General features: G+C 47.1%; 3 protein-coding genes and 2 long non-coding RNA genes across 9 annotated transcripts; 3 read left to right on the forward strand and 2 right to left on the reverse strand.

Annotated features, from left to right (window-relative positions):
- Window positions 1-1,355: 1,355 nt before the first annotated feature.
- Window positions 1,356-9,586, reverse strand: NOB1 (NIN1 (RPN12) binding protein 1 homolog). Of its 3 annotated transcripts, none has more exons than XM_089477090.1 (9): window positions 9,367-9,586; window positions 6,397-6,529; window positions 5,402-5,535; window positions 5,166-5,237; window positions 4,599-4,748; window positions 4,292-4,489; window positions 3,504-3,601; window positions 2,947-3,091; window positions 1,356-2,367 (listed from the first exon to the last, which is right to left on the reverse strand). In XM_089477090.1, exons 1-9 carry the CDS (start codon window positions 9,427-9,429, stop codon window positions 2,098-2,100), a joined length of 1,263 nt encoding a protein of 420 aa, XP_089333216.1. In that variant the 5' UTR covers window positions 9,430-9,586; the 3' UTR covers window positions 1,356-2,097. The 3 variants fall into 3 exon arrangements, with proteins under 3 accessions (XP_089333216.1, XP_089333217.1, XP_089333218.1); XM_089477091.1 differs by lacking the exon at window positions 9,367-9,586 and adding an exon at window positions 8,803-8,939; XM_089477092.1 differs by lacking the exon at window positions 5,166-5,237.
- A 71-nt stretch (window positions 9,587-9,657) lies between these two features.
- Window positions 9,658-45,254, forward strand: WWP2 (WW domain containing E3 ubiquitin protein ligase 2). Of its 2 annotated transcripts, none has more exons than XM_089477089.1 (24): window positions 9,658-9,679; window positions 12,325-12,388; window positions 15,184-15,334; window positions 15,838-15,959; window positions 21,061-21,198; window positions 22,017-22,116; window positions 26,091-26,215; window positions 26,465-26,654; window positions 29,500-29,589; window positions 30,513-30,687; window positions 32,535-32,589; window positions 34,952-35,033; window positions 35,490-35,618; window positions 36,692-36,770; window positions 36,903-36,974; window positions 37,119-37,207; window positions 37,817-37,976; window positions 40,000-40,133; window positions 40,302-40,442; window positions 41,086-41,206; window positions 42,637-42,741; window positions 43,273-43,369; window positions 43,575-43,647; window positions 43,776-45,254. In XM_089477089.1, the coding sequence occupies exons 2-24, from the start codon at window positions 12,340-12,342 to the stop codon at window positions 43,873-43,875; spliced, it is 2,577 nt and encodes an 858-aa protein (XP_089333215.1). In that variant the 5' UTR covers window positions 9,658-9,679; window positions 12,325-12,339; the 3' UTR covers window positions 43,876-45,254. The 2 variants fall into 2 exon arrangements, with proteins under 2 accessions (XP_089333215.1, XP_089333214.1); XM_089477088.1 differs by lacking the exon at window positions 9,658-9,679 and adding an exon at window positions 9,687-9,898.
- A 3,771-nt stretch (window positions 45,255-49,025) lies between these two features.
- On the reverse strand, window positions 49,026-54,163 carry LOC149305866 (26S proteasome non-ATPase regulatory subunit 7). Its single transcript, XM_089477093.1, has 7 exons — window positions 53,930-54,163; window positions 52,826-52,917; window positions 51,939-52,031; window positions 51,365-51,462; window positions 51,095-51,175; window positions 50,031-50,122; window positions 49,026-49,510 (listed from the first exon to the last, which is right to left on the reverse strand). Exons 1-7 carry the CDS (start codon window positions 54,001-54,003, stop codon window positions 49,069-49,071), a joined length of 972 nt encoding a protein of 323 aa, XP_089333219.1. The 5' UTR covers window positions 54,004-54,163; the 3' UTR covers window positions 49,026-49,068.
- A 194-nt stretch (window positions 54,164-54,357) lies between these two features.
- On the forward strand, window positions 54,358-81,138 carry LOC149305867 (uncharacterized). Of its 2 annotated transcripts, XR_016271704.1 has the most exons (4): window positions 54,358-54,469; window positions 60,859-61,220; window positions 72,090-72,203; window positions 80,440-81,138. It is a non-coding gene; the product is annotated as an uncharacterized LOC149305867 (long non-coding RNA). The 2 variants fall into 2 exon arrangements; XR_016271705.1 differs by lacking the exons at window positions 72,090-72,203; window positions 80,440-81,138 and adding an exon at window positions 62,542-63,417.
- Window positions 81,139-120,193: 39,055 nt separating this feature from the next.
- LOC149305868 (uncharacterized) lies at window positions 120,194-132,747 on the forward strand. The gene is made up of 4 exons (XR_016282481.1): window positions 120,194-120,326; window positions 121,999-122,101; window positions 128,971-129,044; window positions 132,674-132,747. It is a non-coding gene; the product is annotated as an uncharacterized LOC149305868 (long non-coding RNA).
- The last annotated feature ends 8,383 nt before the right edge of the window (window positions 132,748-141,130 follow it).

The raw sequence follows: 141,130 nt of genomic DNA on the forward strand, positions 1-141,130 counted from the left end.
AAAGCTAGTATGCAAGGAGCATTTCATATGCCTTGGCTGGCCTAATAAAAGGGTCGTGACAATAAGCACTTGGCTTTTGTCTCCTGGACAGCTTCTTTCAAATGAACTTGAACATATGGCTCTGCTCAGCTTGTCCCACCTTCTGACTTAGCAATTTGGGAGGCAAAAGCAGAAACATTTTTTAATGTAGGCAGGCTTTTTAACATACTAACCATGACAGGGTGTTATGCTTTATGTTTAGTTATGCTTTAATGTTTTTTGTTTTTCATGTTAATTTTAGGTTGTTTTTAATCAGATGATTTTAAAGGTTTTAAATTTTTACTGTAAGGTTTTAAAATTGTTTTTAATGTAAAGTCAAAGGCTTTCATGGCTGACATCCGTAGTTTTTTGTGGGTCTTTCAGGCTCTGTGGCCATCTTCTAGCAGTTTCTTTCTGACGTTTCGCCAGCATCTGTGGCTGGCATCTTCAGAGAATGCTTTGCCTGGAAAAATTGGGTGTATATATACTGTGTGAAATTGTTTTTATTAATGGGTTGCCTTGGGTCCCCTTTTCTGGGAGAAAGGCAGCATAAAAATGAAATAAATAAATAAGGCCGATAGAAAAGACAGGTGAAGATCCTCCTGCTTTGCTAAAACACAACACAGCCTGGCACTCTCTTGAGAGAAAGATGGGGCAGAAAATGTATTTTGGGAGGGAAATATGTAATCTGCACAAAACCACATTTTCTGCACAGGAAAACTAGGTGCTTCTTTTGCACAGATCCTCCTGAACTTCCAAAGTAGGAACAGATGCACGGCTGCTGTTCTTCTCAGCAGTGGGGTCTCTTGAAAGCCGAGACACCCTTTCCCCCGCATTGGGGGTGAGAATATTAAGAAATGTTCCTCACACCCCTACTTCTGACATCCTTCTGGTGCTTGCAGGGAAAATTCAAAGCAGAAAGTACTTTGCCAGCACCATATCTGCAGGTCAGGCAGCTGCCTGAGAGGTGATCTTTCTGCCGCTGCCACCGCCTTCCACCTTCTCATGCCCAAATTGGCCTTTGTGTTCAGGAGTCCAGAGGCAGGGAGGGGCCCTTTGTTGACATCAGGAAGGGAGCAAAGTGGCAACGAAGGCAGGGCACCTTGTTTGCACTGCAAATACAGCTATTGAACCATTGCTGCCAACTGAGATAAGTCTCTGGCTATAGTGCGCCTTTGCTGATGCTGAAGCGATGCATATCAAGGCAAAGGCAGGAGGGACAAAGTGGCTGCTAACCAAACCAGCTCTTTCCTTTTAGAGGAGGAAGTGTAACATTACAGAGCCAGGAAGCAGGAGAAAGGTAACCCCACAGGCCAAGGCCCCAACTGAACAAGGGGGAAGATTCTGCTCTTTATTTCAAATGTGACTGTTTCACAGAAGGTAAGCAAGGTGGTGTCTTTACGGGACCAATCCATGCTCAGTTGAGATAAGAGCACTGAAGTTGGATCAGACCAAAGAAGATTGATTTGCTCAAACATCCAGCTCTGTGGGGGAAGCCCACCAGCCACTGCAGGGGCTGCCTGAATGGAAAAGCAGAGATGAATTTACATTTAGCGGAAGCCTTTGAATCGTACAGAAGGGATTCTTACTAGGATCAAGGGGGAAACACTGTGTTTTCTATGATACGGGCAGGGTGCCAGAGAGCAATCAACTTTCCAGAAATGCATATTATCAAAGCATGTGAGGTGGAAAACCCCCAATGCCTGCCTCATCAGCCCACATTCTACCTTTTGGTGCATGAAAGAGACAGATCTGTCTCCCCCTTTCACCAAGAAAACAGGAGAGTGCGGGGGGTGGGGGGGGATGCTGGTTTATTCAGAAACGGCTGTGGCTCAATCTGCCCAAGAGGAAGCTGACTTTCAAGATGGCACAAGGGTCAGGTATTCTGTCTTCCCCAGACACTCCACTGCTCTCCCAACCACCATTGTCTGTGGCCTAAGAAGTCTGCAGGATCTGCAGAAATTGCCACCCAATGCAGCCCAGCAGAAGGTCCAAACCTCTGCCACGGCAGGCAGAGAAAAGCCTCCTCTCTCAGTGTCACCAATCCAGAGACAGACATGATGGAGGCCGCACCTTGCTTCACCTCTTCTTCACAAACTTTTTGGTGGCCATGTTGGGGTTCATACGCCTCCGGCCTGCTCCCAGCGCCGCATCCCGGATCTGGAGGTTAGCCGCCCGGCTGTAAATGTCATTTTCCGCAAAGGGAGAGACTCCTGCAATGTAGTCGGGGTCGAAGACGTTGATCTTCTGCCTGGCCTTGCGGGAGAGCCGCTGCTGAGGGAAGTGCTGGTCCTCTGTCAGGTGAGGGTTGCTGGCATGCTTCCCACCTTGAGGGGCAGGCAGGGAATACTGGGGGGCAGAAGAAACACACAGAGATACACAGACAGACTCAGCAGGAGAAGAGGAAAGCCCGAGGCTCTCCTTCCCAAAACCTCTCTGGCTTCCCGTATCAGCCAGAAGAGGAAATTCCTGCTTGGCTTTTGGCCCTCTCAAACTGGAGAGCCACAGGTCAGCAGATGATGGTGAAAGGCCAGAGAGTGGCCTTGAGACTGAAATAAGGTAGAGCCCTCCTGAAGGAAAAGTATCCTCAACCAAGGAACAACTTAAGAAGCTGCAGAGTTATTTATCTCTTAGGAATTGCAAGGAAAAGCAACATTAAGTGTTTAAATGGCATTCTGACTCCGTACCCTCAACTACCTACACACAATGACAATAAGAATCTGAACGTGAATAGTTTCCACTTGTGGCTTGCTTACTGATTTTGCATTATGTCTTATTATTGCTGCTTAATGACTGGCTGTGAGGAAATCCTGCAGTGGCCTGGGGCATGGACAGCCAGCATGGCAGCAGGGAGAAGAGATATGTGTGTCTAAGGTAACTGTATTAAGAGAGAGAAATGGGCTGCCCACCCAGAGGGGGTCCACTCACCCGGAGCCCACGCGGGTTCAGGACCTTCGGATTCCGGGAAAAATGCATGTGGAGACTACCATCATCAGCTGCAGTCACCGCCACCTTCTTTAGAGTCTTGTTTCCACAATGGGGGCAGAAGAGTCGCGTCATTTCTGAGGTGGTCCTAGGGGATGGACAGAAAGAAAAGGAAAGCAGGTCAGCCAGCAGCTGGAGATCTATGGCAGCTTCTGCAGTATGACTGGACTCACTTCATATCAACCTGGTACCCTTTTAAAATATATTTTCAAAAACTGAATGCTGAAACTGGACTTCTAACTAATCCATTGGTTTGTTTTTAGCATAACTGACATTAATGCATTGTAGACAAACAACAACAGATGACAGTTCTAAGGCAGGGAACTGTTTGGTGTTTCTTTTCCTCATAAAGCACTGTGTGTGTACACTGACGGTGCTATATAAATAAATGATGATATTACTTTATGCTGCAAGCTCCTCTGGGTCCCATATTGGGAAAGAAACAGGCCAATATTGATAATGACAGTAAGGTATGCCTGAAGACAAAGGTGGACACGTACTTGAAGCAGCCATGGCAGCGCAGGATGTAGCTCCGGGCATGGTGGATCAGGAGCCCATTCACTGCCAGGACATGCAACCCCATCTGCAGCAGGACGTTCTGCAAGAGAAAATGGGGTCAGGGGTTTCTCTTACAAGAGGAGTCAGAGATGGTAGAGTGCCAGCAGACCCTCATCTTTTGTGCCAGCACTGGGTGTAGTTCATGACCTCCACAAGACTTCACCTGGTGCTGAAAACTGGTGCTTAATAGATGCAGCAGATGGTGCTTAGCAGGGAAGCACACCAGGCCTTTCACACTGTTCACAGCCAACAGTACAACTGGGCACTTAAAGAACCCATTCTGGACAGTCTGTCCCAGCAATCCAATTCTTCATGGATGGCTAAACAGGGAGCATTCTTCCCACCCCACAGCAAGGTAGATTGAAGGTGGACTCCCAAGGGTGATATTGTGCAGAAACAAGGAAAATTAGAGAAAGCAATGAAAACCAAAGTGCACAAGCCTGATCCCATCTCCCCTTGTCATAACAATAAGATCTGTAGAGGCATAAGGGATAAAGAGAAAAATACACTCAGTCTTCATATCTTTCCTAGCCTCAACCAACCAAATGCAAAAAAGGTATCTCGGAGTCCCTAATACAAGCTAATCCTTTCTGCATCGATGGGCAGCTGTAGATAACTGTCCATGATGATAAAAGGACTTCAGTACCCATCTGTCTGGTGGCAGAGGCCCAGTTCACTTGCCCTCCAGCACTGCCAGCCGCTCTCCAATGGCAGCCCCTCAGTCACTTGCCTGCATGGCGAAGTCGGTGGTCATGCAGCCGACCTGCACGCCCTCAGGCTCATCTCCTTGGCCCAGTTCTTGCTGGATCTGTTTGATGTTGCTGGGCGTGATCCAGCCTTCCTCTTCGTCCCCGTCCTCTCCGCTGTCCCCCTCGTCGCTCTCCGGGCCTTTGGGGTCTTCAGGCTCAACGTGGACAGCATCAGCATCCTAGGGAAGGCAGACAGGCCAATTCAGTGAGGAGCCCACAGAACACAGTCCCTGCCCAGCCTGGTGAATAGCTCCCTGCCTTGGGTTGGGAGAGCCCAGGTCTCCTCACCAGCAAGGCCTGCAGGTCTTCTTCTATACTGGGCAGAGGGTTCCTCCAGAACAGGAAGGAGCCAAATTCGGAGGATTCGGAGCCAACTGTGTCTGTACGTTCTTGGCTCTGTGATGTTGAAGGCTGCCTTTCACGCCCTGAGTGCTTGGTCTGGGGTTGAAGGCACAAAACAAACATTTCCAAGTGATTGGAAAGACCCCATCTCCCTCTTTGAGCTTCCACAGATTCCCACACTCCTCAACTAAGACTCCAGGGAGATTTCCACCTGCAAGCCCTGCAGAAGCAGCATGGTACTCCTGTGATCAGAGTAACCTGCTTTTAAAGACTTTTTAAAAGAGATCTTATTTTATGGCACATTGCTTTGGGAGACTCAGTAGCTGAAAAATGCTCAATAAACACTTTTAGCAAAATTAACAAACAATAAGCATGCCCACTGCTGTCGTTGTCACTATCATCTACCAAACAAGAGAGAGGGTACTTCATCCTTCTCCCACTTAGTGCTATGCTCTGCTTTTCTATGAAAAACAGGGCAGAGCTTTGGTGAGTGGGGCTCAGGCAGGAAGTTACCTTGGAAGGGAGATGAAAGCCAGCGACATGGATGGGCGCTTCTGGGTGCTGTTTGGTCAAGGTGAGCTTCACCTGCAAGGATCGAAGGATGGGAAGGGAAACAGTGTGGGATGAATGTCACGTATGGCCCTTGCGATCCAGCTGCACTTTCCCCACAACTGTTTTACACCTTTGCATGCTCCTGGCTTGAGGACAGTGTTTCTCTAGCCACAATGATAAATACAGAAGCCCTGTACCTTCTGCTCTGGCTCCTTCTTCAGGTGAGCAACACCAACGTTCTCGGCTTCCAGCTGGTAAGTCAAGGCCAGAACCTGGATGTCTGTGGCCGAAAGGCTGGGGTAGTCACCGGTCTTCTTGGAAAACTCGGTCACTAAGAGGCAGGGAAAGAAAAAAAATATTATTCCACTATTTAATCTGTATGCAGATGTCCAAGGTTTCCAGAGAAAAGGTCTTTCCCCAATGAACATGACAAGGAAGAAGAGCAGATGGTAACAATCCTTGCTCAGTGACATTCCTTCACGTCTCTCCTCCTGGAATTGCAGTCTGACCCCCAGATAAGCAGATAACCGCAGACAAGCCGAAACAGCAGTTAATGCCATATTTCAGCAGAAGTTGACCAGAATCATAGGCTACCATATATACTTGACTATAAGTCGACCTCATGTATATGTTAAAAGGCAGGTTTTGCGGCCAAAATTATGGCTATCAAGAGTAAAATTTAATAAAATGTAACAAAGGATCTAAAAGGGTAAGGGGATTATGTAATTTTTATTTTTGTATGTATTGTATATGTTCTTGATGTATTTTATTGGTGTAACCCGCCTCAATCCTTTTGGGAGAGGTGGGTTTCCATGCCCATGGGAAATCGAACTCAGACTCACAGCCTGATGCTCAAACCACTGCGCCACACTGGCTCTCCCTCAAAGGAAACCCCTTTGCCTACTGACACTGCAGCTATGTCTCTGAAGAAAAAATATATGGTTTTCATTAGGCAAAGAAGATTCTTTCAATAGGAAAAGAAGACCACCAAATTGCAAGTGGGCTCTCTCAGTCCAGGAAGCTACGGCCAAGTTTGCAATTCCAGAGCAAGGCTGTTGCTGAATCAGGCTCTTGGAAACGGATGGCACAATTGAGAAGTGCAGAGGGGTAGGATCTTGGTGCTGGGGAGGGCAGAAGTACAGGGAGGCCAGTGCGAATTTGGGTGCTGGAGCAGAATGAGCCACGCACTCACCCAGCCGGACGTATTCAGGGAAGGGCTGCTTGAAGTGGAGCTGGTAGGGGAGGACCGCCAGACGCCTCCTGGTCTCCTTGTCCCGGATCTCCGTCACCACCTCCCGGATCGTGTAGATGTTTTTGCCAATCTCCTGCAGAAGGAAGAAAGAGAGACACAGGGGCCTGATTACGAAATGTAAAGACATGACTGTGAACACTAAAGAGAAGATAATCCAAGCCATTGTATTCCCTATCATCATGTACAGATGTGAGAGTAATACACTCATCCCTCCATATTTGCAGCTTTGATATTTGTGGATTTGATCATTCACGGATTTGATTAATATGTTCTCTCTAGGAATATCTAGGCCCTCCTCCAGTGCAAGTCTATGGTCAGCTTTAGCTAAAAGTTGCACTGAAAGACCTAGAGATTATTCCTAAAGAGACTACTCTGATAGGCCTTTGTAACTCCTCCAGCACAACTCTATGGTCAGATGTTGGCCACAGAGTTGCCCTGGAGGACCTAGAGTTTCCTAGAGAGAACACTCTCCTAGGCCTTTGTAGCTCCTCCAGCGCAGTTCTATGGTCAGTGTCTGTCGGACGTTGGCCACAGAGTTGCCCTGGAGGACCCAGAGATTCCTAGAGAGAACACTCTACTAGGCCTTTGTAGCTCCTCCAGCGCAGTTCTATGGTCAGTGTCTGTCGGAGGTTGGCCACAGAGTTGCCCTGGAGGACCTAGAGATTCCTAGAGAGAACACTCTCCTAGGCCTTTGTAGCTTCTCCAGCGCAGTTCTATGGTCAGTGTCTGTCAGACGTTGGCCACAGAGTTGCCCTGGAGGACCTAGAGTTTCCTAGAGAGAACACTCTCCTAGGCCTTTGTAGCTTCTCCAGCGCAGTTCTATGGTCAGTGTCTGTCAGACGTTGGCCACAGAGTTGCCCTGGAGGACCTAGAGTTTCCTAGAGAGAACACTCTCCTAGGCCTTTGTAGCTTCTCCAGCGCAGTTCTATGGTCAGTGTCTGTCGGACGTTGGCCACAGAGTTGCCCTGGAGGACCCAGAGATTCCTAGAGAGAACACTCTCCTAGGCCTTTGTAGCTCCTCCAGCGCAGTTCTATGGTCAGTGTCTGTCGGACGTTGGCCACAGAGCTGCCCTGGAGGACCCAGAGATTCCTAGAGAGAACACTCTCCTAGGCCTTTGTAGCTCCTCCAGCGCAGTTCTATGGTCAGTGTCTGTCGGACGTTGGCCACAGAGTTGCCCTGGAGGACCTACAGATTCCTAGAGAGAACACTCTCCTAGGCCTTTGTAGCTCCTCCAGCGCAGTTCTATGGTCAGTGTCTGTTGGACGTTGGCCACAGAGTTGCCCTGGAGGACCCAGAGATTCCTAGAGAGAACACTCTCCTAGGCCTTTGTAGCTCCTCCAGCGCAGTTATATGACCAGTGTCTGTTGGACGTTGGCCACAGAGTTGCCCTGGAGGACCTAGAGATTCCTAGAGAGAACACTCTCCTAGGCCTTTGTAGCTCCTCCAGCGCAGTTCTATGGTCAGTGTCTGTCGGACGTTGGCCACAGAGCTGCCCTGGAGGACCCAGAGATTCCTAGAGAGAACACTCTCCTAGGCCTTTGTAGCTCCTCCAGCGCAGTTCTATGGTCAGTGTCTGTCGGACGTTGGCCACAGAGTTGCCCTGGAGGACCTACAGATTCCTAGAGAGAACACTCTCCTAGGCCTTTGTAGCTCCTCCAGCGCAGTTCTATGGTCAGTGTCTGTTGGACGTTGGCCACAGAGTTGCCCTGGAGGACCTACAGATTCCTAGAGAGAACACTCTCCTAGGCCTTTGTAGCTCCTCCAGCGCAGTTCTATGGTCAGTGTCTGTCGGACGTTGGCCACAGAGTTGCCCTGGAGGACCTACAGATTCCTAGAGAGAACACTCTCCTAGGCCTTTGTAGCTCCTCCAGCGCAGTTCTATGGTCAGTGTCTGTCGGACGTTGGCCACAGAGTTGCCCTGGAGGACCTACAGATTCCTAGAGAGAACACTCTCCTAGGCCTTTGTAGCTCCTCCAGCGCAGTTCTATGGTCAGTGTCTGTCGGACGTTGGCCACAGAGTTGCCCTGGAGGACCCAGAGATTCCTAGAGAGAACACTCTCCTAGGCCTTTGTAGCTCCTCCAGCGCAGTTCTATGGTCAGTGTCTGTCGGACGTTGGCCACAGAGCTGCCCTGGAGGACCCAGAGATTCCTAGAGAGGTGTCCATCCTGTCAGGTCAAAACGTGGTGTTCTTGTTGTTGGTGGTCTTCCATATTCCTGGGGGTCTTGTACCCCTGACTTTAGGAAATATGGAGGGACAAGTGTATACAAAATAAGAAGATAGAAAACAGTCGTCAATCTTCTTTTCCAAATCTACACATTGGCCATTCGTCCAGTTTGACTAAACCTTTGTCATTTAAGCCTAATGTGCATCATCCCAAAGTCGCTGAATCTGTTTCGATGGCTGACTCTCAGTGCTAGGCATCCGCCTCTGGACCCCTTTTAGGTCTCCTTCTGGGAGGAGCAAAGCCCTTTTCTGCCTCCTGGACCTTCTGTCTTTTATTTCATTCCCAGCAGAATTAAAACACTTAAAAGAAAAGACAAACACATAAACATAAACAGAGAAACATGCCTCAGCAGCACTTCCTTACAGGCTGCGATCCCTCCTTTTCACCTGTTTCCATTTAGACTTCCTTTAACCAGAGGACATTCTTTGCGGCATCTAGACCCATAACTTTAATCACAATTGTTGTTGTTGTTGTTGTTGACTTCTTTTAAAACCGAAACAGATCTCTCCCTAGAAATTCAATCGAGGGAACAAAGGGAGGAGACCCGTCCGGATCAGAGGAATGCTCTCCGAAGGGCCTCCCTCGAGGCCTCCAAGCAGCTCTGTTTCCAAACGGAATCAGCGGAAGGAACGGCAGCGATCCGCGGTTGCGGACGGAGAGAGAGAGAGAGAGAGAGAGGATACCTGCAGAGGAGCTCCCTTTAAGAAGGCGCCAGCGTCGGCCACAACGTGTTCCACCGGCGCCATTTTGTCGTCTCCGTCCCGAGGCACGATGGGAAATGTAGTCTTAGGCCCTCCTTTTAGGTGCGCGGAGCATGCCGGGAAAAAAGGACGGAGCCGGGCAGGGCTTTCCCTGAGAGAGGCTCCCGAGGCCGCTCTAGGCGCCCCGCCGCCGTCTCGACAGCCTCCGTTTCGTCACGTGACTCCTCGCCCGTCGTCACATGACCAAGGCGTCGAGGAGGCGGAAGTGGGAAGCAGCAGCAGCAGCTCGCCGGCGGTGAGTCTTTGCTGCTCTGTCTGGGGCTCTTGTCCTGAACGCTGTGAAGCGCCGCAGGTCAAAGGCCTCGGAAGGAGCAGAGGAGCCAGAAGAGCCATTCGAAACAAGGAAGAAACCCCATTTGTGCCAATGGATGGTGTTCTTCACTGGGCGGCTCTTTTAATCTTGTGACGCCGCTCTGAGAAAGTCAATATCAAGCTCATAAGAACAGCAATTAAGGTCGGACAATCCAGAGTAAAGCGACAACTGTCTGCAATAGTCATTATCAGTACCATGATCCTGATTGTCCTTCTTGTTGTGGCCATTGCTGGGGCTTTCCTGGCTTAGTCTTCCTGCTCCGATGGCAGAAATCCAGGTTGAAGTGGGGAAGCTGGGCTCCGAAGAGGGTTGCCATAATTGTCCTCTATTTCCAGGGACAAAATGGAGGACAACTGCAGGACAAAGCTCAGCCCAAAATGCAGGACCTTTAAGGGCCTCCATTTTCTTAAATGTCCTGCAGTTTGGTCTAGCATTTGTTCCACGTTTCTGTCCAGCTTAGCTCCAGAGGGAAAAGTGGGGCTCCCTCCTGGCATTCCTGGGGTACCTTCTTCAAGGAGGAGCCCAGGTTCTGACTCTTTCAGACCCTCACTTGTAAGGCATTGCTTCCTGTGTATAGTGTGTGTGTGTCTGTCCATATATATGTGTCTATAGATATATATTGTGTATATATATATATATGTGTGTGTGTGTGTGTGTGTGTGTGTACTAAAATACAGCATTCATTCATTCATTTCCTTGGGGTATTTATAGCCTGCCCTTCAGCCCTAAAGGCTCTCAGAGCGTCTTACAATTAGGGTTCTGTCAATCAGAGGGTCCCCTGCCCTCAGGCTTCCAATCTGAAAGACAGGACCCAGAAGGAGAAGGAGAAGGAGAAGGCGCTGGGAAGAAGGGGCCGGGTCTCCTCAGAGGCCTGGACCCAGGCAGAGGACGCAGGGAGGGCACTGCTCCTTAACGGAGGCGGCTGATGGCTTTCATTGGCCTCCTGTGGATGTTTTTAACCTACATTTCCAGACTTGCTCAGGAGTAGATACACTAACTACCTGTTTCAGAAGGAGACAAGGGCAGATAGCAACTGATATTGGCCACTGTCCCTTGTGTTGCTGTGCTTTGGGCTTTTGCGCCCCTTGCTTGCCTCTTGTGTGTTTGGCAGGAAGGAGTGGTCAGCGCTGATGTTGTTTGGATACACAACGCGAGCCACAACCTGGTTTTGGGGTGTCCACCTCCTGCGTTGCTAAACTCTGGCCTTGACTCTGTCCGAGGGATGAAACAAATGCCTGAGAGTCTCACACCGAAATAGCCTCCGGCCGGTTTGTGTTAATAGAATGTGTTAATGATTAGTTGGGTTACTTTTCTTCCTTGGGAGCAGCTGCTCTGCTTACTAGACTTGGGGAAGCGCGCTCTTTGCCAGCAGTTTCTGGGGGGAAACTTTGGTTGCTTGTGGAGATCCTCAGCGAGATCAATCCACCGGCTCCTTCTTTTGTGGGGCAAAGATGAAACTCAGCTAAGGAGGAGGCTCTGGCTTTCTCCTGCTACTCTTGCCGGCCCACTTGTCATCCAGAGACAGAAAACGCACTCGCTCTGCGCTGCTGGATCCTGAATGGGCCTGAACATTGTCAGCCATTCTTGGCCTAAGAAAATAAGTTAAGTAAAGGCAAGGATGGGGATGATGGGTTTGGTAACGGCAGGCGGAGAAGAGGGAAGCTCCAGGCCCTGTCAGGCAAGGCCTTGCTTAAAGGCCGGCACTCACTTTGCATCTGCAGTGTGGAATTAATCCAGTTCGGCGCTGCTTTGGCTGCCATGGCTCCATGCTCTGGAATTCTGGGATTTGTAGTTTTGTGGGATACTTAGCCTTCCCTGTCAGAAGAATCCCATAGCACTGAGTCATGAGAGTTAAGTGTTTCAACACATGTCTGAAAAGATCCTTATAAGCATTAAGTATGGTTTTCTCTTCTGTTTCATCTGAATTTCCCCATCCGTTCCTTTATTGTAAGCCACCTTGAGTCCCTGTACTGGGAGGAAGGTGGGGTACAAATAAATATAATAACAAGAAAACAGTGGTGGCCTCAGGCTGCAGGTGCTTAGAAGCTGCAGAGTAATGCCACCTTGTTTGGTTTGTGCCCATGGAGCCAACCTGCTGCTCTCAGGTGTAGAGGAAGGTGCTGCCCTTTGGTTAGCAGTTGTTCCTTCAATGCTAATCTGGCTGTACCTTGGCTGAATCTTGTCCTTCTGCGCACAGATTTCCTTTTGCCTTGTGGGTAGATGGGGGCTGAATGGTGTAGGGACCCCTCCCCATGTTCCTGGAACTGCTCTGTGCGACTCTTCTCTTGAGCTCTGCTTGTTATCCTTTCTGTGTCCCCTTTACAATGTGGTTGAAAATAAAATACTGCCAAAACTGTGTATACTGCAATTTTTACAAAGGCATTCCTGCTAAAAATAAGACCCAGTGTGGTGTTGTGGTTTCAGCACTGGACTATGGCTCCAGGAGACCAGGGTTCGAATCCAGGAGACCAGGGCTGACTTTGGGCGCTCTTGCCTAAATGATAAGGTTTTTGTCTTTCAGTTAACTTTTAATTAGCATGAGTTATCTTTCTTTCTCATTTGTCTAGGGCCCCGATGATGAAATGGCTTCTGCAGAGCTCTCTGGAGAGAAGTCTCCACTTACCGTGAAAGGTGAGCCATTGGCTTCTTGACCAGTCCGAGGTGGTTTTAAGAGTCCAGAGCAGCTGGACACTGGTGTGTGTGGTGTGTGTGTGTGTGTGTGTGTCCATCAGCCTGTCTCAGATCAGGAAGTCTTTTGGGCTCTCCCAAAAGCAAGTGAACTCAGTAGATATTGACAATGTTGAATGGAGGCTTTAGGCTTACACAGAACCCAAAAGTAATGGCGCCAAGCAGAGATGTGTTTTATTTTGTTCTGTTTCTTTTATATGAAAAAGACCTGGGGGGGATGACATTATGTACCTGAGCTGTTTCAGAGAGCTCTTCAGCAGGAAAAGTTGAGTGGTTTACATCTTTTTGTCTTTGGTTTAAGGAGCTCCCTCTGAAGAAGAATGTTGTTGGACTTGAAAACTTACATTACACACCCTGCTGCATCTGCACTGCAGAAATAATTTAGTTTGACACCACTTTAATTGCCATGGCTCAACACTGTGGAATTCTGGGAATTGTAGTTATGTGAAACATTTAGCCATCTCTGTCAGAGAGCTCTGGTGCCACAACAAGCTACAAATCCCAGAATTCCATAGCATTGAGCCATGACAATTAAAGTGGTGCTGGACTAGCTTATTTCTGCAGTACAGCTGCAGCCTCTGTCTAAAGACCCTTCTGCCACATGAGTTCAAGAGCCAAGGTCCTTCTCCATCTTGGGAAGGGTCTCTCCCTTGCCCTCTCCCAGAGTGCCTCTGATGGTGGTGGGACTGGGAGAAAGCCTCTGACTCACATCAGCCCCAAACAATGGCGTCCCAGTGGCTCAGGATTATAGGAACTAGAGTCCAAAACATCCAAAAGCCCAAACATTGACCCTCCTCTGTATTTGTCTCTAAGTCAGAGGTTGGAATCATGCAGCCCTCCAGATTTTATTGAACTAAATATACCCAGCATTCCCAGCCATTGGCAGTGATGGCTGGGGAGCCTCACCCCTGGTTTATATGGAGTGCGGTGGAGATGAAAAGTAGGAGGACTTTGACCTGATCCTAGGAGCTTTGGATGGAAGCCAGAGAAGAAATGTTTTTTCTTCTTTGTTTCTTATGGTATTTATACCCCGCCCTTCAGCCCTAATGGCTATCACTATAATTATCATTTGCGTGCCAAAATGTTTCCAAAAATGGTTGTGGGCCATCCTCACCCTCCCTCCATGGACTTGAGGAATAGTGTGTTGCTATAGATCTCCACACAAACCTACATGGCTGTTTAAACACTTCAGGTTGCTGAAGAGGTAAAAATAATGCCTCAACCTCCCACCACCACCATTTTCCTTCTGGTCAGTGAAGACTCACTGCTATGAACAACAACAGTCAGAATCCCTCAGCCAGTGTGGACTACAACCCCCCAAATCCCTGAGCCATGACTGAGAGTTGCAGTTCAGATTGGCTGGGGGATTTTGATATTCTTGTCATTGTTAGCTGGCGGACATTGGTTATGGCTGGATGATGGATGTGTGAGATTATGGCTGGGGGCTTCTGAGACTTGTCCAAAAGAATAACTTTTCCAGTCACTGTGCCTGATGGCTGGTGAACCAAGAACATGCATAAGGAGCTGGCACACACCATGTGCTCCTCTGTCCCCAAATAGATATGGCTTCACAGTGGTCAGGTGCCATGCACTATGAATGGTCTGATGACACTCCCAGGCCCTGGAAGCTGGGAAGGAAGGGGAAATTGTAGGGCCAGGAGGGTCACCCTCTTGCAGCTGCAGGCCAGCTGTGTGCAAGGAAGGATGCCCCTCCTGCACCGCCAGGGGGCCCCCACAGTTCACAACTTGGCTGAATGGTTGCAGATGTTTTTGTGGTTCTGCTGGATATGTCAGTCTGGGCTCTCCAGGCACTGGCGATGCGGAGAATATGCAAAAATATGCCAATGGTGTCAGATAAACCTCAATGAGAAGAATCCTGGACTGATCCGAATCGTTGCAGTTCAAGGCTTGTTCCTTGCAAAATTCACAAGTGGTAAGGTTTGTTTGTTTTTTACATGGAAAACATTATTCCGCTGCACCAACTAGAGAAAAATCAGTAGAGACATTTGTAAAAGACTGGAGATGTCTGGTCAGCTTTTTGCAAAAATATCAGCTAGGGAGTTTTTAGGTTTGAAAATGAGAAGGACAGGATGCTCGGAAGAAGTGTATGACATAGTTTGTATAGAGAGAGGTATACTGGCATTATTTGCACGTATAACCACCAAAAAGGAAGTCAGAACTCACTTCAACTTAGTTTCCTTTGAACCAAAGATCCCACTGAAGGGGAAACTTGCCCCCTTTCCTACTTGGCTTCAGGTATTGAGGCATCAGTGAAATGATGACAGAGGTATATTTGATGAGTTTCCCCTACATCTCCACTTCCTTCTCTCCTGAGTTAGAATCACAGAGTAGGAAGGGGCCGCAAGGGCTATCTACTTCAAGTCCATTCTGCCAGCCTGGAAGTACAACTAAAGTGTTTCTGAGAGATGGACATTCAACTTCTGTTCAAAGAGGTCAACAGAAGCAGATCCACCACCCTCTCATTACACTGACCAACTTCTGTTAGAGTCAAGACATTCTTCCTCATGGTTAGGTGGTATCTCTTTTCTTGCAGTTTGAGTCTGTTGGCTCCTCAGTGGTTCTGGAAGGGTTGGAGTGTCTCCGTCCCTGGCATGTAATCTTTTCTGGTTACCCCAGGCTCCGCACCATCACAATTTTGGCCAGTCTCAAGGTGACTACCTCCTCCTTCCCACTGGTCCAAGGAGCCACTGCTTAATTCTTCCACTTCTTCCTCCCAGTTATATCGGCAAAGCCCAAGGGGCATGGTGGCCGCCAGTCTCGGATCACCTCCTTCGTGGAGGTGATGGCCGATGGGCTCTCCAGCGAGACCAAGAAGACGGCAAAGAAAGCAGGGAGCTCTGAGCTGCTCTGGAACGAGAGCCTTGTGCTGTAAGAGAGATGTGTTTTTTTGGAGGGGGATTCTGGGAGGGAGGGAGGGAGGGAGGGAGGGAGGGGATGTATGAGTTGGAACAGATGCAGGGTAGTGGCCCATTGGGTCAGCTGCGTGTCTGGGCCATATAATGTTATTGTAAGTGACATATTGGTGGAGCAGGGGAAGGGGAAATTTTTAGGACTACCAGAATCTCTAGTCAGCATGGTGGCCAGAGATTTTGAGAGCTGCAGTTCCCCAAAGTCACTTTCTGCCATCTTTGTGCAGCTGCGGAAGGTGTACTTTCCATTTTTTGCGCTCTTTTGAGCAGTCAGGCTGGACCGACAGGGCTGTCTTCCCATTTATTGCTTTTGTTGAAATGAGTAGATGACTTCTATTGGGTTTTATTTTGGTTTTTATTTTGTTTTTTAAAAGAAATGCTCTTGTGCAATTTGTTTGTTGCTGCTGGCCCAGATCCTGTAGGCTTATGGTTTTGTCTTCCTTTTGTACCGGCTGACCCCAGGAATGTCACGCCTCAGACCCATCTGGACATCAAATTGTGGAGCTGCCACACTCTGCGGAATGAGCTGCTGGGCATGGCGTCCGTCAGCCTCTCCAACCTGCTGAAGCAGAGCAAGGGGAAAGGTATGCTGCCGTCCACATCTCCTTCCCCATATTGCAGACCTGCTTGAAACCCACTGAGTGATCTTAGGCAAGTCACACTCCCTCAGTCATAGAGAGAGGCAATGGCAAACACCCTCTGAATAAATCTTGCCAAGTAAACCCTGTTATAGGTTCACCTTAGGATCGTGACTTGAAGACACACAATAACAAATAATAAATACAAATATAATCATAGTGAGAAAGAGGAGGAAGATGAAAGAGGGAAAGGAAGAAACAAGGTCTCATTGTGAGTGGGTGAGAGGCCTGTCAGGTGTGTGGTGTGGTTGCGTTGCTGCCAGTGTTTGTGTGCGTACGTGTGTCCCTCAGTGCAGGAGAGCAGACGCCTGCCCAGCGACTGCAGGCCTTTGGCCGCCTGCTGCTGTTGCCATTTGTGATCTCTGGAGTGGTGGCATAAAGGCCTCCATTCAAGGGTTCTGGGCAGGGGAAAGGCTTGCGTTGTCCCCTCTGGGCCAAACCGCTCTCCCCCAGCAGCCCTCCCTCCCAAACCCATCTGTTTGGGAACACAGAGCGTGTATTGAGAGGGGCAAGGCCAGGATTAAAGGGGAGTTCAGAGCAGCACCTCGGCTTCTCTTCTGGAGTTTGGGCAGGCAGTCTTCTCTGGCCTACTCCTGACACCCTCATGCTTCAATCGGATGGGGAAGATTTACTAGTTTTGAACTCCTTGTCCTGTTGGAGCCTTGTCTCTGGGGTGTGTTGACTTGGAGGAGAGGTGGACCCCCTCTCTGGCCATGGATAGGGCAGAGTTTGAGCCCATGGCCTGCAGGGATGGGAGGGCATGTGTGGGTTCCCGATTTTATTCTCCCCTTCCTCCTCTACCTGCCCACCCCCCCCCTCCACAGTTGTGGGGAATGGCTGTTAAATCCAGGCCAAGGGTCCCAGAGAGCCATCCAAAGGCCACCCTCCTCCAGTGGCAGGAGCTCAGCCTGGTGCAGGCAGCCTCACCAGCACTTTTGGGCTGGGACCCCATTGCCAAGGAAATTTGCTACTGGGGTCCCATGTCCTGCTTTGCCTCTTCCTCCCGCTGGTCCTCCACATGTGCCAGCTGGAGAAGGCCAATACTTGGCATTCTAGAGTTTATGTACTTTCAAAGCATTTATTTGAATGGTTTATCTATCACCTCTCAGCTCACCAGGCCCCTTCCTCCTCCCCTGTCATGGACAGTGGAGAGGGGTATTTTAAAAGCCAGGCTAAAATTACTCCTTTCAAATACTTTAATTTCTCTGCCCCTGTCTGTTTCTCTCTCTGTCTTCTCTGTGGTATCCTGACATGCACCTTTCTGGCTCCTCTGTTTTTATGTTGAGTGGAGTTGGGATCCTAGGTCTCAAAGGCTCCTTGTCCTGCCGCTGTTGCTGCTCTGCTCAGGTGTCTCTAGACCTTTGCCTGCACGGTTGTTCCTTGGTTCTTGCTTTTGAGCAAGCATCCTGGGACATAGTTTTTTGTGGGATTTTCGGGCTTTGTGGCTATGTTCTAGAAGAGTTTATTTCTGACATTTCACTGGCATCTGTAGCTGGCATCTTCAGAGGCTCTGGAGATGGCAGCCACAGATGCCAGCAAAATGTCAGGAAAATACCCCTTTAGAACATGGCCACATAGCCTGAAAAACCCACAAAAAACTATGGATGCCAGCCATGAAAGCCTTTGACTTCACATCCTGGGACGCCTGAAAGTCTAAACTGTTTTATTATGGCAGATGCTTTGGTATGCAGTTATTTATTCAATTTATCTTCCTCCTTTCTTCTGATACGAGACACCTATTTGTTGCAAAAGTTTAAAAAATTAAATAAAAAGTTCTTTTAAGAGCACTTAAAACAATTTTAGAACAGTAAAAATAAATATAAAAATGTAAAAGCACAGCGCACCTCATTGAAGGACGACTACACATTGTAAATTAAGTGCCAAAAGCCTGTCTAAATAAATAGGTCTTCTTCACCTGGTGTTGGAAAGAAAGGAAAGGTGCTGCAAGACCACTTTGCAAGGCTGTTAGGACTATCCTCTTATACCCTTCTGTTTAATGTCCTAAACAGAGCCAATGTGGTGTACCAGCTTGAGTGATGAACTCCAGAAGATCAGGGTACAAATCTTCTGTCAGCTATGGAAACCCATTGGTAACCTTGGGCAAGCCTCACTTTTCTTTCAACATCGGAGGAAGGCCATAATGGCAAATGTTTAAAGAAATCTGGCCAAGGGAACCCTAGGAAAGGGTTGGTGTAAGTCAGAGTCAACTTGAAGATATAGCCAGTGTAGTGTGTGGTTTGAGTGTTGGACTAGGGCGTTGGGAGACCAGAGTTCGAATCCTCACTCAGTCAGGGGAACCCGCTGGGTGACCTTGGGCATGTCACAATCTTCTTTCAGCCTCAGAGGAAGGCAAAAGCAAACCCCTGTCTGTACAAATCTTGCCAAGAAAACACTGTGACAGGGTCTTCTTGGAGTCTCCATAAGTCAGCAATGACTTCAAGGCACACAAGAAGAAGAAGAAGCTGTAATTCTCCATCCTTCTTTTGGGATTGTGTTAGAGATTGCTTTGTGACACATCAACCCAATTGGCTGCAGCTGTGAGAAAAGAGCAAATGTTACATTTGAGTTTGGGGAAAAAGGATCAGAATGAGACAGCCAGTACTGTAATGGGGTAATGCCAGGCGTGGCCCTATTCATGTCTTGGTGTATTTTATGTCAATTTATTTAGACCAAGGCAGGCAATTGTGGCAGATTCAGAGACCAATGTTCTCCTTTTAGGACCTTCTGAAGGCCACATAGATTGCCAAAAATACGTACATAAATAAATATCAAAATGGAAAAATAAAAACATTCCAAAACAAAACTGTAAGTCCTTTTCTGTTTTTGAAAAACAGATGTTTTAAAATGGTAAACACTGCAAGTGTGTGTGTCTTGTGTGTTAAAAGTACTACAATGACTTACACAGATCAGCTGCCACTCTTGAGAGGCAATCTCCCCCCCTCTCTTTATTTTCTTGGTTTGGATTTAAGGGCTGAGAGCCACTGTATACACAGAATCAATTATAATAATACACATTGCAGTTGTTCAAGCTGACCCCAGTTTACGGCAACTCTGTCCTAGAGTTTCATTGGCGAGATTGGTTCACAAGAGGTTGTTTTCTGATGGTCTTAGGCGACCCCTGTGAAAGGATTGTTTGGCCCCCAAAGGGATTGCGACCCACAGGTTAAGAACCGCTGAACAGCCCACCCCAGCACTCCTTACCCCCAAACAGCACACTTAGCTTCTGCATTTCCCTAGACTGAACTTTGAGATAATTCCCCATTGCTTGCACAGAATGCGCTTTTACTTGGGGGGAAGGAAAGCACCCATCAAGCCAAGCATGCTCAGGGTAGCTGCCCCGTGTGGGGTGCTGCCTCTTCCCTCTTCAACACCTTCTTAGCCCGAGGGACTGTTTAGCTCTGGGTTGCTTTGTTGCTGCCTTGTTCCCCACTCCTTGCACCCATTCCTGATACAAGGAGGAAGGCACAGCAGTGATGGAAACAGAGAAGTGGGGAAAGGCTGAGCCTTGCTCTTTCCCTTCCCTTTCAAGAACTGACATCAGCCTAATTCTGAGACATGGCTTCTTTCTTTCTCAGTCTAACTGCTCCAGTAGGACTTTGCATCTACCTCCAGGCCTCTTCTCCATAACAGAGCAGGGAGAAAACCTCCCAGTCCTACACAGTTGCTTGCTGCTGAAGCTTCAGGAAAGCACCAGCCCTTCCCTCATGGCCAGCTGGGAATTCCTGGCTAAATGGTAGCCATGGGGCTCTGGGCGATGCAGCCAGCCAGCAAAGACGGGGAACTGAGGACTCATTCATGGGTCTGGGGCAGCCTCCCCCCAAATCATAACAGTCCTGCCCACTAACATGCTACACACACACACACAACCTGGCTTTGTGCACAGGGAGGCAGCCAGGAGAGCAAGGTCCCCTTTGTGCTGGGGGCACAGGGTGGAGCGGGTGTTTATTTTCTTAAAGGGAGCAGAGGCTGCTGGGGGGTGGGGGGGAGGAGACCTGCCCTGCCTGCCTGCCTGGAGACACAGACACCTTGTTTCTGCTGGGAAGGCTGAGGCAGGCTGTGTGTGCATGTGTGTGCGATGGGGGGGGGGGGGGGAGACACACATGCACACACAAAGAGGGTCTGTGCAGCGCCAGCCAGTGTGTGCAGGGTCTGTCATCCATGAGAGAGTGGAAAGGAGCTCTCTGTTTGGGACACCTCTGGGCTGAAGAGAAGGCCTGCTTGTTTTTTTTTTACTCTGCCCCCTCACCCCCCACCTAAGCATTTTCAGCAAACCTGGCTTGTGTGAAGAAGGGCCTCCAAATGGTTTTGCATACCCCCACCCCAGCAGACCTACCCTAGGGATGGGTTCACACACATGCACACCCCCACATAGTCTTTGCCCTGTTTCTATGCTTTGGATGCTGCCAAATGGAGGTGCCAAAGGCCGCCAGGAGGCTGGAGTGCCTTGTCCAGCTGGTGAAAGGAGAGGAGGTCCAGAAAGAGATATACTGCTAGCGCCTGCGGGGAGCAGTCCTCTCTCTGCCTGGGAGCCTGACTCCAGCCGGCTGATGCTTCCCTCAGGAAATGCAGAGGCAGCTTCAAAGGCGGAGGGTAAAATCCCTGAAGGCATTTTGAGTCCAACCAGTGTGTTGCATGTGGGGCCCAAAGTGTGTGGTTCTTCGGAGGGGACTGTTTTGGTGTTGTGGAGCTAGGCTGGCAGGCTGGCCCATGTTTAGGGGGCAAACCTTTGGGACAGTGTGTGTGTTGCATCTAGGTCTCCTGCTTCCAAGGAAGAAGCGGTCTCTGGCCTCAGGCTGGCTCCCAGGCTGCAGGGTGATGGTTGCTGCTGTACATGCTCCTCAGTCCCCATCCCCATCTTGCCATTCTGCTTGCTCCAAGATTCAGCATTGGGCTCCATGGTGTGCTGCTGGAGTATCTGGTGTGGAGGGTGGGCCCAGAGGGCGTTTATACAGGAGGTGGTGGCTGAGGGGCAGGTTTGGCCCAGAGGGAGGGATGCCAGTCTGTCTGTCCGTCCATGCAATGGCTTTCCTCTTGTCACCCTTCTCAGTGGAGAACAAGCAGCTGACCTTGAACCTGCAGATGGAGAACAAAGGCAACCTTGTCTCAGGCGGGGAGCTGACGATTTTCCTGGATGGCCCCAGTGTTGATGTGGGAAGCCTGCCGAATGGCAGCGTTGTGACGGAGGGTGAGTGAGGCAGTGTGTGCCACAGAGGATGGACGGGAAGTGGGCTGACGTCGCCTCCTCCACCCGAGGCCCGCCTGGCCCTCGGACTACTGGGCGGTAGCTGCTCCTTCTGGCCGGGACAGAGTAGTCGAGTCAGGACGCAAGAGAACTGATGCTCAGGAATCTGAACCATGGACCTGAACCCCGAGCTCAGGCTTAGAGGGCAGGGGCTGTCCAGTGGTGGCAACTTGATTCCTGGTGTTACAGTAACTTAAAGCAAGCTTGAGGTGAACCTTTAGAAACTGAGTTTAGGCGTCAAAAAAAAAAATTGCAGCAGGCCAAGCTATGCCAAGGGAAAACAGACACAGCAAAGAGAAAAGGAGCTCTAAATGGGGAGGATTTTCAGTGTCTAACTCTCTGCAATGCTGGCAATTTGGAGACTGAAGAAACATTTCATATTGGGGTGGCAGTATTCTTAGTTGGAAAGGCAATGATTCCTTATTCCCCTGCCCCCAGTAACTACATCCCTTGATGTCATCCAACCCACAGGTCCTTTAGGATTTCACAGACTCTCCATGATTCTAAGAGAAAGCCTCCCCCCACTTTTTGGCCATACAAAGAGTTGCTCATCTGGGCTTGGGAGGAAGGTTAATATGGAGAGACCATACTGCCTCCCTGTGTGACAGAAAGTGAAGGCTGAGTCCTGCCAGCAGCTGTGTTCCAATGGGTAATCGGGCCGCTTCTCAGCCAGACTGCCCCCTTGCCAGGCACTCAGCTTCTTGCATGCCCCCGCCAGTGTCAATTCCTGATCTATTTCTTTTGCCTCATTGCTCCCACAGGGTCCCAAGGGGCTGGGAGAGACCCCAGCGGAGGCTCGGCTCCTTCCCCTGAGAACAGGCACCAGATTCCTAACACCAACTGCTTTGGCGGCCGGTCCAGGTAAAGATCCTGCACCATCTTCCCATTGAGCTCAGCCGTCCAAGGAGTCCTTGGCACAGAGGCCTTGCCAGGGATGGTGACAAGGCGGCATTTCGGAAGGGGTGATGTGGCAGAAGGCGACCAGGAGGAGGCAGGAAGGTGGCTGGCAGGGGCAGAGCCAACAGAGAGAAAGAGGAGAGTCACAGCCAGGAAGGGCTGCGTGGGCAGCAGAATATGGGAGGGATAGGTTTTTAATAGCCAGCCTGCCTCACTCCCTCTGTGCTTTCTCTCTCCTTCTCTCTGTATTTGGGGAGAAGAGATTATGCCAGGAAGAACAGGGGAGGGCGGCTGCTTCCTGTCTGGCAGGAAGTGTGAGGGAGCCCTTTGGCCCTGAAGAGGTTTGGCGAGGTGGCTGCTCGTGAGCGGGTCTCTAGCCCTCTGTTCCTTTGGGTTTTGTGATGCCCAGCCTGTATGCCAAGGTCCCTGATGCTGCTGATGTTCCATTTCCTATCTTGGGGCCTGCCAACCCTGGCATGCTGATTGCAGAGGGGGCTCTGCTAGGGCATCTGCCCTGCATCCTGGCCTCCGCTCTCAGGTTGCAGTGGCTGCTGGCCATGTTGCAATGGAGGAGGGTTGGAGCAGTGTCATCATGTTACTGAATTCAACACCTCAGGATGAGCTCTGCAGGAGAAAGGGGCAGGGAGAGTTTGGGGTTTCACCTGCCAGCATGCCTGCCTCACTCCCTTTGCTTGTTATAGTGGATTCCACCCCCAGAACAGGAGGGCCCTGAATGGAGTTGGAGTGATAGGCCAATTCCTCCTGAGAAGTGGCATTTTTTATCCCTCCTACCCAGACTTCTAGTCTTGATTTGTCTCTTTTTGAAGTCCAAAAGGTAGGGAACCTCAGGCTAGATTCATGGGTGGCCCATTCAAAGCCTAGATTGTCAAACTCTGTGAGATGGTTGGGTCCATGGCTCTGGAGAGATTTGAGAAGAGTCCTATGCCATCCTTGAGCCTGGCACATCTGCAGGGCTTGAGCCTGCCTCTACTAGACCAAAACAGTCACTCCTCAAAAGAAAGCGGAGGCAGAGATACCCAGGTCTAGGCTCACCAAGGGTGCCCCTCTCTTGGCTGGCTTCCCAGGCACCAGTGGTTTCTCCCTTCTGCCCCTTGCCACCTTCAGGGAATGTCTGTTTGAATGGTACTTATCTGTTTGAATTTATAAGCCACCTTTCTCTCCACATGGGATCCAGGGTAGCTCATAGCATACATTAAAACAAGTACAGTGATTGTCATTAACAGGTCTAGAGGGCAGCAGGGTGGCGGGAGAGGAGCAGGGTATCCAGTCCTCGTTCTGCTCCTCTCTTGTCCAAGATGGCCACCCTGTTTGCACACCTGCCTTCTTAGCAGAGGTTCTTGCAGATAACAATGTAGAAAGCATTCATTCTGAGGTGCCATCTTCTTCAGTTTGCTACTCCATGGGTGGACTGGTGCTGATGGTGCATTCTGGCTCCTTCCTGGCTGGACCTGAACAACCTGCTGCCTCAGAGTTGGATTGGCTTCCATATTAGCACATGGGTCTTCTTTGGACTCATTTACACATTCCTAGCAGTGGTGAAGTATACCCCTGGCTTACTCAGAAGGTGACCTTTTCTGATGAGAGAGGTTCCATTGTTTGTGTATGGGGGTGCATGAGTGGCATGGAGGGGGGTTTCTATGATGTGAAGAGAAAGAGAGCCCTGCAGGGAGGGCTGGCAAATACAGTGCCTGTTTCCTGATGAAAACCAGGGCAGTTTGGTTGCTGTTTTCTCATCCCTCCCTGATTTTCTCACAGGTCAGAGGAATTTCCCGGCTCCTTGCCATGAGGGGCCACCTGGGCAGGGCAGTGACACTCAGCTGCTGCCCTGATTTATCGCTGGCATTTCCATTGGGGTGGCATTGCCCACCAGAGGGTCTAGGAGGGGTGGTGGGTTCCCCATTTTATAGATAGTGCATGGCAGAGACAGGAGTGCCACATTTATCAACCCCATCCTCACTGGTGTTAGTGAAAACCATCCCCTCCAGCATTTCACAGATGATGATAATAGTAAATTGTAGTTGTTTTTAAAGGGTTGTAAGCCACCTTGAATGTTGTGACAGGTGAGATATAAGTAAATAAGATGAGATTAAAACTGGGATCAATTATTTCACAGTGTGGTTGAGATGATAATGGATGGGGAAGAACAGAGAAACCAGGATATGCTGCAGGTGTTTGCTTTTGTCTGAGACCCCTGGGAAGGGCAAGACTTTGCCCCCTCCTCACCTCTCCCCTCCCCATGTTAATGGAGTGTAAACTCCTTTTGCATTTTGAGCTCAGTTTGCTGTATTTGAGTTAAGCTGAATGCAAAGGGGGAAAGAGGGAGGAGGAGAGAGAAACTGGGATAATTGAAATCAGCTGAAAAAATAGGACAAGGAGGCGTAATGGGGACTGTCCCTGCCAAATGAGGACAGTAGGAAGATATGTGTGCCCCTGTGTCCCCAACATTGTTTATGCATCCCTCAGATCCAGATCTCTGGGGTTTTCTTGAGGTTCTACTGTTGCAAGGGTGGGCCTGGAGGTTTTCCTCAGTCTTGGATCTGCATGGCCTGTCCCCATCCCCAAATCCTCCCTCTGCCCCATCTGTTCATTCTTCCCATCATCCGCTGCTGCCTTTTCCCTGCTCCTATTTTAAACTGTGGCGTTGTTGGTGTAGTCTGCTCCTCTCTGCTGCCACGTGACTCCGTTTTGGTTTACATCCACGCAGGCTATTAAAAGGCTCTGCCAAGTTAGGAGCCTCGTAGGAAGAGAGGCCGCCAGGGCAGGAGGGCTAATTTGGGCCTGGTGGTCCTGCAGCGCATCGGAAACGGCCCAGCCTGTTTTGGCTTCCTAAAACCACTCTCTGAGGCTCGGAAGTGGATTGTCTTTCCTGGAGGAAGGGAGGGATGAGCACCTCGAGGCTCCCTTTGCCCCCCTCCCTTTTCCCAAATTCTCTGGCAAGAGTCAGTGCCCAGAGTTGCACTCACTTGTGCACATTAATACCAGATGAAGATGAGGATTAGTCTGAAAAAGTAGTTTGAAATGGTGAAGTAAAACGCCTACTTAAGAAACAGTGTGGTGCAGTGGTTTGAGCCTTGGACTACGACTCTGGAGACCAGGGTTCGAATCCCCACTCAACCATGGAAACCTATTGGGTGTCCTTGGGCAAACCATTCTCTCTCAGCCTCAGCAGAAGGCAAAGTCAGCCCCTCTCTGAACAAATCTTGCCAAGAAAACCACATTAGGGTTGTCATAAGTCAGAAATGACTTGAAGGCACACAACCACAATTATAATAATGCTTTTAGTCCTTAATGTTATGTATTTAAATGCTTTTATATGGTTTTAAGTAGCTGCAGTTTTAATATGACAGCATACTCAATTGTTGGAACTTTTTAAAGTGTTAAGGCCATGTTTTAAATTTGTTGTAAGGCACCTTGTGTCCCATGCCAGGAGAAAGGCATAGTCTAAATGAAGTAGGATGGAATAAGGGATCAATTGTTTAGACAGTCCTTATTCCTTTTGGCATCTCAGTGGTTGACAAGACCTGTCCCTACGTGATCTAACTAGTCTTTTAATGTGCAATATACCTTTATTCTCAATGTTCTGTTTCTTAAAATTCTTAAATACTACTTTTGATTAGCAGTGTTTTAATGGGTTAGCTTATTTAATTTTTTAAAAACTTTCCGTTCTCAGGTTGATTAAAGCTGGGCTTTGTTTTAATCAAGGCTATAAGCATCATGTTAAGAAGAAGGTGGGATATAAATCAAATTAATAAATAGGTCAACTTTCTCCCCATTGGCCTGGGAGGAGAATTGGGGAAGAGGGAGGGTGTATAAGATGCCCGAAGGATCCATTGAAAGGGATGATGATGATGATCATGATGATGATGATGATGATGATGATGATGATGATGACAATTTTGTACCCCTGTACTCCACAGAGGACAAAGACATGGGGCTGTCGGAGCAGCCAGGCAGATTCCGGTCAGTGGGGAGCAAAGTCCAAGCCCTTGGGGTTGGCACCAGCCGGCAGGCAAGGTCCAGACAAGCGCCATGAATGGCACAGGTTTGTGTCAGTGGTGTGGGTATGGGTGGGCACTTCCTTGGCTATACAAGAGGTATTTGCTTTGGTTCCCCATTACTGGCATTCTTTTCGCCCTCACAAGCAGACCTTTTTACTTGGGTTGCCAACCTCTAAACGAGGGTGAGTTGGAGCAGGAGGCTGTTGTTGGTGATCTACCTATTAAGAGATTTCTGGCTGATCTGCAGCAGATATGTAAGGCTCATTTCTGACTGTCCTGCTTTGTCTTTTCAGTGAATGGGGAGTCTACCAGCTCTGTCCCTGATGCTGAAGAAGAACCAGGTGTGGCCCCTGTGGCTGTGTTGAGGGTGACTGCCGACTCAGGTGCAACTCAGGACTCTGCTGGGGCAGAGGAATCAGCCCCTGGCCCTGGGAACGAGTCTTCCCAACCAGCTGCGCAAGCTCTGGAGACGCTTCCCCCGGGGTAAGTGGTGGCCTTTCTGGGTGGTCAAAACCACTCTGTTGCACCATGAATTGGGAGCAGGGGGACAAGTATACTGGGAGTTGGGGCTGGCTGGGCTGTGGATTCAAGTTTCAGGGAGCACTCTCCTTGAGAGAATGCCTGTCTCTTGCCTCAGAGAGCCTGACTTGTTGATTTTCTTCACCTTCTTGGTTTCTCTTTGTGTAACTCTGTGGTGGGGTGCCAGGTAAAGATTCATGAGATGATGCCAAGATCATCACTTGGGTGCTGAGGGATTGCTGAGGTGCTGCCTCTGTGAATCCCTTTGTGTGTTTAGGAGAAGAGCTATAGGAATGCACAGTACAGCTGGCAGAATGCAGAGCATTTTCTCCTGTTTGTTGAGAAAATGTTTGGGTGGGAATGGAGGGAGAGAGCTGCAACCTTTTCTGCTCTTTGTTTGCTAAGGGAACCGGTGTGTTTGTGAGTGGCAAGCTCTTTGCCTCCTTTTGAGGTGACAGGTTCCTGACCCACAGGTCTCCCCCTTTCCCCCCCAGCCTGGCAATATGGGGTAACGTCTTGTGAGCCTTTCCGCAAGGTGGTGGCCCCAACCCTCCTCCTTTTGATTCCAGACTTTTTCTCCAGCAACTTGAAACAGCCTCCAGATGAAGAAGGGAGCCGTTGTTTTTACTCCTGGCTTCTTGAGCCTGTCTGGTGTGTGTGTGTGTGAGAGAGAGAGAGAGAGAGAGTGTTGCTCTCAGGTAATTGAGGGCCAGTCACCCAGTCGGCCTTTATGCTGGGCGTTGTGAGCACTACTGTATTCGGGCCTCAGCCGCTTCCTGTTTGCAGACAGCTGGAAAAGTCCAGGATTTTCAAAAAGGCCTTTCTTCCCTCTCTGAGCTCAGCCCCACCTCACCCCTTGGCAGCGCATGCTCTCTCACACCCATGCCTTCTGCAGTGGGCCTGGGGGTCTGGGAGGTAAGGGCTCTCCTTTCCTTGGGACGCAGGATGGCTGATCTATCTTCCAGCCCAAGTCCTTTTCCTTGGACAAATCCACGGCTGACCCTTCACTGCTATATAGCAGGAGGAGTGAGTTGGGGGTGGGATAGAGGTGTAGGCCAAGTTTCCCCTTGCTGCTTCCCCCCCCCCCCCCGACAAATCCCATCCCTCAATGGCTTAGGAGGCTTCTCTGCCCCTCCAGTCAGGCCAGCTCTCCTCCCCAAGGCCTGCCCTTTGGTGTGGACACACCATGCAATGTTGCCAGCTCTTTCCTCACTTGGCAGACCCCAGAGCGTTTTGGCTTGGCACTTCCAAGTGCATGCTACAAGCTACAACCTCCCCCTCCTCTGCTTTTTCATGAGCCCAAATAGGGCTTTGCGTAGAGGAGGAGAAGGAGGATCGGGGGCTCCCTGCACACATCTGCCCTCCACGTGGCGAGTAACAAAGGAATCCTTAGATGCGCCTGGCACAGGGCTCAGGTTTGGAGGCTGAAACGCACCAGACAGAAACCTCCACCCTTGGGAGCCAGACCAGAAATAGAGTGCTACCGGTGCTCCTAGTGTGCACAGCTAGGATCCTGCATTAGGGGGCTGGAGGAAGGTGAAGGTCCTGGTGTTGTCCAGACACACACAAACACACACATGCTTGCCCTCCCTCCCTCCTTCTGGTCTGTCGGCAACGCAGCCGCTACTGTTGTCTCCTCCTCCTGGTCTCCTGCATCTGGTTCCTATCAGTGGTGCTCCTGCTTGGGGACAGCCGCCCTCATTAACACACTGTGTACAGCAGTTCGCGCCTGGTCTCGAACACACAAAGAGCTGCATTATGCTCCCTGGCAGCGGGCACAGGTTCCTTACATAAGGCCCAGGCAGCATCTGTCTCGGATGGCAAGCTTACCTCAGCCGCTGCCTACCAGGCTACCAAGCCCTGCCTGCCTGCCTGCCTGGAGGTAGCTGAGGTGGGCAAATAGAATGGCTGGCCGAAAGGACAGATGTCTCCCTGTGCCAGATCTTGGCATGGGAGCAGATGTGGGAGACTCCAAGTTTGGTTAAGAGGCAGCTCTGTGGTTGTTTTCCGCATCTCTACTGTAAGTTCTGTTGGGATGGAACTTGGTCTCGAGACCCCGCAGACCTACATTTGCTTGGGTTTTTTTAAGCAAAACTTTCCAGTCCTTATAAACCTGAGAGCATGTAGGCAGTTCTTGGGGAATATTGGGGTCCTTTGATCAGTCTTTCTCTGTATTCAGTCTTGCTGAAGCAGAAGGGACAAAGAGGCATGGATGCCTTCTGGAAATGTCCTCACCCCTCATGAAGGTGGCGCTTGGGGTTCTCTCCTCTCAGGGAGCCCCCCAAAAACCTGGCTGAAGTATTGAGCTGGAGTGGGAACCACAGGGTGCCATGGGAGCTGGGTGTTAGGGCTTGGTTCTGGGATTTACAGCACCTGATAGCATGAATCCTTGCTCACCTATGAAGTTCATAGGCAGTTTGAGGCTGTCACTAGCTCTGGCTGCGGCCTGGAAAAGCAACTTTCTGGGTGTTTATTTTGGCTGGTGGTGGAGTAGGAATTCTAGGAATTGTCATCCAAACAAGTAACTTTTCCAAGCTTTGCAAGGCTCTGCCTCAGTGAATTGGTTTGGCTACAAGGGAATGATCAGAAAATACTTTGTGGGCTGATGGAAAGTGTTGGAAATAAGAAACAACAGCAATAAAAATATTCTTCCTTTGCAAGGGGGTTGGAAAAATGGCCGTTGTAGTCCCTTCCAGCTCTGGGGTCCTGTACTATGGCAACAACCTGCAAAATAGGACACCAACACACACACACACACGCCATTCTTCTACATCCAACCATCCTGATCAGTTCTTTTTCTTCCTTGGAGGTGGGAGCAGCGAGAGCTACCCAATGGGAGGGTGTACTACGTGGACCACAACACCAAGACCACCACCTGGGAGCGACCTCTTCCGCCAGGGTAAGTTATGTGCCAAGGCAACACAGCCTTCCTCTGTGCCTCCCCCAGTGTCAAGCCAGAAATGAAAGGTGAACATTGAACAACACAGGCACGTTCAGGGACAGGTGAAATGTAGCCCCGGGGCCACATGTGAGCTTTCAGGCAGTATCCATGGCTTTTGACCCCTCCAGAATCACCCTGTTTCCTGGCCCAAAAGAAGGGTGAACGGCCTCTTCTGGAAAGTGCCGGGAGCAGCTATTTGCCTTTTAAAGAGCTTGCAGGCTTTTTCCTGCTCAGCATGACATTTTAATTTAAAAAAATAACCCCAAAATTACAATTATTCTCCCCTCTCCCCCTCTTTGGTTCTCCCATGACCACATTCTTGGATGGGCCTGAGCCCCCAAGGGCTGGCTAGTGCAGACACAGCCGGACCATGGCATCTGCACGGGCCACCACAGAAAGGGCCCCTTGTTCACTCCAGAAGTCAGAAATTGGAGCATGGAAAAGGGCCTCCAAAAAAAATCTGAGAGCCCAGAATGTTAAATCGTGCCCAGAAACAGTCTGACGCAATGTGCAGTTGCGTTTTAAGACTTGGTGAAACTGACATTCCTATATCTGGCCCCACTTGGCCCTTGGTACTACTGTGGTTTGTATTAATGGATATTTCTGAGTTAGTTTTCAAGAGCATCCCTGTGTAAAATTCATGACAGCAGTATGGACTTTGAAATGTGGTTTCCCTCCCATATGCAAATCCCACAATGGGGATTTGGGAAGTTGTAGTCCAAATAAAGTCAGATCTCACTGGCCCCATAGATAATGGCAGGAAAAGGGGTGGGCTGCTGGTGTGGCATGTGGAGCAGGGGACCCTTTCCTTGACTGGGGGTGGACCTGAGAAGAGAGCACCTGTGGACCCCCTGCCCTGAGATACTTCCTTGTTTTTGCAGCTGGGAGAAGCGTGTGGACCCCCGTGGGCGGTACTACTATGTGGACCACAACACACGCACCACCACATGGCAGCGCCCCACGGCTGAGTACGTGCGCAACTATGAGCAGTGGCAGAGCCAGCGCAACCAGCTCCATGGCGCCATGCAGCAGTTCAGCCAGCGCTTCCTCTATCAGGTGGGAGGACCCTCCTTCCTCTGCTGGGGATACCCAAGAAAGTGGTACCACAACCCCTCCCCCCCAAAGCCCCACAGACTGGTTTCTTCTCTTGAGGAACGCAGCAGGATGCCTCCCCAAATGGAATCCCCTAGGAAACCTCTCCTTCCCAAACCAAGATTCCTGCTTCCATCATCAGTATCTGGGCAGCCTGGGCAGAGACCTCTTTTGGGGTGTCCTTCCCCCTTTTGGCTCTGTTACGACTGTCTCATTTCCTGTTGGAGATAGAAGTCTTGCGCCTCAGTGTTTCTGGAGATTCTTGAGGGGCATTACCGCTGGCACTGTGCAGGACCACTGGCACTTCAAGAACCACTCCAAGAACCCTTTCCCTGCTCTTGTAATTTTGGATGTGTTTTGTTCCCTCTTCGGTGGCCCTCAACCCATTAGCCTAGTGGGCCTTTCATCCCCTCACCCTGGGAGCCAAGAGGACCACGTCTCTCTGATGAGCTGTCACTGTGGAGGCCAGTTGGGCCTCTTGTGTGGCTTAGGGAAGTTCTGTTGGCCCTTATTGGTTGGGAGGATGTCTGTGGCAGGCCCCACATCTGCCATGTACATCTGCCTGCATGGCACCATGAGGAGACGAATGGGCTTCTCCGCGCTGGAGAGCAACCCAACCTTCCAGGTGGGAAAAAGTGTCACAAATTAGCCAGTGGCCTCCCTCTTGCTTCAATGCAGGATCCAGCCCTGATTGAGAACAGCATCCTATGTTTTCCTTCTTTGCTCTCCAGCCGAGAGAGGTGACAAGAACAGTCTTTCTTGGGACAGTGATACCCTTCTAAAAAAAGAACAAAACAAAGTTTAAGGAGCTTTTGGCAGGGGACTTTGGCGTCCTGGGTCCCATGTGGTGGCTTTATCCAAGCTGAGTGGTGGCAAGAACAGGCCTTCTTAGGACAATGGTACCCTTTTTTAAAAAACCAGAAAGTTTAAGGAGCCTTTGGCCTCCTGGGTCCCATCTGGTGGCTCCATCCAGCCTACTTTTTCCAGGAGAGCCAGGGAGGGAAGGGGGACCATCTAAACCCCTCTCTTGTTCCTGCTGTCTCCCCCTCCCCAGCTGGGCCCATCAGGGCTCTAAACCCCTATTCCCCCAACCTTGCCTGGAAGTCGGATAAAGGTGCTTTGTATGGGGCCCGGCCGGTGTGTGCTTGGGGTGTGTGTGTGGGGCTGGGGAGGGGAAACGCCTGTCTGTCTGGCATGAATGTTCCCTCAGTCTCAGCCAGCCAGGGAGAGCCTCTTGCATGGGGCTGGAGGGCTGCTGGGTGGGTGTTTCACGGCCCACTGTGAAAATGTGGGGTGTTGGGGGGGCAGAAGGGCAGAGGAGGCAGAGGCAGCCCGCAGGCTGAGCCAGGAAGCGCTGGGCGTGGACAGGGCTTGTGGGAATGATTTCATTGGAAAGGCCTGCAATGATTTCCCCCCTTCCTTCTGGCCTGTGGTTCTTGGAGGGGGAGGAGGAGGAGAAGTTGGAGGTGGGACCCTGGCTGGGACTCTCAGTTGCCTTGGCGGCTGCAGCACAGTAAGCAGCTGCCTTGCCTTCCCTCGGAGCTGGCCACTGGGCTTGAGCAGACAGGCTTCTCCGGCCACCTCTGCCTCCTCCACTGCCCCTCCTTTGCCTTTGCAGCCATCCCAGACCATCCTTGCGCTGTCATCCCCTTGAGATGTTAGCTGGCATGCTTTTTTTTGCGGGGTGGGGGGTGGGCACAAGGGGCAGGACAGTGGTGCAGCTGGCGCCCACTCTGTGGTACTTACCACCTCCTCATCCCTCTTAGTCTCTCTCACCTAAACCAGCATGGTGTCTGTTTTGCCCCCTCTAGTCCTCGGGCACCCCAGCTGACAATGACCCCCTCGGCCCCCTTCCTCCCGGATGGGGTAAGTACTCACTTCTTTTACTTCTATGGGGAGCTTGGTGTGTTGTGTGTTGTGTGTGTGTGTGTGTGTGTGTGTGTGTGTGTACAGTCAGCCCTCCATATCCATGGATTATTTATCCAGGGATTCAAGCATCCACGGCTTGAAAAAATGTAAAAATATGTAAATTCCAAAAAGCAAGCCTTGATTTTGCCATTTTTATATAAGGGACACCATTTTACTATGACATTGTATTTAATGGGACTTGAGCATCCATGGGTTTTTTGTGGGGGCCACTGGATCCAAATGTCAGCAGATACCAATGGCCCACTCTGTGTGTGTGTATTCTATGCCCATGGGATAATTCACTTCTTTGGGCTTCTCCCATTTACTCCATGAAAGGAAGCACAAGGAAGAGCCTTGTACTTACAAAACTATCTCCCATGGAGTCCTGAGTTCACATCCTGGCTTGTGGGCAACCATGCTTGCATTCCTGTCCCTGCAAGCCCAGATGGGGCGATGGGAATGAGGTTTCTTTCTGGCACTTCTCCTCATCTTTTCTGCTCCTCTGACACACACAAGGGCTAGAGTGACAGTTGGGACGGAGGAAGGAAGTCAAATAGAAGTTGACTGTGTGGTTGGGCTTTGCAGCCTGCCTTTCTTCTGGGGGGACTTAGGCTGCATGCTGGGCTGGAAGAGGGGGGCTTAGCTGGATGGGGGTGGCGTAATTGGTGGCACCAAAAAACCCACAAGAGGGATGTCGTAGGAGTTTGGAGTCAGACATGCAGGCTGGGCGATGGGATGCGCTTGTAGCGGGAGCACAGAAGAAGCTAGCAAAGCATCCCTTGTGGTTGGGCCTCATTGAGGGGTCCACACAGACCTAGCATGGATGTCCCTGTGTGCTTGTGTGTGTGCGTGTTTTCTTGCTCCCTCTTGGATGCTGGTCCTGCTGGAGTGAAATAAGTGGAGTGTGAACAGCCTGTCTGTCTCCCTTTACTGCCCCTCTACCACATTTTGCAAAGGAGTTCAGAAGCTCAGGGCAGTTGGCAGAGATCAGCAGGGATTACTCCTGCTCACCTGTGCATCATTGGTGCTAGGGATGGTGGAGGGCATGGCAGAGAGCACAAAGGGGCTGAGAGAAAGGAGGGCAGGATGCCATGGGGCAATCCTTGGGGAGGATGGAAGGCTGAAAATCTAAAACCTGGGAGGTCTCTTCTTCTTCCCATCAATCCTCATACATGGACACATTTGGGGACCAAAGACCCACTTGCCCCTTGCAAGAGCAACACACATGTACATGGAGTGGGTCAGGCAAATGGAGGGATGAGGGAGGCAAGGGGTCAGGACTGGCCGGACACAGGGTAGGCAGCTCCATCCAAGAGCTCTTTAAAGCCAGCATCCTCCTGGGCTGCAGGGGTCTTTTCTTTGCCTGAGAAAGGGTCTTTCTCCCTCCACTAGACCTTGGCGATGCCCAGCCAGTGGGCAGGGAAGAGACATCTTCCATTCTGAGATCCATCCTCCTCCATCTGCAGAGAACCTAGGACCAGCGGGACCTCAGAGGCTGTCTGTGTCTGGGAGTGAGTGGGAAAGAGCAAGAAGGTGGTGCAGAACCTTCTTAATGATCCACCCATTTTCCCCCTTTTTGGAGGAGAGATGGGGAGGGGGCTCACAGCACTTGGTCACTCTGGGTCCATCAAGGGAGGGCTCCAGCTATTTCTTGTGGGTCTCTGGGTCCCATAGTACTCCCTTGAGTACTGGTAGAGAGGGAAGAATAATGTGAGTATACTTTTAGGAGAAGACAAAAAGTCTTAGGGCATGGTGTGAGGCATTTTAGGTTTTTGCTCCAGCCCAAAAGGACCTGCCAGAGGGTTTTGGGGTATTGCTTAACACCCAGTCCCACAGCCCAGGTGGCTAAGCCGGACTGGCAAGGAAGAGCTCCAGGCCTGACCACCTCTGACAGGGATGTAGGAGGGTTGTGTTTCCAAAGGAGGAAAGCATCCTGGCAGTTCTGGGCAAAGGGTTTTGGGTGGTGTCAGGGCAATCCAGAACACTCAGACCATTTTGCTCATACAGGTAGGAGAAGGCCTGCTGGTGGATTCTGGGAGTTGTGGTACCTCCAAAAAGGAACTTTTCCAAGCTTTGGGCCTCCGTGTGACCTCAGAAACTCACAGAAGCACTGCTCCAATGTCAGGAAGTGAGGTTGTCATTGTCGTTGTTGTTGTAGCTTTGGGTGTGTGCCTGTGTCCCTTGCACCGGAAGTGTGGACCACGATGCTCTTGTGCCCTTGCACAAGAGATCCAGGCTGGAGCAGCTCTCTCAGGGCCTCAGTCCAGTAGTGATGAGGGGCTTTGAGATGGACTGTCCCTTTCCTTCTCTCCCTTTGCAGAAAAGAGACAGGACAACGGTCGCGTCTACTATGTGAACCACAACACTCGCACCACGCAATGGGAGGACCCCCGCACACAGGGGTAAGAGAAGAAACCTTCTTTTGAGATACCACTTTGGCTGAAAACACCAAGCCACTTTGGCAGCCACATGCATTTTGGGCAGGGTCTAGACCCCTCAAGACCCTCAGACAACCTTCCTCAAGACCCCCAGACAACCATGGGTCTCTCAGTGGAGGAGAAGGCCCAGCCATCCTGGGATTAGGGGAGGCTTCCCTTCAAATTCATCCTAGGTTCCTCAGGTCCAGTCCTACAGAACAGGCCTTGCAGGGATGGCACCAGGACCCTGGGCTACCAAAGTGCCCCTGCCCTTTGGTTCTTCCTATCCCTCAGGACCCAAATACAGGAGAAAATGGCATTTTGCAAGCATGAGGGTCTTGTGGCCATCTCTCCCACCTGCTGCCTTCTACCTTGTTGTAGGGCTGGCTGGGTGAGGGAACCCAGTGTGTTAATTGACAGTTCTTCCTTCTCTCTGGGCAGGATGATCCAGGAGCCGGCGCTGCCCCCCGGCTGGGAGATGAAATATACGAACGAACGGGTGCGCTACTTTGTGGACCACAACACCCGCACCACCACTTTCAAAGACCCCCGCCCTGGGTTCGAATCAGGGTAAGTCCCTTCCACAAAGGGATTTCTGATGGTGTGGTATTGTGAGGTGCCTTCAGTGACATCCCTGAGGATTTATTGACAGTGTGTGTTTGAAATGGTGCCTGGTGGGTGTAGAGGAGCTTTTGGGGGCAGGGATATAAGCAGGGCTTTTTGGGGTCCCCATAAAGGAAAGTTTCCAAACTCTGGGTTTCTGCTATGTGGACAGTTCCCGCACATCCCTTGCACTGAGGGCAGTGGGGTCACAGGTGTTAGGACATGATTGGCAGGAGAGGTTTCATGTCACTTGGCTGTTTGTGGGATGTGAATGGCTCCTCTCTTTTGCCCCATCTGGCTCTTTTGAGACTTGGCTGCCTCTGGGCATAGGGTCACTGTCAGGCAACAGTGTTGGGCAACAGGTTGCCTAACAGTGACCCTATGTCCCATGTGTCCCTTGGAGGCCTAAGGCATGGCTTCCCCTGGGTTCCTATGGTTCTGTCAGATCTGGGAAGGGTGACCTTTTTGGACTGTGACTCTCAGTATCCTCTAGGTAGCATGGCCACTGGGCAAGCCGGCTAGGAGATTTTGGGAGCTGTAGTCCAAACAAAGAACAACGTTTCCAAGCTCTGCTAAGGGCCCCAAGCTGAAAGCTGGGTTGGGATGTGGAGGGAAAGAGGACCCCTGTGTGCCATTCTTGTACAGGCCTGATTGGGGCTGATACCGGTATTATTCTGGCACCAAGTCAAAACATGGCTGCTTACTGAAGCCCTTGGGTTTTCAATGACTTTACCCAGCGTGTGTGCATGTGATATGGGGCAGCAGCCTTTGACAGGGTTTCAACCAGTTTTTGCAAGACAAATCATTTAATATAGTTTTAGCCTTTGAAAAGGATTGTTATTGTTGTTCATTGTCCTCAATAGAACTTTTTGTTAGCTGCCTTGAACTTCTTGCCTGTAGGGCAGGGTATAAATATATTAACAAACAAACAAATGGGGACAACGGGTGACCCTCTGCAGTGTGCGACCCCCTGGGGGCAGAAAACAGGCTACCTGCCCCAGGTGTAACCCAGCTGAGGGTGCCTTTCTTCCTTTTTTCAGGAGCAAACAAGGGGGCTCCCCTGGCGCCTATGACCGCAGTTTCCGCTGGAAGTTTCACCAGTTTCGTTTCCTCTGCCATGTGAGTCTCCCTCCATCTTGCCTGCCTTGGGGAAGAGGATCAGAGAAGTGCCCCAAAGAATTGGGGTCGACTGGGGGGGGGGGATTGTGTTGGCAATGGGGCACATCTGAACCTCTCTGCTTCCCTTTGCAGTCGAATGCGCTGCCCAGCCATGTCAAGATCAGTGTCTCACGGCAAACGCTCTTTGAAGATTCCTTCCAGCAGGTGAGTCCCCCTTTGGGGGCTGTTGCAGGTGGTGAAAGAGGCAGGTTGGTAAGTCGTGCCCTTCATTTTTCCCTAGTGCCAAATGCCTCTTTCTCCACTATCCCCTTTCCCTACTATCACCCTCTCCTCTTCCTCTATCCCCAGATCATGAACATGAAGCCCTACGATCTCCGTCGGCGGCTGTACATCATCATGCGTGGGGAAGAGGGGCTCGACTATGGTGGCATTGCCCGGTGAGTCACCTGGGACATGGTTGGAGTGTGTATGTCAAACACAGGACACCATTTCCTCCTCTTTGGGCCCTTGTGTTCTCTGAGGTGCATGAGACTTCGTTCCATCCGAGGGAAAAGGTACTAAAACAGCCGGGAGTGGGGATGAGTATGGATGGACCTCCAAGAAGAGGACTGGGGGTCAGGCCTCGCTCGCTCTGCAGACTTGAGGGGAGGCCTTTGGGGTCTCTGCGGAGGAGTTTCCAGACCAACGCACTCCAACCTGGCTCTTCTTCCATCCCACACGGTGTCTGCTCTCGGCCCTGGCCTTTCGGGCACTTCTTTCTCTGTGTCCTTCCAGTGGTTTTACCCTATGGTAGGTTACGTCATGCTGTTCTACCACAGGGTAGAACCACGGACGGGATGCCGGGCTCTCTGCGCCAGAGCAGCGACAGGTCCAGGAGAGTACAAATGGGGCATTGTGCAAGGGATGTGTACCCACCTTTCTGCAAGATGTGAGCCAACTGCGTGGCCAAGGAGGGAGTCAGTGGCATGGAGTGGGCTGCGGGGGCTGATCATACAGGTCAGGAGGGTCTCGCTAGCCTCCCTTCTCTCTCGTCCTTCCCCCCATAGCGAGTGGTTCTTCCTCCTCTCCCATGAGGTGCTGAATCCCATGTACTGCCTGTTCGAATATGCTGGCAAAAACAACTACTGCCTCCAGATTAACCCGGCTTCGTCCATCAACCCTGACCATCTGACCTACTTCCGCTTCATTGGCCGGTTCATTGCTATGGTGAGCTGGGGGGCAGAAATGGGGGGCACAGCCTCAGTGGTGGAGTGGTTGTGGTTCACTCTCCACCTGTGGCCCCTTGGATGCTGCTTACAGTGTGAAAGTTGTCTTCAAAAACTGAGGGTTCTGGGGAATCCCCACAGATGGTGCCACCTGCCTCTCATGGCTGTCGGTCCCCTGCTTCTAACCCTTGACTGACTTAGCACCAAGTTACTTCGTTCAGTTGTGGGACGGTTTTCCCTTGGAAGACGAGGGACTTTTAACCATGGTTGGGCACAAGCACACAGAAGATACACACCAAGCCTCTAAAAACTGGGGACACCAGTAGGCGAAGGTGCTGGGATGGTGATCATGCCTATTCAGGCATTCTGAAAACTCAGAAAGGAATAATCCAGCCCCCCCCCCCCCCCCCCCCGGCAGAAGAGGAAATAAGAGTTTTTGAGGAAAATGACATTATTTTCCATTTTCTGAAACTTCAGACTCATTTTGCAGCTGAGGCAGTTCTGCTGCAGCCCTTTGGGTTTTGACACAGACCTCCTTTGTCCAGGAGAAGGGAACTGGTCCAGGCCGCATGGGGCAGGAGACATATGGGCCCAGTTGGGCAGCCCTTGGGGGGGGGAAATGTGTGTGTCATGGAACTGTGTTGTCTATGAAATCTCCAGCACTTTGGATATCTGTTCCCTAGCAGAGAAGGTGTGTGATCAGGTCTTCTTTGCAGCCTCCGTGGAGAAAAGGGAATGTCGATAGCATTATTGGCTCCAGCCTTTCCTTCCCTGAGAGAAGCAGTGGGCGCCTCAGGATGCTTTTCCCCGATGGAGCCCACAGATGCCCTGCTCTCTGGCTGCTTCCCATTCCTCTGTGGCTCTGTGCCCCCAAGTCCTGGATGTGTTTTTACCTGCTTTGGCCCTTGGAGTATGAAGACTGGGGAATAGGGGAGATCCTTCCCTTTGCCTCCTTCTCTCCCTCCTACCCAAACCCCAGACTGTTACTCACCCGCCGCCAGCTGGCTTCTTCCAGACGCAGCCCAGAAGCGTCTGGATTATTCTTGGCTCCTGCGAGGCCAGTCTGTGGCAACAGAGCTCTGGAGGAACTGAGCTTGCCCTGGAGCCATTTAGGAGGTGCCTGCAGCTTGCTTTTGCTTCTGTGGGGCTTGTTGGGGGACCTATTGGGGTCTTAAGAGCCCCTAGGGCTCTTGAATGCGAATAGCGCTTCTTGGTTTTATCTTGCTCTCCTGTCATGTGGCCTGGGAAGACCCATCCAGATCTTCTTCTGCAAAGCCCTTCTCACAAGCAACCCTTTTATCTAGTGCCTGCTCCCTCCCACAATTTTACTATTGTTTGAGCACCGGGATAAAAAGATCAGAGACATAGCCGTGTTAGTCTGGACTTTTGTTATGCAAAGGGACCTTGTAGCACCTTTGAGTCCAACTGAGAGGAGAAGGTGGTAGCGTTTGCTTTCATAGACTTTGTCTGCTTCCTCAGATGGAAGTCTCTGAAAGCTTCTGCTACAACTTCTTTCACTCACTTAGTCTCAAAGGTGCTGCAAGTTCCCTTTGGATACAGGATAAAGAGGGTTCCATTTTCCCCAGGCTTTTTAGTGACTTCCGTTACAAAAGCTGGGAATGAAGGTTTTTCTGTCCTGCTCTGATCAGATTATTTGCTCAGATTGTTGTTTTGCTGTTGTTGTCATATTCTTTATATATTTTCTTAAAGAATTTATCTAAAGGGCTCAAGGTGGCTATTGACAGTTTGATGAATTTGGAACAGTTTTTTAAACCTGTAGTATCTATGAGATATGGACTACATATTTACAAACAGTGGTATAGAAAACTGCAGTGTAGACATGGGGCTGGCCCAGCATCCCCTCCCACTAGCCATGGCTCTTCAGCCTCCCCAGCCTGCCTTTGGCCACTTGGATTCCTCCGTGTCTTTCTTTGTGGCCCATTCCCACCAGGGCATTTTTCACCAAAAGCTCTCACTGGGGCAGAAGCTTGATGCAGCCTTACCCCTTCTCTCCTCACCTGCAGGCTTTGTATCATGGCAAGTTCATCGACACCGGCTTCACTTTGCCCTTCTACAAGCGCATGCTCAACAAGCGGCCAACCCTCAAGGACTTGGAGTCTATCGATCCTGAGTTCTACAACTCTATTGTCTGGATCAAGTCAGTACCCCCACCCCAGCCCTGATCCCCCCTCCCTTGAGTTTGGCTACCAGCTGGGCTGGATTCTTCACAGACTAAAGGGCAGGAGGTACATATGAAGCCCAGCTTTCCTTGTGGTGACGCAGGTGTTTATCACCCATGTCTCCTTTCCTCCCGTCTCCTTTGCAGAGAGAACAACCTGGAAGAGTGTGGACTGGAGCTGTATTTCATTCAGGACATGGAGATCCTGGGCAAAGTGACCACCCATGAGCTGAAGGAGGGTGGGGAGAGCATCTGTGTCACCGAGGAGAACAAGGAGGAGTATATCATGTGAGTTGTGTGCGTGTGAACGAGGTTTCAGGTGTACACTCGCTGCATTGGTTGACTGTAGCTCAGATCTGCATTCCCCTCTGAAGCTGGGCTCCACTTGTGCTACAAGCTCAGCTTCCCTCCATCAGAATAAGGGTTTCTATCAAATCCCAGAGTTACAGTGTTCTGATTCCACTGATCCTGGTGAAATCCTGGGATTTGCAGAATGGTGAGGCCCTGGAGGTCTCCAGAAGAGCGGTCTCAATCGATCTCTCACAGAATTGCAACTCAGAGGATTCCATAGGGTGGAGCCTTGGCCATTAAAGTGGGGTCAAAGCAGTCTAAATGTGTCATCTGGAACAGATGGGGGACATCCTGGACCAACCTCACTGAGCTGTGCTAAAGGAGACTAAGGCCTGTTACAGACTGCCAAAATAAAGCTGCTTTGGGTCTCTTTGGAGGTATGCTATTTAAATGATGCATGCATCCTAAGAATCTGGAAGCTGCACCAAAGCTGCACTCCAGTGCTTAGGAATGGAGTGTGGCTTTGGCGCAACCTCTGGACTCTTAGGACCCAAGCCAATGGGAGCGAGGATGAGAGAAACATTTGAGGACTGTCTTTTGAGGATTAATGACTGCTTTGTTGCTCTCTGCCTCCTTGCAGGCTGCTGACAGACTGGCGGTTCACGCGGGGTGTGGAGGAGCAGACCAAGGCCTTCCTGGATGGCTTCAATGAGGTGGCGCCTCTGGAGTGGCTGAGATACTTTGATGAGAAGGAGCTGGAGGTGAGGGAGGCTCTCTGGAAGCTGCCATTTGCTCTGAGTTGTGCTGCAGCAACCAGCTGATGAGGGACTCCATCACTCCTTGGGACCGGTTGAATCAGTTCCCAGTGCCTCTGGATTTTGTCAGCCAGTGAACCAGTTGCAACTTAGTACTGCTGCTCTCCCCCAGTGCGGCAATGCCCTCTTCTGAAAAAGAGAGGTCTGCTTTTCGTAAGAGCTACAGTTAGACCCTTGGTATCCAATGGGATTTGGCTCCAGGAACCCCATGGATACCAAAATCCATGGATGCTCAATAGCATAGTAAAATGACAAAATCAAGGTTTGCTTTTTGGAATTTATCTATTTTAAAAATATTTTCAAGGCATGGATGCTTGAATCCATGGATAAAAAATCCATGGATGTGGACGGCTGACTACTAGTAGTTATGGAGAGAGAAACAGTTTACAGTTTAAACCAGGCTTCAAGCATACAGTCAATTATGTTTTATTAAAAAGTTGACTCCCTACTCCATCCATGCCAGAACTCTTTTCTTCCTTCCTTCCTTCCTTCCTTCCTTCCTTCCTTCCTTCCTTCCATCCATCCATCCATCCATCCATCCATCCATCCATTGCTGCCTTTCAGGAGACTCCTTTCTGAGACATGGCTTGTAAGGCCTAAGATGGGGGCACACACATTTGAAGAAGTAGACTGAAGTTTTTGATTTTGAAAGTTCCTGCTACAAACCTCTTTCTTTCAGTTAGTCTCGAAGATACTACAAGATCTCTCTACACACTGATTCCACAGTAATGCAGCTATATATTTGAATTCTAACAGTCCCCATTTGTCTTCTTCAGGACTACCAGGGTTTGATTTATTTCCAAGCCCTTTTGTGCACGTGTGATCAATGGCATCTGTTCTAACCCATTTCGTCCATGGACAGTGACTTTACACCCTCTTTGGGGATGATGTTGATGATAATAATAACAACAATAACAACAACAACAACAACAACAATAATAATAGGATTTATTTATATGCCTCCCAATCACTGGGGATCCGGGCAGCTTACAACAGAGGGGATAATAGACCGTTCCCTGCCCTCAGGGTTACAGTCTAAAAAGACATGACACAAAAGGAGAAGGGAATGGTGGTGATGGTGGGGGGATCAGGTCCAGCATTCTTCTCTCCCTCTGAGGCCTGGACCAAGGCAGATGGACTGGAGGGAGGGCTCAGCTTCTTAATTGAGGCCAGGCCCAATGGTGTTGGGCCTGTCCTTTCCCTCCCTTCCAGGCCAGAAAATAACAGTTGGAAGGAGGGAGGGGAGGGCTCCTCACATGTAATTTGTCAGCCAAGGTGCCACAGTGGGCTGGCCAGCCGCGGTGGTGAGCTCCCCTCTGGCCGTCCAGGCAATTGAAGCTCCTGTCTTCTTTGTACTCCCCCCCCCCCTTTTGCAGCTCATGCTGTGTGGCATGCAGGAGATTGACATGAGTGACTGGCAGAAGAACACCATTTACCGGCACTACACCAAGAACAGCAAGCAGATCCAGTGGTTCTGGCAGGTCAGACGGAAAAGGATCAGGGAGGGCAGTGTTGGGCTGGCTTGGCAGAGGTGCCTTGCGTGGGGTGGAACAAAATGGGTGAAGGACAGTGGGAATCATTTGGCTACTGGGGTTTGGGTGTCCAGCAAGGATGGAGGCGTTCCTGTTGGAAAAGGGGTTCCATACTTGGGGCTTTACCTCTGGAGTGGTAGCCAAGCAAATGCTTCTGAGCATATGCAGACAGCATTTGCCTCTTGCCCAAATAACCGCAGCACTTAACCTGCCCCCCAGGAGGAGAGGGGTGCTAGTTAGAAGCTGAAGGGCTTCTGTCCCGTAAGAGTCAGCATGCCTTACAAGCAGCTGCTAGTCCCCAAACTGGGATTTTCACTCTCATTGGACTCCGTCCGATCCCCAGGAGCTTTATGAGGTTGTACAGGGCAGGGCTGTACTCTGCAGGAGCTGTCTGTCCAAAAATCCTTTGGAGAAAGAAAGATGGTGGTGGTGGTGGAAGGTGGCCCATCCTTACGCACTTATCAACCATGTGGTTTGCAGGTGGTCAAGGAGATGGACAATGAGAAGAGGATCCGTCTCCTGCAGTTTGTGACGGGGACCTGCCGCCTGCCTGTGGGAGGATTTGCCGAGCTGATCGGTAATTGTGCCACCCTTTGCTGGTGGGGGGCGCAGACTGGGAGGGTGGCTTCCAGCTGTGGGTTGCCCTCCAGCTGTGGGTTGCCCAGGGGTGGCTGACCAGCATTCTTAATGGCACATGTCAGCCTACTGCCATCCGTGTGGTCTTGCGTCCTGTTGGGTGGATGAGTGCATGCTGAAGGCCCCATGCTCTCTTTCCCTGGCAGGCAGCAACGGACCCCAGAAGTTCTGTATCGACAAGGTGGGCAAGGAGACCTGGCTGCCTCGGAGCCATACCTGGTGAGTTGGGTCCCAAGCCTGGGCTTGTGGAGGGAAGGCAAGATTTTTGTCCTTCTCCAAAATGTGGGGAACAAAAATGTGTGCTATGGGGTGCTGTGTGCTGACCGTCTGCCTTTGCTCCCTGGCAGCTTCAACCGCCTGGACCTGCCTCCTTACAAGAGCTATGAGCAGTTGAAGGAGAAGCTCCTCTACGCCGTTGAGGAGACGGAGGGCTTTGGGCAGGAGTGAAGGGCACCCAGAAGCCCTCTGGGGAAAAACATACCACCTTGGGCTCCTGGGAGGGGAGCAAAAATAGTCCTCCCACCAGGATGATGGCTGGGGGCTGACTTGTGGAGATCCAAAGCTCAGGCGCTGAGAGATCCTGCAGTTGGGACGGCTGGAGGCGGCAGAAGGTTCTCTCTCCCCTCCGCTAAGTCTAGGGCAGCACCTAGCTCTCCCTGCCATCTCAGTCTGTCAAACCGCTCAACACCAAAGAGGCAGCTGCAACATGTGCCCACCTGGCAGGGCAGATGTGAGCCCCACCTCCAAGTGTTCCCATACCACCTTTTCCCCTTGCCAGGCCCCCAAATCCTCTGCTGTGTCTGGATGTAGCGGGCCGTGGTTGCAAGCTGCCTTCCCAGACACCCGCTTCCTTACCCCCAGGTCATTATTTCAACCACAAAGCATAAACGAATGAGCACTTTGGGGAATCTCTTCCCCCAACCTCTCCTCCTTCCCCAGCATAAGGCAGAACGGAGCTGGGGATGATGGCCAGAGACTGCCAGAATCCAAGGCAAAGTCCTTTCTGATTTCCTCCCTCTCTGCTCCTCTTCCTTTCATCCTGGGCCAAGTGAGGAAGGTCTTTGCTTCTTCCAGACCCACCTGATTTTGGGAAAAAACAACCCCAAAGTAAAATTAAAAATCAAAAATGTGACCCTGGGTGGGGCTTGCAAGCAGTCTGCAACCCTTTTGTGTGCCCAGGAAAGCTATCCTCACTTGGCCCTGCTCTGAGGGAACTGTTCAAACTAGCAAAGAGTACCCACTTGCCCCCAGCGCAGCTGACCCTGGCTTCAGGGGTAGAGGAAGAGCCTGCCACCCCACTGCACCCCCCAGCCCTCTGCCTTGGTGCCCACTGAGTCTTGCAGGAACAGGGCAGCTTTGGTAGAAGTGTCCGTACCCAAAGAGTTGCAGAGCTGGAGGGAGGTCTCTGCTGCAGGGAAACCACAACTCTGGCCTCGTGTCCTGAAAGGACGAGAAGAATCCCACTCCCAAGATTTGTGTGTGAGTGTGATCCTAGGGTTGTGTGGTGCCTGCGTGTGGGGTATCTGGGAGCGAGTACAGAGTCACATCCCAGAATGAAAGTGAATGTTCAGGCTCCCAAAAGGTTGTGTGCGTCTCCCTGCCCTGCGTGTGGGGTGAGTGTCTGTGTCTCAGCCTCTGCAAAGAGAGAGAGAGTGTGTGTGTATGTATATATATATATAAATATAAATATATAAATCTGTATATAAATGTCTGTGGATACAAAGAATTGCAATAGCTTTTGATGGGAATCCTGGATAGTTTTGTACTGTACCATCCTGCCTCAGTGATACCAATTCCTTGTGCAATAAAACATCCGCAGCTGCTTGTGGGCTTTGTGTCTGCCCTCTGTGCTTCAGGCGCCCAGCGGGGAAGCAGTGGGATGGACTGGTGGCGGACCTGACACCTGTCATGCAGAATTAAGAGCCCAATTCTTGTCGCGTGTGCCTGGCTTCTGGTAGAGATTTCTGCCTTTTGGGGCTCTGGTGAAAAGGAAGCTAAGAGAATGTGCCCTTGGCAAAAGCGGATAACATTGCCCTGCTTTTAAAAACCACATCAGCCAGCCAAGTACAAAGCACAAATACTGGTCCAAGTGTGGAGCTGGCTGGCCACCTTTGTCTCCCTCACCTGATCTTCTCACACTGTTTTGAATAGAGATATTTCCAAACACAAAGGTAGACAGGGGCAGCACTCAATGCAATGCAATGCAATCTTTTCTCCTTGTTTGAAATGTGCGTTTCTGCAAAGGGCTGGGAAGACGTGTGTTTCCATTCCACTGGAACAAGAGAGCCACCTTTTCCAGCCGTCCTGGGACATCTTGCTCTCAGCCGCCTTGTCTCCTGCTCCTTCCAGCTTCCCAAACTGAGCAAGCCTGGTGCCAAGGAAGCCATAGCAGGGATGGCACACAAGCTGATTATGTTCTCATGAATTTGGAAGCTAGCGTCTGATGTGGGGAAACAGCAAGAGAACTAGTTTTCCTACTGAACAGTCATTCAGCTATCAAGACAGATAGATGAGGACAGATCTTCCCGAGCAGAATTTGGGGAGGAAGTCCCAGTGTTACAAAGAGCACAATGGAAGGAAGGAAAAGAAAGGTTTGGGTGAAATTTTAGAAGATAAGAGTCTTTTCACCAAGTTGGGACGAGAGAATTTGCAAAAGCCAGCTGAGGAAGAGGAAGAAGGGATGGAAGGAAGAGGGGTCTCTCCCCTTTTTAAAGCACCAAGTTGTCCCTGGAGGCAGTGAGCTGCTTTGTGGGCAGAGGAAGGGCTGGCAGGAGACGCAGCAAAACATGTTTGACTTGGCCCAGGTCAAAACTTGGCTTTGAGCTGAGCGGGAAAAGAAGACAGCCCTGTTCTCGGGGGCAGCCAGCCAGCCAGCCTTGTATTCCCATTGCTTTCAGATGTGGGGGGGGGGGGGGCACCCTCCCCCTGTAAGAGAGCTGCTCTGGGAAGTCAGGATGCCAGGCCCTGCGTGGCCTTTTTTGGCCTGCAAAAACCTCCTTTCCCACCCTCTCCCTCCCCAGAGGTGGGTCCATCCCCCACCAGCGCCGGGTGTGATCATCACTTGGAAGGGCTTTCTTTGGGTCTGAGGTTTGCCATCCTCCGGCTCCAGCCCTCTTGGTCTCCCCACCAACAATTTCTGCTCCTCCATCTCCCAGATGGGGAAATGGGGCAGCGTGGGGTGGCTGGAACATGTGCGGCTGGGGGCCAACAGGGAGGGCAAGGCCCATTTTGGAATTGGCACAAGGAGACTGCTTTTCTTTAAAAATCCAAAACAAATACAAAGGAAGTGGGAAGAGAGGCCAGGGTTTTTCACTGGACTGCCTTCTAGGGGCCACAGGTAACAGAAGTGAGCCTGGGGGAGACATTGCTTGCTAGCCAGAGAAGACCAAACAGATGGACTGAACACATAACCCCAATGTCAGGCAAGCAACAAGGAGGGCCTCAGAACTTGGGGAAAAAATACTTTTTTTGGACAACAGCTCCTAGAATAGTTGGCTGGGGGCATTCTGGAGTCCAAAAAGTAACTTTCCTGAGCCAGAGCCATAGCCCAGTGATAGACCACATACTTTCATGTACTTGGCCCTGGGTCCAATCTCCAACCAACCAATTAAGTCAGATAGGAATTGCCCTCCAGATCCTGGACTACAGCATCCATCAGCCCTAGCCAGGATTGTCCTAAGGGGGAGCTGGGCTCCAAACCCTGCCCTCCTGGAGTTTTAGTCCAATACTCAAAACACTGTACTGTGGGCTAGGAAACCTCCCTTCTGCCAGAGTCCTCTGCAGTGCAGTCGCCAGAAGGAAACGGCAACAAGAGAGAAATCATTGGACAGGATCCAGGGCAGCTCCTGGGAAATGCAGTGGATAATTCTAGCAAAACCAAGCCAGATCTGCCACACAGAGGCCCCACCACAGGACAGACGTTGTTTCACTAAAACATGGGTGCTCCTAGCTGCCCAGCAGGCTCTGAGTGCTGATCCTGAGTGATCTCGCACCCAAATCCAAATTGCCCCCCTCTCTTTTCTGTCTCCTACATGACTGACTTGGGTCACACTGATGCTCTGTCCCAGGCATAGCAGCAAAGAGAAGATGCCTAGGAAGAAGATGCAGGGGTACCTTAAGAGGTGATACGATAGCCCTGTTTAAGTATTTCAAGCTTGCTTTCTGCTGCTCCAGAGACTAAGACATGGAACAACGGATGTAAGCTACTGGAAAATAGATTCCACCTCAACATTAGGAGGAACTTCCTGATAGTCAGCACTATTTGAAAGTGGAAGATGCTCCCTCAGAGAGTGGTGGAGTTTCCTTCTTTGGAGGTCTTTAAACAGAGGCTGGATGGTCATCTGTCAGGGATGCTTTGACTGAGAGTTCCTGCATGGCAGAAAGGGATTGGACTGGATGGCCCTTGTGGTATCTTTCAGCTCTGTGCTTCTACCCTGCCTTTTCCCCATAAAATGGGGTTTCCTTCTAGCCAGAGGCAGCTCCCTGTGGCCATTAATGAGGTAACATCTGACATTATTCAGTCTTGCATCAATGGGTAGCTGGACTTGAGATAAGCTGCTGTCTCTCCTTTGCCAGTAGCAGCCCTGGGGCTTCTGATGAAACCTGGCTTTGGTTTGGATAGGCGGAGACACAGCAAGAGCTTTGGGCTGTCTCCTTCTGCTCCGCTGCCCTGCATCCTGCCCTGCTGAAAAGCCCTTCTGGAGTCCATCAACATCTTGCCAAAGCCACTTAAGAGGGATGCTGCCAATCCTTAACAGGCCCTTTCTGTTGGCGATTAAGAGGGGCAAGCGAGTGGGGGCTCACTTTGCAGTCCTCTCCCCCTCTCCTCTGGGGATTGGCCTTGGACAGCTCCTGTTTCACTGGCCGGCCAAAGAAAGAGCAGAGCGCTAGAAAATCCTCAGCCCCAGGAAGAGCAAGGATTTGAATGGAGACGGAGCTCAGGTCAGCTCAAGAAGCTCTCTTTGAGTTCTGTGCCTGACTTAAAACAGAGAGCTACTGAAGGCTGCCTGGCAGGTTTTTGACATTAACTTCAGCAAAGCTGAGTAAAACACAAAAATAATAAAGGTGAGGGTCGGGTTTTGAAAGCCTTCATCTGCAAAGACTTACTGCTGCTCCCTGGCGGTGGGAGACCAGTAGTAAAGGAGCCATGGAAAAGGAACCCAGAAAACAGAGTACCTGGCAGGTTGGCCTACTCTGCACCTTGCTGCTCCTCCAAACAAGAGAGAGGAGAAGAGCAGAAGCCACCTGCCTTGAGTCTGGCGAGGGGCAGGGCATTAACTAGTCCCCAGAACCAAAATGGCAGCGCCGCTGCAACACTCACCTGGCCTTGGGGGACTGATGTGGAGAACTCTATGCCTGATAATAATCCACTGGAGGCTTTCTGCACCTCCCATTATGCCCCAATTGCCTGGACCTCCCATTTCTTGCACGCTAAGGCAGATGCCAACACGAATCTCTTCCAATGGGAGCTACTGACTGACTCAAGTGACACACAGGGTCCGTTTACACAGAGATGCCACAGGACACAAATTCACTTCCTATCCCCAGACACTAACCTGGCCAAGGTTAACCAAGAACCTTCGGCAACAGCAGCGGGGTTCAGTTGGCAAAACTTTTAATTTAGAAATGCAAACTCCTAGGCTACTTCTTCTCCTTCTTGATCTCCTCTTTCTTGGCCTCGCCTTTCTCCTTGTCCTTGTCCTTCTCATCTTTCCTCTCCTTCTTGCTCTCCTCCTTCTCCTGCCCCTCCTTCTTCTCGGCATCCCTGTTGGCAATCTTGTTGTTGATGAGGTTATGGAGGGCGACCACGGAGCGGATGAGCGAGGCCAAGTAGACCACCACCATCTGGTCGTTGGTCTTCAGGTAGAAGGCCTTGACAAACTCCTGCAAGTTGACGTCAGGCAGCAGGTTGAAGACGTCCTGGAGCTGGTAGATGATCTGGTGGTTAATGGGCAGCTTGCCCAGGGCCACGCGCTCCAGGTAGCCCCGGATGTCCAGGAGCTTGGAGTTCAGTCCCTTCAGGCCATGGACCTGGTTTGTGATACGCTGGGAAAGCGTGCCCACGGTGGTGTCTTTGATGTCGCTGGAAAAGCCAGGGAGAGAGAGAGAAAAGAGGACTCAGCTGGGGGTGGTATCATCCGCATCTTTATTTATAATCTAACTTTCCCCTAAGACTATGACTCCAAGCAGGTCACAAATTAAAATGGCTTTTCAGGATAGTTAAAACATACAAAAAGTCAGCATTGGCTGTACAAAGCAATGGAACTCTTCTTTGCACATTCAGGAAGACAAGGTTAGGCATTTTTCCACTTCCATCTCCAGCCTCTTCAGGCCCAGTGTTTTAGGACACAAATCACTATCTTGAAGGAAGGACCATAGCTTCTTTGGCTGGATAAAAATCCTTTTCTTCTCCCACCTCCCCTATCCTTATTATGCTACAACAAACTAACATGACTGTCCCTCTAAAGAACCCTTGAATGCATTTTTCACCTGCAAGAAAAGAACTACTCGAACCTGTCTCCTTTCCTTGTCTGGAGGATTAAAGATTAAGCAAAGCAGAAACTCAAGAATGCTTAGTAGTGGGAGACCAAACAATTCTTTACCGTAGCAAATGCTCTACGCCAACCTCCTCGGCTTCTTCGGCTCCAATTTCACTGGTTACATGCTCAAAGGTCTTGGAAGTTGGTGTCCCATCCTTTGGGATGCAAGAGCAGAACAACAACCAGTCAGGGTCAGAGAACAGGTGTTACGTGGCACTGCCAATCCACTCCTGGGCAAGAAAGGTGTGCTTGTAGGGCAGTTGTGTGTTGGGGAGGTTCCAAATCCTTGGGAATTGAATTTGCTGCAGAAAACCAGCAGAGAGCTGTTCAACAAAAGCAGGACCTGAAGAGACCTGTGGGAAAAGGCCCTTGTGCCCCAAATGAAAGAGGAATAGAATTTCTGTTCAGAAATTCTGCGTAAGGTGCTTATGCCTAACAGCTTCTGGGTTTTTTTTTTTTTTTGGGGGGGGGGGAAGCAGTGTGATGTTCTGGTCTTTTGTAAAAATGTTGTTGTGTATGTGAGGTGCAGTGTGTGTAATAAGGTCAGTGAGCTGCTTGAAGGGGATGTGATCATGGAATGCTGAAGGAGTCCATGCTTTGCTGAGCATCTGAATGGGATTCTAGGAAAGCTGTTGGGGAGGACAGTCAATGCGAGAGAGCAGTCAATGAGAGAGCACTGGTGAGAGTTAGAGAAGGCAGTGAAGGAAGGAGTGTGTCTTGGGCTAACATAGGATTATGAAGAGACAGGGAAAGTGAGTCAAGTAGGATTTAGATCAGTTAAGTAACAGTAGAAATTAAGCCCTGAGATTTTGTAACTATAACGTCTGTAACTGTATACTGAACTTCTGCTTAATACATTATTCTTGTACTGTGTCTGCTGTGTTACTGGAGTGTCTGAATTCAGACATATGGCATCTGTAGTGGTTGGAGTGGCTCAAGGGCAGGTGGTAACTTGGGTGCCAAAGTAATGCTATAAGGGTCTCACTGGAAGCTGTACAGGTTTGGTGCCTGAGAGGAAGGTGTCACCTCCTGCTCACCTGGCCCCCCAAAAGAAAGGGACCACTTGGCTGACACTGAAAGGGAAAGAAGGGAAGTGCAGTGTACGGAGCCAAGATACTGCTACTCACATCATGAACTTCTTCGACAGAGATGTATGCTTCTGTGGGCAGCCCCAGGTCCTTGGGCTTCACATCGATAATTACCAGGACCTAAGGGGAAATAACCCTGTTAGCACCAGTTGCTGCTCCAAAGCAGCAGGCAACACTCTGCCTGGTGGGGAAAAAGGAGGAACATGTCACCACCTGACTTTGCTTAATGGGCCCCTCTTTCTAAACATGGCTCTGAAACATGGACACAAATAATGTAATTGGATCTGCGGTTGCAAGAGCATCCCTTACCGAGTTTGAGCAGTATCTCTTCATGAGCTCATTGATAGCAATATCGTTCTTGTGCAGCTTAGGCCCAGTGTGGTACCAGCCCACAATCCGTTCTCTGGCTAAGGAAGAAGAAAAGACACATGGAGAGGGAAAGAGTCAAGAGGACACAGAGAAGCTGGAACAGGCTCATATCTAAGAGACCCTCCAGGACCAAGAATTATCTTTTAATGGAAAACCCACTTTGAAGCACTGGGGTCTTAGTTTTATTCATTGAAATAAAGTACAGTTAGATAAAGTAGACCTGAGAGAGAGAGAGCTTTGTAGTTCATCAGCAACACCTTGCATTGCACCCAGAAACAGACTGGCAGCCAGTGGAGCTGCTGCAACCAGGGAATTGTTGACCCCCTGTAACCAGCCATAGTTAACAATCTATTCTGCCCTTAATGGTAAAAATCACCAGATTCAATCCAATGATAATCTTTCTATAATAATTAGCCAGCCAGGAGGTACTAGAGCCAAATTATTTAAAGCACACCATCAAGCTCTTCACAGCAACCAAGTCTGCCATGCCTCTTGCAAGCTGAGCGCTTCTTACCATTGACTTTCTTGAACATCCCGTACATGTTCTCCAGGTAGTCGTGGTCCAAAAACCACACGGAGTCATCTTTATCATCTTCATCAAAGGGGACTGCAAATAAAGGGGTTGTTTGTTATTTTATGGCGAGTGTACTCCCAATGCAAATGGAAGCACGCCATCATTGTAGTAATTTGAATGGTCCTTGGGAGTCTCTTGCTATTGTACGCTTTGATGAAAATGGTGAAGGGGCTGGAAATCATGCCCTATGAGGAGTGACTCAGGGAGCTGGGGATGTTTATCCTGGAGAAGAGAAGGTTAAGAGGTGACATGATAGCTCTCTTTAAATACTTGAAGGGAGGCCATATTGAGGAGGGAGCAAGCTTGTTTCCTGCTGCTCCAGAAAAAAGGACACAATGGATGCAAGCTCCAGGAATAAAGATTCCAGCTCAACATTAGCAGGAACTTCTAGGTCTGGAAACCCCCATTCCTTATGAGGAAAGACTTAGGGAGCTGGGTATGTTTAGCCTGGAAGGTTAACAGTTGATATAAATGGTCTGTTTAAATATCTGAAGGGATGTCATATTGAGGAGGGAACAAGCTTTTCTGCTGCTCCAGAGAATGGGGAATACGGAGCAATGGATGCAAGCTCCAGGAAAAGAGATTCAGCTCAACATTTGGAGGAACTTCCAGAGAGTAAGGGCTGTTCAAGAGTGGAACACTTTCCCTTGGAGACTGTGATGGAGTCTCCTTCTTTGGAGGCTGTCTTTAAGCAGAGGCTGGATGGCCATCTGTCAATGGGGATGCTTTGATGGAGAGTTCCTGCATGGCAGAATAAAGGGGTTGGGCTGGATCAGGGCCCTTCTTGGGGTCTCTCCTGACTCTAGGAGTCTGTGATCCTCCTTTACCTGCGAAGCTGTTGGAGACGTCCAAAATCTTCTTCTGCCAGGAACCCAAGAGGACACCGACCACTCGCTTCTGGTTGCCCACTTTTCCTATCCTAAAACAAGACGGAGAGGAGGGAAAGGAGGGTGAGACGCGCTCCATGAAGAGAGGCCACAACCGAACCAAGCTCCCTTGGCGCAAGGCAGCCGCTTGGGGGGGGGGGGGGTCTGTGTGTGAATGGGATTGGGGCGAGTGCCCAGATTGCCAGGCTGTTACAAAAGGCAGCAGAGAGGAATCAGGGTTGGTGGGATGGGAGGCTTCTTCTTTAGAGAAGCTATTCTGACCCCCCCCCCCCCCCATTTGAACCCTTTAAAAGGGGAGGCAAGAGGGGTTTGTAGCAATGGCCGGCGGGGGCTCAGCCGTTGTCATCCATAACAGCATTGTCTGGAGGGGAATTCTGGGACTTGCAACCCATAAAAACAATAGCTGGTGGGGGATTCTGGGAGTTATATCCCATAATGGGGGGATTTGGGGAGTTGCAGTCCATAAAAACATTGACTGAGGGTTCTGGGAGTCACAGTCGCATAAAGCAATGGGCTGGCAGGGGATTCTGGGAACTGAAGCCCATAAAAACAGTGGCTGGTGGGGGACTTTGGCAGCTCTGGTCACTACTGGGTGGACTCTGGGGGTCGCAGTCCAGAAAAACAATGGACTGGGGGGGATTCTGGGAGTTGCAGTCCCTAAAACATTGACAGTGGGTTCTGGGAATTGATATCCATAAAAACAATGAATTGTGGGGGAGTCTGGGGGATGTAGTCCATAAGAACAATGGATCGACAGGAGAATCAGTTGACTGGGGGATTTTGGGAGTTGTAGTCCTTAAATCCAATGACAGGCGGGGGATGCTGGTGGCTATGGTTCATAATCGAGGGGATTCTGGGGTCGCAGTGAACAAGGACGATGGACTGGTCTGGCGGGGGATTCTGGGAGTGGCAGTCCGCGAAAACATGGCCTGGCGGGGATTGTGGGGGTTGTAGTCTGGCTCCTTCCCCGAGTCTGGGGCGCATAGCCCCTGAGCATGTGCAGAGCGCGGGGCAGAGGAGGCCCATGACTCAGCAGCGCCTCACCGGTTGAAGTGGTCGACGACGCTGAGCAGCACCAAGGGATGGACCACCACTCGCTCCACGGTCAGCTCCGGCATGGCGATCGCGGCCGCGGCGGCAGAGGCTAAAAAGCAGGCGCTTCTCGGAAGTAGTCCGGGCTGCGCGGCCCTCGCTCCCTCAGGATCACCGCCGCTCCCGGCATGCACTGCGCAGCGGCGCTGGTAGGGCCGAACTACCCTCCGCCATCTTGGGAGGTGGGAGAAAGCGTGTCCTGATTGGTCGGCGTCATTGGAAGGAGGCGGAGTTGAGGGAAGGCGCCTCCCTTTCACCCAACTGTGACGGAAGGTGGCGCCATCATGGGAAGGGCAGGAGACGGCCAGTTCCCATTGGCTCTTGAACCGGGTCACGAGGTACGTCCTTTACGCCTAACTTCACAGGGAAGAGGGGCGCCATCTTGGAAAGGTCGCTCTCCGCCGGGCGCCATATTTAAGAGGGCAAAAAGGAGGGAGCCGCCATTTTGGGAGCCTTAGTCTGACAAAGGAGGCGGGAAACCGCTTAGTTGTGGTTAGCTTTATAAGTGTATAAGTTATCCCTCGTCAAGGCAGAAGTATTATTGTTACTATTGTTATCTGTATTATTTGTATGATTACCTTTATTTGCCCCCCTTTCCCCTCAGAGTTGGAACTCAAAGCAGCTTACAGTTAAAAAGCATACAGAAGTGAACATTCAAGTAGAATTAAACCTCCACAGTGTTAACGCAGTTAAAAAGATAAAAGGGCTTAAAAACAGTGCAATTGAAACAGTTAATTGCTTCCTCATGCAGCCACGGAAACAACAAGAACAACAGCCCTGTGAGGGAGGCTGCTCAGGGGCTGCAGAAACAGCCCAGTTTGAGGCCACTTTAACTACTGTGGCTCAGTGCTATGGCATTCTGGGAACTGCACTTCGTTATGGCACAGGAGCTCTCTGGCAGAGGCGGCTAAATGCCTCACAAAACTACAATTCCCAGAGTTCCCTTGCATTGAGCCAAGTCAGTTAAAGGCTGCATCTGCACTGGAGAAATAACAAGGTTTGGCACCGCTTTAACTCTTTTTCTGCCTAAGGCTATGGCATTCTGGGAGCTGGAGTTTGTTGTGGGTCCCAGAGCAGAGCGCATTGCATTTGTTTCAATTATTGTAGCAGTTTAATTCTGTTTTAATATATTTGTATGTTTTTAACTGTGTGGTGTTTTTTTTAAATGTTGTGTAAGCCGCCCTGAGAAGAGCGGGATAGAAATAAATGCAATAATAATAACAACAACAACAACAGGGTGAAAATACTCAGTTGTGAAAAACCAACCATCAAGCATTGATGACTGTTATGATTATGTTTCTTCATATTGCGCCACAGGCTTTACAGAGGAGAGCGCCTTACAAAGGAGGAAACAACCCCAAAAACAAAACCAAAGGCCGCCAGCGGCACGCGACCTAAAACCACAAAGAAGCATTTGCTGTGCTTTTTAAAAATGTTCATAAAAGTTGTATTGGTTAGAATGTAAAACGTTACAAGCCTTCCATTGCATTGTTTTGTAAACAGGCCTTGTAAAGCAAATCATTACGTCCTCACAACAAAACAAACAACACCACACACTTCTTTCTAGAGTACAGAAGAATCCCTCTGACTGTATAAGAGTAGAATAGGATTAATGATGGGTGATGCCGTTTCTTCTCTTCTCCTTCCAGCCTCATTCCTTCCCTCTCCCTGGCCTTTCTTCCCTTTCCAGCCATAGACATCTCCATCCAAATCCTTCACCGAGTTCCATTCTCTGCCTCTTGAGCCTCACTCCATCTACAATAATACTCTATCCTTTTCTTCTTCCCCAAATTATTCCTCTTCTCCTTTGAATTCTTGTTCATAGCCATACTACCTGCCACATACATATTACATTCTTCAACATCATCATCATTTATTACGGCATACAGCCAGAATAGAGATAGAATACAATAATGACCAAATATCCATTTAGACACAATGCGATCATGATGTCCATACATATCAACAAGAAAATGGGATAAACCTCTCCCCCGTGTGCCGAAATACAGGGGAGTTTAAAGCAATGATAGGAATATTACAAAGGGGCTTCCTTGGCCTAAGAGTCATTTAAGTGTCAGTAGCAAGGAAACAATAAAATAGCAATAGAAAGGCATCTCCCATCCATAGACATGCAGATGGGCATCGCCAATCAATTGGTAAAAACAGATACAATTTCACACAACAGGTCGCATAATATCTGCATTAATAATGGCAGCTAGAGTTAATTTCACAAGGTTTACTATATCTGTTTCAGATATCTTATGCGGCGAGTAATAGCAGCTGCAAGGCATTTAGCAACTCTGCTGGTTAGGTATCTGTTGCACCTGCTAAAAGATATCCGACAAAGCATTTATTCTTTCTTCTGGGTAGTTGTTTAATAATACAGTAGGAGTTCTATAAAAGGCACGGGTTTCTATATAAAGGGGTCAGCAGAGAAGGATGTGGCTGACGGATCCGACTTCCTCAAGGCACAGGGACAAAACCGACAATGTTAAGGTACTTTTTTGTATCGTCCTTCCAGAACTGCAGATGGAAGGATGTTTAACCTTGCCAGCATGGAAGCCCTTCTTTGCTTAGGGATGGTCAGTTGGTATTCCAGGTGCCTGGCAGATTTACCAATATTGCCAGGTGCCCCAATAGCGACATGGAGTAATGATTGGCTTCTGTGGGTTTGCAAGTCAATTATCTTTGATTCGCTGGATCATGGTAATTTTTGCCTTATTGTAACCAACAAGGATATAAGTGACAATGATATCCCAATGGAGGACAGCTTACATTCTACTTTCTCTCACTTTCTTCCACTTACTTATACTTTCATTTTATCTTCAAGTACCTCCTTCTATACGTTCTTCCCCATTTGTTATTCTTACAGCGTCTGTCCCATGTTACTTAACTGTGACAAAGACATTGAGATTGATAAACAGAAAATAGGAAATATTTAGCAACGGGAATGGCAATTTCTAGCAAGTTTGCAGCTGCCACATACTGCAGATATTGTACTCCGTTATAAGTCAACCTCATATATAAGTCAAGGGCAGGTTTTGGAGACAAGATTATGGATTTTGGTATGAGCCATGGATAAGTTGAGGGTAAAACTTAGGGGCATGTAAGTAATAAATAAAAGTAAAACTCGTGTGTGTGTGTGTGTGTGTGTGTGTGTATTTGAGTGTCCCCTTTTGCTGAATGGAGTAGTAAAAGGTGAGAGCTGAGTCCATCCTGTGAACCAAAGCAGCATAGATCCCCTCTAATCTTCATCTATCCAGCCTTTACGATGAGCACAAACAGTTACGCCTGAAATTTCTAAGTTCTTTGGCATCATTTTCCTTTGCATCTTCCTTTACATCCCTTCTTAGGGTGTTACAAGCCGCGTTGGTTGTTTATACCCAATTTTGTTAAAACAACGAAAGCGGCTTGCAACATCCTAAGAAGAGTTGCCCTGGAGGACCCAGAGATTCCTAGAGAGAACACTCCCCTAGGCCTTTGTAGCTCCTCCAGCGCAGTTCTATGGTCAGTGTCTGTCGGACGTTGGCCACAGAGTTGCCCTGGAGGACCTAGAGATTCCTAGAGAGAACACTCTACTAGGCCTTTGTAGCTCCTCCAGCGCAGTTCTATGGTCAGTGTCTGTCGGACGTTGGCCACAGAGTTGCCCTGGAGGACCTAGAGATTCCTAGAGAGAACGCTCTACTAGGCCTTTGTAGCTCCTCCAGCGCAGTTCTATGGTCAGTGTCTGTCGGACGTTGGCCACAGAGTTGCCCTGGAGGACCTAGAGATTCCTAGAGAGAACGCTCTACTAGGCCTTTGTAGCTCCTCCAGCGCAGTTCTATGGTCAGTGTCTGTCGGACGTTGGCCACAGAGTTGCCCTGGAGGACCTAGAGATTCCTAGAGAGAACGCTCTACTAGGCCTTTGTAGCTCCTCCAGCGCAGTTCTATGGTCAGTGTCTGTCGGACGTTGGCCACAGAGTTGCCCTGGAGGACCTAGAGATTCCTAGAGAGAACGCTCTACTAGGCCTTTGTAGCTCCTCCAGCGCAGTTCTATGGTCAGTGTCTGTCGGACGTTGACCACAGAGTTGCCCTGGAGGACCCAGAGATTCCTAGAGAGAACACTCTCCTAGGCCTTTGTAGCTCCTTCAGCGCAGTTCTATGGTCAGTGTCTGTCGGACGTTGGCCACAGAGTTGCCCTGGAGGACCTAGAGATTCCTAGAGAGAACGCTCTACTAGGCCTTTGTAGCTCCTCCAGCGCAGTTCTATGGTCAGTGTCTGTCGGACGTTGGCCACAGAGTTGCCCTGGAGGACCTAGAGATTCCTAGAGAGAACGCTCTACTAGGCCTTTGTAGCTCCTCCAGCGCAGTTCTATGGTCAGTGTCTGTCGGACGTTGGCCACAGAGTTGCCCTGGAGGACCTAGAGATTCCTAGAGAGAACGCTCTACTAGGCGTTTGTAGCTCCTCCAGCGCAGTTCTATGGTCAGTGTCTGTCGGACGTTGGCCACAGAGTTGCCCTGGAGGACCCAGAGATTCCTAGAGAGAACACTCTCCTAGGCCTTTGTAGCTCCTCCAGCGCAGTTCTATGGTCAGTGTCTGTTGGACGTTGGCCACAGAGTTGCCCTGGAGGACCCAGAGATTCCTAGAGAGAACACTCTCCTAGGCCTTTGTAGCTCCTCCAGCGCAGTTCTATGGTCAGTGTCTGTCGGACGTTGACCACAGAGTTGCCCTGGAGGACCCAGAGATTCCTAGAGAGAACACTCCCCTAGGCGTTTGTAGCTCCTCCAGCGCAGTTCTATGGTCAGTGTCTGTCGGACGTTGGCCACAGAGTTGCCCTGGAGGACCTAGAGATTCCTAGAGAGAACACTCTCCTAGGCCTTTGTAGCTCCTCCAGCGCAGTTCTATGGTCAGTGTCTGTCGGACGTTGGCCACAGAGTTGCCCTGGAGGACCTACAGATTCCTAGAGAGAACACTCTACTAGGCCTTTGTAGCTCCTCCAGCGCAGTTCTATGGTCAGTGTCTGTCGGACGTTGACCACAGAGTTGCCCTGGAGGACCCAGAGATTCCTAGAGAGAACACTCTACTAGGCCTTTGTAGCTCGTCCAGCGCAGTTCTATGGTCAGTGTCTGTCGGACGTTGGCCCCAGAGTTGACCTGGAGGACCTAGAGATTCCTAGAGAGGTGTCCGTCCTCTCAGGTAAAAACGTGTTTTTGTTACTTGCGGTTTTTCCATATTCATGGGGGTCTTCTGCCACTAACTCTAGTGAATATGGAGGGATAAGTTTGTGTGTGTGTGTATACTATATATATATATATATATATATATAAACACATTAAAGCAATATTTAAAAACAATTAAAATAATCCAATCAGAACAGTAAAACATTTTAAACCATCCAAAATTTAAAGTATACAATGTTAAAACTAATCTCAACCCACCTGCCCATCCCCTGATAAAATCTCAATAAAAAATGCAAAGCAGTTAAAATCAACTCCACACAACGTGAACTCACAGAAAAATATGCAAAGCTTAAAAGTGTGGGCCCTTTTGTGGCATTTGTACAAGTTACACCTTACCCCCTCCCCCCCCCCATTGTTTTGTTTTGTTTTTCTTCTGGGTGCAGTTTTTGCCTCTTTCCAGAAAGGGGAGACATTTGACCATGCAACTGAAGAGAAGGGGAAAGGGAAAAGGGCTAAAAATCCCCAGTCCCTCCCCATCTTTGGGTCCCTGTTTTAGCAATATACATATAAAACTCAGTGTTCAAATTAACTAGTTCAATAAGTAATTTAGCTCATTGATTTTCGGGCATATCCTAAGTGCCATTACAAGCTACGGATATTTTAAATGCCATTACCTAATAGAAGGGATGTTTTAAGCTCTTCCTATTGATTTTATTACTGCTTTATTTTGCTGCCTTGGTTTAAAAATCATTTCAGCCACTCAGTAATCAAGAAGAAATATATCGTTGGTGAAATACAGTCAATTTCCTAAAAAACCTTTGACATCGTTAAATAAGGAATTACAGTTGTTAAATCATGTCAGGCAATAACCAGGGGAGGGAAAGATACGCCGTTCGGACGCCTTGACCGTCAGTGGCTTTGACCTTTGCCACCCGTGCAGCCGATAGGTGACCACCGCGGCCGGCTTCTCCTTTCGCTCTGACATCAGCCTTTTTGGCAAGAAGCGAGCCCAAATGCATTCATCACGCTAATCGCCACCTTAATCAATTAATTCATTAATCACAGGCTTAAAACATGGGTTTTAAATCACACAAATCGACGGCTCGTCTTCTTCGCATGGAAGAGATTTGTGCTGATCTTATGAATGGTCATTCCTTATACTGGAAATTCTTCTTCATATATATACTCTTCAATATATATATGAATAGTCCTAATTATGTGGAAGGCACACAGAGGACCCCCCACATTTGCTGGGGTTAGGGGTGAAAGACTCTTATGAATGTAGGAAAACTGCAAATATAAAAACACTATTCTTTTTACCTAAGATAACATCTCTCTAGGAATCTCCAGGTCCTCCAGTGCAACACTATGGTCAACATCTCTTCCTAGAAATTCCTAGAGAGAACCTATTAATCAAAGCCACAGATAATCAAATCTGCAAAAGTCAAAGCAGCAATTGTAGAGGGACAACTGTATTTCCTTCAATGAGATCCCTTGCTTGTCACTTGTATAGATGCAAGCTTGCGCGTTTGTTTTAATTGGACAATTAAATGTCATTTGGGTAAGAAGAAATAAATTGATTTAAGTAAAACATAGTTAATCAGTGGATGGTCTTTGCAATCAGACATTAAAAGTCTAAGTTGAATGTTATGGGATTTGATGAAGAGGGAGCCAAAGGATTGTTTCCTTTAATGATCTGCTCTGTCTTCTTGTCTTTCTTAGGACATTCGTTTGCTTAGCAGTCTGGCTGATAATGTTGCATCCTGACATTTTTCCCCTGAAAGACGTGAATGGAGGAATTCAAACCCAAATCCCATTCAGGTGAATGCCAGCGGACAAACAGTGAGCCAGTGGAGATGCTGTCCACAAATACACAATCCATATCTTTAGCCTAATCAAAGAATTGCAAAAGTATGCTGTGAGCTGTGAAGCTCAATAAAAATCTGCTAGTGAGATGATTCCATTGACATCTCATGTTTTTGAACCGCGGAGCAGCAGACGTCAATCCCAGGAGACGGTTTGGCAAGTAGCCCTTGCTCAGGTTGGGAAGTCCAAGGGAATTCTGCATTTCTGCAATTCTGCAGGTAAGGAAGGGAAGGGAGACTGAGGCCTTGCAGAGGAGGGCTGGATCCTGTGAAGGCAAGCACTTTCATTGTGAGATGCTTCCCTTCCTCTTTGCTCGTTCAGACAGTTTATTGAATATTCACCTTTATGCATGAGCCAACCCCAGAATCAGTGGGCCTGGGCTGTTTGAAAGGCAATGGCAGGCTTTGGTGCCATGAAAGACCTGCATTTGCCTCTGTCCAGGAATTGCCTGGTGGTGTGGAGGCAGGACAAGCACAATGACCACCAGCACCAGTAAATTCTGGTTTTGAGAAATCTCCCCGGATTCCATGGAGTAGAAGGAGAAATGCTGACCTAGAGAGTTGTTGAATGCCCACAACATTTGTAGGTTGTGCTGGATCCAGCTATGTATGATGACATCCAAAATCCACAAAAGTTTATTTAGTGGGCCAACCAAATGAAAAAATAATACACTTTGCAAGCATCCAAAGCTTGCAACATGTGCGCGCGCACACACACACACACACACACACACACACACACACACAGAATTTTGTTGACCCTCATAAGATATGGCTGTTTTGTGGCTTTTAGATGTTATTGTACATAGCCCTATATAGAATGGTTTGTTGTCCAAGGAGTTAGGTTTGATATTAGAGCCACCAGCTTTGAGGAGCAAGAGAGATAGCATGCACTCCTAAGCAAATGCTGATACCTGCAGTTGCTTTGCATCATTTTATGGCATAATGACAAGTATGTAACTCTGCAGTGCTCAGTGCGCATGACCATAGGAGAGGATTGTGATGCTTGCTGTCACACACATTGCAAGACAGCTTGGCAAAAGGTCCGAATGCATGCGGTTCGCCTTCACTGGACTGGGCACAAGGGATGCCTTCTTTTTCTCTGCAGTTTCCAAAGAGAGACTGTTGCTGCTGGAAAAGATAAGCATCTAATAGAAATCCCTCTGCCTCCATTCCGCCTCTATTTTATATTTACCTCCCTCTGCCTCTATAAACTCAAGAGACTTAGCAATTAAAACAGGTACAATGAATACCAGGTTCTGTAGGCAATATTTCAGGGGAAGGAACTGGCAAAAACTACCTTTGAGAGTATTGCTTGTCTAAGAAAACAATGTGAAATTCATGGAGTTGCCAAAAGCTGACAGGTGGCTTGAACATGGGTGCATAACACACATGATGTAGCTAAAAGCACACAAGAGTGCCTATAAAACGCAATTAAAACCTCAATAATATTTAAAAAGGAGGAAAAGGCCACTTTCTAATTTTCTAATGATTTTACTGAGGTAGTTGTATTCTTTTGTGGTATCTTGTTGATTTGCAGCCTGCGTCCTGGAAGTAAGCTGGATGTCGAAGTGATGCTTTCTGAGAATTTTTGGGATCCTTCCTTTGAGTAGACACACAACCATTTCTTTGATTTAGATAGAAGAGGTGTGCTGCGCAACTATCTGGTCCTTGCAGCCGAGTTGCTCCTGGCCCTTTCCGTTACGGCAGGATTTGGGATGCGGATTGTTTCCTTCTCCACTCTGACCCCAAGGCAACAAACATAAGCCGCAACAAAACAATGACTACTAAGGCATGAGTAGGGTTTTTTTCCCCGTAAGGCAAATTAAAATAGCCCTTTAAAACACAATGCTTAAAAAAATCTGGGGGGAAAAGAAGAAGAAGAAGAAGAAGAAGAAGAAGAAGAAGAAGGGAGCATACATAAAAATATAAGACAGAAGGCAAGCTTTCTTTGCAGCAGTTTTTTCCCACACCTTGAGGACTAGCAAATTCAGGAACAGGGGTCTTTATTTTGTGCAAAGCAAAACTTCAAAACCACTCAGAAGCTTTCTTATTAACTGCTGTCAATCCTGTGATTTACAAGGGCAATAAAGATCTGGAGGGCGCGCATTTATCATGGAGGTTCAGCGCACCAGGAGCCATTTTCTCCAGCAGTAAAGCCAAGTGATAAAATGAGTTCTTTTGTTCTATAACCTTCTTTAAAATATGTGTGTGTGTGTGTGCGCGCACAGTGCATTGGTCTTTCTGGCTGGGAGCCGGGGCCGTGCGCCTCCTTTTGGCTCTCCGTCTCCTGGGGATGATGGATGGGCCAGTTGGCTGCAGTGGGGCTGATGGTGCGTCTGGAGCTGCAGATCCTCCCCGCGATACAGATTTACCCCTCCGGTCCCCCACTTTCCCGTTAGTTGCCAGCATTATTTCTTCCCCGGGTCTTCATTTTTATTTTATTTGCATGGCACTTTCGGAGTCCTTCCTTCTTAGCAAAACCCAGATAAATGTCTGATTGAGATGAATATATAAAATCCTCATGTTTGTAGCGCGGAGGCATTTTTGTTCCTGATTTGTGATGTGGATGTTGGGGAGGAAAACTCCATTGTTCTGCATTTTTGACACATTCTTTTGAAGGCAGACAGTAATAATGTTGGTTTCCATTAATGGCAAAAGACTGGAGGGAAAAGATTGGTAAGAAGATTCTGATCTATAAGAAGAGTGACAAAGAGATCTTAGCCGGTGATCGCTTGGCACCCTCAATTAATTAATTATTATGCCCTTTATGCTACATTTTTGTAGAATTAATAAATAATAATAATAATAAAATGTGTGCGTGTTTTCCCGCCTCTCCCAGGTGGATTGCGGTGGGATTACAACCCAACAGTAACAATAAAATACAAGGATAAAACATATAATTTCAAACATTAAAACAGCTAAAAACAGTACAGTCAACATTGATAAGATAAAATGTTCTGATCCTGCAGAGAAGAGTGAACAATGTCCGTACAGAGGCTTGGGTAAATGTACTCTTTCTTCTACATCCCACGTTTGCATTCAGACTGGGATGACTACTACTATTACTGCTACTATTATTATATTCATATTTATTTCTATCCCACTCTTTGCCCAGAACTGGGGCATCGGGTGCCAACTGAGGAACCTGACCTCTTGAACTATTAATTCACTTGAAATGAATTTGAGCCGTATCTAAACTAACGGAGGTTTAAGCTAACTGGGACTTCCTTTTTGAAAAATGGGTTTGCAAAATATGTGTTTATTTTATGTCCCAAAGAGTTTGACTGTTACAAGAGGGAGAAAGTGACGTGTGTCTGTGGAGTAATGCTAACATTTTTATATTTGTCATTCCAGTATATTGCTTTTTCCAGCAGCGTATTCCTTCATCAATGCCCTCCTTTTGGGGACATTTTTGAAATAAGGGAGGCTTGGCATTGTTCTGCCAAAGAAAAAGTCTTGCAGGACTTTGGCGGGGACCAATGCAAAGCCTTTTTGCAAAGCAGCTGCTGTTAGGAGATTATCATTTACGTTAAAGCCATGGAGAGGGCTTTCTCTTTCCTTCTTTTAAAAAAATGGCACTGAGCAATGGGCCAGTTAATCGAATAATAATACATTTGCCTTCCAGCAAGGGTTGGGCTTCCTTGCCCTCCTCTTAAACATTTTGCTTTCTGAAATGAAATTTCCCTTTTGTCTCCAGATTTCCAACATTGCAATAGCTTAAAGACTTCAGCTATGCATTCAGAAATACAGTTTAGGCCTCCAAAGGAAAAGGGCAGGTAAAGTGATAGGCAAAGAAGAATGCAAACCCAGAAGATAGAAGAGCAAGAGTTGGGATCTAATAATAATAATAATAATAATAATAATTATTATTATTATTATTATTATTTATATTTCCCGCCACTCCCTGTGGATCGAGGCGGGATTACAACAATAAAAACAACAATTAAAAGATTAAAACTATAATGTCATATAAAATACATTCAATAAAACAACATACCATTACCAATAAAATGTATTGACTAAATCGTCATTTAAAATACATATCATTACAAATAGAGGTGGAGTATAGCCCTGTTTAAATACTTGAAGGGATGCCATATTGAGGAGGGAACAAGCTTGTTTTCTGCTGCTCCAGAGACTAGGACCCAATGGAGCAATGGATGCAAGCTCCAGGAAAAGAGATTCCAGCTCAACATCAGGAGGAACCTCCTGAGAGTAAGGGCTGTTCGACAGAGGAACACACTCCTTTCTCAGAGATGGTGGTGGAGTCTCCTTCCTTGGAGGCTGTCTTTAAGCAGAGGCTGGATGGCCATCTGTTGATGGGGATGCTTTGATGGAGGGTTCCTGCACGGCAGAATAAAGGGTTGGACTGGATCAGGGTGGTCTCTTCCAACTCTACGATTCTGTGATTCTGTGATTCTCTTTCTAACTCTCTTATAACAGATTGGGTGGATAGGCCTGCTGGAAGAGATCCGTCTTAAGTGTCTTCTTAAATGCATCTAAAGTGGTAATAAGACAAGTTTTGTGGTAATAAGACAGATATGATTTTAAGGGTTTTTGCTCTCTCTGCAGTGCTGGAAATTTGGAGGATGGAAGAAAAATAAAACAGTTTGGGTGGGCAGGATTATTATTCAGGGCAATGCATTCCTGTCCCCCTCACCCCCAAAGCTGCACCCCTGGCAGGAGAGGAAAACCCACTGCTCACATTTGGGGATCTCTTCCAGTTTTGCAGATAGACCCAGTTGGCCCCAGTCCAGCAGCCGGGGACCATGAATCCTGCTTGGAGTTCCAGCTGAGCTCTGCCTGAAACACTGGGACCTGCTCCCTCCCTTTAAGCATTGATGTATGTCTATATTTTTGTCCAAGGGCTGAATTTATTAGAGTTATTTATTTAAACATTTATAAGTGGGGATCTCAGGACGGCCCAGTGTTTCTAGTCTGTTCAGGTCATTTTGAATTTGGATCCTGTCCTCTGGGGCATTAGCTATTCCTCCTACTTTACTGTCATCTGCACACTTGATAAGCATGGCCTCTATTCCTTCATCCAAGCCACTGATAAAGATGTTGAATAACACTGGGGCAGCGTGATTGTTCTGGGATAGACAATGGTGGCAAGAAGAGGGAGGGAGGAAGGAAGGAAAGAGGAAGAGAAGATAGGAAGGAGAGATGCAATTTTATTTATTTGTTTCAAGGATTTATAACCTGCCTTTCCCCCACAAAGAAGAAGGAGGGAGGGAGCGAAGGAAGGAAGGAAGGAAAGAAGGGGGAGGGAGGGACGGAGGAACAGAGGGAGAGAAAGAAGGAAGGAAGGGAGATGGAGGGAGGGAGGAAGAGAGAGAAGGAAGGAAGGAAAGAAGTGGGAGAGAGGGAGGGAGGGAGGGAGAGAAAGAAGGAAGGAAGGGAGATGGAGGGAGGGAGGAAGAGAGGGAAGGAAGGAAGGAAGGAAGGAAGGAAGGAAGGAAGGAAGGAAGGAAGGGGGATGCTGGATATTATGTTTCTCAGACTGGTGGCTTCAATCCCAGTGGCACAGATTGACTCTACTGTAGTTTTTATTCCTGAACTTTCCAAGGTCCTGAATGCTATATTTCCCCCAAATAAGTCCAGGAGAAACACTGGGTACAAAGGCAGGGAACCACATATCTTTTTATTTAACCGACTACAACTCCCAGAATCCCCAGCCCATGGTGGCCTGCAGTCCCCAGAAAGCAAGAGTTTTTCTTGGGTAGCTGTATTGCTTGCTTTGGAAAGCGGTCTTCTAAGAGCAGGCAGGGGCCAAGAGGGAGAAAAGTGGGGCCTCAGGTGTGGCAAAGAGGGGCTCTTTTTGTTTCTTTCTCTCTGGCTGCGGAGGGAATTGTATGTTATTTCTGATACTTATTGTATTGTTAAATCTTTTGTCTCTGATATTTTTAAGTTGGAAATTATATGTGTGCTTTGTACTCTAGGGCCTCTTTTATATGCAACTTCTTTAAAGGTTTTAAAGATCTGAAACAGGGAGGGAAAAGCCCTTTACTTTGCAAAGCAGTTTGGGGTCAGTTTTTATAAAAATGTGTGCTTTTATGTTAGATCGTTTAAAGGCCATCTGCCAAGCGAAACCAACCCTAAGTGAAGTTGCAGCCATGTTTCCCATTAGTCTTGTATTAGCCAAACAAGAATAGAAAAAGCAGATGTTTCCACCATTTCTACCTTGTTTTCTTTTTACAAGATGGAGAAATTATTAATAGGACAGAAAACACTGCAAAACTACACTCCTCCCCCCCTTTTTTTGCTAGCCACTATTGAAAATGATAGCCAAAAATGCATTTCTGATTGTTTGTCATACATTGACAATTAGGCTCTTTTTTGCTTAGAGTCCTGAGAAGAGGGTTGCAAGAGAGGTGATGACATTTACACTCGGAAGCGGAGAATGAAAGGAAAAAGCAAATCCATATATATATACACACACACACACACACACAGAGTATATAAAGGCAACATACAGTTTGAAACGGTTGTGCGCTTCCTGGTCTTGCGTGAGTTCATTTATTATGTTGTCAAGACCAAGAGGAGGAGGTTTCTTTGCAGTCTCCCCTCTAATTTACTGTCTTCGCAGACATTATCTGTGGATTGAAATCATGATCTCTGAGAAGGAAAGAAGTCCAGAAAAAACAACAATATTCAAAATATAAGAGCTTAAGAGTGTTCGAGAATAGCCACAGAAAGAGACTCCCTTCTTTTTATTCTTGCGTCGAAAGAAAACAAGGAGGGAATCAAATTAGAATTTACTAGGGCTGCAGAAATAATCTGGTTTGGCAGCACTTTAACTGACATGGCCTCAGTGCTATGAATTCTGGGAACTGTAGTTATGGGGGAAATGCTACCTATTTTTGCATATCCGTCTGTCTATCTGACACTTGGCTTGGCAACTATATGTGAAATGAATCTCAGTAGACATCAATCTAAACGTGAACCAACAACGTGATGCAGCAGCCAAAAAGGCCAATGCAATCCTAGGCTTTGTCAACAAGAGTACAGTGTCCAGATCAATGTAACTCAATGTAAATCAGTGTAAATAAAATAGTACTACTCTGTTCTGCTTTGGTAGGTCTCACTTGGAATAATCCTGGGTCCAGTTCTAAGCACCAGAGTTTGAGGAAGTTATTGATAAGGACCTTATCTCTGTTAGGTGGGAACAGAAGTGGTGAAAGATCTGAAAAGGAAGCCATGTGATAGGAAGATCTGGATATCCTTCGCCCAGAGAAGACAGAGAGGGTTTAGGATACAATATTTGGATGTCACCTAGAAGAGGGAACAAACTTGTACAGTGGTCCCTCCACATTTGCTAGGGCTAGGGTTGAAAGACTGTGTGAATGGAAAAACCACAAACACACAACGCACTATTCCTTTCTGCCTAAGAGAACACCTCTAGGAATACCCAGGTCCTCCAGTGCAACTCTATGGCCAACTTCTGCCAAAAGCTGACCATAGCATCCTGCGACAAATGGCTAGAAAAGTGGTTTCTGTAGGAACTTTGAGGTTCTCCATTGCGCTGGAGGACTTAGGGATTCCTAAAGAGGACATATTAATCAATCCTGCAAAAGTCCAGGCTGCAAATGTGGAGGGCCAGCTGTATTTTGCTCCTTCAGAGACTGACACAAACTGGTGGATTCACTTTGTAAGAAAAGAGATTCCTCAAGTTTAGGAAGAATTTCCCAATGGTAAGAGCTGTTCAGTAGTGGAATATGGACTGCTTTGGATGGTGAAGGAGTCTTATTCTTTGGAGGTTTTTAAAGAGAGACCGGGTGGCCATCTGCCGGGAGGGCTTTGAAAGGGAGTGCCTGTGTGGCAGAATGGGTTTGGGTTGCATGACCCTTGGGCTTCCCTTCCAACTCTATGACTCTATTCCCTCGGAGATTACTTTCTCAGTTTGCAGCGAAATGTCACCTGTCTCTTCCGCTTCCAGACTCTGGCGATCGTCCTTGCTCTTACTGGATGCTCAGAAAAGGTTAATGAGTTATCCGGTGAGCTTGGTGGAGGAAGATGTTAACCCATAGTATTAGGCAGCGTCCTATTGGGGAATGAAGGTAACACCACAAGGGAGTCCTATAAAGAGATCCGATTTGTCCTCCTAAGTTGCTTTATTAAGGCCGACTGATTGCAGCCCGCAGAGTTAATTTGTATATGCTAATGCAACAGAGCGAGTTGGGGGACTTAAATAAAATGATACAATTAATTCAGATTTATGGCGGGCGGAAAAACCTGGGGAGGTCAAGCGCAGATCGCATTAACGCAGCAACTTCTCAGCTTTAGCATTCAGTTTTCATCGAAGGCAAAGGGAGCCCAGCAGCTCAGAGCAAAATGGCTAAATTTCACCTTTTGCAAAGGAAAACAGGTAACTCTGGCAATGCTCCGGACCTGGCTTTTTTATTTTAAGTCTTGCAATGGCCTAAGAAGAAACCAACCTAAGTTGACAGGCGACTCGAAGATACACATACACAACAAGGTCCTTTGTGTGGACTTTAACAACTCTAGGAAAAGGGTTTCGATTCTCGGCTTTCTAGGATTTCCAGGACTAGGAAAGGGAGACGGATCTACAAATTTGAAAAAGAAGCTTCTTTTTTTTTTAAATTTTATTTTGAATTACACAATAAATACATTTTAACACAATAACAAAACAAAGGTAGCCTGAGAACTAATGGTTATTGATTTCTTAGGCAAGGAAGACTCAGAGGTGGTTTTAAGAACAAATTGGAGGCTTGCTTATTCCCTGGAAATTTATACATACATACATAGATATAAAATCTTAGGCAAGATCTGTCTGTCTGTCTGTCTGTCTGTCATCCATACCGCATCTAAGTATCCACCCATCCCTCCTCTATGTCTGTCTATCAATCTATCTGTCGGTCCATCTAACCATCTATCTATTTTCCATCTATCCTTTCCTAAAATGGAACTGTGTCAGTGGCTACACCCTGCTATTCTCCACAGTCCCAATGAATATGTGCACATAAACACAAACATAAACTTTATGACATCGAAGTAATGTTTATTTACTTCTGAAAGCCTATTACAACTTTTATCTCAAGCAAAATTAAGGGATTTGTAGACCGATGTGACAAATTATGAAATTACCAAATTACATGGCTAATTAGGTTTTCTTATTAAGGGAGATATAGCGCCAGCAACATTAACGCAATTCATTAAGTATGGCAGATTTTGGGGGCTAGCAAGCTCAGTGTCTCTGATGGGAAGGATGGCTCTTTGTGGCGGGGAGGTTGTTTGGGGCTGAAATGGGGGCCATGATTTAGGCACTTGAGTGGTTGCAACCCCCGTCTGGCATCAATCACATCTTTCTGGGTTTTGGACACATTTCCTGCAGATTCTTTCATGCCAGCCCTTCAATGGAGGCCAGCTTTGAATCCAGTTTACCTAGAAGTAGCAAAATCCCAAGCCTCCCTCCATCAGCTTCTTCCCATAACTTCCTTCCTGTCTTGTTTTTTAAAAGTATATAGCCAGAGGACAGTTGTCCTTTGTAGCTTTGACTGTTGTGGATTTGATTATTTGCAGTTCTTATTAACTCTCTAGGACTCTCTAGGTCCTCCAGTGCAACTCTGCCGGGTTGTTTGGAGATCTTGCCCCCCATGGTTGTTCTGCTGGTTCTTCTGTCTGTGGGGTGATGAATCCACCCCAGTTTGAACTTCAAAGGTTTGGAAGACCTAGTTCAGCACCTTGGAAAGCCCCATTAGGTTTGGACTGAAACCCAGAGCGGAGACGAGGGAGCCACCAGACTTTGCTAAGTCTTCCTAGCTCCAAGTTGTCTTCTTCAATTGGCGGCATCTTCCCCATTCCAGTTCTGCCCAGTTTGGACCCCCCAAAACCAAGGGCCCCAATCCCCAGCATTGCCCCAACCAGCTACATTTTGGCCACTCTTTGTGCAAGGGCTCCTGAGGCTTTCTTTTCCTCTTTGAGAGGAAACACTTATTAAGGTTTGCCGAAGAAGAACGCAGGAAGCCTGCCGCCTTGGCGAGAAAACAAATAAGAACAAGTGTTAATTTGCAGGCCCAGAAATCTCATGTCTGCACAGCGGGTGAAGCAGCGGCGGCCTCTTGGCCTGGAAAGCCCGCCCCGCTGTGTCGTTTTTCATCCTGCTTTATGGCTTCCGCGGCCGGCCTCTCGGATGAACGGATGCACTGGGCTTATTAGCCTGTTATCACAGTTGATCCGTCCTGATTATTCACTTTTTAAATAAAGAAATTTCCTTTGCTCCAAGTTGGGATCTGTGCAACACTCAGGTGGAAAAGAAAGAAGGGTCCTGTGCAAATGTTGCATAGAATATACCCCGAATATCATCGTCGGTCCATAATTCTTATCAAGGTTTCTCGGCACTTCAGAAAGACATTTATTTTTCCCCACATTATTTCAAATATTTTAAAATAGTTTACCCATCCCTGCTTAAAAGGACTTTGTGGAAGAGGCCAAACCATCGTTTTCCTCTGGGGAAGGACTGCAAATGGGCTGCGTTTGCAAAGAGGAGGATTGTAATGGGGACGATAGGATGTTTCCTCGTCTCTCTTGAACCCGCACCCCCACGGACTGGGCTTAGAAAATTTGATACCGGCTTGTTGCCAGGATGCCCCGAAATAGGGAGGGTGTTTGGCACATCTCTGCCTAAGGATGAGGATTGTTTCCTTAATGCCATTTTTGCTGGGATTCTGCATCCGGTTTATTCATCTCTGGCAGCCACAGTTCCCTGGATGTGAAAGAAGGGAACCATGGTCCAGCCTCTTCCACAAAGTAGTTTTAAATAGGAACAGGAAAGCTGTTTAAAAATATTTGAGATAACAGTCAAATATTGTGTTTCCTAAGTGTCAAGAAACCCTAATATGAATTCTGGACTGACAACAGTCTTTGCAATTTAGCATGTATTCTGGGCAAAATTTGCATGGGGCCTTTTGTGCAGAAAGCAGGCACTTTTTTGCTGCCCAGGAAATAATAAAATGCTGTTTCCCATGCAGGGACTGTTGTTTATTTGTGAATTGTGTCCAGAATAAGTCTCAAATTGCAAATAGTCCCCAAAACCGGCATAATTTTTCAAATGTTTTCTCACAGCAGGAAGAAAATTTCAAGAATCACTCCTTCCTTCTTTGCCTCTTGCTATAAAATCCTTGGAACAGTATAATCATCATCATCATCATCATCTCTGCTAATGTGCTTGAATTACAGGTATGTTGTCTTATCAAATACGTCTGTATTCTTCTAGAAATTGATTACAGAAATTGATATATTCTACCATCCATTGCCTAATTGCAATGTTAATTGGTCTTTTAAATTTTGCCTATTTAAAAGGCAATTCTGTCAAGTGTGTGTGTGTGTGTCCACAAATTTCCAGCTGAGTTATACTATGATTCAGGAGATCGGGGTTCAATGCCCCATTTGGACATGAAAAGGTTGACCCTGGGCAAGAAGTCACACTCTCTCAGCCTCAGGGGAAGGCAATGACAAACGTGCTCTGAACAAATCCTGCCAAGAAAACCCCAAGCTAGGTCCACCTTACTGTCGCCATAAGTCTGAAACAACTTGAAGGCACACCACCATCACCACCACAACAAGCATCACTCACACAACTAACTGATTGTGAAGTTGCATTCCTACGAAATTTAAAAGAATGGTAATACTGCAGCATTTCTTCCCTCTGAAACCTTCTGTTGGTGCAAGCCTTCCTGTTGCACTGAGCTCCTTGCTTGCTAAATCCTGACTAGAGGGAAAACAATGTGAGTCTCCATCTAATAATAATAATAATAATAATAATAATAATAAGGTTTATTTATATCTTCCTGCCTCTTCCAATTGGATCAAGGCGGGATCACAGCAGAGTTTAAAAATACGTTACAATATTTTTACCACACAACTTAAAACCACAGTTAAAAACATACAATCAACAATCATGGGGTCAGATGCTCTCGTTCCGTACAGAACTGTCTGTAATTCATAGAAGGCCAGGTGGGTATTCATGCCAAAAGAGCTCTGTCTTAACTGCCTTCCTGAAGGTTTCCAGGGATCTAGCAAGGTGGATCTCCTCTGGAGTCCATTCCATAGTCTGGGGGCAGCTATACTAAATGCTTTTTGGGAAGTAGAAACATATTTAGATGCTGGTAGCTCTAACAATTTCTTCCCATTTGTTCTGAGAGTGCGGAGCGGATTGTATAGGGCAGTGATGGTGAACCTTTTAGAGTTTGAGTGCCCAAACTGCAACCCAAAACCCACTTATTTATTGCAAAGTGCCATGTTTCTCTGGCTTTCTAGTAACCAACTTTGGCAAACTCTGTGTTGGAGCGACGGCATATGTGCCCACAGAGAGGGCTCTGAGTGCCACCTCTGGCACGCGTATAGGGAGATGCGTTCCCGTAAGTAACTCGGGCCCAAGCCATGTAGGGCTTTAAAGGTAATAACCAACACCTGTTATTGTGCCCGGAAGCTAATTGGGAATGTGTTTTTAGACCCAGGGATGGGATCATGGCGTATTCAGAGGAAGGTTTTTCACTTCAGACATGCAAAATTAATTGAGCGCTAGGGTGGTTAAGCCATTGTAATGAGTCAAGAGTCCAAGATTTTTCTTTCTGACTCTTCCTGCTGTTTCTCCCTTTGTCTCTATTAAGGCAGTGAGTTTTAATTCCCAGACACGTCCCTTAAAGGTGTTCTACATAATAATAATAATAATAATAATAATAATAATAATAATAATAATAGGATTTATTTATATGCCACCCAATCACGGGCAGCTTACAACAGAGGGGATAACAGACTGTTGCCTGTCCTCAGGCTTACAATCTAAAAAGACACGACACAAAAGGAGAAGGAAAAGGTCAAGAGACAGGAGGGGATCAGGTCCAGCATTCTTCTCTCCCTCTGAGGCCTGGACCAAGGCAGATGGACTGGAGGGAGGGCTCTTCTTCTTCAGGCTAGCCCTGATGGAGCTGGGCCTGCCTGGTCAACTCCCTCATAGGCCAGAAGATGACAGTTATGGAGGGAGGAGTCTCTTCTTCCAGGCTAGCCCTGTCATTTCCCAACCTGCTCTGATTCAATCTAACATTAAAATAATTCCTTTGTACCTCTTGTCCATCTACCTGGTTTATTAATGCTTCATGGTCCTTTGGGGGGGGGGGGGAGACACACAGCAGCATATAAAGGGAAGCCTTTTTAATATCTATCTATCTATCTATCTATCTATCTATCTATCTAATCTTAAATGAATGTAGCAGATGTAAGAAAGCAGCAGCTGCATATAAAGAAAAAGAAACCAAACCTAATTCATTGCATTTGGATGGCAGAGGGAGTGGTTTTGAATCGTTCTGTTTATGACTACCTTTAAAAAAATCCCTTTCTGATATGTTTTCCTTATGACTTTTGATATATATTTTGCCAGACACATCTAAAGGCCTGAAGCTTTGCACTTTGTATACCTGAGTCACAATTTTTTTCCCTTAAAAAGAATGTAAAGTGGGGATTTTAAGAAAACGTTTAATGCAAGACAGTGGTGAAATGATACTGTGGCACTTTAAACTGACAGATCAATAAACTGCAGTAAATGACTGTAAAATTGCATTACCCAGGCCCTGGATTCATTTTGCTTTCCATGACTTACATCAGATTGGCCCTACCCAGATGGTGGGGGACACAAACACACACATGCCCTGGCCCCCGGTCTTTGATTTCATTTATTATTACCTCCCCATCGTTCAGAATCAATTAATTCGTCTCCTGACATCAGACCATTTCCTGGTTTGTTTGATGACATTCCTGTATCAGGTTTTGCAGAAATCAGCAACGTTTGCTAGATGTGAATTAAAAGGGTTGTGGAATACGCCAGAGATGTTGGAAGGCCTCATTTCCTGGGGATGATGGCTTTCGAGATGGGATTGCAAAATTGCACATTAAATGGAAGTTGTGGAACATGGGATCTCTTCTGATGTCTGAGATGGATCAAGGGCTGGATGGATGAGGGGAGCGGTCATCTTTGCTCACTTATTTTCAGCAATAGCTGTTTATTTGTATAAGGCACAACAATATTACTCAATATTACAGAAGTATAAGGCGTTACAAAATATTACTGACAACAACCGTACCTTTCATTGGACAACAACTCCATCCCTTCGACTCTATGGTTCTATGGCCCATTTATTCTGTGTTTTGACATTCAAATTTGACATTTAAAAAGGGGGAAACCCTGGAGATATTCTGCATTAATGGGACAACCCTGTTTGAGTTGGGCATCAGCCGTTCCATGGGTTTGCTTCTCTTTTTCTTCCTCCACTAGAGGTCAGAAAAGTCCAGAAAGGTTTGAGACTCACTGATTGAAGTATTGAAATTGTTATACTGTATAGATATTGTGGAATTTTGTTGGTAGAGAATGTGCAATAAGTTGCAGTTGTTTATTTTATTTGATGTACTTGGAAGCACACAACAACAAAAGCAACAACAATATCAGTAACAGGGCTACCTCTGGTGATGTTTTTAGGAACAGAGTTGAGGCATCCAAAGAAGAGAGACAGGGAAAGTGTCCCAGGGAATGAAAATACTATTATTATTATTATTATTATTATTTACCCACCATGCATCGAGGTGGAAGACAACAACAATTAACAAGCAACATCATTTCAAACACATGAGTTTAGAATGACAAATAAGATATACACATATTAAAACAATCCACATTTTAGAGTTCTAGAGCTGAATGGTTTTCGGGATTTCTCTGCAATGCTAGAAATTCTTCCCCTTCATGAATTTTTCCTTCATTCCATAGCAATCTGGGAAATAAATGGAAATGTCATTGTGGGGCATAATTCCTACTTGAAGGGCCCATTTGCCCTCATTTTGGCCCTATTTTCCTGCACCTGCTCCCCTCTGTTGACCTTCATTCCCTCCTCTCTCTGTCCCCCAATGCTCCTATCTCTATAGGGAAGTGGTTCCCAAACGTTAGCCCTCCAGGTGTTTTGGATTTCAACTCCCAGAAGCCCTTGCCAACTTGGCAGACATTCAGGAATTTGGGGAGCTGAAGTCCCAAAACATCTGGAGGAGCAAAGTTTGGGAACTGCTGCTATAGGGGATGAATGTTTTCAGTGATGTTGACAGGCCAAAGGGGCTGCTGCAAGCATCGGTTTCAAGGTGTGTGTCTCTGGTGTCTCCATTATGGAGAATCCAGGTGAGCCAGGAGTGGCGATGATAAAATATCAAAACAATGTGGGGCTGAGAGGATGTGTCTGTATGGAACAGGGGACCCACAAGGTCTGATCCTCCGGGCGACATGTGTGACAGATAGATAGGAAAGTGGCATGGCTCCTCTTGCAGGAAGGACCATTTCAGTCGCCCAGGAATGCAAATGGCACCCTGACGTATCTGAAGTGGCTTCATGCGCCTCTCCGCCAGGCAGGTCCCTTGGCCGTCGCGGCATCCAGAGTTCGGGGCCACCCACCGCCAGCGCTCTTGCTCTCGAGATATCTCAGCCGAGGAACAAACAAGCCATTCATAATCCTTGCTTCTAAGCCCCAGAACAGTTTGCAGCTTTGGAGAAGATTTATTGCAAATCCCGATTGTTTTGCTCATAATTGCAGATGCAGATGGCTCCGGCTGCAGTGGAAAGAACCCATGAAAAAGAAAAAGGAAAGGGGAGGAAGGTAGAATATCCTCAGGGTGACCAGACATCCTACTTTTTGAGACCTGGCCTGCATTTCAACCTTCTCTCCAGGAGGAAGTTCAAAACGCCATCCAGTTTGAGCATGGCGAAGAACCATGAATTTACCTTTACATTTATGCATTTGAGGGAGTAGACTTTAATCTATGGAAGCTCATGTTGCCAACATTTTTCTTTCAGTCTCAGCGGTGCAACAAGATCTTTCTACTTACATTTATATAATTAAGTGTTTTTAGCTTTTATTGGGTCCTGCCCTATGTTTTTCTTGAATGTCCCTCCCTGAATATCCTTTGCTTTCAAGCTCAGATCTTATGCATTTTTGCAATGTTTCTCCTTCTTAGGCCCCCTTTAACTTCCATGCAATGTGAATAGCAATGGCCATAACTGATAAAGGAGATGAAATGTCCTCTTAAGAACCAAAAATTGGGTGTTTCTGGCCACACAATGGCCGACCCGACTGCTGTGTCCATTTGAGACATTTTTCCTTGCCTGGTTGTTAATGTGCAAAAGCAATTGCAGCCCCAACTCTTTGCAGAGGGAAGAAAGGCAAATCTGTCCCATAACATCTGAGCCTGAGGAGGGGGATTCGCAGAAGAGATCCATCCACATCCCAATTGGAAATATGAGGAAAACTGCCTCTTTTGCAAAGAGTGGGAGAGGAATTCAAGATGTCCCAACGCCTGGGAATGTCCTTTCGCTCGCATGCCACCCGGAATAAAGATTAGCTTTGATCTCCATCCCTCCCTCCGTTCATATTAATAATGATCCTGCACCGCTGTTGTAAACAGGCAGCCGCGGGTTGTGCGTCATCTATCATCGGAAGGTTTCTTGCAAGTGTTGACTTTGGAGAGAAGTCATTGTTATGCTTTGGGTCGGTTCCCCCCTCCATCTCTCATCCATTGTGTCACAAACCAACACGGCGAGATTTTAAAATGTTGGCCAAGGGAGCACCTCGAGGTTGCGTAGCGTAAATCCACATGCAAGGTTGTTGTGCATCCATGGTGCTACACAACCCTTGTGCTGAATTGTGTAAGTGATCAGGATGACAAGGGGGACCAGATGTCCTCACCGCAGAGGAGGACAAGACAATGCAACATATATGACATCCAAGAAATATAGAGGACATGATGACCAAATAAAAGCTAAAAACAGCCTTAGAAATGTAAATGCATGCTTCTCAGTCATGCTCAAAATATCCTTCATTTTGAGCATGACTGAGAACCATGAATGTCTTACATTTTTCTTCCTTTGCAGTTGGGACATCTGCTCACCCTGAATATCTTTTGCTTTTAAGCTCAGATCTTACACATTTTTAAAAGTAGGTAACATGTTTCTCCCTCTTAGGCCCCCTTTAACTTCCCTGCAATGTGAATAATAATTGTAATAATTGATAAAGGGCCAGCCACCTGTTTGGAGATGAAACATCTCCTTTCACAGCAAAAAGACGGCGATTTTGGCCGCACAACGGCCGACCCACTTCCTGCGTCCTTTGGTTGTAAGTGTGCAAAGGAAATGTTTGGGACAATTTGCTTTCATATGGCAAACCGCTTAGAGAGTGGTAAGCAGTATAGAAATATACTTGCTACTACTATCATTGCTATTTGTGCCGGGGTTCTCCCCAAAAGACTGGGATATGATGCAATTCTTGTTTGAATTGGGGGCATGTCTGCAAAGTCCTGGAGCCCTACGCAAAAGGCCAAAGTCCTCCAGCGGTCCTCCGCACTGTCCTCCCTGGAAGGCATATTTATATCTTCCAGACGAGCCATTAATCACCCAGTAAGACTTTTTGCAAGGCGCATTTGCAGAAGATCTGATTGTACTGCCAGGAACCACAAAGCCTGGGCACAATTAAAATGCTGATTTAATTTATTACACAGAGGCGCGAAGCAGGGATGTTTTAAGTGATGTTGACAGGCCAGAATTTTTTTAAAACAAATAAAAAACAAATGCTGCTTTCCTTCCCTCCATCCCCCATTCTTTCCCAATTACGTGATATTAATAGCTGGCTTAGCATGGATTCCTTGGAAGCGAAATAAAGCTTGAGGCGGCCGTGAAGACTCAGGGGTGCGACCTCTTTTATTTGGGACGGAGAAATATTGAAGGCATCCATTTGCAAACACCTGACTCCTAAAATCGGCATGTGAATTATTTGGCCACGGTGTTGCATCTGAGGAAGTAGATGTAAGTCTACAAAAGCTCATGCCAACTTCTTTCTTTCAGTTAGGGTCACTATAGGTTGGAAATGACTTGGAAAAGTTGGGAATGCACACAACAACAACAACAAATGCCTTAAGATGTGGGTCAGACTCACAGGCCATGGTGGCTTTATTTCCCCTTTTCCCGCAAGTAAAAGTCTTCTCCTTCCTCCGGTGGCCCTTTGTTTTTTGTGGCCAGACATCTTTGCCCCTTGGATGGCACTGGCACCGTCTCTCTTCGACTTCCAATATCATTCTGGTCTTGCGGATGCCGGTGTGTGCCAGCACAACTGTTTAGAATTGGGAGGTAAGCGGCTTAATCCCTTCCTCCTCAGGCAGATTGCAAAGCCATGGAAATTCTTGACGATATTGAAAAATTCCAGAGTATTGAAAAAGCAGAAAACAAGAGCATCTGCGGGGCCCCTCCATGCAAAAGCCGACCCAAAAAGGAGGGAACGTTCTCCAGACCGGAAGGAAGCGCCGGACCAACGGTTCCCTCGTCCTTCCAAGTCCAGTTGGCTTTGTACCAAACAATAAAAAAAAAGTTAGAATATTAATTGACTTTCAGAAACTAAGATTTGTCTGGAATGAAAATCCACCCCACTAGCAACGTTTCAATAAACCTTTGGCGCAGGAACGCCAACGCACCCTTCTCTGCCTTTTATTTTTTTGCTATTTGTGGCTTGACCAGATATAATGTTCGAAAATGAACTGGAAACCACAAACAGATTTGCAAACCTGTCCCGGGATATGTTCAACTCTTCTATGATTTACAAGATATCTGGAGGGAATGCTTCACGTCGTCAGACTCGGTTCCTCCTGGGATTAACAAGGCATTTGTTATAAACGTTTCCGTGTTTTATGAAGCAGGTATTATGCTGCAAGACCAAGACCAAGCGGCTTGGCCCATAAACAGGGGTTGTTCAAAGATTGTGTGGCTGATGTCACAGGTCAGGAGGCCAAGGGACACCTGTTTGTTTGGTGCGCCGTAAAAGCCTTGACATCTTTCTAGATTTATCCACAGACTGGAAATGAAATATGACAATTGGTGTGGTTTCCCCTTTAGTTCTGGGCTTGCAAAGGTTTTTCCTTAATGAGCTGTTAATTCAGAACAGTATGGGACGTCAAATATCACGGCGGTTCTTTCCAACCTGGTTTATATTCTATTATACTTTTTAAGATTTAAAAATAGATAGATAGATAGATAGATAGATAGATAGATAGATAGATAGATAGATAGACTGATAGCTCAATTGATCAATCAATCAATAGTCAGACAGATAGATATTTTGACTGCTAGCTCGATTGATCAAATGATAGATAGATAGATGATAGATAGATAGATAGATAGATAGATAGATAGATGATAGATAGATAGATGTTTTGACTGATAGCTCAGTTGATCAAACAATAGATAGCTTGATCGATCAATCAGTCAATAGAGATAGATTGACTGATAGCTCAATTGATCAATAGATGGTAGATAGATAGAAAGATAGATCAATTGATAGCTTGCTTGCTTGCTTGATCGATTGATAGATAGATATTATTTCTCTTTTCTCTTTCTCACACACAGACAAAAAACACCACAAGAGAGAAACAGGTTGCTTTTGCCTGAGCCGACTGGGAAGGAGAAGATTCTGCCCTGTGCTCCCATCTTCAAATAACTTTTACATTTTGAAATCAGTTTGCCGCAATGGAAATAAATTGAAGGCAAAGTAGGAAAGCAGCAGGAGGAGACAGAAATTGGGATATTTTGAAATCAGTGCAAAAAGTGGGCCGGCAAAGGATTAACTGGAACTGCCCTGGTCAAATCAGACAGCATTTTAAATTGCAAGCCACCTTCAGTGCTAGTTTTGGGGAAAAGATGGGATATAAATCCTCATCCTCATTGATGGAGAGCGAAGGTCTCCAAATCTCCTCCATAGAGGTATCCATTTTGGGTCGCAGGCAAAGATCTGGGTCTGCGCCGTCTTGCCGCGGCTGGAAGCTCCGTTGGACCCCGGCGAGGGATAAATCAAAGCAGGAGGAAGAGGGTGTCGTGCATATTGGACATCAAAGGTGACCATAAATATGAAAGAAACCAGAGATAAAGAAAGGGCTGTGCAGCCAAATCAGTCCATGGAGACATTGCATATTTATGGAGAGGCCTGTCGGAATAAAGGGCATTTACCAAATGGGTTCAAGAGGATAATGTGTATTGAAATATGAATCCAGGGGGATGGTATGCATTGAGAAATCTATCTACTGTATATCACATAATAATCCCTGTATTTCATAAACTCATAGCAAAGTATTAAATAAAAATAAATTTCAAAAGTCTGCAGCCTCATTGCAAATCGCTTTGGAGGAAGGCGCGCATGTGGGAAAGGAGGGGACTCCCCCAATGTGGAAACCATCTTGCATTAAAACAATGCCAGAAAACAAAATTGTAATTGTATGAAAAGCAAATGTCAGCCCCAGTTATTGCAGCGGCCGTGTTGTTTCCAATAACAATTTGGCATTTTATTTAGTCTACGACAATCTACAATTTAAATTTAAAATAAAGATTTTTCTTTGCCTTTCCCCTTGAGGTGGAGTGCCAAGCAAAGCAGAGCGGAGCGGAACATCTGTTGGTGATTAAAACAGGCCCCGAATACAAAGTAAACATGGATTTTATCCACAGTCAACAGTATTTACAAATGTAAAGGGAGGAAGCTACTGAGTTTTTGAAGAATGAGCTGCGAGAGAGGAAATATAAGTATGGGACGGCAGATGGCGATAATTGGTTCCATCTTGGGTAAGGCTTTGGTTAAAAAAACGGGGATGGCTGGAGTTAGAAAGGGCTGCTTGGCGTTGTGTGAAACCCGTGGCCCCGCGTGGGATCCCTTCCCAATGGGGACCTTGGAGGAAGATGCATTCAAGGGGTGCAAAGCATGGAAAGGATGCTTTGAGGGGACCACGCCATTGTATTTCTCATTTCTATGCATGGTTTTGAAAGGTGGACAGTGAAGAAAGCAGATAAGAAGAAAAGCAGCCCCTTGGAAATGTGGTGCTGGAGGAGAGTTCTGCAGATACCATGGACTGCTGGAAAGACAAAATAAACAGGTCTTTATCACATCTGAATTCTCCCTAGAAGCTAAGATGACTAAACAGAGGCTGTTGTGCTTTGGACATATCATGAGAAGGAATGGCTCCCTAGGGAAGACTGGTAAGATGGAAGACAGGAGGAAAAGAGGAAGACTCCATTCCAGAAGGATGGACTCAATCAAAGTCACATCTCTAAATCGACAAGACCTGACTGAGGTCAAGGGGACTTGAGAACTCTTACTTGTGGTGTCGCCATAAGTCAAAGTCAACTGGACAGCTGATGCTGTTGACTGCCTTAAAGTCTCCCCGATTCATGGCAAAGCCCTGGTGGTGCAGTGGTCAAATGTCAATACTGCAGCCACAAGGTTGTAAGTTCAATCCCAGGCAGGGCTCCAAGGTCCACTCAGCCTTCCATCCTTTCGTAGGTCAGTAAAATGAGTCCCCAGCTTGTTGGGGGCTGTTGGATTACAGATTGTAAATCACTTAGAGAGTGGTAGTTCACTAATAAGTGGTATAGAAATGTACTTGCTATTGCTGTTATTGCTACATATGTCAACCCTGTGGATGAGACACCTCCAAGACCCCCTGTTCTTTCCTCCACTGCTCTGCTCAGGTCCTGCAAATTCATACCCATGGCCTCCTTGATAGATTGCATCCATCTAGCATGCAGCCTTCCTCTCTTTCTGTGTCCTTCCATCTTTCCTAGCATTATTGTCTTTTCCAATGCATCTTGCCTTCTCATGATGTGACCAATCAGGCTTGATCTATTCCAGGGCCCATTTGTTTGCCTTCTTGGCCATCCATGGGATCTTCATCACTCTTCTTCAACTTGTTGTTGTTGTTAACTCCCTTTGAGTCGACCTCAACTCATGGCAACCCTATGGATGACACACGTCCAAGACCCCCGTCCTCCATGGCTCTGCTCAGGTCCTTCAAATTCATACCCATGGCCTCCTTAGTAGAGTCCATCCATCTGGCATGAGGTCTTCCTCCCTTTCTACTTCCCTCCACCTTTCCTGGCATTATTTTTTCCCCAATGAGTTGTGTTTTCATGATGTGGCCAAAGTGCGACAACCTCAGTTTCGTCAACTTGGCTTCCAGGGAGATTTCTGGTTTGATCTGTTCAAGGACCCATTTGTTTGTCATTTTGGCCACCCATGGTCTCCTCTGCAAAGTTCCACATCTCAACACCATCTCTCAAATGAATTTATTTTTCTTCTTATCCACTTTCTTCAGTGTCCAGCTCTCACATCCATACATGGCGATTGGGAATACAATGGCTTCAGCAAACCTCACTTTAATGTTCAGAGTTATATTTTTGCCCTTTAAGATCCTATCTACTCCCATTGTATACAACTGGGGATCATCATAATCATCATGGTCATCATCATCATTACAATGGGCCCCTGGTATCATTTATTTATTTATTTATTTATGGTATTTATACCCCGCCCTTCATCCCTAAAGGCTCTCAGAGCGGCTTACAATTATTATTTTTAATTAGACGGTTCCCTGCCCTCAGGCTTACAATCTAAAAGACACGACACAAAAGGAGAAGGGAATGGTGGTGGGAAAGGGGATGAGGTCCAGTAGATCTTCTCTCCCTCTGAGGCCTGGACCAAGGCAGAAGGACTGGAGGGAGGGCTCTTCTTCTTCAGGTTAGCCCTGATGGAGCTGGGCTGCCTGGTCAACTCCCTCACAGGCCGGAAGATGGCAGTTATGGAGGGAGTCTCTTCTTCCAGGCTAGCCCTGATGGAACTGAGCCTGCCTGGTCAACTCCTTCATAGGCTGGAAGATGATAGTTATGGAGGGAGGAGTCTCTTCTTCCAGGCTAGCCCTGATAGAGCTGGGCCTTCCTGGTCAAGTCTCTTGCAGCTGGGGTTTGCCTCTAGGATCGCTGTAAATACCAAAATCTGTGGATGCTCAAGTCTCATTATATACGGTCTTGTAGTCAAGTGGTGTCCCTTATTTTAAAAAATGACAAACTCAAGGTGTTGTATTTGGAATTTTGTGTTTTGAATATTTGCAAGTGATGGATGGTGGAATCTATGGATGCACAATCCATGAATAAGGATAGCTGACTTGTATTGGTTTTTACTGGATTTTCAAAAGCTCCTTTTAGAAGGAAAATAAAAGTAACATAATATTTTATTGTACTAACAAATATCAAACGGATTACTTTTCCAGCGCTTCAGTATGGAACACGATAAATTGGTTTATCCAGAAAGTAACTTCCCAACTTCTGCCAACCCCAGGTGCCCAGCTATTGTCTCTTTGGAATATGGATGTTGGTATTTCCCCCCATGCCTCCCTTCTGCCCTGCGGCCATCAGCAAAGCAATTTGGGGAGGTGACAGCTAAATTGTTGCCCAGGAGCTGATTGGCATTTGAGTGCCGCCTCCTTCCTCCCTTGGTCCCAGCAGGGAGCCTCTCCTTCCAGGCTCATTATCTTGTCTCCAGGAGCCTGGGCTGGGTTTCCATCAGGGAGAAGCCTCCAGGAAACCCTGCTGGAGAAGCAACAAGGCAGAATGGTGGTGCAAAAGGCAGCCACACAAGTGTGGGTTTGTGTTGTGGCTGGCACTCAGATCCTGGATAGCCTAAAAAATGTACAATAAAATTAAAGTGGATTGAAAAATTCATGAAATCTCCCACTAAAATCAAAAGAGGTACACTGAAAAAATGCTCACACTGAATTCAGAAGTGGATTGAAAAATTCACAAAAGCTCCTGCTGAAATCAGGAAAAGTGGGTCGAAAAATTCACAAAAGTGTCTTCTAAAATAGTCTCAAAGGTGCCATCAAACTCCTTGTAGCTTTACTTGAAGAGAGGTGTGTGTGTGCAGATATGTGTGTTTTTGTGTCCCCCAAATATTTTCTATTTTGCTGTTTTTTCCTCCGCAATTTGGCTGGATTTGCAAAATCAACAGCTTCATCTCTCTGTCTCTCTCTCTTATAGCTGGATCTGGACCATCAGTGCCCTCTTCCAGCCTTTCTCACACACCCCCATTGCCAAAGGGGTGTTTTTGACAATTTTAGACACACATGTTGCAGAGACACACACACACACACACCCCACATCCATGTGATGAATGCAGTCAAACACTGCAAAAAGGGGGTATGCTGGAGCAAATGTACTGGACAGCTGAGAAAACAGAACCTGCCCTGGAAGAAACTTTTCTGTTTGACTTGATCTGTCATAATCAGAATGCAAAAGGATATCTCCACATCTGGAAGCCTGAACCAAGGCAGGGTTGAGGGAGTGGGGAGGGGATCCAGAGGGAATCATCTGAAAGGCCTGGCCATTCTCTGTGGCCTGATAGATGGCCCGAGAGAGCAGGAGGCTCCCCTCGGATGGTGGTGGGCACCTTGCCTGGCTGGGGCTTCTTTGCCCCCATCCCTGTGTCCTCCAGTGAAATGCAAGGCTGTGATGCTCCCTTCATAAAATCCCCGGCTGAGCTTCCAAGAGCAAAAGGCGGCCAGGCATGTGCAGCCGATTACGTGTGTTGTTTTAAGATATCTTTATAATAAACAGAAAGAGGTGCTCAGTAGCAGCAGGAGCTGGAGACGTAATTGGAGCCAGGGACGCATGACTGAGCCAGCGAGCACATGGGGTGCCTCCTGGCCTTGCATTTCTGTCTCCTCCGAAGCACCTGCAGCTCCAGGAGGCAAGGCTCGTGCAAAAGCCCTCCCTCACGGGGAAGAACCTTTCCCCTTCTCCCAAACGCATCCTGGCCCAGGAGGCTGGGAGCTGCCTTGTCTCTGGGTCACACTGCACAGTTATAACCCTTTCATGCTGGTCTAAATGCCAAGGCTGCATCCGATAGAATCCTGGGAGCTGGAGTTTTGCAAGGTGCTTGGGTTTAATTTTTCTGGGTTTTTCAGGCCATGTGGCCATGTTCTAGACAAGTTTATTCCTGACGTTTCTGAAGATGCCAGCCATGGATCCTGGCAAAATGTCAGAAACAAACTCTTCTAGAACATGGCCAGATAGCCCAAAAAACCCACAAAAAACTATGGATGTCAGCTGTGAAAACTTTCATACTTGGCATTATCTGTTGGAGAGTTTCTAGTTTTGCACATCTTCAAATATTCTAAGGAACTCAAGCAACTACAGCTCCCAGGATTCCCTAAGAAAGAGCCATGGCAGTCAAAGTCATATGAAACTCTGTTGTTGATGTTGTTGTTATTACAACTTTTTAGGTTGAATTCTGCACATTGAGTTGGGCCCGGAAACACACGTCAGCCCAGAGCAGGCATTATTTGCTCAGACCGTCTGCTCTGTCTATGAGTGACCTGGCTCTGGCTTTCTGCTCTGACCCTATTTTCCAAACTGTCTCCAAAGGTAGGCTCACTCACTACAATCCCCCAAATCTGTAATCTCTTCCAAACCTGGGCCTCAAAGTTTTGCAATTGTTTTGCATCGAAAACCCTGCATTATGTAACAGTCCTAAAACTTGAAATTCTGACACCTCAACTCCGGGGTTCCAAGTAAATGCTTACTATTCCAAATTTTGGTGTTCGTGGTAAATGCACCTTTCAAAGGAAGCCCCCGAACGACACACTAGTCATCGCAACCTGGTAACTACAACATTTTTAATGCACTGCAGAAATGATGCAGTCTGACACCGCTTTAAATGCCATGGCTCAATGCTATGGAATCTTAGGGTTTGTAGTTTGAGTAGTTTGTAGTTTGCTGCATATCTCACAAAACTACAAAGTCCTGAATATCGTAGCATTGAGCCATGGCAGTTGAAGCATTGTCAAACCGCATTAATTCTGCAGTGCAAATTAAACCTGAGACTGGGAAGAAGTAGCATGATGTAGTGTTTTGAGTGTTGGAAATGGGTTTGAGTGCTGGACAATGACTCTGGAGACCAAGGTTCAATTCCCAGCTCGGCCATGGAAACCCATGACCTTTGGTCTGATCCCCGTCAGGATCAAAATAGAGGATACACATATCGTGTTTTTGGAAAAGGTGACCTTTGGCGAATCACACTCTCTCAGCCTCAGAGGAAGGCAGTGGCAAACCTCCTCTGAACAAATCTTGCCAAGAAGACCCCATGATAGGGTTGCCTTAGGGTCGGAAATGACTTGAAGGCACACAACAACAACAACAACAACAACAACAGCAACAACAACAACAACTGGGATGTCCTGTCCTGTCCTCTTTGCTGGCAAGGCTTTTCCCTGCTCTTGGTTTCATGGACATGATCCAAAACTATCCTCCATCGATGTGGTGGAGGGCACCTGGGTTTCCCCCTTTTGCTGGCTTTTCAGTTTCCAGCTCCATTGTGTTTGGGATTAATATTCCATAAAGAAAGGCTCATGTTAAACATACACACGCACATGCACACTCCATCCCACAATCATTATTACATTCTTTGCCTCTGCTCCAGCATGAAGGCTTTGATCTAAAACCCCGCCGTTCTTTCTGGCAGCCGCTCCCCGGATTGTGATAATGTGCAGGGCTCTTTTGGCTATTCCTGCCGGGAACATAAACCCCACATTAGTCCCATATTAGTACCTGACTTGGAGATGTTAAAAAGCACCGGGAAAAAAAAAGGTTAACTAGAGTCAAGTACACGTAAGAGAGCCTCGATCATTAGTGTTTGGGGAGCTGTCGGGGGGAGGAACCGTTCCTGCTTTTTGAATTTATTGGTGTCTCTGCTTCTGGAGGCATTTTACATTTTAATAAAGCACTAGCAGATGCATGAAGGTGCAATTGTGGGCGATGCTGGCAACCCAGCAAGGTTGGATCTACCTGGTAGTGCTGCATAAAGCTCCTCCTGTCTTTGAGGACTGACCTATTACCTCCAGCACCATCTCAGGATCAAAATAGAGGCATGTTTTTGGAAAAGGTGGCTAAAAAGGTCTCTTTGTCATGGCATGTGATTGCCCTCTCCTGCGTATCTTGCATTGTGTGCCGTTTCTTGTCAGTGTTCACTGGAAGGTAATCCTGGGCTGAGTTTCCAAGTCTAAGAAGCACCCATCTCTGAGAGAATCTGATTATGGAAGGTAAAACAGGCAGAGGTTTTAAAGGAAACATATATTGCCATTGGACTATAAGTCTACCCTGCAAGGGCTCATTAATTTGATATAACCACTGTTGGACTAGACCATCTGGAAGACCATACTGTTTTATATGAATGTTGTTGTTGTGTGCCTTCAAGCCGTTTTTGACTTATGGTGACCCAAAGGGCACAGGGTGACCAGCCATCCTCCTTTACCAGGACATGTCCGGCATTTCAACCTTCTGTCCAGGAGGAATTCCAAAATGCCCTCCATTTTGAGCATGACTAAGAAGCATGCATTTATTTTTCTATTAATGTTTTTAGCTTTTATTTTGTAACCCCCCTACATTTTTCTTGAATGTCCTACATTTTGTAGTGCCTTGTTCTCCTTAGAGGCTATAATATCTGGTCACCCTGCGTGATAGCTTTGCTTAAACATTTGAAGGGTGTCCTATTGAGGAGGGAGCAAACTTGTTTTCTGCTGCTCCAGAGAATAGGATGGAAGCTACAGGAAAAGAGATTCCACCTAAACTTTAGGAAGAACGTCTAGATGACAAGAGCTGTTTGATCATGGAAGGTACTCCTGCCTCAACGGGGGGTGAAGTTTCCTTCTTTGGAGGTTTTTAAGCAGAGGATGGATCTGTCACAGCAAGGGCTTAGCTTGTGTCTTCCAGCTGTATGCTTCTGTTCTATTTACTCAAGTTTAACGTAAAATGTTGAAGACATGAGAAAACCCAGGAGATTAAGGAATGAATCAGGGAAGAAGTGGAAGCACACAACACCATTTTCCTTTCTGCACTGAGAGGCCAGAGCTTCCATAGCCACAGAAGCTTCCCCTAACTTTCCACTGAATAAATGCTCCAGAAGACTGGCCACACTGGGGTTTGATCCCCCCAAAACTTGGCAGTTTCTCCCTTATCTTCATTCGTGTCTTTTATCTGGCAAGACTATATTTTTCTGCGAAGGCTTGCATATATACAGTAGGGCACCTTTTTAAAAATATTATTATTATTATTATTATTATTATTATTATTATTATTATTATTATTGGCAAGGGAAAGGATAATATTGCTTGAGCAGCATCTGGAGGAACAGGAGTGAAAGCAAAGTTGTCCTCCTGCGCTTGTCTCCCTTTGAACTCTGCTTGTCTTGCAAACCACACGGAGGAGGCTAAAGCGTGCAGAGGATTGATTAAACTAACACAGACCCCGAAGGAAGGCGCTGAGCCACCGAGGGCCCAGATGGCTTTGCCTGGAGATTGCAGACATTCCTCCGGGATGAGGGCATCGCCAGCCACCGAAATCCACGGTGAAGAGAAATGGAATGCTTTTATAATGGAAGGGACCATGGGGCCCCTTCGCTCGGCTGGAGCATGTGGGCTCATGCCCATGGAAAGTGCCAATATCTTCTGGGAAAGGGGTCCTGGGGACCCTGGCGGATATTCGGGGACCAGTTGCTGATGGAAGAGTCACTGGGCGGTTTGGGCAAAGCTCTCCATGGCTCCGGTCCAGGATATCTGGAGGACCTTCTCACGCAATGAGCACACAACAACAGTAACTCAAAAACAAGTCAACACCATAAGCCAAAAATGACTTGAAGACTCACAACAACAACAACATTTATATAAAACAATACGATCTTTCAGATGATCTAGTCCAATTGGTTACACCAAATTAATGAGCCCTTGGAGGGTAGACTCAGAGTCCAACAAATATGTGTAATGGCAATATGTGTTTCCTTTCAAATCTCTACCAGTTTTTCCTTCCATGATGAGATTCTCTCAGAGATTGGTGTCGGATAGGATGGATAACCTCTCTTGTGCTTCTTTTGCAGAGGGATAGTGTCTCTTTTTGGAGTATATTAGCAATCACTTGAGTCAGCCAAAACCACTGGATCAGCGTTTGGATTTCTGGAAGGGTACTTTCACGGAAGTCTAAAGATGATGACTTATACTTATAGGGTTGTTTGTTGGAGAACCTCATCTATCCCTCCTTAGTGGTATTTTGCCTGTGTCTCACCTCTGCCTGTTCTATTGCAATTTTTGGGAAATGATAATAAAGAATTTAAAAAAAATAAAAAAGAGATGAGTGCTTAGACTTGGAAATTCAGCACAGGTTTACCTTCCAGTGAATATTCACAAGAAAGGGCACTCAATGCAAGATACAGCATCATCATCATCATTTGTATCCCACTCTTTTCCCAGGACTTGGACTCATAGCAGCTTCACAATATTAAAAGAGCAATACAATTAAAATTAATACATAGGTGAGAGCATTCACATGTAATGACAAAGAGACCTTTTTAGTCCCTTGAGGGAGCACCTTTTCCAAAAACACGATATGTGTATCCTCTGTTTTGATCCTGACGGGGATCAGACCTCAAAGACAGAAGGAGCTTTATGCAGTGTCACCAGGTAGAGCCAATCCTGTTGGGTTGCCACCATTGCCCACCATCGTCCAAGCTGTGAGGTCCTTGGAATGTCCCTTGTTCCGTCCCACCATTTTCCTGGGCACGTCTGATGGGTTTAAGGGTGGCAGGGCCTATAACCATTCTGATGCTGTTGTTTAATTCTGTTTTGTGCTGTCAAGTTGCTTACGACTTATGGAGACCCTGAAGCCACCCTATCACAAGTTTTTCTTGGCAAGATGTATTCAGAGGCAGGGTTGCCTTTGCCTTCTTCAGAGGCTGAGAGAGTGTGACTCCGAACCCAGTTTGCTGCAATGGAAGTAAACTAAGGATGAAGAAAGAGTGGGAGAAAACTGGGACATTATAAAAGCAGCTGAAAAGTGGTAAGACATTTGCATGTAGTGATTGCATTGAATGGTGCATGTGGAGATGCACATTTGGTTGCAGAACCTCACAGATGGTGTTGCATGATTGCGGTGTATTTCCATGCGCTCTTCCATCTCCTTAATGTGGGATTCAGACTTTTCAGAGTGGATGAAGGAGGCCAGGATAGAAGGGATGGTCCTCCTGCCCCATTTTGTATCATCCTGAAAGCTGTTAGGTATTTTTTAAAAGGCCATGCACAGCCAAACAAAAGGGTTGTTTTTGTGGAATAAATGGGAAGATGCCATAAATAGACACCAGCCTGCATTTGTATTCTCACCTTGTCACTCCAGAGTTGCGGACCTTCAGGTCATTTGTCTCCTCTTGGTAATGGGTCTTCTTTTCTGGTCCAACTGTTTATCAGAAATGTTAATCCAGCGGCCGGTAAGTACGGCGCATGGCGGGAGGTGTAAGACAAGAAGGGGGGGGGAGGTTTAAAATTAGCTTGGAAATATTGCACAACTCATTAAAAATGTAATAATGCGTAAAATGAGATCAATGAAAATTTATCTGAAAGTGCAAGGGAAAGGCATTTTCTAGCATGATCCTGGATTTAATAGACTGGATTTTAATTTAGTCGGTTTGCAACCAAAATCCCTTCAGGCTAAATAAAACAGCTTTCTCCTCCCAGTTATTGTACAGACAGCTAATTTTCTGCACCCTTCCTTCTCATATTCAATCTTATCTCTTGCTGGATAGAGGTTTCAATATATTGCAAAATTTGTTTTCTTTACATTTTCCATTACAGCTTTTCATTTGCATGATAAATGATCAGAGGTAGGAGCAGGATAAAAACCAAGCCAAGCTCTTCTTTTATTAATCTGGATAGAATAAAGGTAACTTCTCAACCTTCCCCCCTCGGAGCAAGAACTGCGTTCGTACGTGGAAACTGTCGCCGGATTTAAGGCAGCGGGTTGCGTCCTATTTATCCCTCTCTGTGTCTTGTTTCACACATGAAAACTGGGAAACATATGGCTAAGAAACATCAGAATGTAGTCAAGATGGCAAAAATCCTAATTGAGGAAAGACACACAAACTAGGAGAAGCTGGAACAGTTTGCTTTTGCCTGAGCCAAATGCGAAGGGCAAGATCCTTTGCCCTTCTCTCCTCTCCTCCCCTTCTACTTTTTGATTGCATAATTGTTTTTAAACTTTATATCTATATTGTAAAAGTTGTGGGGCTTTTTCCATTTCCCATGACATCTTTCCATTTTCATTATAAATGATCTGCATTATAATCACATTATAATCATTTCCATTATAAATGATTTGCATTATAAAAGCAGGATCTGTTTTGAACTAGTTGTTAGCAGCCTTGAGTCCCTCTGTCAGGAGAAAAGGGGGCTATAAAGAAATAATAATAATAATAATAATAATAATAATAATAATAATAATCTTTGCTCAACTCAGGCCGCAGCACTTGAAATAAGTGGAATATAGAAGAGGAAAGTTAGAGGAGGAGGAGAGAGAAACCAGGACATTTTAAAACCTGTTGAAAAAGTGGGATGGCAGAGGATTAATTGGGACTGCCCCTGACAAATGGAGATATTTTATTTAATTCAGTAGAGCTGTTTTGGACTTCAGCTCCCAGAATTCCTGACTGTTGGCCAAACATGGCTGGGGCTTCTGGGAGCAGAAGTCCAAAAAACCTGGAGGACCAAAGTTTGGGAATCCCTAATTTATTTACTGTATTTAGAGTATTTATAGCCTACTCTTCGGCAACAAAGGTTCTCAGTGGAAACCTCAGAGGAAAGCCATGATGATGACAAGCCTCCTTTGAACAAATCTTGGTAAGAAAATCCTAAGCAAATGTGGCCTTTGCTGCTGGGCCTTCAAGTCATCTCTGACTCATGGTGACCCTAAGGGGGACCTGTCATGGGGTTTTCTTGCCAAGATTTGTTCAGAGGAGGCCCTGAGGCTGAGAGAGTGTGACTTACTCAAAGTCACCCAGCGGGTTTTCATGGTTGAGATGGCACTTGAACCTTGGTCTCCAGAATCATAGTCCAAGGCTAAAACCACTGTGGCATACCTGCTCTCAGGTGGTCTTAGGGTCTCTCTGCATTGACATGAATGCATAGAACAAAAACACTGCAGGTATTTGGGTATTGACCCTGCTCAGCTCCATCCTACCCTCCAATTGCTTTTATGCTTTCTGGGCCCAAGCTGTGAAAAACCACAAGAGGCCGTAGCTGGGATGCCATGCAAGGGAGGACCAGTGTCCAGTCCCAAATGGAGGCTGAGGCCGGCCACCTGGCCACTCCGGCCGCTTTTGATCCCAACAAGGCATCCCCCGGCCTGGATCTCTGGAGGGATCCGGCTGGCACCGCGTGTGTTGCCCAGAGTCTCACCAGGGAACCCGATACATGGGAAAATCCAGGCTCCCCTTGAAGCCGAGGGCTGCAGAACAAGGAGGCCTCTCCATCAGCCCCCTCCTCATCTTCTGCATATTTCTGATTATCCTTATGAATTATGTAAGCTGCTGCCTTGACATGAAAACAGATCCTGGGAAGGAATTAGGGAGCAGAACCGAACGCTGACACAAAGCACCGAGCAAAAGGTGAAAGATTTGGTCCATCAGTGGGAACTGGCCCATCCTGGGGGGGGACTTTCCTCTCTTGGGGCTCTCTGTCCAGCTGCTGTTCGGCTGGCTGACTGACTGGCCAGCCAACTGGGGGGCCAGGAGCAACAAAGGCTCTTTATCTGGACCCCCAGAAAACAGATGTGGGAGACTGAGGAAGCCTGTTCACCAACAGTGAAACTGGAAGCAAAATACCCTTCATAATTCTTATGCAGACCGTCAGGGAGTCACTCTGCTGGGAGCATTTTTAGCCAAAGGCGACCTCTGGGTTGCAGTTTTGGCCATTAGGGTTTAATGCTGGCCGCTGCCACATACGGAGTCTGTGCAATGATCTGACAAATGAAACCGCCCTTTGCTGAGTAGTTTGGAAAACGGAATCCAAAAGCTGCCAAGAAACAAAGTGGTGGAAATGATGAAGTGGTGCCACCTCCTCTTCCTTACCTTCCAAATCCTCTGAATGGGAGAAGTGTGTGCGCGCACGCACGCAAATGCACTAGCCATGCTGGGCAGGGGATTTGGGGAATTGCAATCCCAGCAAAAACAACTCTTCCCATCTTGCAGGAGCGAGAACTGCAAGCAGAGCCAAGTTGGACTCCATCTTCCAAGCAAATGAGTTCAGGAGGAAGGAGCGCAAATGCACACCTTTTCCAGGTGTATTGAGCAGTCAGTTGTTTGTGTTCAGCTGCCTTCCAGTTGACCTTGCCTCATCTGGTGTCCTTTTCTGGGACCCTTAGCTCTATCTGGAACCTTTTGCCCCATCTGGGACCATTTGTGTGTCTGTGTGTGCCTTCAAGTCGCCTGTCAATTCAAGACCCCATGAATTTCACAGGGTTTTCTTAGGCAAGAGGTGGTTTTGCTAGTTCTTTCCTCTGAAAGACAGCCAACAGCACATCGTCTTTGTTGGTGGCCTCCCATCCAAGGACTAACCAGGGCTGACCCTGCTTAGCTTCCCAGAACAGATGGGATTTGGTGCCTTTCGGGCATTCAGGACTTTCAAATAGCAGCAAACTGAGTTCAAAGTGCAAACGTTGTTTGAAGTGAACTAACCCAGAGGAGCGAGGGCAGAACCTTGCCCTTCCCAGTCAGCTCAGGCAAAAGCAAACTGCTGCAGCCTTTTCTTATTAACGATTTCTGCCATTCTGACCACACGTGTCCCATCTTTCCTCGTGCTGGAAATGTTGGAGCGATTGGATTTTATTGCATCCTAATGTTTTATGGACTGGGCCGCATGCAAAGGATTGCAGATGAAGAGAGGAGCTCATGGGATTCTTGCAGCAGCAGCTGGCCTTTTATTGCATTGGTGGTTTGTTGGTCTTTTGTGCAGCTAATTGTGGTGACAAGGACTTGACAACAAGGAGGCCAAACCTTTTAACCCTTTTCAGTGTGGACGATGGCGTTTTTGGCGTGTGGCATTTGTTGTTTGTGAGCAAAAGGGGAAAGATAACTTCTGCCTTTCTGATTCATTCACCACTTTCAGGGAACTTTAAAAACATTCTTTTGTTTTAATGCAAACCCTTGATCGAGGGATCATTTATTGGAGTGGTTTATGGCTTGCAGGAGACAGTTGAAGAAAGAACAAATGAATCTAATGTAAATCAAATAGTTAGAGCTTTTTTATGGGGGGCTACAAAGCTTTAAATGTGTGTTCTTAATGGTAATTTTGCAAAAACTTCGCCTGGCAGCTTCAGATGGAGGTGACAGTTGGGGATGGGTTCCCTTTCAGATGCTAATCTCCGGCGCATGGTGATATTTCTCTCCTTGGGAGCAGTCAGAGAATTGAATAATTTATGGAATGAATTTTGTTGTAAATTTATTGTGTCACAAGCAGGTTGTAATTTCACTAACAGTATACTTAAGTTATTAAGTTTAAGGGGGAAAATGGGGTTGTTGGGATAGTGCATTTGCTAGGATTTTCCCCCTGCAAGTTTGCATCTTCTGTGTATTTTCAAAACAGAGTGTTTGCCTAATTTTTATTCAGAACATGATCTGGAAGAAGAAGAAGAAGAAGAAGAAGAAGAAGAAGAAGAAGAAGAAGAAGAAGAAGAAGAAGGGGAAATAAACAAAAAAGGAAAAGGAAAAAAAAGGAAAAAGAGGATTGGGCATTAACATAAATGGGGTTGCATTTGCTAAATCTATGGCTGGATGTGGTAGTTGTAAACAAATTACCAAAGGCTTTATATAGACAGAAATAGCATTAAATGGCGGCACGGCTCAGTTGTCGAGGCACCTTCATTCCCCATTTGATGCTGAATAATTGTCTTCACTTCAGCCAGGAAATGATGAAGGGCTGAGGATGAAGAAGAGGAAGAGGAGGAGATGAAATGAGGATGATCTGGCAGAAAAAGAGTATTTTGCAGATTTATCCATGTCTCCCAGCTTCAAGATGGGCTCTTCCTCAAATTTATGGGCAAAACTAGACTAAAGGGGCAATTTCCAGTCATTGTGAGTGATGGTGGGGCTTCCCCTTCCCCTTCCCCTTCCCCTTCTTCATCTCCTTCCTTCCTTCCTTCCTTCCTTCCTTCCTTCCTTCCTTCCTCTGACCTTTCTCTTCCCTTTTTCTCCATTCATTTCCTTTCTCCTTCCCTGCAGTTGAAGTACAGTCGGCCCTTCTTATACACGGATTTTTTATACACGGATTCAAGCATCCACGGTTTGAAAATAGTAAAAAAAAGTATAAATTTCAAGTATCAAACCTTGATTTTCCATTTTTCTTTATAAGGGACACCATTTTGCTATGTCATTATATTTAATGGGACTTGAGCATACACAAATTTTGTTATCCATGGGGATCTTGGAACCAAACCCCAGCGGATAACAAGGGTCCACTGCATTTCTATCCAGCCTCAGATGGCTGAAATACAGTCATCCCTCCATATCCACAGATTTTGCATTTACAGATTCAACCATCCGTGGCTTGAAAATATTGTCGTCGTTCCCCCCCCCAAAAAAAATCCAAAAGGCAAACCTTGATTTTGTCATTTTATATAACCGATGCTATTTTACCATTGTATTTAATGAGACTTGAATATCCATGGATTTTGGCATCCACAGAAGGTCTTGGAACCAAACCCCAGCAGATAACAAGGACCCACTGCAACAACAACAACAACAACCCATTGCATATAATGGGACATGAGTATCCATGGATTTTGGTATCCATGTGTGTGTGAATCTGCTTTGGTATTTGATTTGAATTTTAAAAACCAGGAGTCCGAAGTGCTGGACCCTATTTTCAGAAGGTGTTCACTACCTTGGACAGCTCCTTTACCATCCCAGACTCAAACCTGGAGCTGCTTCTCAGGGCTACATCCACACTGCAGAAATAATCCAGATTGGCACCACTTTAAATGCCATGGCTCCTTCCTATGGGATTCTGGGAACTGTAGTTTGTTCCAGCACCAGAGTTTCCTGACAGAGACGGCTAAATGCCTCACAAAACTACCGTCCCCAGAATCCCCTAGGATGGAGCCATGGCAATTAAAGTGGTGCCAAACTGGATTATTTCTACAGTGTGAATGCAGAAATGGGAGTCAGGCCTCACTGACCACTTGACCAAGGTATTCCCCCAGTCCCCAATGTCCTTCATTGCTGGTGGACCCCAGTCACATATAGAGGAGGTGGGGGGGGGGCTTCTCCAAAACACCCGAGCCAGAAGAGCCCTTCTTTTTACATTTTATTGTCACTCTCATAATTTATCCTAGAATCCACCATGGATCACTGATATCATGGCTTGTGTTTGTTATACCATTAGCTTTAAAATTTATAAATCACTATGCAGGCAGAAGAAGAAGAAGGAAGAAGAAGAAGAAGAGAAGAAGGAAGACAGAAAGATTCAAAGACTTATGGCTGCAGGAAAAAGGGGGTTTCCATGGGGAGAAGTGGGTAAGAAATTAATATTAGTACTACTACTACTACTAATGACAATGGAGTACAGTGGACCCACTGGGGTTGGGTTTGAGGACCCCCTCCCCCCATGGATACCAAAATCTGTGGGTGTTCAAGTCCCATTAAATACTGTGGAGTAGTGAAACGGTGTCCCTTATATAAAATGGCACTACCAAGGTTTGCTTTTTGGGATGTATATATTTTGTTATTATTTCCAAGCCAGGGATGATGGAACCACTGGATAAAAGATCCATGGCTATGGAGGCTGACTGTACTGGGCCTCCCTGATCTCATTTTCTCAGAGCAAGGAGGAGGAAGAGGAAGAGGACTCTCAGGGTGAGAATGTTGCTTTCTGTTAGGAAGGATCAAATCAGGGGAATTTCATTAGCTCAAAATTACGAAAGGCGTGTCCTAACCATGCACGCAGTGGATCGTGTCCCTATGTGTATACCAGAGCTCATCTAGTCCAACCCCAAGAAACAGAGACTCCAATGCCAATGAGTTGCAATTAAAATATAAACATTTATTAAAGCCACACAACAAAAGGGATCACACACGCACACACACATTCAGTTCTAAAGCAAGGGAGAGGGAGAGTTCGGGAGTAAAGGAGAAAGGATAGAGGCACCGTTGGAATAATTACTTTAGGAGTCTTCTCCAAAGCGACGGATGTGAGAGATGGTGGATGGTGAAACATGGCTGCGGAGACGGGGAAAACAAGTGGCGACCGCGATGGCTGGGAGCTGAGTTCCGGCGGACAAAGCTAACTTAGAGGCCCGAGAGACAGTGAGCTTTGGCTTAGCTCAAGTGATTTCAGCGGAGTCCAAGGCTCAGAGAACTCAAGCCTGGAGCAGCAGCTCAGCAAGCAAGGTTTTGAGGTTTGGAACTTCAGCTCGACAAGCCCAATGAGGGTTGGAAGTGGGGTCCTTTTATACTGGCTACCTGGCGAACAAAGGTCTTGATGGCTATCTTTTGTCTAAGCTGAAACTTACACAAAGAAGAGGTCTGACACCTTTCAGGGGAAGCCAAATACCTAAATGGCAGAGCTGTTAATACAATCACTCGCCCATTAGGAGAGAGGCTACTTCTTTGTCCTCTTCTCTTTGGGGCTGCCTGCGAAACTTGTAGGGCAACTCCCAGAACTGGTTTCTTAAGGTTTAAATCTACCTTTTTCTATGACCAAGTCCAGCAAGGCTGCCTGGCTACACAGTCAGCTCGCTTTTAGGGTAATGGCGGCTTGCGATGGGGTCAGTCAGGGGTCATGATTTTTGATCGCTTGGCACCCAAATTGATATAAAACCAAACTCAGTAGCATTTCAAAAGTGCATATCTATATATATTTTGCATTTGTTAGCTGTCATCTTTTCATTTGAGTGGCACACTCTTGCAACTGTGGCTGATGCTCAAGGGATCCTCTGTAATGACTGCTCCTCCTGACCTCACCCTTGTCATCCCACAAGAATCCAACTCTCCATGGTCAAAAAGGATGATCACAAAGGGTCATCCTTTGGTCTCAGGCACTGGCACTAAAATCTGAGGGTCTGGCTCAACCCGCACCTGGGGCAACCCTAACTGAGCAGCTCCATGGGTGTAACTTTATGCCATGCGCTCCAACTCTGTTGGAGCTTGGCCAATGACTTCCTTTCTTGTAAGGAAAGCTTTTCTTATGTGAACAGAACCTCTAGAAAGATCAGAGAGTGGGTTGGTTTTGACTTTTGGGGTGAGGACAGGCAGCTGTCTTGCCTTTGAGCCCCACTTTGTGCAAACCTCACAGTGGAAACTGGTGGATCATGTGCTCCTTTCTATTCTTCCTTCCTTCCTTCCTTCCTTCCTTCCTTCCTTCCTTCCTTGAGTGGATTTGGCCCCACGAAGGTCCTGGATCCTGGGAGCTCCTCGCTTCACTGCCCCCCTTTTAGGGGCTTTGAAAAATGAGTGGTGGTCTCCTCTTCCCTGCCTCTGCCCCATGCGCCGTCCTATTGATCCGGGCTCCTTCATGTCCCCATCTCCTTGCTGGGTCATCAGAAAGTGTGTTGTTGTTTTTCCGGAAATCCAAGTTAGCTTTGAGATGGGAGAGGAGGGAAAGGCAGGGAAGATGGTATCTATTTTTGAAGGAAGAACCGCATTTCTTGACCCACATATCGTTTACCTCGGGGGATTTGCTGTGACTCACATCTGAGGAGTGTTTGAAATGTAAATAGCGTGACTGGGTTACTCTTTCCCAGGTCCAAAGGGCAGGATGGGTATGCCACTGCTTCTTCCTCCTTTTTTGGTTTTTAAGTGCTGGCTGGCATTTTGCAAATGTTGCAACCCTACCGAATTTTGAGAGCCTGCCCCATAATGTAAGGATGGGACTATTAATTGCTTAGTGAATAGTCATAGAAGCAGGGAAGGCCAAAGCATTCTTTTTTAAATTTGCAGATTATCAAACTTTTGGCCAGTAATAGACCCTAAAGTCTACTGCAGAAGTAACACAGTTTGGCACCACTTTTAACTGCCATGGTTTCATGCTATGGAGTTCTGGGGTTTGTAGGTTTGTGAGATATTTAGTCTTCTCTGTCAGAAAGCTCTGGTCAGGATGACCGGACATTCTCCTTTTCCAGAACACATCCTACATTTCAACCTTCCAAAATGCCCTGCATTTTAAACTTGAAAAAAAGCATGAATTTATATGAGTGTTGTTAGCTTTTGTTTTGCAATGTCCTCCATCTTTCTTGAATTCCTACATTTTATGGTGCCTTGCCCTCCTTTGCAGTTAGGACATTTGGTCACCCTCATTCTGATGCCACCACAAACTACAGATCCCAGGATTCCATAGTGTTCAGCCATGGCAGTTGAAGTGGGTTATTTCTGTGGCGACGGTCCTTTTTCACCTCTTACTCACCCTTGCCATCCATGCACTCAGTGCTCCAACAGAGTCACTCAAATGCCTTCTTGCATTATGGGTCTCAGAAATTCTAATATGAAAGGAACCAACTTTTTCTGATTTTCACCTTCTTACTTTGTGGGAATAAAGAAGGGAGGAGGAAGCCTGAGAAGCCAGAAGGCCCCAGCCCTTTGCAGGCTGATGCAGCCCTTTGCAAGATGATTTTGCTGCCAGCCCTTTGCAAGACGATGCAGCTGTGCTCCCTTCAACAGCTGGGCAAAGATGGAGAGAAAAAACAACACCCGTCAAAGCCACATGGAACTGGAAATTTGGCAGGCCTGGCGGAGCGTGTCCCCTTTCAAGCCTCCATCGCCTTCTTTGCAACAGCCGCTGCCATCTGCTTTGGAGGAGGAGAAGAGGAGAAGGAAGAGGAAGCCTGGTGGCTGGTGTTAACATTCGTTAACTGCTCCCGAAATTACTAATGCTTCATGTTGCTTTAATCCATTCCGCCGTAATAGCCTTATTAGATTAAACAGCCTGTCGAGCAAGCGAGGAACAGGAGGATTATCAGGCTTCTTCCTCTCCTGTCAGAACAGCCTGCAAAGACCCAACTCAAAGCGGGGAATTTGCTCAGCCCTTCCTTTTGCCCTCCTCCTTGGAGGAACCGGGGCCCTTGTAGGCCTTCCTTGGAAAAAGCCCTCTTAAGCCGCCTCTAGACAAGCCCCGGGCAAGAAACAGCCAGACCATCATAGTCAAAAGTTTCCTCCTCCCTTCCTTCCTTCCCTCCTTCCTGCATGTATTTTTGATGTGGAAATCGCATTGGACCCACTCTGGTGGATCGAAGCTGAAAATATAAGAACTGTGAGCATGTGTGCAAGTGTGCAATTTTGTTTTGAATAGGTGAGGCAGAAACCCATCTTTTATCAAGCATCTCTGCCAGAGTGTTGAGCCTTAATGGCAGATTTATTTCAGGGCAGATCTAATTAGGTTACGTCAAATATTTTCATCAAGAGAGCCCCGAATGCTACATTACCCTCATCCTTCTTCTAGTTTCTTGTACAAAAACCTGCCGTTCCTTCTCAAGGGCAATTCTTAAAGCGCTTCTTGCCTGCTGCAGCCATTTGAATGTAATTATTAGCGGCTGCTGGCCATCCTAACCCAATAAAGGGGAATGCATTAAAAACACACACCACCAACACGCTCCATGCAGCGTTTGCATGAATCAGCCTCTTTGAAAGCGGTGAGAAAGATGCTGCAAATCTGCATCACTAGTCAAATTTGCACATGCGTCGTTGCATGGCGGTTGTGTAAGCCATGCCCATGTGCCACTGGCTACTTGCGTGCCCATCTCCCCCCGATGTATAGCAGCTGTCGTCACAATTTTGACAGTTCGTTGCAGTTTGACCTCACTTTGACTGCAGTGGCTCAGTGCTATGGGATTTTGGGATGTGTAGTTTTATGAGCTATTCTCTTGCAGGAATATTTGCTCTTATGTCTGGCTTTGCATGTGTTGTGTGGCCTTTCTAGACAACACCCCCTCTGCACACACACACACACAACACTCACAAACATATTGGCCCTCACCACAGGAATCATTGTGATTTTTTCCTCTTTTCCTTTTAACCAAGCTTAAGCTGTGTTGCAAGTTCTTTTCTCCCCAGAGAGGATTAAAAACAGAAAAAAGATCACAACTGGGGAGATAATGGAGAGATCTGTGACCAAGATATCCATGAATGTGCTGGGGTTAAATGGGAAGACCGCTGAGGAGCTCCGGAGAGGCCTTCTTTGGTTGCTAAATCCCAAAGAGTGCAGTGCCCAGACAGAGCGGCCTCTTCCCAGGTTCCAGAGTCCCAAAGGAAGACCTTTCCCTGCAAAGGACCCTGGCACCCTGGGCTCTTTAAACCGTGGCAGATGGTTGAACGGTGGAACTTGCTGCCACAGGATGTGGGGATACCCAGAGGCATACTAAGGATGGGTTGGGGAGAACACCATAATAGGTTTGCTTTAGGATTGCCGTAAATCGGAGATGACTTGGAGGCACACAACAACACCAACATAATTTGAGGCCATTGCTTGTGTCTTTTTCTTGCAGCGCTGTGGTTCCTGTTTTGTTCTAGTTGGGGAGGGGGAGGTAGGCTCCCACCTTGCAAAGGAATCAATAAACAGCTGCTATTCCCAGATCTGCTGTTAGGAGGGCTTAGAAAAGCCTGCAGGCAAAGAGAGAACAAGGAGGGGAGAGAACTGGGTAAGCCTCCCAGCCTCCACAGAATTATTCTTGCTGGCATGAAGTTGTGTGTGTGTTTGTGTGTGAGTGTGTTTAAAAACAAAATCACTTTCTTTCATCTAATTTTACCGCAGAATGCACCTTTCACCTCCATGATTTCCTCTTCTCCACCTCTTCTCTCCCCCTTTCCCCCTCTGCTTTTCTTCCTCTCTCTCCTGCGCCAAATTTTGTATTCAGGTAAAGTGGAGCTTTTTCAAAGTCATTTAAGAAGGCAGCTATGCTTTAGCCTTGGTTTGCTTTTGCAGCAGGCTTCCTTAAAGGGATTTATCACACGGGATGCTAAGTGCCCAAATGCCAGGGAAATCCTGCAAAAGTGAGTTCATTTTCAGAAACATTGGGGGCATTGAGCATTAATCCGACATTAACTCACACAGAAAGTGGACAAAATCGATTGCTGTGTACTTTCAGGAAAATCCTGAAAGTAAAACTGGTTAATTTTGTCCACTTTCTGTATGTGTTAATGTCAGATTAATGCTCAATGCCCCCAACATCATCTGAAAACAATCCCACTTTTGCGGGATCGGTCCACCTTCTGTGCAGTTTAATTGTGGATTCATGCTCAGTGCATTTGGAAAACAGGATTTTTCCAGATTTAAATCCTGTTTCTTCATGGGATTTGGCCAATCCCCTCCTGAGTGATAAACCTCCAAAGTTAGGTTGCCCTCTACTGATTTGGTTCCTGTATTTGGGGACCTGTTTGCCCCCCCAACCAAACCTCTCTCCAAGGAGTTCAGCAGCCCTTTAACAAATACTTTGGCTTCAGCAGGATAGAGTGATTGTTAAAAGTAATAAACATCAAAGAAGACATAGAAGTGTTAAACGATTCCCTTTGTTTTCTAGGAAGACAGTATCTATTGGAAAACATGCTTCTCAGTCCTTATTGATCAAGTCAAGCGACCGGTCAGATGCGTCTGTGGTGCAGGTAAGGATGCTAAGTAGAATCCTATTCAAACAGCGACTTTTAACCCAATTCCCGGCTATTAATTAGTCTCTTACTGCATTAGAGATATTGAGTCCTTGCAGCTTCACTCAATATATGAATCTCCCTTCCCCAGAATGGGCATGATCCACCGCTGCACTGTCTGCTGTGTCCAGACAAGGGCCCTGTTTGCAAAAGATGGCCCAGGACAGGTGTCACTGGGGAGAATATTTGGAAAAATGCATGTTTTCTTGCACAAACCCCATTCCCTACATTCCTTCTGTGCAACTCCTTGTTTCCCGCACAGCAGGTGGGAATTGCATAAGAAACCTTGTGCTCTTCTCTGCAACATAATTCCTGCACAACCCTTCAGGACATCAACTATCAGGAGAAAACTGTGCATAATTCCCACTGGTCTGTCATTCTTCTGTTGGGAAACCTCCTTTTTTCCACTTTGGAATTAATAATTACAAATATCATTTCTGTTTTGAGTACATATTTCCAGGAGAAATGGCTGTGGCTTGCAAGATCGGATTCCCCATCTTGAGCACCAAAGATCATCACTACTTACAGTTTTTCTTGGGGATGGGATTCACTTGCTGGGACTGCAGTTCCCAACTGTTTCTGGGGGATTTGGGGGGGTTACAATCTCAAAATAAAATTAAAATTAAAATCAATCCTAAATTCTGACTACTTGGGCAGCCTGAGAAGTCTAGGGTGGCCGAAGCCTAACCTAGCCCTCTGTGCCCCCTGAACTGCACCTATAGGTTGCCAGTTGCATCTTCTGACTCCCAATGTAGATCAAAGACAGAGGTGTACATATGGACAGATGTGGGGAGGCAGGATTTGTCCCCACCTCAGGTAAGTCTGTGCTCTTCGGTCCAGATGTGGTTGCAATGCAAACAGATGGGCCAGAACATCTGTCGCTCTTGACTGAAGGTGCTTTCCATGCGAGAATTTCACATTCCAAATAGGGTTGGGAAGAACATTTGAAGATGTATATTTTTTAAAATGGTAGAAAAATGTGTTTCTTGAGTGACAAGAAGAATCCTGGAATGATAGGAATCTTTGCACTTTGCAAAATTTGCAAGCAGCTGTTTTGCTCAGAAAACAAATATTATTCAATGTGCAGAATATCTACAAAAATTTTTTTGTGTAGAATAAGTCTCACACTCCGAATAGTTTCTGAAAGCAGTGCCAGTTCCATGTTAGTGTGATGCCAAAGTGGGATGCAAACAGTGGTGGCAATGTAGGGGTGGGGTACAGGATCTGACCCCTTTTCGTCGGGTAGATGGGTGCTAGAGTCCTTATCCGCTCTATGGCCAAAGGCTAATTGCTGCCCAGTGACAGAAAACGGGTTGCTTGGGGTCCAGTAGGCCTTGCTTTCTAATTACATTCAGTTCTTCCCAAGTTTTGAATGACTTGGTTTTTGCATGATAGAATATTATTAATGTACAGCCCTTCCTTTCTCTATCAAGGAGAAAAGTGTGACCCATGCTTTGAGTCCAACCTGTTCTTCCTTGGTTTCTAGCCCCAGAGAGAAGGCCACACAAACCCACAGCCTTTTCCTCCCCACAACAACCCATTTCCTCCAAGCATTTGGGACATTTTGAAGGACGGAGGTTTGGTCTGCCCTAGACGCTGTCTGAGCCCCGTCTGCCCACGGATGCCGCTTAATCCCTGTCCTCCATCGCCTGATGCGCCGCCCGCACGGATGGGCCCAGCCAGCAGCCGGTGGTGTGTCGAATGGCAATTCCCATCATGGGAAGATGGTGGAAATGTTTCTTTGCAGCCTCAGAAGCAGGAGGGCATCTCCGCCCAACCACCACCACCACCACCACCAAAAAAAGCAAAATAAAGCCTGCCTAATGAAGAATGGAAAATATGTTGATTTAACTCCAGAAAAATGTTCAGTAGACATTCAGAAAAGAAAGAAAGGGGGGGGGGGGGGGGGAAGAAAAGATGCAGACAGGCCCCTAAGCAGCAGCTCCTCCTCCTCCTCCTGCTGCTGCTGCCGGCCGTATCTAATTTCATTAGTAAGCTGTAAATGGCAAAATGATGAAGAGATAAAGTTTCAAAGGGCCAAGGGCCCTCACATTCTCCGTAACATTAATCATATGCTTTTAATTTTTACAGACTGCATGGTTCTCAGCTGTTTTCAGTCTCCTCGCCTTGGGCTTTTATGGCTCTTAGGAGCTGGGCAAAAGCCATAGGTCTGAAAGGGCCAGTGCATCCTGGGCGGCCCTTGGGGTCCGGTAATTCCTGGCCATCCCAAGGGGCAGTGGATGGAGACCCCCTTCCTTTGGGGTCAGGAAAGAAGCCCCCCAGTGGAGCCGGACAAGTGGGCAACAGCCAAACTTTTACGGCCTTCGTGGTTGGCTCCCTTTGGAGAGCCAGGCTGCCTCTTCCTTGGCTTTTTCTGGGTTTTGGCCCATCTAATGCCATCATGGTGCAATAGTTTGAGCATTGGCTATGACTCTGGAGGCTAGGATTCGAAACCCTGCTCAGCCATGGAAATTCACTGGATGACCCTGGGCATGTCCTACTCTCTCAATGGCAAATTTTGCCAAGAAAATCTGGTGACAGGGTTGCCTTAGGATTGCTGAAAGTTGGAAGTGACCTGAAGGTATGCAAGTTGTGGATATATCTCATAGGAAAGTAGAATTGAGGAACACTTTTCTTTTGTTTGCTGCTAGCAAAATATTTCTTCCCACGGCCATCAGGTGTATGTTTCTAGGCCAACAATCCCCAAACTTGGGTCTTTCAGGTGTTTTGGACTTCAGCTCCCAGAAGCCCTAGCCAGCTTGGTCAGCAATCAGGAATTCTGGGAGCTGAAGTCCAAAACATCTGGAGGACCAATGTTTGGGAAACCCTGTTCTAGGCCATTTTGATATTTCTTTGACCATAAACATCCTTTGCTTCATAGGTGGGAGTGGACTTTACATCTGTGGCAGCCTTTCAGCAGCGGTGGGATGATCCTCTTGATAGACTTGCCTGAGGGTCGCCATACATTGGAAATAACTGGAAGGCACTCACTGCCAACTAAATACCCTTCCCCCCTGAATGCCCCCTTTCCCCTTCCTTCCTTCCTTCCTTCCTTCCTGGCCAAAGAAAATGAAGGGCCTGGGCTGCTGCTGTGGCAATTAAGCTCCCAGGAAACAGCCTCATTAGGCTAATCACCAGTAAATAAAGCAGTCAAGGGCATCCATTGCTTTCAGTTAATCAGGCAAAGCCAAGGGAGATGAATCCCCCCCCCCCCCCCCGTTGCCCAGATGCATCTCCCTCCTTGCTCCTCATGCGAGGGAATCCATGCCAATCCTGCCCAAGGTCTGGGTAGGTCTTGCAACCTGTTGCATCCGGGGTTCCTTCATCCCTGAATATGCTTTGCAAGGAACCCTCTTTTGCCTTACATTGCCTTGCATGGGCGGCCAATTTGCTTCCAGGCAGAATCCAAGGGGCTGGTGATGATGTTCAGAGCCCTCCATGGCTTAGGACCTTCATGTCCAAAGATGCTCTATTTATAAATTATGAATTTATGAATTTCTCCTATATTTGCTTGTCCAAGAACTGAGATATGGACTAGCGGGAACAATACATCAACTGGGACCATGTTAAGTACAGTCAGCCCTCCATATCCACGGATTCCTCATCCACGGATTCAATCATCCATGGTTTGAAATATATATTTTTGTCATTTTGTATAAAGGGCACAATTTCTATGTAAACGTATTTAATGGGACTTGAGCATCCATGGATTTTGAACCAAACACCAGCAGAGAGCAAGAGCCCAAGCTACGTGGGGTAAATGTGATATTTATTCATTTTAACCTATTTTAACCTATATCATATGACTGATATCTATCTGTCCTGTCTGTCTGTCTGTCTGTCTGTCTCTATCATATCAACTTGTGATGGTTGACCATTTTCTCACAAAGGACAAGAGCATTTGTGAATATTTGTGATATTTGTTCTTTTGGAGAATGAAGGCAGTGATGCTGAAAAGGAAGGAAGGGAGGATGGATGGATGGATGGATGGATGGATGGGGGGAAGGAGGAAGGGAGGAGGAGGACAAAGCAGAGAAGGAAGGGGGGAAATATTTAAGGAAGGAAAAGGAAAGGGAGGGAGAGAGAGGGAACAAGAGGACTGCTAGTAGCCCATTCCAAGTCCTTTCAGAGCTTTCCAAGAGTGAGACAGAGAACGAAATTAGCAGCAAATGTATTAAAATATTGATAGCAAGCACTCCATGCCCAGGCTCCGCTGCCTATCAATAATTCATTTTGCCTTGAAAGATGGAGTAAGATTTTGGACTTTGCTTTCTCAGGATTTTGCTTGACCAGAGAGCCGGGCTTCATCTCTCCTGAGGGATGGAGGTCCTGGGCAAATGATAGCAATTCTTTGGCGGTCAGCTGCTGGAATTTGCTCTGGGTAGTTTCATAAAGAGAGAGAGGAGCAAAGTGGGTAGAGAGAAAGTGGGATTGTAGGGGGGCTAGAAAAGAGCTTCCTTGGCTGCATCCACACTGGAGAAATGACCTGGTTTGGCACTGCTTTAACTGCCCTGGCTCCACTGCCCTGGAATTTTGGGAGTTGGAGTTTGTTGGGCCCAGAGCGGAGCAAACACATTCTGTTGGCTTTCAGCTCTTAACCGATTGCAGATCCCAAAAAGAAATGTTTATTCGCTTAAGCGCTTTCCAAATGAAGCCTGCTAACGGATCAGATGTTGTCTTGCAGGCATTTAAAAATAAATAAATAAATAAATAAATAAATAAATAAATAAATAAATAAAAGGCTTCAAAACTTCTTAAAAATACAGTGCTATCTTGAATACAGTGCTTTATGTAATTGTTTTTAATGTCGTTCATGAATATGAGGGTTGGTTTTTGAGCTGCATTAAGTTTTAATCTGTTTTGCAAAACTGCCTTGGGCCGTACTCTGGCAGAAAGGTGGGACAGAGATCAGCCAAGGCATTTCTCCCAAGCTCCGGGATTCCCTCTTTGCCCTCCTTTAGTTATTGGCAGGTGAAGACTTTTTAATTCCATCTGGCTTTGCAGGGTTGTTTTAAGAGAAAAGGGTTTTCCTTTGTATGCTGTATTAACCCCCATTTACTTTCAAATCAATGCTTCAAATGGTTCAGGCAGTCTAACACTCTTTAAAACCCAGCTTCTTGCATGTTTTTGTCTACATATCTTTGTGCATTTGTTTTTGTCTTGGAAGCTGCTTTAAGTCTAGTTTTGGTAAAAAGTTGCAGTGTAAATAAAGGGATGGATGGACGGACAGACGGACGGAAGGACGGACGGACGGACGCTTTTCCTCCCTGGTTTTCTGCAAAAAGGAGGCAAAAGGAATTCCCTGTAAACAGAACATTTCTAAGAATCCCTCTCTCGGGCTTTTCTCCGCGAACAAAGATTCAGGAAGGACTCATGATCCCGCGCTTTCTACAAGCAATGCATTGATGACTAAAAAGGCCGATTCAAGATAAACAAGTCTGGTTGCAGAAAGCACAGCGGAAAGTCTCCTTGGGTGATGTTTCTGGGTTGTGGTTCTTTCTGCGTTGTCGTTTCTCTTCAAGATTCATTTGCCGTGAGCTTTCGAAGAAGGCTGCAGCATCGTGGATAGTGCGTCTCCATGCCTCCCGATGCGAGGCCAGGGAGGACCATTGTTGGTGATCTATCTGGCCAAGCTTGAGATGTTGTTTCAGGGAGTCCTTGTATCTCTTCTTTGGGGCGCCCCTCTTACGCTCTTGACCCGTGGCGAGTTCACCGTAGAATACTATTTTGGAGAGGCAATGGTCCTTCATCCTAGAAACGTGTCCTGCCCAGTGCAGCTGCGTCCTCAATAGCATGGCCTCAATGCTGGTGATCCCTGCTTCTCAAGGACAGCAACATTTGTCACATAGTCAGTCCAGTGTATATTTAGAATTGTGCGTAAACAGCGCTGATGAAAGCGTTCAAGGAGTCGTACGTGTTGGCGATAGGTGACCCATGTTTCAGACCCATAGAGGAGAATAGACACTACAATGGCTCTATACACACTGATTTTGGTGCTTCGCCTCAAGTGTTTGTTACTCCAGACTCTTTTGTGAAGCCTTCCGAATGCACTATATGCCTTTGCCAGTCTGTGATCGATCTCTTTATCAATCTTGGCATCTGAGGAGATGATGCTTCCCAGGTAGGTGAACTGCTGGATGGACTTAAGCACAGATGTGCCTACAGTGATCTGTAAGGGAAAAAAATGGGGGGATAGAGAGGAAGAAGGATCCAGGAGTTTCACACAAGACCAATGTGTTGTCTCCATGGAAGCAATTAATGGGGAAAGCAATGTGTAAGACTGGCCTCAAAAGAAGAAAAGAAAGGGAAAAAAGAGGGAATGAAAGAAAACACCAACAGAGTCCCTGTTGTGTTGAGATGTCCCCCAAGGATCGGGAGGAGAGGTAATTAATGAGAATTAACTAATTAATTAGAATGGGGCAATTGCTGTTTTATCGCTTCGTTCTGTACAGGACCAAGTCTGTCAACGGCACACTATAAATAAATAATAGTTATCATCATTGTAGTTTTTTTTCTTTTACAGGAGGAGGAAAATGAGGAAGAAGAAGAGGGTGGGAGGAGGGCTGGCTGGAGAATTAATTAACTAATTAATCAGTTAATTAGCAAAGGGATCTTCCTGTGCCTTTGAGACTAACGGAGCAGAAGTTGGCAGCATAGGCTTTCGCAGACTCCGTCTCCTTCCTCAGATGCGTGAAGTGAAGTCTCATCCAGGGAAGACCTTTATAACCAGATTGTATGAACAGCCATGGAAATGCAGAAATTGGGGGAATGGTGAGGAGGTGCCAAGTGCAGTTCAGTGACCTGAGTTCTAAAGACACCACTGCTGCTGCTGCTTGCCTTCAAGTTGTTTCTGACTTATGGAGGCCCTAATGGAAGCCCATCGTAGGGTTTTCTCAGCAAGTTTCTTCAGAAGGGGTTGCCATTGCCTCTGAGGCTGAGAGAGTGTGATGTGCCTCAGGTCAACTGGCTTCCATAGCTGAGCCAGGATTTGAACCCTGGTCTAACAGTGTCCTAATCCAATGCCCAAACCATAGGGAAATTACTAGGATGTTAACCTCACCTTTTTAAAGTATTCAAGACTGGTCATATGTTGGACCTCCAGCGCTTTATAAATAAATCTTAATAATAATTAGTAATAAAACCCTGTGATCGGTAGGTCTTAGGGTTGCCATAAGATGGAAACAGCATTGAGGGCACACAACAACAACGAGAATCCTGCTTTTGCATTTTCTTCCTTGACTGTTGTCAATAGTCGTTCTAAGTCTTTACTGTTTTCTGCAAGCAACATGATGTTGAGACATGGAGGAGTCCAAAGTCTCCTCCTGGCTGGAAGATGTCTTGCTTTTGTGTGCTTTGTGTGTATTTTGATGTGTCTCTTCCTGCTGGGACCCATCCTTCCTGCAGAGGGCGGCCTTCCTCCACAAAAGGAAAGCCTGGGAAAGACCTTGTGAACCCAAAATGTTAATCTGGGTGAGCAGAACATGTATATGCATTGCTTAAAAATAATAAAAGGAGGGCCTCATTAAACCAGGAAAGGGCATAATCCCCTTGTAGTGCCTCAGTCAGTGCGAAAGAACAGGTGATTAAAAAAAAGGAGGGAGAGAGGAAGCGTGGATGGGGACGAAAGAGAGAGACAAGGAGCCAGTCTTCACCTATCCCTCCTTCCCACATTGTTCTTGGGCATCAACCAAAATTAAACATCATCTGTGAAATAGTAGAATGATCCTTAAAATGTTTTTTTTAAAGGCATCTCTCCCAAAGCTGTATGCAGTGAAGCAGAGGGATGAAAACGTTTGGGGTTTAAATGTTAGACCTAAGCATGGTTTTAAGGCAGAGGGATGGAGTGAGGAGTGGGAGCCAGGTTTTCAGGAGGAAATTGGAATTGGGCAGGCAAAGGCATTTTTGCAAAGGCGGAGGGCGAGCGTTTCCCCAGCCAGGAGGATGTGCAATTCGACAAAAACCAGCCTTTCAAAGAAAGGCCCTCGTTGTGGATGATAGCATAGCTTATTAAAATGAATAGCGCAGCCCTGCTCTGGAATCATCGGAGTCCAGACCCACGGATGGTCTCTTGGGGGTCCCTGCTTTGCTGCAAGGAGAAGGAGGATTTGTCTGGGCAAAAGCAGCCCACCGTAGGAAAGGACACCTTTTTCTAAAGGCCCTTGCGCTGCTTCACGGCATAAAGGGCCCCTTTCCACTCCTTGGAGGCTTTGCAGGATGACAAGGGAAGGATTCCTTTAAAAATACATATATCTCAGAGCCATAAAATGGGACAAGAGAGCCTCGTTCCCTCCGTCGCTTCTCCAACAACGGTGCATCTGGGAATGTTCCTTTCTGGGATGCTGGGACCGGTAATTAATATTTTGTTCCCCCCTTTGCACAGCGACATTTTATATTTCTTGGTTATTTTTTTTAATGGAAAAGCTAGCAGTAGTTCTTTGGCATATTCTTCGCACTTTCCAGCGCTGCATTTCATTTCCGCTTTTGGAGATTGAAAAATACATTTTCGGCAGTGCGTTGAAATAAACACCAGCGGCCTACGTATTGCAGTGGTATGCAATAATATATAATATAATATAATATAATATAATATAATATAATATAATATTTGTTTAAAAAAAGATGAGCAAAGCGGTCAGAGCAGTTTGCTGAAGACCTGGCCATATAGAGCTCTGGTCAGTTTTGGTCTGTTCTGAATAAGGTGATTCTCCTAGAATAATGTTTTGTTTTGCAAATTCATGTCAGCAAAACCTCTGGACTCGCAGATGTATCCCATAAGCTAATAAAAATTATTTGGAGAGAGCTCCTTTACAGGAGGGAAAAAAGCAACTGCAATTTGATGTTGTGTTTGAGAGCTTTGGGTCTGGAGAGATTCAGGAGCCCATTCTGACTTGAAATGACATCCACGGGACCATTGCAATGAAATTAATCTCCTTCCATTATTAATGCCTTATTGGCAGGTTAGTAACACAACTCCTAAGTCATCACTCGGGCGAAAACTAAACAGGCAGCTTGGTTATGATTTAAATTCTCTTTAACTACAGAATTGCTAGGCTAATCCCATAGCTGCTTTTTTAAAAAGAGAGGTTTCTGAAAGTCAGCATTTCTGCTTAGAGATCATTCAAGCCAGGAGCGTGGGCTCTCTTGAAATACAGGGCGATTTTCCTTTGTGTAAAACAAAGGAACGTTTTGTAAAACACGGACAATTATTACCATTATTATTATTGTTATTATTATTATTATTAGGTTATAAATTTAGCAGAAAAAATACCGTTAAATATGTTTAAATACAGAATTTTGATTTTTGCCAATCTGAAATCTCGACTGAATCTCCAGATTTGTTTCAGCTCTCGAGAGAAGACCAAGTTATTGTTATTTAAAATAAAATAAGTATGAAAATAAAATCTTGCCATGTTTTGTTTTCCTTGTTATTTCACGATTGTCCATGATGGCCCATTAGGTCAAAATAAATACATAAAATAAAACGAGATTGTTCTGCCCTGAAAGACAAGATTATTTGTGTTGCAAATGGCTCGACTTGGAGGGAAAGCTAATGACGCCTGCTTTGCTGAAAGTGCTCAGAGCATTGGCCTCCCCCTAAAAGTCCAGTCTCACAAACGGTCTTTAAGCCATTTGGTTTCTCATTTTCGATCTCCTCCCTCCAAACCCCGGGAATGGTTCAATTTCAGATCCCCCCCCACTTTGTTCCTCTGCCGCTTTCCTGGTTTAATTCTGCATTCATCGGGGTGTATGGCAAGTGTGATTTCCCCCTCCCCTTCCCCTTCTTTCCCCTTTTTTCTTTCATTTGGAGATTAAAGGCAAATGCTGAAATGTATCAAAAATAAATCAGGTGCCGCCAAACCCATTCGTCACCTTCCCTGGTTTGCTGGTTCTTTGTTTCTGTTCCATGCTGAGTGTGCTTCGTGATACATTTCACAAGCTCCCCTTTTTCCTCCCCTCTTTGGGCAACAATAATAACCACCATCATTATAAAAGAAAAAATTCCCTTGCCGTTTGGTGCAAATCTGAATATTTTTGTAGGGATTGGGAATGTGCAAGAGAGGCATGCGCCGACCGCGTGGAGAGATGCACCAACGTTCCTGACGTCAGTACATTTCTCTGGGCCACATCCTCAATGCACTTTTGACTGCTAATTCAGAAAATGCAATTGCTAAAAGCCCCCAAAGGCTGTTTTTTGTCTGGAACCAAGAGGGGAAATAATGGGTGGCGGAGGAGGCGAAGGCCAGGCTGCAAAAAGGTCCAAGCGGAGCCGGAAAACAGAGACGGTCAAGCAGGGATGGTGCAGGCTTTCCTGGGTCTCCATGGGGCAAGCAGGGGCCAAATGTGGTGGCCCCCCAACACCACCCAAATGGGGAAGGAAAGGGACACCTTGCAGATTGCTAACAATCCTAAATGGAAATGTCTTGCATGGGTTTCCTATCCAGAGGTAGCTGTGTTGGCCGTATAGCAAAGTACAGCATCATCCAAAATCCCCAAAACGGTGCCAATAAAGGTATCTCCATCTTGTGGGTTTTGGGGGATGCTGTACTGTGTTTGGTTTATTTGTTGACTCCCTCTCACCCCCCCGGGGCCTCCCCAGAGGATGCGCAACGGGTAAAAAAAAAGGCTTCAAAGGCATTAAATAGACAAAAAACAGTGGAAGCATCCCAGGTTTCTCTTTCTTTTAAAAAAATCATTTAAAACTAGAGAAATTTTAAGATCCAATGGCCAACCAAAACAGCGCAAGGAAAACTCAAATGGGATAAGAAACCATGTTTGTCTAGAATGAAAGGATTGCCCCCTTTATGTTGTTGTTGTTATTGTTGTTGATGATGATGATCCTCTTCCTCCTCCTCTGGTTTATTTCTCTTTGGTTTATTCTCCCCTACTCCATTCTCATCCTTTATTCTCATTTTCTTTTCCTCCAGCCCTGTGTTCAGAATACCATGGAGCTTCTTAGGAGCTGCTCCTGCTGCCAGGAAGTAAGGAAGGAAGGAAGGAAGGAAGGAAGGTAGGCAGGCCTTGCACCTTGGGAAACAACTCCAAGGAAACCTACAGATCTCCCTTGGATCCAGGGGTATAATTATAGAGGAAGGGCAAAATGAGAGCACTGACCCCCCCCCCCCCATAAGATTTCTGCCCTCTAAAATAAAATGTCCCTCCATTTGTCAAATTTCTAGCATTGCAATAACTAAAAATTCAGCCGAGCCTTTGGAAACTCTGTTTAGGTTGCAAAGAACGAGGGGGAGGCCAAGCAAAGAGAAGAGCTTTAAATCATTGTCAAAATCTCACTCTGCAATGCTGGGAATTTGGGGCTGAAGGGACAATTCATTGGGAGAGCAGGATTCTTATTTAGAGGGGCACTGGCCTTTGTTTGCTCTCCCACCCCAAACTGCTTCCCTGCTGGTCCCTCATAGTCCACCTGGCATTTGTTTTAGATGTGTGCGTGTATGTTTGTGTATGTGTGTATCTATTGGTTTCTATGGGGTTTGTGGACTCTTGTGTCTCTTTGCACAGTCATCTTGGCCAGGCTGCAAACTGGAGGACCTTTTAGCAAACCACAAGGGTTGCTCACCCATGCTCCAAATGATTGCCCTTGGGATTTACTTATTCATTCAAATCGGTATATTCTGCCCAGTCTCATGAGTAGTAGTAAATACAGTGAGTGCACCAGATCTGCAGATTCTGCATCCACCAGCCACAGCTTGCAAATATATATGTCTTTCAAATTCCAAGAAGCAAACCTTGATCTGGCCATTTTACGAGAGGGACACCAGTGTATGGGATTTGAACATCCATGGATTTTGCTATCCACAGGGTTCCTGGAACCAAACCCTAGTGGAGATCAAGGGCACACTGTAAATAATAATGATGATAATGATGATAATAATAATAATATTAATAATACTCCATTGAATATAGTGGGGCTTGAATATCCATGGAATTTGGTATCCATGGAGGTCCTGGAACCAAATCCCAGCAGATACCGAATGTCCACTGTAATTAATAATAATAATGATAATAATAATGATAATGGGACTTTAGCATCCATGGATTTTGGTATCAATGAAACCAAACCCTGAGGAGACCAAGGGCCCAACAGACCAAAGGGAGAGACCAAAGAATGCTGCTTGGGGCAAGACTGATGCAAAGGGTTTTTAACATTTTATATAAAACAGCAGCAGCAGCAGCAGCAGCAGCAGCAGCAGCAGCAACACATTTTTGTGAGATGGGCAGCCTGCTGTCCAGAAATGAAGCCCCCCTGCAGGCTCCCAGAGACCCCCATCTCTGGAAGGCCAGCCGGCCTTTGTGTTGCCCCTTGGGAGGGAGGGAGGGAGGGAGGGAGGGAGGGAAGGGATTAAGCCATGGCCCCCTCCCCAAATGGCTGGCCGGCCTGAGAGTGAGCCAGGGCTGTGCTTCTTTGCTGACAGAGAGGTTGACCAGCATCCCCCCCCCCCCATTTTTTTGCATTCAGCATACCTTCATTGCATCATAAATAAAACAGACATATTACTTTTTCCCCCTCCCAGGGTGGAATAAGCCCAGGGATGGAGGGATGGGGGGAGGAAGAGAGAAAGCAGGAGATGGAGGCCGGAGGTGTCTGCCTGATGATTTGGAAGAGAGAGAGAAGGGGGGAGTGAGGAATTAGAGGGGAAGCAATTGGGGAGGGAAGGGGGAGCCATCTTTGCAGGGCTCTATGAATCTCTGGATGGCAGCTGAGAACAATGGAGGGAAAGCAAGCAATTACCTCCTCCAAGCCTTCTTCCCCTGATCCAGGCATGGCAAATATATTCCTGCCTGATTTTCCCCGCCGCCCCTGCCATCCAGATATATGTGTGTGTGTGTGTGTGTGTGTGTGTGTGTGTGTGTGTGTGTGTGTAAATTGCAGTTCTTGGAGGAATGCAAAGGGAGATCTAACAAAGGGAGGAGGAGGCAGCTGTGGACTAGGCCTCTTCGCCAGCCATTGCAAGGCTCCTCCTGGAGAATGATCCAGATCTTTCCTTTCCTCTTCCTTTCCCTCTGCTCTTTTGCACCTTCCTTGTTGGCTAAGGAGGAGTGTTGTGCATGTGTGTGTCTGTGTGCTTGTGAATCCCAAATGCTGGACCATAAGGTTGCAGGGACTGGTGACCTTTCAGTGGCTCCCAAGTCTGGGATGCAGACTAGGCTCTAAGTGAGTTCTCCAAGGTGCTGAATGCCATAGCTCCCCAAAAGAGCTTCAGCAGCACTTGGATTAAGTCCCTTTTAAAATCTGGAATAGAACCCGGAGCAGAGTCAGTACCTTTGGAACATGGGGATCGTCAACAAAAAGTGCCTCTTGTGGCCAAAGAAAGCCCATCCAAATATTGTCATAGTGGTGTGCCTTCAAGTGGTTTCCAACTTAAACCTAACGCTGGGTTTTCTTTTAATTATTTTTATTATTTATAAACAGATATAAAAACATATTTCATGGCAGACATTCACTTACAATCAAAACTCCAAATACAACACATAAAAACATAAAACACACATTTATAAACTCCCCCCCCCCCCCGGTTAATTCTGACTTCGGATTTCTTATTAAGACCTTACATACAATATATTTACAACTCTCTACTAGATCATGCATTTATAACCAATTCATTGTTTTCTGACTTTAGCATCCAATGGTTGCCCTATCATTCACATTTGGTTTTCTAACGTTTTTGTGTTTATAAACCAGAACGTTGATATTATTTTAGTTTCTGCCTTTTTCAAACCGAGTTCAGAGAGGTCCTTACTTTCAGCCAGTTCTTTTCAAATGTGTTGATTGATTTATTTCCGATTAATTGTGTTAAGTTTATCATTTTCCATATATATTCATATAATTTTGAGTACCATTCTGATATATTTGGATTTTTCCCATTCTTCCAATGCTTAGCATATCTTATTCTAGCGGCTAACACTGGGTTTTCTTGGCAGGATTTGTTCAGAGGCGGCTCTGCCATTGCCATGGATTTTTAGGATTTACTGTATTACGCATTGTATTTTTACATTTTTTGGGAACACGCCTTGATCCGAAGGGAGAGGCAGGCTAACAACAACAACAACAACAACTATTGTCGTCTGAGGCTGAGAGAATGTGCCTCCCCTAGGATCACCCCGTGGGTTTCATGGCCGAGTGGGGATTTCTAAAGGTGTGTCTGTGTGTCTCTGTGTGTATTACCTTTGTTGGTCTTGCAAGTCCCTTGCCATCAAAGTCCTCACTCCAAAGCCATTTGGATGCAAACATTGAGCCCTTCCTCCTGATTGTGCTTTTATCGCCAGAGCATGCAGAGTAAGAGCATTAGAGGGAATTTAGAAGAGGGCCACAGATATTAAATCTTCACCTCTTCCCAGAGATAACATAGTTTTTGCAAATCTCGCCCCACAGCATGCCTGGGGTTACAGTGATGGTGGATAATGGGGGGGCACAACCCCTGGCCTGCCATTGGCAGGGCTCCCCATAATACCCGCTGGCAGCACCGGCACGGACCCTGATGGCATTAAGGCCGCTATTTACTGTGCAAGGCTTGGTAATGGTAATCTTGAGAGGGATTAATGAAATAAATTAAATGATGGGAGATATTAATGTCATTACCAAGCTGCAACAATGCTTGACAGCACCAGGAAAGGAAGCGCTTGCCATTAGGAAGCCAGAGAGAGAGAGAGAGAGAGAGAGAGAGAGAGAGAGAGAGGAGGAGGGCTCTGCTTATGCATAGGAATTCCCAACACTCTTTGAACATTATAAGCCTGAAATTGCAGAGGGGTCTCTCCCCCTCCACACACATGCGCACAACCGTACATTTGTACACCTGCAGGCTCCCATCCTTTTTCCTCCCATCTTCCTCTTCAAGTCTTTTCCCTTCCAGGACCTTTGATTTCTTGCAATGCGCTGCTCCGAAATGCTCCTTTCCAAAATGGCACATGGCTGGACTCTAATTGCAGCAAAAGAGACGCATCTCTTGTCCTGCAAAAATGGCTGTGGCAAATGGGGGGGTGAGCCATTCTCATTAGGTGAGCCAGCATCTCATAGTGTGGTTTATGTATTGGACTAGGATTCTGGCAAACCAAGGTTCAAATCCCCTCTTAAACATGGAAACCCATTAGGTGACCTTGGGTAAGTCACAGCTTCAGAGGAAGACAATGGCGACAAATCTCTTCTGAATAAGTTCTGCCACGAAATACCACTGAGAGGGTCATCATAAGTCTGAAATGACTCTGGGAGACTAGGGTTCAAATCCCCACTTGGACATGGATATCCAGCTGGAAAACCCTAGGATAGGATCACCCTAGGATTGACATAATTTGGAAACTACTACTACTGTTACTACTACTACTGCAGTGGGCCCTTTTTAACTGCTGGGGTTTGGTTCCAGAATCCCCAGTAGATATCAAAATCCACGGATGGTCAAGTCCCATGAAATATAATGGCATAGTAAAATGGTGTCCCTTATATAAAAGGGCAAAATCAAGGTTTGCTTATGGGAATTTGTATTTTTTAAAGTATTTTCAAGCCATGGATGCTTGAATCTGTGGATAAGGAATCTGTGGATAAGGAGGGCTGACTTTACTACTACTTCTTTTTCCTCTTCCTCTTCCTCTTCCCCCTCCATTTACCTGTTGTTAATTGTTTTTAGAAAACGAGCGCTGGGGAGTTTCTGTTATCTCCTAAAGCAGTGGTTCTCAACCTTCCTTATGCTGCAACCCTTTAATATAGTTCCTCATGTTGTGACGACATCCAACCATACAATTATTTGTTTCTTGGTTCCTAAGACCACCGGAAAAATGTGTTTTCGGATGGTCTTAGGCGACCCCTGTGAAAGGGTCGTTCGATCCCCAAAGGGGTCATGACTCACAGGTTGAGAACTGCTGTCCTAAAGTGATGTGTTGCAGGTAACACCAGTATTTTGCAATGCATGACTTCCAAGTTGGGAGCCTTCTTTGCAACTGACAACGGGTATAAAGGACGGCCTTCATGTACAGTGTGCATATGTGTATGTGTTGTGGGTTCAAGAGGCCTTGTGGCCCATGGCTTTGGAGCAGAATGGCTGCTCCCTGGTTGTCGCTGCTTGGCTTGGCTTCTAGGGCTGCTGCCTCCGCTGCTGTGGGTTTCCTCCAGTCCTCGGAGCCCAGGGAGATCACCACAGGCAGGAAATCAATGCTTTTTATCGTTAACCACTTTACTACTTACAGGAGCTGCTTTCATTCACAGGCCTAAGAAGGAAGCAAGGAGGCTTTGGAGATTTCAATGGGTCTTGTGGAGAAAGTTGAGGAGAGGTTGCAAAAGGGCCCCGTTTGGGCCCTGGGACTTTGGCTCCTCGGTGGGATTGCCTGGGCCCATAGCCGGCCATGGGGGTTCAGTGGACTGGTGGCTGGGCCACATGCGTGGCAATGTGCGCCCCATGAACAGTGCAGGGCAATAGGTCCATGCATCTGAGGAAGGAGGCCAAGTCTACGAAAGCTTGTGCTGCAACTTCTTTAACACATTTTATAGTGGTAGAATTCAAAGATATAGCCATGTTATTCTGTAGAATCAGTATGTAGAGAGATCTTGTAGCACCTTAAGACTCACTGAAAGAAAGAAGCTGGCAGCATGAGCTTTCCTAGGCCTACACTCTACTTCCCCAAATGCATTTAAACTGAAGTCTACTTAAGCTCCTGATGCTAACTTCTTTCTTTCAGTTAGTTTCAAAGGTGCTACAAGCTCTGCCTACACACTGATTCTTTTCCACAGTTAGTCTCAATGGTGATGCAAGATCCCTTTGCTTTTTTTAATCGTTTAGCTTTTAACTGGTTTTAATTTTATTGATTGTTTACTTATAGCTTTCACAGAATCCTAGAGTTGTGCATAATGTGAATATTTTTGGCTACCTCCATTTAAATTTGTGTAAGCTTTCCTGAGCCCCTACCTGGGGAAGAGGTGGGATGTCAATAAAAACAACAAGAAAAGCAACATCATCATCATCAACAAGATAAACAACAACCACAGGTGAATGGCTATGACATCCTTTGCACTTCAGGATTTTTTTAAATGCACACAGGGTTTTTGTTGGTTTGTTGGTTTGTTTTTGCACAAATCCCAACATTTTGGCATAGCAAATGGTGTATCTTATGCAAGATGTTCTCTCTCCTTTGCAGTAACATTGTCTGCATGTTCAACAAGGAATATTTCTGCACACATAAAAAATCCCCACATATTTTTGTGCAAATTTTTTTTTAAGTCCAAAGTATTGTTGCAAACTTTCCCCAAACTCCCATAATGTCATGCAGCGGAGAGAAAAGTTTGGAAACAATTTGTTCTTGCATGGAGGAGTAAAAATAAACAAAAATTTATATCCCTAATTTTTGAGTGCTGAGTGCCTGAGGTCCAGCAAGAAGGATCCTTTAGTTTGCAAATAGGGTTTGGCCGCAAGGTTGTCCAATCCAGAAGGAAGCCGGCAGGCGGCTGGACCCCGAGGAGTGAGCCTGGCTCTCATTAGTTTGCAGGTGGAAAAGGATAAGGTTGCAGCCTGGAATGGTGACCAGAGATGAGGTCCCCCCCCCCCCAATTGCCCAGCAGGCTCCCATAAATCATGGTACAGTAGCCCTGGCTGCAGGCCACAAATCTTCCCGAAGATAAAAAGGAACGGTCCCATCCTGAACATGTCTGGAACATAATCCCCATGTGCTTCCTGTTATAAAAGAATGGGTTCCACATTTGGCCATGCCTCCCGACATGTGCAGGGGGCCAAGGGAGGGATACTGGGGTGGGGCATGGGGGTCAGAACCCTGTGCCCCCCTGGTCCTTGCACCTGCCGGCTTCCAATTTTATTCCTCCTCTTCCATCATTGCCTACAATGGGTCAAGCAGGAGTAACTTGTGTGATGCTTGGAGGAGACATTTCTGCAAATGCTGGTCACTGGGGAGAAGGAAGTGAAGGATGCAGAAAGGAGAAAGGAGAGGTCTGGGCAAAACTACCTCTGAGTATTCCTTGCCATAAGTCAACAGGAGACTTGAAGTCATATACATACATACATAGACCTAAATTCTCTAAAAGCACCAGAACCCACCTGATCTGGGGAGCTAAGCAGGATCAGACCTGGCTTGTCCTTGGATGGGAGGCTGCCAATGGATACCAAGTGCCATGGGGCTCTGTTTCAGAGGAAGGAAACAGCAAAGCTAACCTCAAAGATTCCTTACCTCTATGGGAAATCAATAGGGTTGCCATAACAGAAGACTTGAAAACACATACATACATACATAGGCCTAAATGCTCTAAAAGCATCAGATTTTGTCTGATCTTGGAAGCTAAACTGGATCAGTCCTGTTAGTTCTTGGATGGGAGACTAGGGAATCCTAGCTGCTCCTCTATTTCATGTTTAAGATGTCACCTAATGTTGGCTTGTGTAGTGGATCCTGGCCACAAGGGCACTACATGTGGTCAGTAGGGCAGATGGTCTCCAGAAACGAGTACTTGCCCAGTTGCCCTGGTATCCAACTGGGAAGAAACTGGAATGTTATGGGTTGGGTTAAAAGACAGAGATGGAGGGGGACATGGAGGGAAGGAGGGGGGGAAAGAAGTATTTGGCCTGTCCTTTGTTGAAATCCAATCCCCCACCAGGCCCAAGGATTGTCTGCTAACTTTTCAATCATCCCCCTTTTCGTTTCTTTTCTTTTTTTAGGATACAGTGAATTTTGTCATAATTTTGTCTACCAGAACCAGATGTGCCTTTTCTTTTGACAGCACAGAAAAACAAAATCATATTTGTTCAAACCGCAAAGCAGGTAATAAATAATGGTGGGCGTAATGCCACAGCTTAACATTCTTCAAAAGCAGCGGGATAATGACTATTGCCAAAAAATTTAATTTGGAGGTAAAGTCCATTCTTGCAGGGAGAAGGCCGGGGGGAGGCATTTTCGAAGGCCTCGTGGCCGGATCAGGTTTCTCTTCCAGGAGAAGGAAAAGGACCTTTGGGTGAGAAGATGAAGTCCAAGCAGTCAGGTAGAAGCCCCAGGTGGAAAGGGACCGGTCCTTTCAGGGGGACAAGGGAGTAGCCACATAAAATGGGAGCCAGTGTGGCTTAGTGGTTTTCATGCTGGAGTTGGTCCTAGGAGACCAGGGTTCGAATCCCCACTCAGCCATAGAAACCTACTGGTTGAACCTGGGGAAGTCCCACTCTCTTGCCTCCAAGGAAGCCCATGGCAAGGCAGGATCCAAACAAATCTTGCCAGGAAAGCCTTCGGAGAAGGTCAGAGCTGGTATGGCGCACTGGTTTGAGTGTTGGATTGGGACTCTGGGACACCTTGGTTTGAATCCTCGCTCAGCCATGGAAACCCATTGGGTTATCCTGAGCAGTCCCATCCCCTCCGCCTTGCAGAAAGGCAAAGGCAAACCTCCTCTGAACAAATCCCATCCAGAAAACCCTAGGATAGGATCGCCAGAAGCTGCGGTCAACTTGAAGGCATAAAACAACAACAATTGGCACCAATTTTTACCTTCCCCCATATTAATGTAATGGCTACAGCCATGGGGTGGTCAAACGTCCAGAGGTCTAGTGGTGCTCAGTCCACTGTTGGGTCTGGCAATGCACCAGTTTCAGTGTGGAACATGAAAATGTCCAGCTGAAGTGCACAAAAGACCTCCAAAATAGGTTTTGTTTTGAATAGTCTCTTCTTTTTGCATTTGCTTTTATCACCTCAACTCTGACTCATGGCAACCCCATCAATGAGACACCTCCAAGATCCCTTATGCTTTTATTGTTAGCCGCTTATTATTATTATTACTACCACTACTACTACTACTACTACTATCTTCAACTGCTCTGCTCAGGTCCTGCAGGCTCAGGGTCATGGTCTCCCATCTGGCATGAGATCTTCCTTCCTTTCTAGTTCCCTCCACCTTTCCTAGCATTATTGTCTTTTCTAGTGGTTTGTTTCTTCTCATAATGTGGCCAAAGTACAACAGTCTCAACTTTGTTATCTTGGCTTCTTCCAGGGAGATTTCTGGCTTGGTCTGATCAAGGACCCATTTGTTTGTCTTTTTGGCTGGCTGTCCATGGGATCCTCAGCACCCTCCTCCAGCCCCACATAATCTGAAATAAATTGATTTTCTTCCTATCTGCCTTCCTCGCCATCCAGGTTTTGTACCCATATGTGGCAATGGGGAATACAACAGCCTGGATGATCCTAACGTAAATGTTCAGTTATATATCTTTGCACTTTAGGATCTTGACCAGTTCCCATTCCTATTCTTAAGGACTCTGAAGCCTTTTTATGGGTTTAATCACAGCCCTCATGGTTGGAGGTTAGGTGTTTTTTCTTCTTCCTCCAAAAAGCACTTTCTGGGTTTGGGGAGAGGAATGAGAGTCCATGAGAAAAACCCTCCACCAAGAAAGCAGGTAATGGGGCTGATCAGGTGTGTGTGTGTTGTAAGAAACAAGAAGGGAGGCTTTGCCAAAGAAAGGGCCACTTAAAAGTAAATGCTAATGACTCCGAAATGCTATTCCTTCTGTGCCTTAGAAGCCAAATTAAAGCAAGGCCGGCTCCCAGCCTGTGCCTCATCTCCAGCCACTCTGGAGAAATTCCCAGAGGCTCTCCTGGGCTCCCCTCTTTTAAGAGGGTGAACCTGGAACCACTTACAGGGGAGGTTTAATAAGAGGCAAAATGTGTTTTTTATTTAGTATTTGCTTGCGTGAAAAAGATGGATTCTCTCTCGCAGCCTCCCTCCGCCCCCCTCTTTCTCGAGGAGCAAAGCGGGGAATCATCCGGGCACCAAAAGGCCATGATTGGGACCCCCTTCCTCCGCCCCACAGACATTTCACATCAGGATGAAATGGTTTCGTTTGCAAAATTCGTCAGCAGTTGCAGCAAAGGTGCTGGGGTTACATGTTTGCTGGTCAATGATTTTTTATCAGATACAAAACAGGCATGGATGCCTGCAGACAGGTGGTCAACAGGTTGCCCAGGCTTCTTTCTCCACCAGACCAAAGCGGGTGATAGGAAGAGAGAAGGATGTCAATGCAAGGAGAAATAGTCATGGAGGATTCCTCCTGGATGCAGGTGAAAATGAATGTTCTTCTAGTGGTTCCCAAACTCTAGCCTTCCAGATATTTTGGATTTTGGATTCCAGACCAAGCTGGCTGAGGCTTCTGGAAACTGAAGTCCAAAACACCTGGAGGACCAGCGTTTGGGAGTCACTGCTCTACTGAATTCAGACATTCATATCCAGACATCCCATAGTGTTGCAGAGAATAGTTTTTCGTGGGTTTTTTTTTTCAGGCTCTGTGGCCCTGTTCTAGAAGAGATGTTTCACCAGGATCTGTGGCTGGCATCTTTGGAGAATGAAGATGAATCTTACTCTGAAGATGCCAAAACCATAGATGCAGGTGAAACGTCAGGAATAAACTCTTCTAGAACAGGGCCACGTAGCCCGAAAAACCCATGAAAAACTATGGATGCCGTCCATGAAAGCCTTCGACTTCGCATCTCGTAGAGAAATTATTCCTCTGAGAAAAATTAGCCTTGTAGAGAAATGATTCTACTGGGCCTTTTTGCACAAAAACGCGGGTTTTTATGCACAGGGGACAAGGTTTGCTATGCGGGAAACACCTATTCTGTGCAGAAAACAGGCATTTATGGAAAAACCTAAGAATAATTCCTTTGGGATGTTTGGATACCAGAAGAAACTGAGCAAAACTGTCACTGGTCTCTTGTTCTCCCCAATGGCCTTTCTGCCTTTTCTGACCAGGGAATGAGTAATTGCAAATATGTTTTCCATCCCTAGATAGGAACGGTGGGGCAATGGCATCCTCGGGTTTCTCTCCACATGCGGGAAAGCCGTGAAATCGATGGCTGCCCAAAAGGATGGGCAGCTTTTGCACATGCTTTCTTAAATCTCTGTCGGGTGCAATTAAAGGGCGCAGGCCTTGGTTGGGTTGGCGCTGCCTCCGAGGAGAAGGAGGACTCCGTTCCTTTTTCAAAGAGCCCGCTTTATGACTTTGTGGTGTGAGACGGTGCCAGCCATGCTGCTGTTTTCACTATTCGGTGTTGAGGAAACACATTACATCTGTCTTTGATCCCTGAGATCTGGATTGCTAAAACTGATGGCCGCAATTAAAGACAGTCCTGTTGAAAACCTGACCTCTGCCTGCTCTCAACTTCATGTAAACTTTTCAATATGGCTGTAATTTGGTATTAAATTACCCGTACTTTATTGCTTTCTAGCACAGCTCCGTCCGTTGCCGTTTTAAAAGATATAAAGGCTAACATAAAAGAAAAAATGGCAGCCTATCTGCATAATTATGTAATTATAGACTTGTTTTCCTACACTTAGAGAGCCTTTTGTGTAGTTTATGCCTCTTCAGAGGAGCGGTAAGAGTTTGAGAGAATAATTTCTCTGCTTTTCCCAGCTGTGTGAGGCATCAGATGAGCTGCTTCTGTGATGGAGACGCTGCTGCGGCTGCCATGAAGCCCTTTGGGCTGATTCATGGCAAGAAGCCTCAAAATGCACCTCTTGGACAAACCATGTTTAAGAGCATTTCAATCTTGCGCTTCTTCCAGCATGGAAGAGCATCATGCGCATCCATCAGAAATCCAGGTGCATCTGGGCCAAGTGGCTTTGTCGCTCCCTTTCCACCCAAAAGCCTTTCCTTAAAACAGTTTTTGGCCTCTCCTGGCCAGCCACATGCTCCAACTCCACTCCTCCGATTCATCATCTGCTTTTCCAGCATCAGAAGGAGCTGCTCATACTCTGCGCCATTTACTGCATTGCTGATTTCAAGGCTTTACTGTTGTTGCTGTGCACCTTCAAGTTGTTTCTGACTTACAGTGACCATACAGTGAACCTATCCTGGGGCTTTCTTGGCAAGTTTCTTCAGAAGGGGTTTTCCATTGCCATCTTCTGAGGCTGAAAGTGTGAGTTGTCCAAAGTCACCCAATGGGTTTACATGGCTAACTCTGATCTCCAGAGTCATTGTCCAATGCTCAAACCAATTTACTTTATTGATGGTTTCAAGACCACCTAGAAATATTTGCTTCTCTATGCAATATAAGGTTGCCTTAAAAGCCTGAAATGTGCCTTTGGAGCTTCATGCCCCTTTGCTATAAAATTTCCTTACTTAAAAAGCACTCTGCCTCTCTTGCACTCCTTTTAATAACAACAACAACAACAACAACAACATATTCATTTATTTATAGCCTGCCTCTCCCTGGAGGATCGGGGCGGGTTACAATCAATTTTTCACATGCCTTAGCTTGGCCCAGTTCTTGACTATGGTTGGCAATGGAAATACCAGTGGAATTGCCAGCAATGTCCCAATTGCTAAATTGGGAGATGTCAGTTATTGGGTGGTGGCAACGAATCCTTTAGGTAAAAGGTGGTCTTCGGGGGTCCCATCCATCTCAGGCAGAGCCAGGGGGCCCTTGCACCTTCTTTCAGCTGCTGTTACCTGGAGGGAGAAAGAGGTTTCGTATCCAAAGAGGTGCAAAGACTTCCAAGGAGTCCACCTCTTTCCACCATCTTTCTCTTTCATTCTCTCCCAGGATGCAGCCCTTTTGCAAGTGAGTCTTCCTTCCTAGTTGCGTTTGCAGCAGACACTGATTGCAAGCAATGAAGGCAGATTATCCAGAGGGTCGGCTGAGTGACAATTCTGCCTAGTCTTGACCCAGTGCCTGCGGAGATAAGAATTAATCTTATAAACCTCTACACACTTCTCTCCTCTCTCTTTCTGATCTCTGAACAGCAGGGCAGGGTTGCATTCGCTCTCTTCATCCTTGCCTTGGTTATATGGATGCCCCTCTCCTGGGATCGGCCTGCCCCTTTGAAAGGGCTCCTTTTGGGGCGAAGGGCCCCAATTCCACCAGCGCTGGCTGCTTGCCTTGTCCCTGAAACCCAAAAGAGTCAAAAGTGGACAGTTTGCAGATTCCTTCAACACATCCTCAGCTGCATCAGTCTGGCAGGAGGACAGGGGAAGACTCCAGGGGTCCAGGGTTCGAATCATGCAAAGCCATTGGGGCCTCATTCCCACTTACAAATAAATTGGTTTGCAATCTAAATCAATGGATCTATTCGGCAGTGGAGCGTGGTCCACGCTACATTTGCCCTGATTGTATTTTTCCCCTGTAAAATAACCCACTTGTGATTTACATCATGAATGAATCGATTCAAAATGGACCCGTTCCAGCTGGCCAAAGGGCAAATTTAAATCAATTCTGATCTGCACCTGGTTCACACGTGCGCTGAGTTGATTTATCCAAAAAGATGCAGGAAAAAACCCAGCATCAAAAAGACCCAGGTTAAATGGGTCTAGCGCATGGCCCCCCTCGCTAATTCAGTTCAAGTGGGAACCAGGGTCATTTGAACCGGTTCAAACTGATTTGCAATCCTGTTTAAAAGGTAGTGAGGCCAATGTCGCCCATCCAAGTGCTCCAAGGACCCTCCTTTGCTCCGAGTCTCTAATCCCAAATTATCATTCTGCATTTGAAAGAGGGTGCTTCTCCTGTCTCTCTTCATTACGGCTCAATGGGGCACGCCTGGCTTTGAGTTAAAGGGGAAAAAACCCTGGGAAAGGTCAAGCGCAGCTGAGCTGACCCCAAAGGAGTAAACAATTATCCTAAGCACTGCCAAGCATCATCGCCTTCCCAAGTGCAATGCCATTGCCGCCAATGCTTTGAGAGCAACCCCCAGCCAGTAGTCAAGTATTTAGGTTTCCTTAAAATGCCTCTTCCCCCAAGTTGCATTAATACAGACATTAACTCTAATAGCGTCTATTTAGCATAAACAAGAAGATTATATATATATATATATATATATATATATATATATATATATCTGTGATTGAAATGTTTGTTATTTAGCATTAGGCACCTTCATACTTGGGTATAATTTGCATTTTAATCCACTCCACGCTTGGTTTTGGGATTGATAGATTAGTTTTAATCCCCTGTCTAATAATGGGGGAACTGCTGAGATTTATTAAACAGGCAAAGGCTCTTGGATTTAAGAGGATGTGGGGCGGACGTTTCCCCATGCATATGGATTTGGGGGGCTCTCAAAGTGTGGGTCGGGGTGAGTGTGTGAATGCGTTTCCCCGATAAAAGGAGGAGGAGGAGGAGGAGGAGGAGGAGGAGAGGGAATGGGCCCGACTCTGCATCCAAAGGGAGAAAGGGTCCCTATTAAGCATCTCTTGAAATTGTCAAAGGGAAGATTGACTGCCAGAATTAGTCAATGGGACACCAAATGCCTGTGTGACCCTAGACAAATAATTGACACCGAGATGGAGAGTGCGAGAGAGAGACCTCATAAAGTGACGGATGGGGGAAGAGGAGCAGAATCCAACCAGAAACAAGGCTTAAAAATGCACATACAGTTACTGTGTGCGTGTATTTTGTACCCACAGATTCTCTATCCACGTGTTTAACCAAAATATTCCAAAAACAAATAAGTTCCAGACATTTGTTTGGATGGCGAGTCAACACATAGGAGAATCCCATTGATTCAAGATTCAATGGACTTGCTCTAATTGGGATTAACAGTAGGACTGAGGCTCTTCTTTTCCAACTTTAATTGGCCTGATTAAAAAATGGTTATAGCTATATATATATATATATATATATATATGAGAATGTTTTTAATTTTTTCCTTTTTGTTATTCTAGTGACAACTGGTGAATGTGGCCAAAGGGGACAGAACTGGAACAAGCGCCGTTGAGGGTCATTAAAACTAAAGGAGGTAACCAAAACAAAATTCTTGGGATACTCTCTCAATCTCTTTGCAGCCTCTCTGCACTTTGGGGAAACAGGAATCTGTTGTTTTTTCCATCGCGCTCGACCGATCTTGGAGTGAAATTCACTTGATTTCCAAGTGACAATTGTCCTGATTAGAATATAGGGCACTTAAGTGGTCAATTATTATTGGATAATTTGATTTGCTAGCGTTTCACATAATGGGGGCACTGGAAATAGAGGAGGGAGTCACACCTCTTAAGGAGGGAACGATGTCGTATGGAGGAGCTGGCGCATTTTTTGGAAACAAATGAAAGAAGTCATTTAGTCGTAATTCGACATTGTCCTGCTCAGACGTTTGTTTAAAAAATTAACTCTGCACTGTCAATCACTGGCAAAGGGAACAGAGGTTACGCTAAGACTGCGTGGGTTTCTTTGCCTACATGCGAAGATCCCATTAATGCAGCAATCTGGGACGTTTTGGGAGAAGAATGAAGGAAAAGGGCCAGTTTAGGAAACTTTGCATGGGATCATTGAATGAAGGCAATGAAAGTTGTGTAGTGTTAGCATAACCTCAGTTCCCATTGCCCTTGGGAAGGTTCACTGGTCTGCATGGGACTACTTGGCTTGAAATGGACTTGTTGGCCACCGTTACATCCTGATCTCCCATTTGTAATAACACCCATTATTGTTGTTGTTGTTATTGTTGTTATCTGCTGGGTTGCCATTTGGAAACGACATGAAGGTACACAACAACAACTACAACTAGCAGCCTTAAGCACTGTGTTGTTTTATGGGGTATTTTGCTCTCCATTTTGTGGGAAGGTGAGATCGGACTCAGCCCACTCTCCTGGGTTCCCTGGCTCCCATCTCTTGGGACCCACTTTGCTTGCGTCATCTTGTCCTCCCCTTTGGGGTTCCAAAAGCAACACACAATGGGCATGTTGCCAAGCTTGTGTGGTTTTCGTGTGGCTTCCAAGAGGGGTGCAGTTTCGATTGTGGGCAGTTTGGTGGCAGCATTTCCATAGAGACTCACCAGGAAGAGGAGGAGGAAGGTTTCTGGCCCCCAATCCTTTCATCTTGAAAATTAAATGATCAATTACCCGCCCCTCCTCCTCCTCCTTCTCCTCCTCCTCTGTTTTTGTGCATCTTTGCTGCAAACTGTTTTGAGAAGAAGCTCTGGACCTTTATTCATGGTTTGCTTTTTAAAGATACAGATAAATATATAATGCTGAAACATTGCAATTTGGAAATGAAATTTTGTCAGTTGATAAAATGAAAAAATCACAGTTTTAGAACCAAGAATTGTATAGTGTTTCAGGCGCAACAGAAAAGGAGGCAGGAAACCCCTGGAAGAATTGGCCAAAAAAGGCTGGGAAATAGGAGGGACAGGTGGGCTTGTTAAACTCTCACTAAACAACAACAAAACAACAACAATACCAATGGAAATAGCCTTTCTGGTGAATCATCCTTGTCTAGAAGCAAAGGTGTCTTGTCTGGAAGCAAACTCTGGAGCTAGCTTACACACACAATCTCTCCTTCCTTCCTTCCTTCGATTATTTCAGGTAGGGCTCCTCTGCTTCCCAAATGCAATCCTGCCATGGGACCCTCCTTCCTTCCTTCCTTCCTTCCTTCCTCACTTGGGACGAGTCCTCATTTTCCACATTTGCTCCGGCGTCATTGTTGTTGCTGCTAATAGACTTGACTTTGCTGTTGCTTCCGACTTTTCCTTCCCTTCAGAAAGCAAAGCAGGCAAATCAGCATTGTTAGGGCTTGACTTCTCGGCATAAAAATCAAAGTGCCTGTAGTACTTTTGAACTCACATTTTCCACAGATGCTGATAATGAAAACCTTGCAGCACTGAGAAGCATCATAATTGATGGCCTGTAATTAATATTTGAAAGGCACAACTGGTGATAGACAGGTGTGCGTATACAAAAAAATTGCATAATTGGGATGTTGTTTCGACACCATGCAAATATTATGCGCTCTGCTGATTTCCGAGAGGGGGAGAGGGAAGGGTGGGTTTCCTTTTTTTGGTCTGTGAAGACGCCACGCAAAGAGGAAACCCCTCCAGGTGCCAAGCGCATGGACTCCCTGGATACAGGCCTTGCTTTCAGTTCCTCTTTAGCTCACTGTCTTGGTGCAAACCACAATTGCAATGAGGTTTAAAAAGAGGCACAATGTGGCCCTAAATGGTGTCTGATTTGCAAAGGCCCCCCCCCGGAATCTGTAGGGTGGGTTTCTCTTCCTATTCAAGGTGGAGGGCGGGGGAGACAGTCAAATGGACTCCTTTGGCCTTAAAAAAAGAAAAGAAAGAAGGGAATGAATTATACAAAGGGCAAAGCAGAGGGCCGTCTCCGAAGGGGTAATGATTGCTTTGCCCTTGTGTGCAAATGGAGGGATGGGGGGAGACCCAGCTGCCTCAATGGGATTATGTCCCTTCTCACATAACCTATCAGTCTTCTGATCAGAAATTCATAATGCTGGCCGTCCGTCCATTTCTCAGACCGGGGAGGGTGGCATGATTGGATTTAAATAGGCAAATGCCAGACTTGGGGGTCTGACATTCTCTCTGCCCCCCTTCTCCATAACCGTAATGTCTTCTTCTTCTTTCACTCGGCCTTCTTCTTCATACTGTCTTCCTCCAGCTTCCCCTCTCTTCTTCTTCCTTTTCTCCCCTTGCCTCCACTCCTCTGTGCACCACCATTTTCTATTAGGCATGAACTAGCATGATGAGAAGTTATCAGGAAATGGAGGATAGATGTGGGGAGAGGCAGGGAAAGAGGGGAGCGAGAGAGAGAGAGAGAGAGAGAGAGAGAGAGAGAGAGAGAGAATAATAAAAGGAGGGAGGGAAGGAAGGAGGCTGAGAGAGAGAGAGAATTGGATGGCAGAAAATTGTAAATTGTTGCTGTCATGCTCTCCCCAGGACAGTAAAATCTGTTTTTAAAGGCCCTCTCTCCTCATCGCTTCCCCCATTCCATCCCACCCCACTCAATTACTGTTATTTTCCCCATCTCTCACACTCCCCTTTGCTTAAAAGGAAATAGTTCAAGAGAAAGGATCCAGGTGAGAGTCTTACTAAATCAGAAGAACCACCAATGGCCAGGAAAGTGGCCCTTCTCTGTCCATTGTACCTTCCTTCCTTCCTTCCCTCCCTCCCTCTTTCCCCTTCTCCATTACCTTCCATCTCCTTCTCCTTCCTTCTTCTCCATCCTTCTTTTCCATCACCACCTTCTTCCTTCCTTCCTTCCTTTTCTCTTTCCTTCCCTCTCTTCCACTTCTCCATCCTTCCCTTCCATCCCCTTCTGCCTGCCTGCCTTCCTTCCTTCCTCATTTTTTGACCTGGGCTTCTTTACCTGTCTGAACAAGGCAAAGTTTCCTTGCCAGTGGGATGCACCCCCAAGCAGTGAACAATTGTGGTTGGAAGTTAATGCACAATGCTTAGGGGCATTGCCAGGGGCCACTGTCTATTGGCCTTGGGTCCTGGGACAATCCTGGACCGGCAAATACCCTCTTGGCCACTGGGTCGCCTATTGCTATGGAATGACCATGAGACACCAGGGGATAACTGAAATGTGTGTTTTATTCTGTATATTCCGTAATGCTATGCCTCCTCTTCTCTGTCTCTGTTAGCAGGAAACACCTCCCTGAAAGGCAGGGTAGCAGTTCAAATAAGCAAGTAAGGACATCCCAGAGACAAACCCGGCAAACATACAATCAAGTAAAATAAAAACAAAATAAATAAAAAGTGTGTGTGTGTGTAATTAATGGAAGACTCGTTTCCAATAGGAATTGCCTTCTGCTTCCCCGCTCTTCCTGCTGACTCCAATCTCGCAGAATAAAAGATGCTGAGACCATAACTCATTCCTCCATGCTGGGAAGGACACCTACGGTATATATATTATTACGGTTAGCAACAGGCCTGTGACTTCAGACACCTTTGCTTTCCTTACCAGCCTCAATGGGGGGCAGAAGGAAAACAAAGACCCAGTGGAAGCAACTCAGAAATTAGTTTTGCATGCAACCCTGCGGAGAGAGAGGGCCTTCCTGGCCTCACTCTGTCCCTTTCTTCTCCAGGCTGAAGAAATGCATCCGAAGGGGTCAGCAGGAATCAAAAGGCGACGACCGACCGGTCAGATCCTGGAGGCCACAGTCCCACTGGCGTTGTCTCGGACATCAGGCCAAGCCACTCTGGGTCCTGTTTTGGGAGATAGGAGACATATAAATAATATGGCATATAAAATTGCTTATTTATAATAAATAGATGAATGAGGAGAGCCAGTGTGACATAATGGTTTCAGTGTTGGACTATGACTCCAAAGACCAGGGTTCGAATCTCTGCTCGGCCATGAAAACCCACTGGGTGACCTTAGGCAAGTCACACTCTCTCAGCCTCAGAGGATGGCAATGGCAATGAAGAAACCTGTCAAGAAAACCCCTCTTAGGGTTGCCATAAGAAATAAATGACTTGTAGGCAAACAACAACACCCAAACACACACATACAAGTAAATAAATACAGTTAGGGACACTTAAGAGGGTGAAAATGGGAGGGATACATTTTCTTCTGGATTGGCATGTTTTACCTCAACACCACTCAAGGTTTCCCTGATGCAAAAGCATGAAGGCTTCTTGGGAAATCCAATGTCCTCTGCCTACAAAAGGGGCCTGTTTCCTCACAAAGGATGGAGGCAGGCTGGATTCCAAAGGAAGTATCTTTTTTGTGTTGCAAATGGATGTTCAGTTTCCTGGATGTTAAATTTTGAGAATCTCCTCCCAGTACCCAAATAGCCAGAAGAAGGAGGTGCAAGCCTGCAAGATTTGCCCCTCCATACCATCTTAACTACGAAGAGAAACATCAAAATGCAGGCCTAGGAATAACATCTTCATATTATTCCCCTCCTATTTGGTTTGTAACTCCTCGCTTGATGAAGAAGCCAATGAAGCTTCGAAAGCTTGCAAAATGTTGTGCATTTTGCTTGGTCCAAAAAAGGTATCACTGTTCAGTGGACTTTTGTTGTGACCAGAATTGTTCATAGGGGGTTTGCCATTGCCTCCCTTTTAGGATTCTCACCCAAAGGGTTTCCATAACTCTGCAGGGATTTGAACTCGGGTTTACCAGGTCCAAGTCCAACACTCCGATGGGGCATCCTAAAATTGAATTTGGGGCAAGGGAATAATCCGTCATCAGATCAGCCCAGCCCTCCTCTGCTCTTGAAAGGGAAGCCCTGACTTCATGGGGTTGGCCAGGTCACTTACAAAATTGAATTAGACAACAAAGCTGACCCAGTCGAAGGCATTGTTTCCTGTTTCTGCCCCCATCCCATTTTTGCATTATTTTGCAAGTTATGTTTCCTTTGTTTGCAAGAGGTATTTTGAATGAAAACACATGCCTTATTTTACAGGGAGGGAAATCTGTCAGCCATTTCCAAAAAGCAAGGGCTAAATCAAAACCCTGCAAGGCTGCTGCTGCTGGAAGAAAATGAGGCCTCCGCAAAGATGATCTATTCAACTTTCACAACCATAAGGAGACATTGGAAATATTATGGATAATCCTGGCAAAGCCATAACACTTCCAATTTCTGCTTATGGTTGTGAAAGCTGGACAGTGGAGAAAGCTGGACAATGTAGAAAGATCGCCTTGTTTGAAATGGGGGACTGGATGAGACTTTGTAGATATCGTGGACTGACCAAAAGAAAAACCAATGGGTCCGAGAGCAAATTGAGCCCAAGCTCTCCTCAGAAGCCAAAATTATGAAACTGAAGCTGCCAAACTTTGGTCATATCATTAGATGCTATGACTTTGCAAGGAGTTAGCAAAACCTGAGCAGAGCTGTTGATGGCATCGTGTTGTGAAGGTCTCTCGTTCAGAGAATCACCAGAAGTTGAAGCCAACTGGGTGGAAAACAACAACAGATATCCGTTGCCGATGAACCTGGGGGGAGGTTGTGGTTGCCTTCCTGCTGGCGAGTGATTCTTTGGCCATCATGGAGGAAAGAGAGCTGGTTTGGATGCTCCTCCACCTTTAATCTGAACCAGCTTTGGAGGGGGGGGTCCTGTCTTGCTTCCTAGGGCCATCTGCCTTCATCTTAGCCATAGCTTGACGCTCTTGCCTTGCTTTGTAGGAGGAACAGCTGATGGACCTTAAGAAGTTCCCCACCTGTGGCCTTTCCAGACTCCGGCCAAGACCCTTCCCACAGTTTGCACAGCATAGCTACATCCCAAAGAGTCAAGCTGCTGGAAAAGCGATTCCACCTATGCTAAGAAGACCTTCCTGACAGTAAGAGCTGTTTGACGGTGGAAGATGTTGCCTTGGAGTCTCCTTCTTTGGAGGCTATTTTTAAAGAGGCTGGATGGCCATCTGTCCCACAAAGGGCTTTGACAGTGTCTTGCTGCATGGCAGAAATGGGGTTCGACTTGGTGGTCCCTGGGGTCTCTTCCAACTCTAGGATTCTATGATATTATGATTGTGTGATGGGCAACAGGCATTGGGTGCCTTAGGGCCAACACTCTCCCTGCCAGAATTAGTCAAAACCGAGCCAGGAGGGGAAGCCAGCCCCTGTGTCCATACAACTGGGGTGGGCATGTGGCCCCTGCTCTCCACTATTGGGGCCCAGAAGCCCCAAAGACCCCAACCCCTGGGAAATACCTGTGGTTGGTACTTCATGCATAATACCTTAGGACATCATTGTAAAGGTTAGTTCACCATGAAGCAACATATCTCTGGGAACCATCCCTACATCTCAGGTTTTGGTCCTGAAGTGGCAACCTTAATCCCAGGGAGCAGGGGGTTGTGCCTTCTGCCTTGGACCTCGGGGGTCAGGACCATGCCCATGCCACGGGGCAGAAGGTCCGTTGGGTTTTCTCTCATCCACCTGTTGAGGGTCTTTTCCAAGGGCTGCGTGGTTCCTCTGCTTTTGGATTTAGGGGGAGCTGGGTGCGGGATCGTAGTCTTCCTTGTGCACAGGAGCAGCCGGAAGCCTTCCTTTGCTGCTGCCACCTCCGCTGCAAGAGCGGCATTATTTTGGTGTCTTAGTGAAGATGCCTTCTTAGAACGGAGAGCTCATTAGCGCAACTGTAATTGTGTCTCAAGAGGGTCTAGTTAAACACAGCTTTCCAGGGTTTGTAAACGGACATTAAGCATCATCTGCTCAGGGCCTGTGCTGGAGACACAGGAGAGGTAAGAAGAGTGTGGGTGGATGGGAGGGACCCTCCTTGCCAATGGGGCATGTGCCCCCTCCTTGGCATGAGAGGCAGGTGCCAGAGACCCCAACAGGGGCGGCTTGGGAAAGTTTCCCTTTTGGGCACTGCAGGCCCCAGGGCCCCTCAGTTTAGATATCCAGCAGCTCTGGGAGTTGTAGTGCAAATAAAGGGAAAGGTTTCCCAACTCTGCATGCGTGGGAGATTCCCCAAGGGACCCCTCAGGGTCACAAGGATTCTCTGGTGGGGCTATTGCAAGATGGCCACCCCGTTTCCTGTTTTCCTAGAGGGAATCTGATGCTGTGTTCAAGGGGGAGATAGTTCTGGACAAGGGCACTTTCTCAAGGTCCATGGAAGCAGCAGTGACCCATCCCAGTTGCAGCCCTGCAGAGTTTGAGGGTGGCGTCTCTCTCCTCCATGCTCCATGCTCCAGTGGGCCTTGCAGCAGGGTGGCCAGACACCCTCCTTTTCCAGGACATGGCCTACATCCCAACCTTCTGTCCAGGAGGAATTCCAAAATGTCCTCCATCTTGAGAATGGCCAAGAAGCCCATTGAGTAGCACCACTTTTGCTGTTCCCTTTAGAGAAAGGCATCTTCTTGCCAGCCTGGTCCTTGCTGCAAATAGGAGAGGATGGCTCCTTCTCAGCTTCCTTCTTTTCCTAGGAGGCAAGACTCGCACCCAGAGCTTGGAGTTGCCAGGAGGGGGAAAGGGCAGCAAAGGCAATGGGCTGCTTGAGGACTCAATGCAAATGCCAGAAGGGGGTTTTGGCAGAATAGAGAAATGGAAGGAATAATGTCTATGTGGGTTCAGTCAAAGGTTTGTTGCTGATGTATGATGACAGTGTTTAAGCCTTTGCTGTCTTGCAAGGAAAGGAGGCCTTTGAGTGCATTGAAAAGAGAGGACCCTGGGCCTCTCTTCTCAGCGGGAGTTTGCTTTGGCTCCCCAAACCTGTGGATGCTCAAGGCCCATGAAGGGCAGTGGCAGAGTCCCATGGCCCCGATCCAGGCTTTTCTGAGGGAGGGCCAGGCTCCTCCTCCTCCTCCTCCTCCCCCCTGGCTGGCCCTGGCTCCAGGGAGAGATGCTCATGGTCCCCTCCTCCTCCTCCTCCTCCTTCCTTCCCCGAGGAGCCCCTGCAGCCTTGCCAAGGGAGGGAGGGAGGGGTCCGGGGGGTGAAGAGGGGGCTTCTTGGGAGGCCCTGGCTCTCTCTCTCTTTCGGCTGCAGCCGGGGCCTCGGGCGTCCTGGGTCTGGGGGCGGCAAGGCAGGCAGAGAGAGAGAGAGAGAGAGAGAGGGAGGGTCCTCCCTGTGTGTGTGTGTGTGAGAGAGAGAGAGGCCAGAGAGGGAGGGGAGGGTTCCCGCCTTGGCCGCCGGAGGGTCCCGCGGGGGAGGGAGGGGAGGGAGGGCGGCTCTGGCGCCGCAGAAAGAAAGAGAAAGAAGGAAAGAAGGAGGAAGAGGAGAGGAAGAAGGAGCAGGGGCCTCTTGCCCTGGCCCAGGTAAGGCCCCCTCTGCAGCCCAGTCTTCCCTCTCGGCGGGGGAATGGACAGAGGAGCCCCTCCGGGCCCCGGGAGACCCGGCTCCCTCTCTCTCTCTCTCCCTCTCTCTCTCTCCCTCTCTCTCTCTCTCTCTGGAGGCGGCGCCTTAATTGCCCGGGCCCTGATTGCTCCGCCTCATTTGCATCCGCCTCCAAGGGGAGGGGCCGGGAGGAGGCAGCAGCAGGGGATGATGATGGGGATGATGGTGGAGAAGGTGGAGGGGATGATGGGGATGGAAATGATGAGGGGATCCCCCGGGAAAGGGGGGGTTTGGGGGGCTTGGAGGCTGTTCCTGACCTCCCTCTTCCTTCCTTCCTTCTTTCTTGCTTGAAAGGGGGGGGGGCCCTCCTGAAAAAGAGCAAATGGGGGGGGGGGTCCTTTGGGGAGGGAGGACATGGAGGGGCCAGGGAGAGGAAGGGGCTTGGGGGGCTCTTGGGAGATGCTGCCGTTGTTGTTGTTGTTGTTGTTGTTGTTGTTGTTGTTGTGTGCCTTCAGGCCTCCTGCCCCCTGAAGGCCAGCCTCTCCGGGGAAGATTTCTCCAGAGGAGGTTTGGCCATGGCTGAGCTTTGAGGCTGAGAGAGTGGCCATGGCAGCCCCCCTCGGAAGAGCCAAGAGCAGCCCAAACCCACCAAACAGGGATAAACTCCAGTGGCTTCAAAGTGCCCAAAGCCACCCAGGAGGAAAAAGCAAAGGGAGAGAGATGCTAGCCCTGGCCCTGCTGCCTTTGGCTCTTCTTGTCCTGAGTTCAGATGGCATTTCTTGCAGGCCAGAGTCAAAGCCCAGGAAGCTGAACAGCCATTTGCAAGACAAAAAGACACAGTGGCCTTTGCAATCTGGTCCTTCTCCATCCTGTGTGAGGCCACTGGGCCCTTTATTGGGGGAATGCCCTCTTGACTTGCACCCAAGGCCACCTAGTAGCTTTACATGGCTGAGGTAGGATCATTCGAACCCTGATCTCCAGAGTCATAGTCCAATACTCTCAAACCACAACGTCAAGCTGCGTCTCCTGTTTTTTTCCTTCCTGTCTCCTGAGATTCGAACCCTGGTCTCCAGGGTCATAGGAGAGTACCCCACTAAGCTGTGAACCCCTTCCTTATCCGGCTCTTCTAGTGTGTGGCATTGCATTTTGCCGAGGGCCTTTTTGGGGTTGGCCTCACCTGCCTCTTGTTCTTTTGGATCTGGAGTGCTGGCTGTGGTCTCTTTTAATATTGTGATAATCTAATTCTATCTTAAGGCACCACTTTTGTATGTTTTTAACTGTACCGTTCTTTCAAATTGTGAGCTGCTCTGAGTTCTAGTTTTGGGAAGGGGCAGGATACAAATAATAATAATAATAATAATAATAATAATAATAATAGCAGCAATAGAAAGATACCGCTGTGTTGGACTGTGGAATCAATATGTAGAAATATCTTGTAGCACCTTCGAAAGAAAGAAGATGGCAGCATGACCTTGCCTAGACTAAAGTCTCCTTCCTCAGATGCATTTGGATGATGATGATAATGATTTTTCCTACAAGCTATTTGTGGGCCAGGCTGGGACGCCCTTGTTTGGATGCCATGCGTTGGGCCTGGTGCACACTTCCTGCCATGGGTCAAGGGTCCAGAGGGTGGGCGGCTGTGGGCTTGAGTGACCGACGACACGCTTGCTGGGCTTTGCTCCCATGTTGCATCCTCTCTCTTTCTTGCGTGCTTTATGTCTTCCTCACCTGCATTTGGTGTGGTTGTGCGCATTGTGCGCCAGTGTGCAGGGACCCCATCCTGCTTCCTCTGGGCCTGGTTCTCTCTCTCTCTCTCTCTCTCTCTCTCTCTCTCTCTTTCTCTCTCTCAATTCTCTGTGCCTTGTGTGCCAATAAAGAGGAAAGTCAGGGGATGAGGATTGTTGCTATTGATCTGCCCAAGGGGATCATTAGACATCAGTATCAATCTACAAATCAGTTGGACCCGCGCTTCTTTGCTTGGGCACTCATTGCCAATTTGTTCCTATTAGATGGCTGAGCCCTGAGGTGTCTGATGAGCAGATTGGGTCTTTATCTCGGTGGCGCTGGAGAGCAGGAGCGCGCCCCTCGCATGGAAGCAGCAGCCCAGCCCTTGCAAAGACGGGAGGGAGATATATATGTGTGTGTGTGTGTGTGATTTGTTTAGACTTTTCCCTGCAGATGGCTGCATTTCCATTTGGACCGTGAAGGGAACGCCTGGAACCAAGCCTCGTGCCACAGGAGTTTCCACGTCTTACCATTAATGTGCTGGGAATTAAAAGAGAAACCAGAATCCATTCTCTCCTAACATGGTCTGGTCCTAATATCGGACTGTTGAAAGACACAGTGGAAGTACATTCCTGCCACATCCCTTGGCCACACATTTTTGGGGGTACAGATCATTCGCCATGTGGCTCTCCTTCTTAGCAAGCCGTCCTGGACTCTCTTTCCAGATTTCAGGAGATGAGCTTTTGGGGGTGTCGGGTGGGAGAGGAAGGGAAAGACAGAGACAGGATTCCATCTTTCCTTGATTGTATTTCCCCTTTTTCTTCTCACTGGGGTTTCATCCAGTTTCAGTGACTCAGAGCAAGGCTCCGCTCGTCTGTCCTTTGGTGCGATTTCCTGTTATTTTGCAAAATTGCATGCGGCAAAAAAAGAAAACCAGAGGCTTGTTTGCCTTTGCTTTTATGGGAAGGGTGCATGGAAAGGAGCTGTGTGTGTTGCGCGTGTGTGTTTTTCTGTGACCAGCCCAATCCCTGCACATTATTCCTGGTCTTGGGGCCTGTTTTGTAGTTGGTCTTGAGTTTGCAGTCTGGCAGCGTTTGTCAGGAGCTGTGCCCAGCTGAAAAGGGTTCCTAGGCATTTCTTGACATGAGCATGTTCTCTTGTAATTAGGGGGTCGGGGCCCATGGATTTGGAGGGAAAGTGCTTCCTTGCAAGGACCAAAATGTGCACGGCAGGAAAACTCTTCATTTCTTCCTTTGGGTAGAAGCCGCCTCACGCTCTCCGACTCTGTTTTGCTCATCAGTCAAATCTGGAGGAAGGGAAAAAGTGGGATTGAAGGGCCTTGGCAGCGCCTTCTGAAGCCTCTCTCTTGCTGCCTTGTCCTTCCATTTCCACATTTCAAGGGAGGAATTCTCATTTATTCTGACACTCGTTTGATCCGATTCCTTTTTGTTTTTCTCAGCCATTCCAGCATCCAAGTAGTGCACAGCCATTTTAGGCCTGGGATGTTCGAAAGCAAACCAGTTTAAAGGATCATAGTCCAAAACCCAGCTTGGTGGCTTCAACCTTATTGTTGTATGGACAGAAATTGCCTGGCATATTGTCAGAGAGTATTTTCTCTGTCTGGCTTTATTGTGATTTCTTCTGATTGTAGAATG

The sequence above is a fragment of the Sceloporus occidentalis genome, unplaced genomic scaffold (genome assembly GCF_023333645.1).
Source record: "Sceloporus occidentalis isolate IW3139 unplaced genomic scaffold, rSceOcc1.0.p SCAF_10, whole genome shotgun sequence".
In the NCBI taxonomy this organism is placed as follows: domain Eukaryota; kingdom Metazoa; phylum Chordata; class Lepidosauria; order Squamata; family Phrynosomatidae; genus Sceloporus; species Sceloporus occidentalis.

Coding starts and splice junctions, on each gene's coding strand:
- WWP2 (XM_089477089.1), top strand. CDS start 12,340: ATGGCTTCTGCAGAGCTCTCTGGAGAGAAGTCTCCACTTACCGTGAAA. Junction 26,216..26,464: donor AAGCGCCATGAATGGCACAG/GTTTGTGTCAGT, acceptor TTGTCTTTTCAG/TGAATGGGGAGTCTACCAGC. Junction 36,771..36,902: donor AGTTTCGTTTCCTCTGCCAT/GTGAGTCTCCCT, acceptor TTCCCTTTGCAG/TCGAATGCGCTGCCCAGCCA.
- NOB1 (XM_089477090.1), bottom strand. CDS start 9,429: ATGGCGCCGGTGGAACACGTTGTGGCCGACGCTGGCGCCTTCTTAAAG. Junction 4,490..4,598: donor AAGACCTGCAGGCCTTGCTG/GTGAGGAGACCT, acceptor TGCCTTCCCTAG/GATGCTGATGCTGTCCACGT. Junction 3,602..4,291: donor CCACCGACTTCGCCATGCAG/GCAAGTGACTGA, acceptor TTTCTCTTGCAG/AACGTCCTGCTGCAGATGGG.
- LOC149305866 (XM_089477093.1), bottom strand. CDS start 54,003: ATGCCGGAGCTGACCGTGGAGCGAGTGGTGGTCCATCCCTTGGTGCTG. Junction 52,918..53,929: donor GTCGTCGACCACTTCAACCG/GTGAGGCGCTGC, acceptor GTCTTGTTTTAG/GATAGGAAAAGTGGGCAACC. Junction 51,463..51,938: donor GATGTTCAAGAAAGTCAATG/GTAAGAAGCGCT, acceptor CTTCTTCCTTAG/CCAGAGAACGGATTGTGGGC.